General features: G+C 42.0%; 2 protein-coding genes across 5 annotated transcripts; both read right to left on the bottom strand.

Annotated features, from left to right (window-relative positions):
* Positions 1-838: 838 nt before the first annotated feature.
* Positions 839-59,013, bottom strand: GRAMD1C (GRAM domain containing 1C). 4 transcript variants are annotated; one of them, XM_067301918.1, is made up of 18 exons: positions 58,916-59,013; positions 57,071-57,199; positions 36,785-36,869; positions 32,603-32,706; positions 30,592-30,687; positions 29,205-29,285; positions 23,029-23,147; positions 21,770-21,890; positions 17,631-17,790; positions 10,755-10,901; positions 9,805-9,923; positions 9,042-9,184; positions 7,195-7,298; positions 6,258-6,437; positions 4,622-4,679; positions 3,970-4,080; positions 3,031-3,136; positions 839-1,453 (listed from the first exon to the last, which is right to left on the bottom strand). In XM_067301918.1, the coding sequence occupies exons 1-18, from the start codon at positions 58,976-58,978 to the stop codon at positions 1,376-1,378; spliced, it is 2,004 nt and encodes a 667-aa protein (XP_067158019.1). In that variant the 5' UTR covers positions 58,979-59,013; the 3' UTR covers positions 839-1,375. The 4 variants fall into 4 exon arrangements, with proteins under 4 accessions (XP_067158019.1, XP_013805530.1, XP_013805532.1 ...); XM_013950076.2 differs by lacking the exon at positions 58,916-59,013 and having other exon boundaries at positions 57,071-57,292; XM_013950078.2 differs by lacking the exon at positions 58,916-59,013 and having other exon boundaries at positions 10,755-10,898; positions 57,071-57,285.
* A 16,071-nt stretch (positions 59,014-75,084) lies between these two features.
* LOC106490609 (phospholipase A2-like) lies at positions 75,085-91,746 on the bottom strand. The gene is made up of 5 exons (XM_013950053.1): positions 91,486-91,746; positions 88,066-88,191; positions 84,566-84,731; positions 78,650-78,756; positions 75,085-75,316 (listed from the first exon to the last, which is right to left on the bottom strand). Exons 2-5 carry the CDS (start codon positions 88,106-88,108, stop codon positions 75,153-75,155), a joined length of 480 nt encoding a protein of 159 aa, XP_013805507.1. The 5' UTR covers positions 88,109-88,191; positions 91,486-91,746; the 3' UTR covers positions 75,085-75,152.
* Between the last annotated feature and the right edge of the window lie 11,681 nt (positions 91,747-103,427).

The following is a 103,427-nucleotide window of genomic DNA, read 5'->3' as shown; positions in this document are numbered from 1 at the left end:
TACCCGCCAGGGAGGGGCGGGGCCGCCCGTGACGTCGCGGCACCTTGCTTAAAGGGCCAGCGCAACAGGTGGCGGTAGGCCACTACTGCCGTGGCCGGTGCGGGCAGGACCACGCGGCCGTTACGGCGGTTACGGAGCACGCGCCCCTCGGCACTGGGAGAAACGCCAGCGGGTGCGTCCCGGCGGCACAGCAGCCTGGAGCCAGCTGTACATGCAGAGTGACCACGACTCAAGCTGTAAAGGATAAGATCTCTCTTAAAACAGACTGTAAGTGAAATATTATATACACACAGGCCTGTAAGCAGCTTTACTGCACAAAGGTTGGATGTACAGTGGCTGGGTAAACAGTTTCCCCACACAACATACTTTTTACCTACCCCCATTTAATATTTTGCCCCAGGGAGCAACATTTCGGGGTTAAAAGTGCACCCCTCCCCCCCCACCTACACTGGTATGAGAGCATCTCCTTAATATACTCCAGTTGCAAACAGAGAAGCCCAGCTGTTTGCACTATCAAAAGACAAAGATGCCAGTCAACACCTCCATATGACCTGCTCTGTAGGGATTTCACCCCTCTAGAAAGTTGCAGGTTTCCCTGACCAGGTCAACCCTACTTCTGATTTTTTGATTTAATCTCACTTCTGTCAACTTACTCAAAAAAGCTTGAAACTGAGAGAAAGCGTTTCCCCTTCAGGGGGCACCATGCCAGAGAAGTGAACAGTCCTTCACAGAAGGAAAATAATGGGGACTGAAATTTCTTTGGAAGAGCTAAAGGAACATATGGTGGAAGGAAGTCCACCAAATCCTCTCAGTAGCCAAGAGATATTTATCAAAGAGGTATCAGACACTTTCCTGTTTATTTAAACAATCTTAGAAAAAAAATCATCCTTAAAGATGGTGACTTGTTTTACAGGGTCCACATGTCTGAAAAGCATATAAATATCCTGTAGGTTTCAAACACCACCTGTTATTTTTCTCCAGAACATTTTTGATTGATGGTCATTTTTCAAGTCAACATAAGCTGAGATTGCATTGAATACAGACACAGCTCTCTGCTGAGGATGTTTACCCTTCCTCTGTAATTTGCAGATCAGTCAACATGCAGTACAACTGTCTTCACTCATTCACGCTACGACTTCAGAGCTCTGCACTGTTCACAAGAAAACACCCCAGCACACAAGGCCAGCCATGGGGGCAGATCACAGAGCTGTAGGAATGCAGAACCCACCTAACTTCCTCCAGAAACCTTTATTCTGTGCAGCTTTTGAGCCAAAATAGTAAGAAGTCCAAAGATGACAGTGACAACCCCTACCCCAAGTCCTCAATCACTCATCTTCTTTCTTCCGACATCTTGAATTGAAGGCTGTTGCAGGTATTAACTCTCAGTCCTGCCGCTCTGGGTCTTGTTCAAGTGATCAAAGCTTCTTTGGAGCATAGAAAGGGAGCTCTTTAGCTGTGAAGATAAAACCATCATTCCTCCCATAACTCTGCTGCAAGGATAAGAGGTATCCAGAGAATCAGAATGGCTCCCTCCTCTTTCTTTTAAAGATTCAGTGCGATTTCTTTTGGTGCAATTTTCTCTTCCCTCTTCCTATAAACAGTTGCCTATCTTAAATGACCTTACTGCGCTATCCTAACAACTATACTCTGTATAATTTATAATTACTAACAGTACAGTATGATAAAGTCTTAATACCCTGTTAGACAATAGCCCCCCCCCCCCCAAAAAAAAAGAGCTTATTTTGCTTATTTTAGTGGCTTAATTTAGTCATCATAGTTAATGCACATGGCAAATACTTTACGGGACATGACAGCCAGGCATGAATTTTGTTTTAATCCATGGTCCTCCCAGTGCATTTTGGGGCACAAAGTGTAATTAGATTACTGCACCATGACTTCTAGACAAAAAAAAGTGATGAGAGATGAAAAAGGTGGTTGAATTCTCACTCCATTCTTTTAAATGTTTCACTCACTGTGTGCTTTCAACAGGCATTTTAACACTTCAAATTGGGAACTGTTTGGGTGGTAGGGAGAGAAAGAAACGAAGAAGGTCAAGGAAATCAGGAAATTCACTTCTACAGTGAAATTTCCAACACTCAGAAGCTTTTGCAAGTTGTGATCAGAGTGGTTAATAATAGATTAATAGCAATTTTGTGTGCAAAGACACCTCTGAACATGAAATATCAAAAATGGCTTCTTTTCCTACCCTCCTTTAGTGCGTGGGAGAACAGAGCTAATTGCTGATGAAGAGGTACATGTGAACTCCCCCACAGCTTCCCTAATCTGATAGCTTCCTCTGTCACATTTTAAGATTTAAAACAAGAACTTAAAAATCAGTGCATCCATAGGTTATAAATAAAATCAAAGTCTGAATTTCCTGTCCTTCACTTGCTGAACTGCAAATTCAACCTAGGAGTTTAACAGTCCTGAATGTCAGGATCAGAGAGAAACAACAGCATCCCACAACATCAGTTTTATATAGCGTTCATAGTATGGAAGAGCCTGGAAACCACAGCATAAATCACTGGGGAGAAGGAGTGATAATTCCATAGCTACGGCACCCTCCGCCCCCCCTCCCCAAATATACACTCTGTATGTACATCTAGGAAGGTCATGGAGAGCAAAGGACAGGATAAACCTGTATGAAGAAACCTCATGAGATGAGCAAATACTTAATGCTATGCTTTGACTCTTCTTAGAAAAGAGAAGGATCATTTTTGAATTACTTCAATCTTCACTTTGTCATGATTCAGAACCGCATCAATGCATCTCATCAATAAATTTTACTTGACAGCTTTAAAGAGAACCAACATGAATATTAAATCTTAGTTTGGCAGGGGGGAGAGAAAGAAAAATCCATCAGAAAGATGAACATTGCCTTTGTACCAAATTCAAGCCTAGGACCAAACTGAAGTGAAAGTAGTTACAAAACATTTAATTAGCATCACAAAACATCAGTCAAAGGCTACAATCCGACAAGGGAGAAGAGTTAGAAACAAGAGTATCACCAGGAAAGATTGGGTGACCTACCTGCTCAAGCATTTCAATTGAGTCTCTCAGTACTCCCTTCACATGCTTAACTTGTTCCTTATCATATTGAGGGATCTCTTCTTTTGATACCATTTCTGGAGATAAGCTGAAAGAAATTGAGATTACATCAGAAGCACAGAACAAGCAGACCTCCATGCCTATTTACAAGCAATTTCTCTACCATTTCAAAAAACCCATCCTTTTCCAAAAGCCACAAAGAAGGGGTCTGCAGTTGAACTTCAAACCTAGTTGCCTTAGAGATACAGCCTCAGACCTATGTAGGCAATGGCCACCAAGGAAAGTGTGCGCACTGTGCCTGCAATTTAGTTTCCTCGCACTTAAAAGGACAAGATCTTTCTTCTGAAGGAAGTTACTTTAATGAGTTCTGGAGATCGCCCTAGGACAGTCACTGCACAACCTCCATACTCATGATCAGGTTATGTTTTTTTTTAAGCTGGTTTGCCAATACCATATCCATGAGAGGTAGCAACATCTGAGCATCTTTAAGTCCAAATACAAGAGGCACCTAACATGGAAGTTTGAGGGCAAAGGAGGAATTTAATAAGAGACTCACAAAACTGGAGGGTAAGAGAAGCTAAATGAATCTTTAAGATTACATTTGAGATTGTGTGAACCAGCATGATGTGAACACTTTGGTTCTGTGATCAGCACTATGATATTCACAGGAGATGAGTCACAGCAGGGTGATAATTGCAAGCTAAGGTTAACTCTCCCCAAAAAACAACTTGTCAAAGAAGTTTAGTGCTGCAGGATGCAGTCAGATATGTCACTGGATATCAGCACAGACCCCAGAGGGGCAACAAGCCCCAGCAGGTTTGAAAACTTATTGCCAAGTTTCATTGTTCCAGATCTATTTCTTTAGATCAGATTCTGGCATAAGCCGAGGAAGAAAGAAAGCAAAGACCAAATTCAACTTACTTCAAAGTGCTTTCTTCCTGAAGCTGGACATGATAGAGGGACTGAGCTGCATGCTCTATCTTTGACAGTTTGAGAAACAGCGTTATATTCAGCAAAACCAAGAGCAGCAAACTATACAGAGACAAGATAACAAAACTAAGTCAGACCGGGTTTAAATTGTTCCTCTTACAATGCTGCAGAAACAAGATCTGGGCTACGGAGAACTAGAAAGAAAAGAGAATCCCTCCTGAGCAAAAAAGACACAGGACAGTGCCATTTCTGGGGACATGTGGGACATGGGACAGTGCCAACAATTGTTAGCAAGTAGCTTTGTCATAGGTTGCTATTACTCAGCTTAACAGCAGTGTCTCTTGGAGCTTTTTAAACTAGAAATAAGTAAATACTAGAAAGTTGTTTTTTTGTAGAATCAGACATATGCCACCCAGCAAGGTGGACTAGTTTGGCGATCCAGCACTTTCATTCTGTGCATGTCACTTCCTAAGTCAATCCATTCCTCTCCCATACCTGAGTGCACCCATTCCTACATTGCAAATAGGCTAGGATCCTATCGTGCTACATGCAACATTAACATGCAAGCAAAATATGGTTAAATACAGATGAAGACCAAGATGAACTCAAGTCAAGCCGTGTTTTAATGCAGACAAGTACTTACAAGATACTCATTACTACAATGATGGTGGTGGTCCTACTTAGAGCATCTCTTTTTCTTCCTACAGGGCATGGAAAGGAGGGAGGTTAAAAAAAAAAAAAAAGAAAGAAACTCAAGAACATTCCTAAAAGATAACTGCAGATACACGTCAGTGCCCAGCATTTCACCAAGAATAGCTCAACAGAAGACAACAGATCACATTGGTGCACAAGATACTCCCCAACATTCACTTGATGCACTAGAAGTCATTTCTGCAGCCAGCTCAGACAAGTCAGCTGGACAGTCAGACCCTTCCATCATGAGGGGCATTTCCCCCCCCAGCAATGATATGGTGCAGAGACCACAGCTCTGGGCCATGTTCACTGTAAGCCCAGATATCCTGAGAATGCAACAGTCCATCCCACTACTAATACTCATTCAGCACATATGCTGCCAGTCACACTAGCAGAGATACCAGCCTGCAGTGTAGCTCTCTTCCACTTGCTCTTCTGGACATATTGGTCTTGCTACCAATCAATGACCATGTCAAATTCTTCTTTAAATTGTCCCACAATTACCAACTTAGCTTAGGCATCAGCCTGAGGAGAGCCTTACAATGGAGTGAAGAGCATTTGATAGTCATCAGACAACAGGACCTGACACTAGTGAGGGACAAGCGGAAGTATACATGTCCTCTCCAAACAGAACAGAAGTCATCCACCACTGTGGACAGGCTCATCTTTAAACTGAATTACCTGATCTCCTAAAACAGTTCCTGATATTTGTATTTCCTGCCCTGGAGAAGAGGAATACATCAAGGCTGCAGCATGCACCAACACAGACACGCTCACCTGCAAAGGTGGAGCAGCAGTGGCAAAGCTAAGCATTTTGGAAGTAATCTCAGGGAAAAAGAATCCATTGCATATGCTGTTAATCCAAATTCTCTCTGATGCTACGCTCAGTGTTGTCTCCCCTCTTTCAAAAAGGGCATTTGCTCCTGCTTCAGCGTTCACAATTCAACCTGTGTCATGAAATTCAGCATTCTCTGGCACACATTAGTGCACATATGTTCCTCATCTCTGTAGGAGTAGTTACTGTACACCATGCATGAATTCAAGCCAATCTGTTGTGCTTAGTGGTGGTGGAACTGCAAGAAATGCTTCAATGACCCAGAAATTACAAAGCAAACAGAAAATGAATTGTTTAATATGAAAAAGAAATTGGGTATGAGATGCTAGGGCCAAGAGGTGATGAAGCTTAAGCTTCTCATGACTCAGGCACCTAATTATTTGAAGAAATAAAACAATACATTTTTCAGCAACTTCTCAAAAATCAGGTTTAATTTATTTCTGATCTCATCTCATTTTCAATTCTAGGCAGCTCTAGTGCAGCATTAAGAGGGGTTTTTTTGTTTGTTTGTTTTTTAAAAGGGGGGGTGGATTAGGTTTGATTGCATGAGCTAATCATAAAGTGACAATGCATGCCCCAAATCTATTTTACACAAGCTTGAACACACTAAAGCATTTGCTATCACACCAATTAGATGAAGACAGTGAGAGTAATATGTACGCAAGCGTTTCTCTTGCACCATTTTAATTTAAGAATTAAAAAGCTTTCTTGAACACACTTTTTGGACAACATCTGATATAAAAATTCCTACCTACTATGCTGCCCTGTGACTCTAGTCCCATGTCACCAGAGGAGTGCTGGGAAGAGCGTTTGGGAAGTGACTCTGCCAGACTCCGGTGTAAAGTGCGTCGTCTTCGTCTTAGAGCAACTAATTTTCCAGAATCTTCTATGGATTGATTGATTGCATATTCCTCCATTAGCAGGTCTGATTCTGCAGCGGAAAACAAGGCTCCTTAACTTTCCATTTGAAAGTGAAATCTGGAAAAAGCCTAGCGCTGAAGACAAATTGTAAGTGAGAGAAAAATAGGTGCGTCTTATGGTAAGTGAACTTAAAGCAGGTAACTGACAAATTACACTTTAACCTGTATTACTCAACCTCTTTGCTATACTGCACTTAACATATTTCTCGGATACAATGTACATATTTATCTTATGCAGGATGGTTTACTGGATATGCTACGCTGCAGTTGGAAGAGCACCTCCCAAGATGCTGTTAGACTGAGACTAGGAATTGTGTTAGACTGTAAAGCCTGCAGCTACAGCTGGACAGGCTGTTAACAGACGACTGGCTCAACAGGGAGGTGGGAATATGAAGATCACCAAGACTTTAGAAGTGATGCAGACGTAGCCAGGGAGTCTGCCAAGTGCCACTGCTTCTCTTCTCACCCATGATCAAGGAAATAATTGGATTAAGGACAGACACACAGTTCAGAGTAACAGCTTTTCTCCTGCTCCTCCTGCTTCCTTCAGAAAGCAGGAATTGACAAGGTCTACAGGAGCCCCTTGTTAGCATTAAGCCACCAGGCTTCTCTTTGCAGGTATATTGAGGAGAGGAACTTCTGACTTGGAGATTCCTTTGGTGTTACCTTCTTTTCACACCTTTCCTCAGGGAATCAAGTTTGACAGACATGAAGACATACACAGGGAAGACAGCCTCCTTATTCCATCACAAAGAGGAAAAGCCTCACCAAGTTGTTTGAAGTTCTCCTGTATGCCTCCCCAGGTGTTCTTCTCAATTACAGATTTGACAAGGCCCCAAGGCTGTTTTTTGTACTTTACTTCTGCAGAAACCCTAATAAACAGAATGGAATAATGAAAAGAGTGCTCTGCTAGGTGGCAAAGTGATAACAGAGATCTCTCATCAGAAGCAGGCCTCTAGCATATGTCCATAATCTGAAATACCAACTGGAACTGCCTTGGCTTTCCATCTGAGTAACACTTACACTGAAGCAGGGAGACAGACAGACACTAGCAAAGATAACATATCTAGCTAAAGCCTCAGGAGATTAGAATTATGGGAAACATTTTGAAGTTTGTTTTCCTTTCAGACTCAGAGCAGCAGAGAAAACTTGTCTCTGCAAAGTGTTCTGACTGATGCAAAACATGTAATAGGCTTCAGATAAGAAAGTCTTGCCTTTTATTCTACATGTGTATACATGAGGTTTTACATGGGCACAGCAATGGCAGCAGGTGAAATTCAAAATTACCACTCATACACCAAATGCTAAATAGGATCAAGTTCCTACCCAGAGTAGATGGAAATTAAACTGTCATACTCCCTGGAAGACAGAGGGGAAGGCACATTCCTGCCTTGTGTTCCCCAGGTTAAGTTGATTAATAACGCTTCCAGAATAGAAAGGAATTGGAATAGGAATCCTTCGGAGTGTTGGTCCTAACAACTGAATGAATCTCAAAGCACTTCATAAAGGACAAAAGGGTAAGTGATTCCGATTTATTTAAAATAAAATAATAATTTAAAAAATCTTACCTTACTGGAATACACTTTTAAGCTACTTTAAAAATGCATCCAAATTAACCTATACCCACTGAGTTTCTAGTCTAATAGAACAGTATGTTTCAAATAAAATTTTAGACCCATTTTAAACACAGTACATAAAGCCAGCTTTAACAACAGGCTGTACCTTCTGTTCTGTACATGCTTGCTTTGTATACCGCATTCAAACTAAGGTTTCTGCTCTTACCCTATGGTTGTCATGTCTCAGAAGACAAATATAGCCCTCAAAGAGGAAGAATAACTCACTAGGAGTCGTTCAGAAGGGTTGCCCAAGACCCTTTTCTTCCCCTTCACCCTCTCCCCTCCAGGTACAGGGCTAGTCTTCAGCACTGTCATAGCCTGAGATAAACCAGAATGAAATCCAGGCTTGCCTACCTTTCTGGGTAATCAAGACTTGTAAATTTTAGTAGCTTTGTGTGTTGTATTTAGTAAGATCTTTTATTTTACATGATCAGAAAGTCTGACAAATACTGTGAACATGGAACTTGATCGCATCTGGCATTTTGGTTTTGACAAATGAGAAAAGAAAGGAAAGTATCTTTTAAGACTCCCTCATCTACCAGGAATCTAATGATGAAGACTGGTTCCCAAGTACCCTCATTGCAAAGACAGGGATGTTCCATTTCCCCTCTCAGCTCCCTGTGGAAACCATTCTCCTCTGTAGGCTCTTAGCAATGATATCTCAGAAACCACGTATCAAAAATATCTTACCTGGCTCTAATTTATTCCACTTAGACAACTGCACTCTAAAAACCACAAGGCTGTTTAGAACCCAGACCACACTCTTGGAGATGAGTTCTGTACCTTGTACAGTCGATGCAAGAGCTTGTTTCTCACTGAAATAATCAGATCCAATGACAGCAAATATGACAGGAGACACTAAGTTTATTTTCCAGAAGAGATCTCCAGCTTTGAAAGGAACTGGCCTAACCTACATCATAAGCAGATCTTTTCATTTCAGCGACCTATAACATGTATGCCTTGGCTTCTCCCCTCCCACTCCGTACCACTCTAGCTCACCGTAATCGACACTTGTGACTGGATGTGCGGCTGATGTAGTATCGGTTCACAGTGTAGAAATAATCATGGTAAGGGACATCATGGGTCAGCACCTCTGCATCCACTTGATATGACTGACCTTTCTGGCTCTGTTTATGCAGGACCTACCCATAAAATAGAAAGTTATATTAACGGTGTCCAATTTCTCCTTTTTTCAGCCCGAATTCCTTAGACTAGAACAACCATCTTCAAGTGAGCTGGAGTAAGTAAAAAGCCTGACCAAGCATCACAAAAACGGTAAAGAATGGCAAGCATGGGTTGGGTGGGGAAAGAGAAGATGCCTCCAACTAGAGCCAATATAGGCAGCAGTGGTACTAACCTCCTTCCCCACTAGCATTTCAGTGCAAGATACAAGATGAGCCACTGCCTCACAACCACAGCTCTGCTTTCAGCTTGAGCTATGAGACCTTTCCCAAAACACTTAATTCCATCCCACCCCCCTGTTTTCCCCCTCAATTCATACAATAAGAGGCTAATATTTCTTCCCATAGAGTTTGTGGGAGAAGTTTACAGCCATCTGTAAAGGTAGAAAGCCTGCCTCTCTAACTCCATCAAAATTTGCTCATTAAGGGCAAGGTGGACAGCAAACCACCCTTGGAGATGCTATATTTAAACTCCAAAGCCACATTCTGCTCACTGAACTCTGTTCCACGGTCAGATCTGACAGATTACAGAGCTGACCTCTCCCTTACTTTAGGGGACATTGAACAGACACACACAGTACCTGCTTTTCAGTCGCAGTTGTGAACTTCCCACAGAGTGGATTGTTAATTGTTATAGTGTAGGTCAAAGTCCTCAACTGATTACCACTGGTATCTCTATTCCAAGGAGTTGATACAGCATCTAGATGACAAATTATGCATGCTAAATCACACACAAAAATGCATCATGTACTAAATTAGCTAAAGGCATTATTTCTATCCTTTCATATCAAAGTCAACCACAACCAGTTTAAGAACAGCAGCAGGGATAGAGGCATGGTAAACTGGCTCTAAATGGTTGCAGTCTTGCAGGAAAAGGGCAATTTGTAGTTCACTGAATGACCAAAAGTGAGACAGGAAATATGGTAGCTGAACCTGATGCTACTGAAAGGGACAAACTTGGGGAGGAGTGTAGAGAGTAAGCAAGTAAATGAAAATATGCCATTTCCCATCTGCTTAAGATGAATAGATTCACTTAGCATTTCCTAAAGCTTTTGCCACTTTGCCTTCAAAGCTGACACTGAATAAATATTACCGTTTTGGACTTAATTTTCTGTTCTTACGATCTCAATGAATAAAGTTTACTCATCCAGAAAATTAAAGCCTGTGAGCATCATTTAGGAGGATGCAACAATTTCTTCTGCACCAGCTGTACAGATTCCACTATTTCTGGGACATAATGTGATCAAAAATACACCACACAATGCAACAACTTAATATCCTACCCAAAGATCAGGCATTATGGTTGCAATGTTGTGGTATGCTGTGAAATGAGGTTCTACTCTGAAACACAACTGATCTACACAAACAGGCCAGCTTTAAATATTCTCTTTCATAGTAGAACATTAGAATTGCAAAATTCACTTTTAAAGCAAGGAGAAACTAAAGTTCAACTCAACCCTATTTAACATTTCTCAGAGGTTGAAAATTTCAGGATATTTTATAACATAGACAGAAGAGAAGCATGTATTACCTACTATACTCCTGGAACTGAGAAACCTCTGCATGAAGTGGGAATTGGTGAAAAGGATTTCAAACATCTTGTCTGCAGTGATGTGGAAAACTCTGTTTATAAAAAGTCTCCCATAGAGATCATTCTCAGAGACAGTCTCCTTCACTGCTAAGGAAAGGCAGAGAGATCAGGTTAAGAGAAGAGCAACACTGTAAAAACTTCCTAATATTCTAAGCTTTATTACAGCTCAAGCCCTTCCCAAGCTTGCATCAGCAATTGCTTCTCAGTCTCAAATCTAACAACCAATGAGCTGCTGTCACAGTTCAGCAGATTGTCTGTAAAAGCAAAGCCTAGGGCTGATTTTCTAGCTCTCCCCAATTATCTCCCTTTACAAACATAAGTTGATAAGTCAACATCACACAGTCCTGTCACTTCAGTTCTCCCTTCAGTGTTCTACTAATCCTATAAGAAACATTTGGGAAGATGAAAGTTCTTCATTTAATATGTGTGTCTACCGCATGAAGGACACAGGTCAAAGCAAGCAGGATAGTGAGAGCATGTTAGTTCTCATTTTTACTTGTGGCTCGTTTCAGACCATTGCTTTTAACTTATATCTGTAGTATCCATGTTCCAGGGGACCAGCTACAGACTCACATAAACGCACCCTTTCCCAAACTGCTTCTATTATAAGCAGAATACAATAGGTGTCCTGCTCCAGTTTACAGTACTGAAAAGTACACCGAGACACCTTCTCATCTTCCCCTATTTCAAGCCACTGACAAGGACCCCAATGGTTTATTGGGCCTGCAACACTGAGTTTTGCTTTTTCTGCCTCTTGATGGTTGCTGGTATGACTCAGCTTTGTGGTTTTCTCAGCCACTCTTGCAAAAGATGTAGGATAGAATTATAATCCTGAAGAGAAAGTGGCTTCCTGTGCCAGCCCCAACTCAATCTGCATATGTTTTAGAAATAAGTCTATCCTAAGTTATTGTCACCAAAAAAGCCAACCAAAACCCAAAACACTCCCCACACCACCAAAACCAAAAAACATTACTGAAAACAAATCTTGGGGAAGTGAGACAGAAGTCAGGACAACTAACCTTTCAACTGATAAAAATGAATGCTCAGGGCTAGCAAAGGTCAATGCCAGCCACCAAAGAAAAGGTAACTTGAATATCACGCTGTAGTTCACAAGCTGCCTATAGGCTAAGGTTACAGCACTTAAAACATTACTATTTTGTAGCAGTCAGTATTGATAAATGTAAACGTAGCAACTAAACACCATACAAAATTCCCCAAAATTCCCCAATGAAAGTCACTTCCGACTCCCAGCAGACTAATATTCTAGTATTTCTTCTAGCCTGTTAGAAGGCTCTGTAGTATTCAAACATCTGTCTCAAAACAAAGTAATCTTTGACCTAATCAAGCTTCAATGCAGGACCCCAGAAGTGAAGCTTAAGTGCTCTATTTTTATGCTTGCACAAGAGATGGACTTCCTGCCTATGCTATGTTCTGCTTATGAAATGTCTATTCAATTGCAGGGTAGAACAGAAAGTGAGCATGTATTAAGAGGTCCATTAACCAACCACTGTGTAGTCAGTATTTGCTAGCATACAGCATCCGCTGTGTAGAAATGTACTGTAGGGAGCCAGAAATTCAGCTTGGGTTCTCAGCCTATGTTCACTGTACTTCCTCTCAAAGAATGCACCTAGTTCCACCAAAATTCAGTCTCTGAGTGAGCTGTAAGTTTGACCTCAGCTAGTAAGTCCTCAACATTATAGACCTCTACCATTTTGGAGTGCACTCCCCCCTTCCGATCTCCTACTAAGAGACAAGAAGCTTCAGATACTTTGGTGTTGACATGCCCTCTGACCACCGCACATCAGCTACTCACTCTGGTTGAGATTTACTCAGCTGGCCTTTGACATGCCCAAGGAATCATCGCTACCACTTGAGAAATACAAAGGCCCAGACACTATCAAGTTACCATAATTCAAATGAGCTTTGACAGCTATTTGTTTATGTGCTAGCAAATGCAAGACACTACAGACCACTTTTGCCCCATGAGGCTTAGCTAGATTAAACAATTTTACATTCACCCGCAACACCTGAGGACATATAGTTTTTGTGCTGATATGTTGTAATTTGATAAGCCACAGCAGCTTCTTATATGCTGAAAGCCCATGCATTATTATTTTAAGGTCCAGACTTTGCTACTTGGATATTTTTCTCTTCAAGCATAAAAGTGTCTCCTCCTTGCACTAAGCCTTAAGCTATAGTGAACTCTGATCACTTTGCTCTTACGTGAGAGCATTCATGGTCTATAATATCTTTTACTCTGTAGACACAAAAGTTCCTGTTACCTGATTTGCCTATGTATTGACTATTTCTTAGAAACATGATTAGACAGGCAGTGAGCTGCCAAGTGCTAAAAAGTATCCATTCAAAAAGATGTTTTTATATACAGTCTGTCAGCTCTTGAAAAATCCATGGTGTTATCACACAAAACAGTATTTTCAGAAAACCCAAGCTCAAATTGAGGTTGATACATCAGGCTCATCAGCCACTTTGGATGCTTCGATTCAAACAGCTGTTTTTCAGAAAGCCTGAAAGTCTTTCAGACGATAGGCCTGGAATGTGCATGTGTTCATGCTTCTATGAATGCCACATCTGGGGAAGCTGCTATTCACCACATGCAGCAACAGCTCAACAAGCTTCAAATCACTTCCATCTGGGCCTCCGAGTTCACCTGCGGAAGGCCCAGATGAATCAGTGGGCAGAAGCAGTGGCACAACTAAGAACAAATGTAAAGTTTACCCACTTGCAATTTGGGCAGAATAAAATGCTTTAACCGCTTGTCTCTGCTTCAAGTAACACGCACGTTTGTCTACTGTTACCTTTTGTTTGTTTTTAAACTCACACAGGTAAACCTACCTACTTTTTATCTATCAAAACACTAGAGCAACATCAAACATTTTACAGATTACCTAGGGCTGACTTAGAAATAGCGTTTATGAACAAAAAGTATCTACTTCTGCAGACACTAGTCTAAGCCCTTAACTTTTAATGTTATTCTAGCCCCTCAGCAGTATGCGATAATCAACTGCTAGCTCTCTCTGCCTGAGTATACTTGTAGATGAATCGGAGATACCATTTGATGGTAAGAAAACATCAGATTATTCTGACTAAGTTAGGCTCCCTAGTGACCAAGATCCAGAAACAAGTGCATCACCCAGAGCATCCTGGTTCAGCATAAAGACAGCAAGTCTGTTCCCTCCCCCACTACTGTCTTGCACTTCACAAGGTCATTTTCATCACTGCAAGGCAAGCTGTGAAATACTCTTCGGATATAATACCATTATGTGCCAGTGATTGCAGAGGTTTGAAAACATCTGCAGTGCTAGACAAGACAGACAAAGTTGGGAGGGAGGGAAAAAGAGTTGTTTCTAGTCTTCCAACTCCCATTAACTGCCAACAGCTTACAAAGCTAAAAGCAAGCCACAAGCAAAAAACAAACAAACATACAAAACCCACCACCACCACACTGAACCAACAGCAGAGACTGTCAAACACATCGGTAAGAGGGTTGATTTCTCCAGTCCACAGAGTTGGGGCAGAAAAGGAGAGAAAAAACGTATTTACACAGAAATTAGCATGAAGAACATGCCGACTGGAGACCTTAATAACCAGAAACACCCAAAAAATCAAGTCAATAAAATCTCTTCCTAGAATGACCATGTTTCACATACAACCTATTTCAAGACTATAGCAGCAGTACTAACCATTATCAAGGAACTCTCCTATACTTCTAAAAATTTAGTGTAAAATTCACTGGGAAGATGCACTGAGTAAATTCTGTGAGAATACCAGCTTTTCTCAGTTTACAAAATAAGATTTATACCTTTTGCCTTTATGCAACTCAGATTTCTAAACCCCAAAGCAACAAATACTTGACAGTTATACATTGAACATGTACTTTCAGTAGTTTGCTTAACGTCAGCAAGATAACAGGACTACTCTTCTTTACATACACTGTATATGCAGAATTTCACATCTTGAAATAAACAGGGCTGAACTCATTTCAACCACTCCATATTTCCCTTTCAGCCCATCTATCCCCATCTGCAAGAAAAGACAAACCATCACTATATCCAACTTGCAGTACCACAGCTTAAACAGTTATGCTTTCCTGCAGATTGCACATTTAGAGTGCATATTAATGCAAACAGTGCAATAAGTCTGACAAGTTTATGCAGAGTGTTCAGAAATTTTATGATGTCCCCATACATAGTAAAGCTTTCTAACAGAAAACAAACAAACCTGTTTTCCATTTTTCAAGCTTTCCCCTTCTTTCTTTGAAGTATTTTATGCTGCCGCACATCACAGTTGCATGCATACAAAGCATAGTCACTTGAAAAAATTCAGAATCTGCTGGCTTTATTTTGGGAATATATATTCTATGCTTGAGCTAAAATTTGTTTTCTGAAATTTAGACTTAAGCTGCAGATACTGTTTTTTAGCTTAACCAAAAAGCTTTTGTCATGGCCCAAGATTTATACTTAGGCCCTAAGAAACCAAACAAAAGCACCAAAATGCATTCCATGAAGCCAATGGTGCACAGAGACCCCCCTCCCCATAAGGAGCATGAGAATTGCCTAGAACAAGGGCACTCGTGTTGCGAAGGCTCTGATGTTCTGGCTTTTGGACCTTGGAGCTGGAGAATGACAGTCTTCAGTTTGCCCCTCACCTTATTTGCCAGAAGGCCTCCGTGGGCAGCCCGAGTATGAGCCAGAGGACACAAGAGATTAATCGGCATGGGTAAACCTTTGCCATGTGGGAAAGCTAGTTTCGTTTGCATGAAGGAATTCACCTTGTAAGAGTATGGGGACAACTGCAATAGAAAACAGACAGAGAAACAGAAAGAAAAAAAATTCTAAGCATGAAGAGGGGAATCAGAAAAGATTAACATGTTGTAGGACTAGAAAATCCTGCTCTGAATACAAAAACCACTCATCTCGGGGGAGAGAGGAGAAATAAGAAAAGCAGTATGAATCCAGTTCTCTTAAAGAGAGACATCTCCAGTTTAGTATATTCTATTTGCTCAACATCAACACAGGGATGACAGCTAGTCTTTGCTACTATTATTTAGGTAAACAGCAGCAAAGACTATTTGCAGTTACACTGGAGATCTTTGCCACAAAAGAAAAAAAAAAAAAGCCAAAAGAAGAAGAGAGGATAGGAAAACCACAAAATATCTAAAACATAAGAAGGCTGAAGCTTACTGCTGCTCTAGGAGATATACCTGTGATGGAGGAAACAATTTGCGAAGCTTAAGTGTGTAGGAATATGGCATACAAAGCAACCTGTTAAGAGTATGCAGACTCACAAAAATTATACAACTTGAACATGCATTACAAGTGAAATTCGAACTCAAGTGAAAACAGAAGCAATGTTGGTGAGCAAAAGAAAAGTTAACTAATTATAAAGTATATCCTCAGGCAAAGATCATAACTTCAGGTGGCCAATTCAATCTATAACTTAGAAGCCTTCCTGGACATTCCCATGCTGCCAAGTTAATAGCTTCCACAAGGACCTTCAATTGCCAACTCCGATCGAAGGGATGAGGTGCAGAGTTTCTTGGCCAGATTAAGAACTGGCCTCAACTGACTATGCTGTTCTACTCCTGCCAACATGTGATGAAAGTAAGTTATATCTCTGTATGAGAGAAATACTCAGCTACATCTGAGCACACTGCTGCTGAGCTTTTCTGTCCTTCACTTTGCTTGCCACCTTCCCATATGGCTTTTGAATCAACTCAGGTTGTGTGTGCACCTTGTACTAAAGGCATTTACAGAGTCCATTCTTGGGATATTTAACAGAACCTCCACCACAGCTTATACATCAGCACTTCAAACAGCTATGGCCCTTTGGCACAAAAGAGTTCCCCACAGTAAGGGGAATGCTCACCCTTAAGAGAGCTGGACCTGTCAGGGGCTTTTTGGGAACCACAGAACAAATACCCACAGAATTCAGCACAAATCTTTGTCATCCAGTCAAGGATGACAATCAAGGCAAGGCACAATCCAGCCCTACTCTTCCTTCAGAACATAGTATGAAACCCCATACAAAAAACACTGAGACATACAGCTACACTTTTCTGTTCTAGGGTAAGAACTAGAAAGGAAGCACGTAACACAGCCAAATTATATTCACTACATTACTACAGTATCCAAGCTCCTTCTAGTCTTCCACTGGGCAATGAAATATGAGGATGGTAGAATAGGATCCACTAAGATACTAAATCTGCTGGCATGCAAAAATGCAATCTGCTCTAAGATATCTTTAATATTTTAAGGTTTTTCATCTTCAGAGCAGGATTCAGAACATGCACAGTACATTCCTGACAGCTGGAAGTTGTCTTGCCTGGACTTCCTCAATTCATTCCATTGATAACATTGAAAACTAGATGCCTTAAGTAGAAGCGCAAAAGAAAAGAAGAGATATTACAGAAGCTTCAGAGCAGCCTGAAATGCTTCCCTTCAGTTCCCAAGTGAAAACAAGGAAGGGAAGATATTTGAAACTCTGGTGACAGCATGCAAAGTGAAAAAAAAACAACAGAAATCTTTAAGAAATAACTTAAACTTCGAAAAAGTGAAATTATCAGCAACTCTTCACCAGTCAAATGGGAAAGAAACAAAACTACAGCTTTAGTTCTAAAAAAAACCAAGCAGTGTTGAATTTAGAAATGGAATAAGATACAAGGAGTTCTTGTTGCAGTTCTGTGAAACAAGTGAAACTTGTTTGCTAGAAATGACAAAAAGCTTTCTAACTTGCTCCACAAGAGAGGACAATCATGGGAGTCAGTTTGTCATATCACTTCCCAACTGTTAGACTTACCTTCTTCACTGTCTGAGGCACTGCTCTTCTCTGGAAGGTTTTCATTCTCATTCAGATCCAAGGACTTTTCTGAGGACCTACTCCTGAGTAGATTAACAGGTTTTCTTTCTGAAGATGGAAGCGGGCTCTTTATTTGCTTCTCACTTGGGGACTCCTCCACCTGAGATACCCAAGAAAGAGGCATCAATAACTACTGGCCACAAAAAAAAAAAAAAAAAGTTAGAAAGTTACTTTCAAAGGAGAAAGTCATATAAAGGAAGCCACAAGTTCTATCTGCTCACTTATCACACAGTCAAGTACTAATCCCTCCCTTGTTCCCCTACCACGGCCAGCCTCCCCTCTTTATTTCAGACTCTTCCACTTCACCCTGGTAACAAGGCAGACTTGCTCATCTGCACTGTCATACCAAGAGCTGCTATAGAAGGGGGGGGGGGGTAAGCCATTTACTCCCCACCCAGACCTCTTGCACCCACCAGCAAGTTTGGTCCCTTTTCCTGCACGAGCGCTAGCATTTACTGGCCCATTAACCAGATTATTCACTTTTTTAATGGTAGGGTATTAGCAAAGGGTCCAACAATCCTGAGAGAAAACACAAAAGTAAGCAGGACTTCCCCTGTCAGCAGGATTAAATAAGCCAAATTATGTATTTGAAAAATGCTCATTTTATATGGCTCCACTAGCCTTTGGCCACACAAAAGGTATAGAGTATGATGGCTGTAGAGGTTTTAAAACAAAACAACCCCCCCCCCACACACACACACACAGAGCAAACAAAAAACCCACACAGAATCTCGAACACAGAGGCAGGACATCCTCCAAAACATTACTGAATCAAAGATGCAACTTTGAACCCAGATTTTTAATACATGTGGACTAAGCTTACCAAAGCATGCCATTATACACTTCAAGAAGTGTATGCTAGTGAAACTTCATGTACAGCACTTGTGTATCTTAAAGTATCACCCTAAAAGCTTGGCTACCAGCTAAGAGCCATGGTCTTTATTCTAAACTTTTCCTCAAAGCTCCCATTGCCTTCAGAGGAACAACAGTCAGAGATCAGTAGTGCGGGCCTCCAAATACTGGGTTACATGGATCATAATTAATAAGATCAGGCCTTCCCAACTAAGTAGTTCTGATTCATCTGCAATACTGTCTTCCCTAAAAATTACTCAGCACTAACTCAAAAAAGCAAGTGCATTAGCTACTTAAACAATTGTGATGCTTCCTGTACTTCTAGGCTTTCTTCAAAATAAAGCTTGTCTACTTTTTTGTGCAACTGAGGGACCGTTAACAGAAGGTGGGTGGCTGGAAAACAGACAGACATGCATCTGACTGCAGTATAAGCAGGCAAAGATATTCCCTCAAGGTCAAAAGAGAAAAGGAAGGCTGCATCAGAAAAGCAGATCAATTAACAAATGTTCCCATTGAAAGGAACTACCATGGCTGAAGTTATTCTCAGTTCCACAATAGGAACTAAGACAGAAACCAACATTTTATGTCAAAATGCCATGCCAATGAGGATGGAAGCGAGAAAGTAGCCAATTCTGGCAAAACATTTCGCCTGAAAGGTAGCACACAGATCCAAGCCACAGTATTTGATAAAGATTAGGGATCTGATGAATAGGTGAAGCTCAGACCAGCACTATAAGAGCAGCCCCACTCTGCCAGGCACAAAAAAGGAAAGTCAGGTTCAAGTCAGAAGACTGGGGAAATAACTTCTACAGAAAAATCCCTTCAAGATTTCATGGAAAAGGGAACTTCTGCTGAGGTTTTTGAAGCATCTGTGCTGCAGCTCTTAAATATAGTTTTTTTGTTTCTATTCCTCCCTTTTTTTCCCCCTCCCCCCTCCCCTTTTTTTTTTTCTTTTTTGTGGAGGGAACACTAAAGAGTCTAATGATTTAAAGAGTCATCAACTGGAATTAAGGCTGTATTATTTCTTCCTTATGTACATTTACCTCCTGAGCTAGTCTAATACTGCCAAGCTCTGCGTCAATGCTTTTCTGTTTTTAGCTATGAACAGCAGGCTCCAGAAGTAGAACTCTGTCAGGTCTCCCACCCTAAGAGAGGTGGAAGAAGGTGGCTGAAAAGACAGGCAGTAAAAGGTGTTGCCTGCATTTAGATGAACTACACTTAGAGAAGCACACGTGCCATGACCAGTGTTACACACAGACATTCTGTAGTCAACAATGGACAGCTATTGACAACACTATTTTTTCCAAGACAATTCCAGTAATATCAGCCAACCCCTCCATTAATTCAGATCTCCTTTTAAAAGAGCTCCTAGTTTCCTTTGCCTGTCAGAGCAGTAAGAGAGGTAAACCTGTTTCCCTTGAATCTTTGAAGGATCATTAATCAAGTTTTGTGCCATCATTCGCAAGGCCTCTGGATAAATGTATTCTAAGCACTACCATCCCCTCCTGTTGACCGGGTACTTCTAGAAACATACTATAATCCTGGGCTCTGGAGAGAGTGTTGACATTCCTGAGAAATACAAAATAACACCTATAGCTAAACCAAGCCATGTATTTTAGTTACCTGAAACAGTAAACTAAACAGTTTAGTTAAATGTTTATCAAGATTGCAGTGCTACACTTTAATTACAGGTCTTTTTAAAGGCAGATTATTCAGAGCAGAATCTCAGGATTTTTCCCTGCTTTCAGATCAAATCCCTGGACATTTCTGTTTACCAACATGCCCAGTTAGCTTTGGAACCTAGAAGGGAGATCTCTGGGAGCACCACCCAGCAGGCAAACATAAAACACCTTTTCCAGACAGAGCAGGTATTTTAAAACGGTTTGTCCTTGTGCAAATAAGACTGTAAAAAATATCCCAGACAAGGCTACCTGGTTAGGTTTTAGTTATCCTGAACAGCCCAAATCCCAGCAGCATTCACAATCTTCCCAGGCCTCTGCAACAGCTCGCCAGAAACCCCGTTTTATTCTGCTAGGATTTCCATCAAGGTTACCCATCATCCTACTAAGCTTTTAACACCTGACTTCTGACAAACCCTAACACCAGTATTGTTTGCTGCATATCAGTCTGTACTCATCAACTCTGGTTTCTGCAAAATCCTTTAAAGCCTCTTTAACCCAAATCAGTTTTAGCAAGTAAAAAGAGCCAGAAGAATTATATGATAGTCAAGGACTATAAGCCTCTCCTTTCCTCCCTCCCCAATTTTTCAAAAACAGAGACAGCAATTAGGTACCCAACCCGAATTAAGTTTAAGAGATGCCTTAATGCTCTATTCCCCCCTCCCCCCCCCAACCAGGGTATTTCCCTTAGGATATCTATTAACCAAGAGAAAGTGTCTGTAACTTTTTTGTAGTACAACTGCACTTAAGAGCCCCAATGACTGTGCCAGACACTGAACACCTCAGATACTACCCCTAAGGCACGTCCTCTTCCAACCAGCTCATCATATACACAAATTCACACAACATCGTGAAAGAAACACCATGGTCATTCAGCTTTAATCCCCCAAAAGGGGAGGGAAAAATCCATCTTTATTACACCAACATTTTTTTCCCATCCTTTCTGAAATATTCACGAAAGTTCAATTAAAACAAAAATTCATAGATTCACAACAGACTAGAGTTAACCTCCAGAAGCAAGGATGCAAAGCATAAACTACCCTCTAATAAACCTCATCTATAGGAGAGATAAAAGGAGGATATGAGGAGATATTCTTTAAAGACAAATGTCTCAGAGCAAGCAATACAGTGTTGGAAGTGAACAAAAGCATTAATTTCATAAAACACTTGCATAAAAATGCACAGGGCCCCTAGCAAGGTGGCTAAAACATGGTTTGTTTTGTTCTACATCTTAGAAGACCAAGGCATAAACCTCACTATGTTCTAGCCAGGTTATGCAGTGAATTAGTGATATGACATTGATGTTTGTTCATTGCTCAAATTCAAAAGCACAGCCTTCTCAATTGCCAAAAGTCTAAAAGACATTCTTGCAGTCTAAAGACATTCATGTTCAATTTCTGTGCTGTGAAAGCCTTCTAGACTATCACAATTTTTCACAGACTATTTTAGAAGGCGTCAGCCCCATGCACCCTTATCCTTTTGTATAAATGTACAAATTATACATGTTTATTAGCTACAAGTAGCAAGAAAGGCTGTGTCGCCACTTACTTCTGGCAATGTGCCCCCATTGAGCGACTCTCTATCTGTTTGAAGAGGGGGTTCCTGAGCTGAGCCAGTCATTTTAGGTAGTTTTTCATCCTTTTCTCCAGAATCATCACAAACACTGGATCTGTCCAATGCAAAAAGGAAGATAAGTTTTCAATTTTTCAGTTTTGATAGCTCAAAAAAAAAAAAAACCCACCCTTCTTTTTTTTTTTAAATAACACAAACCATGGCTTTTCATCCAATATTAAGACTACCAACTCATTCTTTCCACATCCAGCTCATTAACCCATCAAGTCATGTTCCTCACCCATACTACCTCTCAAAATTCAGCTTCTGCCTATAAGGTTAATAAACCCAAACACTCATGAATTGGAGAGAAAGTGAGCGCTGTGGGAACACACTAAACCCGGGTAGCCTAGGCCAAATTTGGGAAAAAAATGTTTTAAGAAAGTTTAAGACAAAGTTTTTCCTGCATCCCTTATTACTGAGTTGCATAGTAGTGTATTTTCATGGAAAATGTCTAGGAAATATTTAATAGAACATCTTTTGAAGCTTACAGTGAGCTTGGAGGATTTTTTTCTAACACACTCAGGTAACACAAGAGTAAAAAAGAGACAAGCTACATTGTTCAGCTTTCTAGAGCTACTTATTTACACATATATTCAAAATTAAAGCCTCACTATTAAAATAAAATTGAAATTTCATAAGCTAGTGTTTGTTCCAAGAAGCCAAGGAAAAAATTTTTTTCTTTTTTTAAAGATCCATATACAATTAGATTCTCCTAACTTCCTAAATCAAACTGAACACAATACAAAAATAAGCTATCTAAAACAAACCAGATAGACTTTAGGAAAACAAAGAGTTACAGTCTCCATGGAAGAGAGGAGGAGAGGAAGTGTCTGAATATCACACAGATTCCTATTCCAGACTGCCCCTCCATATTGTTGAATGACATATAGATCTTGGCTAGATATTATCATGAAAAAGGCTAATATTTAAGATATCCTGCCCTCTCCACAAGCAGACCCAGGAAAAGCAAATTCTTCCTATCTCCCTCCCCTAAGGGGCCTCAGCTGTGCACCTAATACTTTAGACAATAAACACAATTAAGTTTTTATTCATGTTCAGTTTTCTTTGCATCCTTTTATTCTAGGTTTGACCTTTCTGGTAAGGCTACAGCAGCACTTTGGAAAAAAGAATCTCTAAGAAAAAGGACATTGCTTCTCCATGAGTATTCCATTAGCTTTATAACCTGCTCTTACCGAGACTGCCCATTGTCCTCAGATGATGAGTGAAAGCTCTCCATCTCCTCGGTATTCAGGCCCAGCTCAGAGCCATAGCTCTGGTGTACCAGGTGCCAGAATTCCTGCCTGGTCAGTCTCTGAAAGAAAGTAAGCTAGTCAAGAACTGCAGTATGGGACAGTAAGGCACAGCAGCTAAAACGGTAAGTTGTTTAAATTATGCCACAGCCTTTAACCTCACTTCTGACAAGGACTAAAAGCACTTAGCTATCGCATTTCAAGATTGGATTTCAGCATTTTGGGGAACTGGTCTCCCGTCTACTCCATGCTCAACCCATCACTGTTCAACAAATAAAGGCAAACATTAAAAAATGTTATTTCAAGGAAAAAAAACAATACACTTCTAGCCACCACTAACTTCTTAATTCATCACCAACATTTTCACAGTTACCTTCAAAATAGTTCCCTCTTGAATTCCATGGAATATGGCACAAGACAAGACCAGAAGCTAGCAGACAGCAGAGATTCCCTCTTTGACCTTGGACAAACTGCTTAATAGATATACGCCTCTGTTTCCTCATGATAGCACTTTACAAGTGGTGACAGACTAGCATTTGAGTCACTAGAGACAGCAGCATCTAGAGACAGTCAACTGTCCATCTTGCTGAGGTGGGATGGGAGGTACTGGATTTGGAAAAATGCCAGACTTCCTTTACCTGAGAGGATTGCCTTATTCAGTAAACTGACTGTTAACCTGACTCTCAGCCAGCAACTCTTTTCTTCTGCTATACTCTCCCTCTGCACCACTCTACAAATTCCCACAAATAGTGGGATATATTTAAGTTCTCTCAGATCATCAGGAAAGTTAAGAAAGTGAAAGTATGACAAACTCCTATCTGCAAAGTAAGCAACTGGTTTCAAAGTCCACTCCTCTGGGCTGTCAATGGCTCAAAGAATGGGATTTAAACAGAGCTCAGAGAATGATACTAGCAATCTTTAAAGAAACACACTGCACTGGAAAATGTGCCTCAGCCACAATCCATATTGATCAAGGGAACAGAACTTTGCTAATGAAGCAGTAACACAAGTACTGCTTACTATTTGCATGAAATGATCACAGTAAATACCCATGCATTATTTAAAGGCCTTTTAAATGATCCTACCCTCCTCCTTGCTCCGCCTGCGGAGTGTTACACTACCTGCAATTTTAGACAGACGAACAAACAAAAGATAATCCGCAAATGTAAATGCTCACCTACGCGCACCGTGAACGTTTGAGCCGTGTGGCAGGCACGCGCGCCCCCCGCGCCGGGCCCGCAACCGCGGCGCTGCGCGGGCGCGGCGGCCGCCTGGCACTGCAGCGCCCCGGCCGCGGCCCCGCTCCCACTTCCTGCTCGGCGGCTCCGCGGGGCGCCGCCCCCGGCGGCTCCGCGGGGCGGGCCGGGCCGGGCCGCTGCCGCCCGGCGGGGCAGGGCAGGGCAAGGCCGAGCCGGGGCGCGGCCGCGGGCGGCTCCCCGCGCTGCCGTCACGCGTGGGCCCCGCGGCACGTAACCGCACCGGGGGCGCGTAGAAACGCTAAGCATACGCATACTAAATCGGCCTCACCGACTGCCATGCGGGCAATGCAGCGCTAAAAAACATGCGGCAGTGCACAGCCACCTTGCTTTCTACGTGCATGTTGTGTTTGGAACAGTAGCCTCTAATAACCACAACTAACTATAAACTGTTTCCATTAAATGGCTAACGAGTGGAGGCAGGCATTAGACCGTTTCAAAGAATGACTGAGGTATGCCTTTAGATAATACACCTTCCAACAAGAAGTCAAAGAACTGAAACAAAACCACTTCCACTGCCACTGACTGCCCAACATTGCCACTACCTTTATTTCAGGTCCTAAGAAAATAACTGGCAGATGGCCAAGGCCACTAATTAAATTCACTAACATGTTCTGCACCAATCTGTTGGCTAATCAGACTGCCCTTGTACAAGGAGTTCAGCAGACTGAGGAAAGCAGAGGTATTTTAAGCTATGCATTTTTAGGATCTATAAAGCTGTATACAGCACTATTATAAAGCCAATATTAGCAAATGCAGCTTCTAGAAACAGGATTCTTGCACTCTGAAAGTGAAACAGTGCTCAATTATTCCTAGCTCAGCTAGATATAATAAGTTGTTAAAGGTCACAGTCCAACATCAAGTCAGACTTTCTTTGCTGTACCAGAAAAGATGAGCTCTGGAGGCAAAGAAGCTTGCAAATATTTCCTGGGTCAGATTTCTGTTTCTGAGGAGAGACTGGTTTGAGAAGTTCTGAAGTCTAAAGAGCTAACTCCAAACATGAATTAACTTTGCTCACTCAAGGTGACAGCATATGCTGGATTTTTCCCCTCAGCTCTCTTCATATACTAAGATTACGAGAAGCAGCTGGGACACATTCTTGTCTTTTCAGCTAGGAGCTAAGACACCATATTTTTGTTTCATGCCAGTCAAAGTGGCAGCACAGAATAAGCAATACTACAGAATACCATTGACATAAGCAAAGTTCCTGATTTTTACCTCTTCAGGACAGACATAGAAATAAGGACAAGACACTCCATACAGGTTTACTCCAGAGACCACCAGCTGCCTTGCCACCACCCAGGCAACTCTAACCTATCATTTTGGCTGATTGCTTGTTCAGAGTAGTGGAGGGAACTTTCCCTCTAACACCCCGAATGTGAAGGTCAGAATCAATCCCTCAGCCCTCTTTGATTTCTAAAGCAATCCCTGTTGCACATAAATGTGCAAAGAAATGCCCCTTTTTCACCACCTTGCCACAGAGGCTGGCAGGGATGGCAGAGTTGCTGCTTTAGTACATTTGCTTCAAGAACCCTAGCTCATCCAAATTTCTGGCCCCCCTCTTACACCTCTGCACTTACCTGCTGCAGTGTCTCTGGGGACAGGTGCAAATCTCTACCCACCAAAGCACAAAACAGGAACATAAATCCAGCTCTAAGGAAGAAGACTCACAGGAATTGAGACTGATTAAGTTAAGATCTTGTTCCATTAGAAATAAGGAACGCTGTATTTGTTTGGGATTTGAATGACCTGCCTAATTAGATTTTAATTTACTCCTTCCCCTCAAACTGGAGGGATATTTGACACCTGTAGGCTTTAGGGAAATAAAGCAATGGTATAAATGTCACTGTTATTTTCCATAAGAGCCATTAGTAAAGCTGCTTTACCAATTTGGCGAGTCTGTTGCAAAACACAAATTTTGGTTGATTTTGGTTGATGAACTACTATATTATTGAAAGCCTGGGTGGATGTGGAAGCAGCTATCTGTTTTATCAGGGCTGGTGTCATGTCTCTTCAGGACCTATGTTAATGACTCTTCATTTTCCATGATGCTTCCCTTTTGAAGGGAAGCATTTAAGAACAGTTGTAAGTAAAAGCCTAGAAGACTCCATTTGAGCACATTTTGCCATAGGAACAAATAAAAGTGGAATTTTCCTCAAAAGAAACAAGTCTTTAAATGGGCACTTAAAAAAAGAAAACCTAAAGAGGACTGTCTTAAGAGGAAGGTACCCATGGATTCCCAGAGGAACCAAAGATGAGGGTCATCAAATGCAGAATGTTGCCCTCTGAGCAAGATTTGAAGAAGCTAAGAGCTAGAGAACTGCAGCTCAGCTAAGGGGACCAGAGTCCTACCAGAACAGTAACACAAACTTGTTGGAGATGGATAGATAACTCTTGAGGCTCTAAGTAAGCTGAAGCACAGAGTAGCACGTAGCTATTTATTGTTTTTCTTGCAGTGTAAGGTAAACAGCAAATCACTTTTTAAAGACAGACTGACCTTACAGATGGCTATTTGTTCAACTGTCTGGGACACATGATACTTAAAGTACAAGGCAGAATGGCCACAAGATGGAGATCTGGGAAAGGGCATGTTGACCCTACCAAAGACTTGAAGGGGTCTTTGGTGAAAGCTTACAGGGGTGAAAGCTTAACATTAAAGCAGGTATGCCACTTTTCAGAGGCAAGACCACATAACACAGAATCTATGCCCAGGAAGTGTGTTGAAGAGGCCAGAGCCAGTGATTGAAAATGACCCCGGGACAAATGTCAATTTGAAGTACATATAGTCCCAAGCCCCTGGATCCAAATCCTGCAAGTGGGGATTATTTACCTCACAGGGCATAAATCAGCAGTTACAGCTGCATTCAGATTTCTATTTCTGACAAGACCGGAATGACTTTATTTCATAATTTAGCAGTCAGGTGTCATCTCCAGAATTGGTAGACGTACTACAGAGAATAACTAAGTTAGCCATAGGCTTTAAAATATTTAACTGCTTGCAGAGGAAACATTAAAATCAGCTCCTTTTGGAACTGGTTCCAGAGCATGATTTTGTATTTGTCATGAACCCCCAATTTCTGATGGATTCTCTTTGGACACCGGGCCTCAGGAATCCCAGGCTTCACGGAGGGGGGCAGGGAAGGGGGCAAAACTGCTTGGATGCATCAACAGCTTCCTTTTAGCAACTGCTCAGGGGACAGCAGTCATGGCAGTGGAGCCAGGGGACCCAGCTCTGGCAACTTCAGTTTCTACTCTTACCCCCTCAGTCTTCCTCTCTAGCTTGATCTAGTTCAGATTAGTAGTTAGGAATCATTAAGTGGGCTGAGAGGGATTTAAATTCAGTTTGGCAGAGAATCAGAACTCACTACTATATTCCAGAAGCAGGAGCTCACCCTAATAGAAATCCTGTTTCAGGAAGTAGCTTCCAACATACCATGTTGGGGGGGGGGGGGGGGAATTTAACACCTGATTCTCCATTTTAACACTTGAAAACCCTGAGTAGGAATCCACATAAGGGACTCACCTGCTTATTGAAAGCTGTGAAAAGATGCAAGAAAACTAATGGAAAGATTAGATAAAAGCAATAAAGAGTTCCCAAGCTACCCAGATGCACTAAACTGACCACTGATCCCTAAAACCTGCTGGTCTAATTCAACTTATTTTACATGCAGTTCATGCCTTCTACTTTCACAGTTCTCCATCCCCTCCAAATCTTTCCCCTAGCCACTACTCTGAAGGGAAAAATTGTTGCTAACTTGACACTCCTTTCAGTTGCAAAGAGTAGAAATGCAGTGAAAAAGCTAACCCTAAACAGCACAGAACTTCGTTGCCTCTGTTCTAGACCTATGGGTAGGTTTGTACACCTGAATGCTCATATATTCACCCCCCCCCCCAACACTGCAAACTAATTAATAAGATAACTACCATTCCCAGCTTTGCCAAGACAAGGTTAGTGCCAGTTACATACTCAAGTCAAAAGATGACAAGGCACTATGTGAAGAGATGGTTATGATGCTACAGTTAAGCACTATTTGATTTGAGGGATAAGAGTTTTGAAGGAAAAGGATGTTAATTTTGCCTTAATTGGCACTTACCTCGATTTTCAGCTTTTGTTTTTACAAAAAGCACCTGTAGGCTGCCTTAAAATTCATCTAACCAAAAGTGTGTGTGGGAACTATATATAGAGTACTGCAACAGCTTTAAGCCTTTGGGGACTATTGTAGTGCAGAGTTATATATGGATTATTTCAGTGTTCAGTTGCAACTGTGTTGAAAAATTAAAAGAACCACCATAAACAGGAAGGAATTGATTTACAAAAATCGCATTATTTACAGTGATGCTTTGCAGCAAACATATCATTATGTTTTGGAAAGAGGATTAGCTTAAGTGCCACAAATTGCAATATAAATCAAGCTAACTAGCAGAAGTTGCCAAAATACACTTCCATATTGTTGAGCCTGCCTTTGTTGTGTTTATTCAAGGTCAGGGGAGTTGTAACGAGTGGGGCTGGCAAAGGTTCAGCTAACTTATTCAAGAAGGTGCCTTTTGCCTATTTGGTCACAAATTAGCCATAAGAAATATGAAGCAAATGAGAGGCAGGCAACCTGCTCAGTCATCTTCAAAGGTTAAATGCTCCATCAGCAGCAAAGTTGCAGATGGCAGTATGAAAAGGTGGGAATAGTTTATCTGGGATTTCAAGTACAAGGAGCTGAAAGAGAACATCAGGTTAGAATTCTGTATAAGAAAGGAAAACTTTATTGCTTAAAGCAAAGTCTCTTATCCTCCAAAGCTATATCTGTGTATGCTAGAAAGAGATCCTTTTGCTATTTAACTAACCATGGGTACCAGAACTTGCAAGCTTACCTTATCCAGCAATACATTCTGCCATAAGCGGAAAATGCTGAGGTAGCTTCTGTCTCTTGCACTGAATGATGTGAAGAAAAACTGCAGGAAAAATAAGACACAAGAAGCTTACTTGCAGGAATTTGCTGAAGAAAACCAGAATGTTTCCTCATACTCCAAATACCCTATGGTTATGTCAGCAATGGCTTGCTCTTCTCACTCAAACCTGGGCTCATATTTCTCATACTCCCAAAAGCATGATACACCACTTTTCATAATTGTTTGAAGCTTACAAGAGCTAGCTCCCCAGTATCCACACAGTGTATATAGACACATTTGCTCTTTTGGGCAAACCGCAATTGTTTGTACCTTTAGCATAAGGACTTCCCCTTCAACTAAATGACCAGTTTAATCTTTCTCCTACTTCCAAGTGGGAGGTGGAACAAATCGAAGAGATGCATGTGCCTATTTCTTAGGGGCCAGAGCCCTTTCCATCCTTCCTCCCCATATTCCTTTTACCAATCTTTTCACATGAGAAAAGAACTAATCATTAAAATAGAATAACAAATTAGATGCATCATTTGCAGTATTAAAAAATCTCTCTTACTCCAAAGAGTATTTAAGCAGAGAAAGAGAAGCTTATCTTCCTTGATGATGAAAGTTAGTATTTTAGAAGAAATATGAAAATAAACAGCCAATTCTGAAGCAGCAGAAATTCACATGGAACAGCTACAGAGTCACCCTGGAAACTGTCCTTTTCATCCAGCCAAGAGTAATTATTAATTTAAAGGTGTTGACAGAAGAGGCATCATGAAATAGGTTGCCCATAAGAGCATTCTGCTTCATACTTTTCAGTTTTTTTTCCAAATACACCCCAAAAACCTGCAGTTCCTAACAAATAAAGTTGTGTTTTATGAGTAGATTTCTCCATGATTTGAAACCCACAGTATCATGGTTCTTTTGTCCTCAGCAATTCTTTCTTCCAAGGACTTTAAATTCAGTGATATCACAAAAAAGTTCAAGGAAGCACATTCTGAAAGGAAAACCACTGAAAACACACACACACACACACACACACACACACACACACACCCCCTCCCCAAAAGACAAACACACACCCCACACACATACATAAAGATTTCAGGGCACAAATCCAGAATCAGTGGGACAGACTCCCCTACTTTCTGGCCCCTGAATCACAACTAGTAAAGGATTCTGTAATGAAGCGATGGCTGAACTACGAGGCTGATATGTACAGGGACCAAACTACCAAGTCTTTCTTTCAATCCTAACCACACTGAAAGACTTGACATGGAAACAGTTACTTACATGAATTAAAAACCACAATGAGTGCTCTGCCCTGGAAATTACCATTTAAAAGAAAAAAATTTAAATACAGTTTTTTCACCTTCTCTCCTTTTGTTGCTATTTGTATGGCATTTGGAATGAGCCGAGCAGTCTTCTCCTTTGTCATGAAAGTGATATCCTTCAAGGCAATAGAAATCTAAGCAGGAACAGATTTAATATGATATGTTAAAAATAATTGCCAAGTCTGAAAATCTACAAAGCCATAGAACATGCAAGAAAAACCTCAAACTGACCCAAAGCACTGGGATAAAATACAGTTGAAATCACAAGGGCAACTGCTGTCCCCAGCTGCTAACCTTAACAAGTGCACAAAAACAGGAGCAAGTTACACACAATAACACAACTTGGAGTTATTTCCTTTTTCATAGTAGGACTAGGAAAGCAAGCAGTTCTTCCATTTATTTCCTTCCACTCCTAGGGCATGACACAAGGATAGAGGGAACAATCCCAACTACACACAAGCCACACGGACCTGAAAGCCAACCCCTACAGTTACACTAGACAAGCAAGGAACAGATGAGAACACAGACTATCTCGTCTATGTTATCGCTCACAGAAGTTTGCAATCTAGCCCATTTTCATGCAAATTTATCCGCAGTACAGACATTGCAAGAAAATCTTCCTGTTTGGGTGTGTTTGCCTTGCATATTAGTAATTGAAATATTTCTGTTCAAAAGCGTGTGGTCTGACTGGCAGCAACATACCAGGTCGGTTCAGCCTAGCACCCTTCCCTTGAAGATGCAGGACTGGCTGTTTGAGCAACGTGTACCATCACAACAGATAATCATCTTATAACTGCATTCCCACAAACTTAAATGTTGTGCTGCTCTTCAGCCTAGAGAAAAGAACATGAGGATGGATCTTGCTGTTTTCCTATGCATGCAGAAGGGCCTCCACTTACTTTCTCTATCCACATTAACACAGCCTGCTAAAGGAGGTTCCAAAACCTGGCTCTGCCATTGTAGCTCATGAGCTCAGATTGCCTGAAGATATCACTACACTGCTCTGTCAAGCAAGTGGGAGCAAGTTACTAGGATGCATGCCATTTTGGCTGGAGGTTTAAAAAAAAAAAAAAAAAAAAAAAAAAAAAAGGTAATCAGTCTTTTGATAGCTTAAATATGCAAGACTGACTTCAAAAGGAGATTTCTTTTCCCTCTCTTAGGGGGGAAAGGGGGGAGAGACCAAATTCATCTTTGATAAAACTAAGCTTGGTTTTCAGTTTATTTCCACACCTCCTCTGTCTTGAGGACACATGGGCTACTTGTCTGTCCTATGTACTTCAGAGCACACAGAGCAGAATTTAAGAGATTAACTTAAGATGAGAGTGTTCTGACAACTGCAGAACATTTTGCCACATCTCCATCAATTCTAGGCCACCTTGCCTTTGCTATTCACTGACTCATGCTATTTCTACTGCAAATGCAACAATTGCTTGAAAGAAAAGTTTTAACTCATTAGCTCGATTTGACAGGAATAGAGGGCCAACATGTCACAAACATTAATTTTACTCATACTGACCAGAGGCTACAGGCCACAGTACAAGAACTTGCGTAGAAGATGATTTAGATTTTCTTTAGCTATCCTTAGATGCTGATATTTACGTGTGAGACTAAACTAAGGTTCAACATTGAAGTTCTCGAGCAGGGCAGCACTATGTAGTGTATCACACTCCCAGCCTTACAAAAGGACATTGCATGTTAAGTCCCTTTATAGAGAAACCTTTCTTAGCATGGAGTTAAGACGCAAATTGTTACATGAGAATGTAGAAGATCAACTTTAGCACAGGAGGGGAAAGCATAATTCCTAAACTCTTTCCTATGCTGAATAACTGAGCAGGCTTGCTGTAGCACACAGATGCCTCCAAGACTACTCTTGTTTTATGATGCAACAGATCTGCACTTCTACTCAAGGGTACAGGCTCTTTCTTCTTTTCCGCTCAAAGTTACCAGCATGAGATTGACAAGATAAGAGCTCCTCAACCAAATCTTAGAGCCTGATATTCTAGGAGGAAGGAAACATGGGATTCAAATGAGGATTTTAAGAAATCTTACTGTGGTCTCCCATCGGAAAATGTTGCTGTGGAAACAGAGCCAGTTTTCCGAGAGATACAAGCGTCCTTGCAGCAAGATATCCTTCTGGAGCGCACAGGCATAATCTACATATAGAGAGCAAAAACAAGTTTATTCACTTATTGTAGCTCAGTAGACCCAACATGTTAATTTAGAATTTGATAAGGGTATTGGAGCATTAAAAGCAAACAGACAAAAGAACCCGTGCACTTCCTTCATTCTTCAGAAGTCTGTGAAGGCATACTTGAGTTGGGTTGCATCCAGATCACTGTTCTCAGAACACCCTAATGCCAGAGCCAAAGGAAGCATCTGCAGGAGGACAGTATTACACATCCCAACCCCTGTGCATTATCCTATACTTTCAGAGATGTATCAGGCAACATCAGGAGTACATATGAAAAGTATTCACAAGTCAAACTTCAAAGTGCCTAAGCAAGACAGAATACATAAACAACATTTTATACTATATCAGATTATACTGTCAACTCCTACATAACAGCAGCTCATACATTGCAGTAAGTGATCATTTTCCACTAAGTAGATCCTATCACTAGCTAAAGCTATCTCCAAAGAAAGACACAAAAGGCAGCTTGAAACAATCCAGTTCTTCAGGCAGGGGATATTTCCAGAAGCTGGCTCTGTAATTTCTGTTATGATATTGCCTCTGGCCGAAACATTCCTACTAGGAAACAATTTCATCTAGAATGCAATTATCAGATACCTGCTAATTAAGACAAGAGTAGAGGACTGGGCTACACTTTTTAAAACCTCTTTGAGAGAACTTACATAATTTAAGGGCATGGAGATTCAAATGAAAGGAGCTTTCAGAAGTACTCAGCACTGAACTGAGCCTATGGAAAAAAAAAAAAAAAATGAATGTCAAAGCTCCCTTTAGCCATACTGCAAAGTTAAGAAGATGGGCCCCATTTAGAAATCAATGTGTGTGTGTGTTATTTTTGAAAACCTTTTTCTCTGTTATTATCTGAGCCAGAATGTTGATTTCATACACACTAAGATGAATACAGCCCTCTTCTGAGTTGCAAGAGGTACAGAAGTCCCCAGTCATCCTAACTTTATGGTAAATGTGCATCTGCAGGAGGTTTTATACGATTAAGAATTCTCTTGGATTTCCCCTCAAATACTCAAGTGAAAAATCAAGTTTCTTGCAACTAGCATGAGACGTATAGAAGCCCTTGAAGATGCAGCTGCAAATAGAATTGCATAAGCTGAAAGAAACCTAAACCAATAAAGAATAAGCTTATATTGTAAAAAGTTAAGAAAAGTCCAAACAAAATGGCTAGGGGCAGGAGGGGGAATATGAAGGGAGTTTGAGGTTAAGGACTTTAAGAAAGCAATACCTCAAAAGCTTGTATTTGACTCCAGTGTTTAGAAGCTTTTTTGCCCCCCCCACAGGCCTAAAATCGTTGCCTAATATTTATGGACTATCTTATTCCTTTTTCTTCTTGCACATACTAGCCAGATACCTCTACCAGAAGTAAAAGCACTAAAAGAGAAAACAACCATCCTCTTTTCTTGCAGAGCTAGAACATAAGGATTTCCCTTGGATGGTAGGGCAAGTGATGAGCAACACCAACACCTTACCTACACACACAAGTGTCAAAACACAAACACAGCATTTTTCCTTCCAAGTTTTCAGTTCCAACAACCTAAGATGCCTCTTGTAAACAACATTTTCAGATTAATTAAAGTTAGTGGCACTCCTTTAAACTCACATTTTGAAAGTCTAGATTATTTCTTTTTATTATAACAAAGGAATTATACTTCATATAATCTTTGTATATAGCGCTCATTACTGTGGCAGACAGTTGCAGACTGTTGGGTGTTGTTTTTTTTAATAGCTAAGTTAAACAGCAGCAGTTACAAATCTGTTGATAAACAGCAGCAAGTAATTGCTTCTTTGAGCATTGTAAAGCCTGTGATAAGTTCTTCTGCATCAAGAAAATGAACAGCTCTTTGCTTGGTGCATGCAAAGGTCCTTCCAAAGGAATACTGGTTTTTATCAGGTTAAAAAGTAGTTACATAAAGTAATGACTTTGCTCCTGATGGAGCAGGTGCTACATTGTTGGGATTAACTCATCACTAAATCTTTCGTCCAATCTAGGCAGTCTGCTCATTGAAACTATGCTTCACAGAACGTTCCATTGCTTTCTAAATCAACCCTGTGCAAGGAGAAATGTGAAAATTAAGCTTTGAAGTAATATCCTTTTCTTCTGTTTTACTTCTGAACTGAAATCAGGTATTTTAAAAATGCAGCAGGCATTTCAGAGGGTAAGATAACTGCTTCCTTCCGAGGCTAGAGAAGGATACAGGGATTTAACTGCTCCTGTAACAGAGAAAGCTCCAATTTCTCTCACGTTAACTTAGAAGGAACTCAGTGTGCTGCAAGCACACACTGACAACCTCTCAACATTTGCCTTAAACATTGCATAAGATGATGAGAGATTATACAAAAGTGGCATTGTGACAGTCTTAAAAAAAAAAAAAAAAACCACACACACACACTGCCCATCTCTTGGGCAGCATATTTGTTATGCAATACACAGGCAGTGCAGCCAGGTTTACTTGCAAAGCAGGCGATTAAAAAGGGAATAAGGTTCATCATTGTATGCAAAGAGGGTAGGGTTAGACACTTCCCATCTTTGGATTTTGCAAGAGAGGAAAACAGGGAGTCAGAGCTCAAAAGGAGCATTTCAGTACCAAAAAGCTATGAACCAGGGTCTGATACTCTCTGCCACTTGCTCCCCTCCCCCCTCACATGCTTTGCTCACCACCTCTGCCAGCTGAGCTGTACTTCTATCCATGCAGCCTCACTGGCATCCTGTCATCAGCATACGGATAAACTAACCTGGCGTACTGGGCTGTGAAAAAAGCTCTCCTCATGTCCTAAGCCAATCTAAAACTGGCAGCATTTGTATGGCACAGCACCAGGTAACATACTTCATCTCATCATGACTTACTAGCTTGGGCAGTAACCACAACTCCATAGACTAATGGGGGGCAGAACAGGTTTGTATCTGTCCTCAATATACCATGCTGACAAATCCATCATGTACATTCTGCCAACCAACAGCATTAGACATCCAGACAAGATGAAGATTAGCTTGTGCTTTCTAATGCTCTCCCATGATAAAAGGGGTGTTTAATAATAGTTTCAGCTTAAGAACTGAGTTTTATGTCCTCATGCCACATAAAAGAATCTCTTCAGAGACAAATGCCAGTTAAGAGTTACAAGCACCCACTGTTTCACCTTCAATCTCAGAAGTAACATTAACCAAGCTCTTAGCATGAACACCTTCTCTAGGGGGCAAGGCAGAGCTCCTGCTAAGTATGACCCATCTATTTAACAGGGCCACTGAAGCAACATCCCTTACCTTTGTGTCCAAGTACCAAATCATTATGCCATTATGGCTAGGGAATCATTCCCTCCTCCCACAACTTCTCCTATGGCAGCTGACTCAGCCACAGCTAGTTGCTTCTTTGAGGTAAGAGGGAGGATTCTTTAAACACTCATAGGACATAAAATGAGTGGGAAGCAACAATGCTGTAAAATGCACCAAAATGGTTGTCCATGCTGAAAAGAGCATAATACAAAGCCAATACTCATGGATTTAACTCTGTCTCTGCTCTTCTCACACTTGCACAGCGGAACCCTGTCAACGCAAATTATGCTGAGTTTATGTGCTCAGCCTGCACTCCAAACTGAGCCCCTGTAGGGTGGCCTTTCTTTCCAGCTTGTGAATGTCTGACAGCTGTTAGTTGTCATGTCCACCACTGTCAGGAGGGGTTTTGTCACCCACTAAAAAGTAGCAGAAGGAAGAGACCTTGTTATCTTAACAGACCTGACCTCCCCTCCCCATCCAGCTGAACTGGAGGATTCTGTATCCTCCTCCTTCACTTCTCAGCCCCCCAAACAATTGGGAGACAAAGCAGGCAGTACAAGAGAGGAGTCCAGACTTGACTTTCACTGATGCTTGTTCAGAGACAGGAAGAGAGTAAGAAGGTCTTAGCTATGGCTAGAATTTGCCATTAAAATAATAATAATTAAAAAAAAAAAACACACCAAAAACTCTACATAAAAAAGCCACATCACACTCAGTACTGTTATAATTTAGTTATCAGCAATATGGTGTGATTATATCTTACCTACTACGAGTCTCTCTGAATCTGGCAGATGAGAAAACTGTCTCTTGAATTCCTCACTCCTGTATTTATAAGTGGAACTTGAGAGCTGCAACAAAAAATGGTAAAAGGTTGGGCAAAAAGACTTATTTTCAGCCATCAACTGTCTCTATACTAGACCTGTAATTTTATCTTGATGAACAAGAATATCAGAAGAATGGAAAAGAATAGGTGGTATATAAATGTGTTTGTGACTATAACTTTATGCTTCCTTATGTAACAGTATGTTTCCAGTATTTAGGGTAGGATGGTCCAAACTCTTCCCTGTGGCAGGCTAGATGCCAATTACAAGGCGTTATAGGTGTATGATGACAACCTGTTCCACTCACAGGGACAGGATAGCCCTTTGCAGGGCTAAGTTTCTCTTCTAGCACAGGCTCAATGAAAAGGCAGCAACACCACAGCACAGGAGGTGACAGAGCAGACCAAGTCATCACACAGCCACCAGCTGGACACAATCCAAAACACCAGTTTCTAACTGGAGTAACATTTTGGGAATCTTACTATGCAATGGATTTTTTCCCCACTTGCTATAATTAGACCAGGAGAAATAAAGGCCAAAGTCTCTTCCTGTGAACACAAACAGCAGCACCACCACCTGTTCATTTCACTCCATATCTAAAGAAACCACTTTCTAGGGCTCACTTAAGACTAAAATTGTGTGTTAAACTCACAGCAGAGAAGTTAAATCTTGATGGACCTTAGCTGCTTATTCTTGTGAATGGGAGCAGGGGAATTTAAGTGAAGAACTTGAGCGTTTTCTCCAGAAACTATTCTTCTATAAAAGCCCTATTTTCATTATGCAGTAATAACAAGGTCATGTTTTTCCCCTCTAAAAAATGTCAGCTACTTTGTTTAGCAGCCTTCCTAAACTCTATATGAAGTCAATGATTCAACCAGGCCACAGCTAAAACAGGAAGAAGTCACCTTCAAGTGTTCCCAAAAACAAGGCATAAAAACTTCCATTAGTCTGGATTTTGTTGGTTTTTTTAACAGCCTTTCTAAAGATCTTAACAGTATGTGCCTGCCTCTCTCGAGCACCTTTATTGTTCCAAAACTTGATACTCATCACACACACACACACACACACGCACACGCACACCTTCGTAGCATAAAAACAATGGTTATTTAGTTTGGGGTGGAAGAAGATAGATAAGGAAGGAGGCAAAAGAACCACTTTTAAAGACATGGCCTTGCAGCAACTTTACTAAGAGAATCCAGTTTTAACCAACTCCTGCAATACATGAGCTGGTCACTACCCTGTAGGTAGGACTTGTCTTTGTTTTCAAAACAATCCCAGAACAATGCTAGGTTTACCTGTAGCTTGAATTTCTTTTAATAAACTAGTCCCAGTAGCGCCATTCCCTCATCCAGGTTCCCATAACCAAGATTTTGCCATTTTCCACAACAGGTATTCCTGCTTCCCATGGTTCAAGACTTCCCTGAACACTCTCCTCCTCACGCATACTACCTGTGACGGTCTGTGGTCTACCTATGTGATAGGTGATAATTTGTTACATCAACTCGGGAAGTGATTTTACCATGAAACTAGGCGCTAAGTACCGGCTATCACCACAATGATTGTACTGAGCCAGCAGAGCGATATTGCATTGTGAAATGTATGCGCGCGACCTGAAGGGCACCACGCACAACGCAGAGGAAGACCCCTGCCTTCATCCCGACCCCCCCAGCAACAGCCGGCGCAACCACAGAAGTTACAGGCATATAAGGGGACTGTGAGCGGGGGATTGCGCGCGCCGTTGGTGGAGCAGGAGACTCCCCGGCCGCCCAGCGCTGTTTTGCTTACTTGTGACTTGCTCAATTATTCTATTAAATTGGAATTTACGCAACCCGGCCCGAGTGGTTGTCAATTTGTCGCGTTTACCTATAACACCTACATTTAAGACTCAAGCTCTTTAGCTACAAGAACAAATAAGTATTACTTCAAGATCAGTTTTTTAAATTAATACAATACATGCAAGGACAAAGACTCCCTGACTCAGCTCAGCTTTAAACAGAAGACAAGTTCCTAAATGTTACCTTCTTTCACCCCCAATAACAAAGTTTCCATGCCTGACCACAGGTGATTACATGCTTGTTGCCTACAAATATTCTAAGGGTCAAAATGCAAGAGGCAGAGGGGAGAGAGATGGACAAAAAACAAAACAAAAACAACTTTCCCTCCTCTTCTGAGGAAAGCAAGCATAAATGTTTCGGGTGCAATCAACAGGGCAACCTGTTAGACATGCCCCGGTAGCCATGTGCTTCCACAGTTATATTTCAGCCATTTCTGAGATTATGAAAATTACATTTTTTGAGAGCATGTGCTCTGTTAAAGTAGACGGACTATGATTTCTCAGTCTTGTCTCATTCTACCATGAAACGCATGCTTTCGACTGATCATCTGAAAGAGACAACTGAGGACTGCATCACTTTAAAGAAATAGAGTTGTTTGCAATTACTCCAGAAAAAGACAGAGGAAGAATGAAAAACTGAGATCTAAAGTTTCTGCCTGTGATTCCAGAGACTACAGTTTACACAGCCATAACTTAAATGATTGAAGTCTGAGCTTGTGATGACAAGAAAAAAAAGGGGGGGGGGGAGCAAGCAGCCTGCTGTAACTGCCAAATAGACAGCGTAAACTTTCTTTTGCTATCTTCAGGTGTGATTTAAGAAACTATACTTTTAAGGAGAAACATATCCTTTGTCAGAACAGGCTGTATACAAGAGATAAGAGCTATACAAAAGTTAGGTATTTTTGTTATATTATAAGACAAAAGGAATCAGGAAGGGGAGAATAGGAACACTACATTAGCACAGACACATTTATATTAATGCCCGACTCTGCCAGTTCAACAGCTCCAAGAATCAAAACTCAAGAGGTCTTAAATTCTACTTAGAACCGGAATTTCTCTAGAGCATAAGACCTGTTGTTATCTCTAACTTGTCTGAGAATCCCTTGTTGGCATTATAAAAGCATTCTTTGTCGAATGAGTGAAAAACAGACAATAAGAAATCCTTTTACTAACTGTAGATTGTCCACTGAGCTCTTAGGACATTTCTGAACAGCCTGCTCTGAATCCTTATCTAATCAGTAGAAAAAAAAGGGAGCATATTGAAGCTTTTTAAGCTTATCTTTTCCTTATTTTGTATGAAAACTAGCTTACTTAGATCTAACTTTTATGCACTCAGTATGTGGCGTAATGATTAAGAGATCAGTCAACTGACTTGGAAAACAAGGGGGACAATTTCAACAGTAAAGACGCTATCAATTCCCTTAAAATGAAGAAAATAAGACACTTCCATTTCTATGGATACAGTATCTCCCATATCACCATTATCATATTCAAGCTGTGGCAGCATTTCAGACAGGTTGCCACCTTTGGGTTACAAAAACTTACCACCACATATTGAAAGAAAGGTATAAATTAGGCTGTACTGTGTGGAGTTTAAGAGATGAAAACAGCAACTCATTTTGAACACACACACATTTTCAAGCTTAATTATACATCATCAGGCAAATGCTAGTCTCAGCCATTTATGGATAAGCTATATTTAATCAAAGAAAACTACTAAGTCCAATCAACAACATATTAGCATTCTTTATCTGAGGCCATAAAATACACCAATGGCCTACAAACAAAATAGCATAAGGAGAAGAGACCCTACAGCATCATCCAGAAAGTTTTAGAGAAGACAGTTTTGTAAGAGTCTGATACTGCTGCGAGACCTGAACCAGGAGGTTGTCCTGTCTTGTTTAGAAATGCATCAAATTCCAACTAGATGGAGTCAAGGTTCCAGAAGAAAACATGCTAACTTAAACAGCATTAAAGCAGAGTTATTTATACAATGAAAGCCTGTTTAAAAAAAAAAAAAAAAAAAAAAAAAAAAAGCAGCTTCCTTTCACATTTACATCTCCAAAGCAATTCAAAGCAAGGATGCCACAGATAGTTTGAGCTTAGTGAAGTGTGGAGAAAAATTACACTACACCTTCTCCCAAGAATACAGCAGAAAAATGCTAATCATTAGAAGATTATTTGATTGCACATATGACTAAGTATGCAAATAGTCAATCAACCTCAGCAGAACAGTGTGCACGTTTTAAATTTGCTAATCACAGCAATAATTTTGCATTTGTTTTGTTAGTGTTTCTCTCTTGTTTTGAGTCACCACAAAACCACATGCTACATGACAATTTGCATTCTGTATTTTTGACATACAGGTATGAATGCAAACAACTGAGAACAGGTATGATGATGTGATCAAGAGTAATATAACTCAGCCGTCACCTGGTTGTAAGAGACCCACACAAGCCTCCCACTGGGCTTCAGTCTCATTATCAATTACTGCCAAGCGCTTGGGGTCTCAGATTCAAACAAGGCCATAAGGTAAGCAACCTGACCTATTCCTCCTTTATGCTCAGAAGCCTCATTCAACCATAAAAATATGGCCAATGACATTCATGGCTTTGCTCCTCTGTCTATAAGCAAGCAGATCTGTGCTACTCTGCCTCTATAACCCAACAATCAACTTAATGACAAAGACCTCACGTCACTCCCCCAAAACAGGAAAGTACAGGTCAAGTTGTCCTGTAAAGTTCCTGGACAATGTCTAAAACAAAATCAGAGATATCTTAGGGTTAGGATCAAAGTACTTTTGAATCCTGCACTGGCACATTAGAATACCTTGGAAAGACTATTGCATTTCTAGTGAAGAATTAATTGTTTCCCTCCCCCAGCCCCCCTTCAAATTCCTCTAAAATCCTGCTTGGCATCATGAGAGAAAAAAAAAAAAAAAAAAAAAAAAAAAAAGGCAGCCTCCATGACAAACACAGTCAGAGGGGAGTTTGATCTTATGCAAAAAGGCTGCTCTACACCATAAGTATTCTTGGAACTTATCTGGAGAGGGAGATACAAAAACCAAACCAACAACCCGCTTTTAACAAGTCTAAAGCCTACGAAGAAAGCTAGATTAATGGTCCTGAATGCAAGTCTCATTTAGCAATATAAAGCAAGCAAACTTAAGATTTCACATGCTTCAGAACAGACTTATCTACAAATATAACAACAACTCCCATACAACTCACATTGAGATGGTGATCTCTCTGCTGAGAGTACCTGTAAAACAACCCTTTTCATCAGGGAAGAGTTGGTCACACCTGCAGTTGTTTCTTCAGCCTAGAAAAGTTGATTATGACCAATCTAATCAATAATGTAGTCTTTTTATTAAAGTTTTTTCACTATGTGAACTATTTTCAGATTGTGAGCAAGCTACCCCATACCTTCTCTCAGAAAGGATCAAGCTCCTCAAGTCTATTTGCAAAAGAATTTTTTCAGACTGATTCTCATGACTCTTTGAATCTCTTCCTATTATTCAACGTGCTTCTTGAGCTGAGAGCTCCAGAACTAGACATGGCATTGCATGAATTGCTGCAAACATACACAGAGCTCTGCTCCTAATCATTCTCTTCTATAAATCCAAGGCTAATTTGCTGGAGGGGAAAAGAGGGAGGGGGAGAGGAACGCTACAAACCATGCACACACAGTGGAAGCTCATGTTCAGGCAACCACAACAGTCTCCCATATCTTTTCATGGTTCTAGGACAGTTTTCTATTTCTTTTAAAAACAAGTGTGAGGCTATAATTTGAAAGTGTAAGTCTTGTTCTTTGGTAAACCTGTCACAAGCAAAAAAGCAATCCAGAACCACTCTGATCTACTTTTACTAACCATTCCTTAACAGAATCAGAGAAATTTAGTTTGGCAATAACTTCCAGTCATGGAGTCTGGAAAATCAGCACACTACAATGCCACTCTGAAGTGCCTGCACATTAATGCATGCAGCATGGGGAACAAACAGGAGGAACTACACAACTGACAGTGTGCAGTTACAGGGCTACAAACTCAGAGATGTGGTCAGACAGATCACACGACTGGGATGCCGCAATGGATGGATACAGGCTCTTTTGGAAGGACAGGCCACGAAGGTGAGGAGGGGGAGATGCTCTTTATGTGAGAGAGCAGCTGGAATGCATGGAGCTCTTCCTACAGGTGGATGATGAGCCAACTGAGAGCTTATGGGTCAGGATAAGAGGGCAGACCAGCATGGGTGACATTGTAGTGGGTGTCTTCTATAGACTGCCTGATCAGGAAGAAATAGATGAGGCCTTCAGACAACTGGAAGCCACCTCACATTCATGAGCCCTAGTCCTCACAGGAGGCTTAACCACCGTGATACCTGCTGGAGGGACAACAAAGCAGGGCACAAGCAATCCAGGAGTTTCCTGCACTGATGACAACTTCCTAACACAGGTGATTGAGGAACTGACAAGGAGAGGCACTCTGCTGGACCTCATACTTACAAACTAGGAAGAACTGGTCGGGGATATAAAAGTTAGGGGCAGGCTTGGCTGCAGTGACCATGAGCAGGTAGAGTTCAGGATCCTGCAAAGAGGAAGCAGGGCAAAAAGCAGGATCAAAACCCTGAGCTTCACAAGAGTCAGCTTCAGCCTTTTTGGGTATCTGCTTGGAAGAATCCCATAGGACAGAGCCCTGGATAAAAGACAGGGTCCAGGAGAGCTGCTTTATATTCAAGGCTCACATCCTCCAAGCTCAAGAATGATCCATCCCAACAAGCAGAAAATTGAGCAAAGGCAGCAGGAAGCCAGCACGGATTCCAGATGCTCCTGACTAAACTCAAACATAAAACATAAAAGAGGTAGAAGCAGGGACAGGTGACCGAAGAGGAATACAGAGCCATTGCCTAAGCATGCAGGGATGGGGTTAGGAGAGCTAAAGACCATCTGGATTTGAATCTGGTGAGGAATGAAGGGCAACAAAAAAGGCCTCTAAGTACATAAGCAGCAAAGGAAAGGCTAAGGAAAATACAGGCCTGCTAAATGGGGTAGGGGGCCTAGTGACAAAGGACACAGACAAGGCAGAGGTACTGAATGTCTTCTTCACCTCAGTCTTTGCTGCTAAGACTGGCCTTCAGGAATCCCAGGCCCCTGAAACCAGAGGGGAAGTCTAAAGCAAGGAAGACTTACCCTTGGTAAAGGGGGATCAGGTTAGGGAACATTTAAACAAACTGGACGTACACAAGTCCATGTGCCCTGACAGGATGTACCTGCAAGTGCTAAGGGAGCTGGCTGATGTCATCAAAAGGCCATTCTCAATTACCTTTGAAAGATCATGGCCATCAGGAGAGGTTCCAGAGGACTGGAAGAGAGCAAATGTCACTTCTATCTTCCAGAGTGGCAAGAGGAGGATCCAGGGAATTACAGGCTAGTCAGCCTCACCTTGATTCTCACGAAGGTGATGGAGCAACTAATACTGAATACTATTCCCAGACATGTGAGGGACACTAAGGACATCAGGAGTAGTCAGCATGGATTCACTACAGCAAAATCATGGTTAACCAACAGGACAGCTTCTGCAAAGAACAGTGGATGAGGGGAGAGCAGTGGATGTTGTTTACCTCTGCTTCAGTAAGGCTTTTGATGCAGTCTCCCATAACATCCTCAGACAAGTCAATGAAGCAGAGGCTACACAAGCAGACAGTGAGGTGGTCTGAAAACTGGCCAAATTGCTGGACTCAGAGGGTTGTGATCAGCGGCGCAAAGTCCAGTTAGAGGCCAGTCACTAGTGGTATCCCACACAGTCAATACTATTTAGCATCTTCATTAATGACCTGGATGATGGGACAGAGCAAATCCTCAGCAAGTTTGCAGACAATACAAAACTGGGAGGAGTAGCTGATACACCAGACCTTTGTGATGCAGCTCCAAGGGACCTCAACAGGTTGGAGAAATGGACAGAGAAGAATCTCACAGAGTTTAACAAAGGGAAATGCAAAGTCCTGCACCAGAGGAGGAATAACCCCTTGCATCAGCACAGGCTGGGGGCAAACCAGTTGGAAAGCAGCTTTGCAGAGAAGGACATGGGGGTCCTGGTGGACAATGAGGTGAATATGAGCCAGCAACGTGCTCTTGTGGCAAAGAAGAGCAACAGCATCCTGGGCTGTATTAGGAAGAGCATTGCCAGTAGGTCAAGGGAAGTGATCCTTTCCCTCTGCTCAGCACTGGTGATGCCCTATCTGGAATGCTGCGTCAAGCTCTGGGCTCCCCATTTACATGGGCTTAGCAAGACCAGCAAAGGACCACGAAGATGATTAAGGGACTGGAGCATCTCTCACATGATGAGAGGCTGTGAGAGCTAGGACTGGATAGCCTCGAGAAGAGAAGGCTCGGGGGGATTTTAACAATGCTTAGAAATATCTGATGGGAGGGTGTACAGAGGATGGGGCCAGACTCTTCTCAGTGGTGCCCAGAAACAGGACAAGAGGAAACAGGCACAAATTAAAACACAGGAAATTCCATCAGAACAACAGAAAACACTTTCTCACTGTGAGGGTGGTCAAACACTGGCATAGGTTGCCCACAGAGGTTGTGGATTCTCTATCCTTGGAGACAGTCAAAACCTGAATGGAGACAGTTCTGGGCAACCTGCTCTAGCTAACCCTTCTTTAGCAGGGGGGTTGGACCAGATGACATCTAGAGGTCTGTTCCAACCTCAACTATGCTGAAATTCTATGAGTCCTCTTAAGCTTTACTAGCAGTAATTCACTCTTTTCTTTCTCTTGATTAAGAAAAAGATTTAACTTGCATAGGGGAAGAACCACTCATAGGACCTCAAAAGCAGCACCTATTTACTTAAAGTGAGTTACTATGGCACATACAGTACACTGTTCAAAATCCTTTGGGGCCAGATGTGTACAAAGCATCCCTTTTTTCCTCTTTAAAAAAAGTGCCATTTGAACACACCTGATTATCCATGCAGTTCTGTTGAACTAGCAGGTCATATGAAGCATGACAACCAATAAAGAAAGGGAAATAAGTAACTGTTGTCAGAAACAGCTCAGCCACTGTATTCCATAGTCACCTGTTTTCCAAAAATTCTCATACTCTCAAAGAAGTGGAAACAAGCTCATTGCCATAGTGGGAGGGGAAAGAGTTTAAGGACCCAGAACTATTTAACTTGCATTCATTTTCTGCTCTTCTTCATTCACCCTGAACTTCTCTGGAGAGGGGAGTCTCATTAGCACAGGGCACTCTTCCAGTGGGCCACTGGAAAGCACAGGGCTATGCATTAGAGTCATTATGCCCCAGCCCCCCTCTTAATTGCAGAGGCTGAAGGAGAAACAGATTTTAACACTTCTTAGTGACTAAGAAGAGAACAGACCACTGGCAGTTTTCTCCATCAGAGGGATCTGTATACCAGCAGAGTAGCATCCAGTAATAATTTTAGTGCAGCTATATCTTTCCTCCATTAGAAACATGGCATATAAAATCCTGAAGGAAGAACTATTAAAATAGAGGACACTGGGCAAAAACTCAAGCTACTGTATTTTCTAGGGGTTTTTTTGTTTGTCCTTAGCCATGTATAAGAAGCCTCATGTAAAACAGAGTCCCTAGGACCCCAAAGTGAGTGTTATTGTTAAATAGTTCCCATGGATGCATGCATGGATAGACACAGTGAAAAATGTAAGACAGACAGTTAATTATTGCTATCTGACAAAGGTAGCATCCAAAAAAATCCATGTAGTGAGTAAAACACTCTTCAGATCAAATATTTTGCTATGAAGAGCTTCTGAAATATTAGACATCCACTTATGAAGTATTTGAAAAACAGTCAATGCTATGAAACTGATTGAATTAGGTATTTATGAAGGGGAGACTGCTACTAGTCATTTAAAGACTGGATCTAATACATCAAAAGGACTGCATCACATGTCACCCAGCCTCATCTGTTCATATACTTCTGTCCCACACACGGTACCTCCATAGTCCAGCCCTGACCAGCTCCATTCCAGACCTCAGCCTGATAAAGCCATCATTGACCTGACATGCAACAACACTGCTTTTCTGAAAAGCATTTCTGTTGGACTGCTGAATAGAAGGGCCTCTATTACAACTGTTTATCATATTGGGGGGAGGGGGCATCAACTCAGCTGGACTGGAATTCTGCTCAAAAGCCAGATCATCTCCTGCACCTCACCAACCACCTTTTCTTTCCAAGATCAGGAGAGAAGGTTTCATACCTGAGCTTTGCCTATATAAGTTAAAAACCAACCAAAACATGTTGGAGCATGGTTTGGAAAACAGCCTATGAAGTCCACAACCAAAGTTGTCACAATTAGGACAGCGACAGACAAGAAAATTTAGCATCATATGATATATTAAGAACTATGTTTCTAACACTATGTAATTAGACATAGAACAAAACTTCCATTTTTGTGAAGCATCTTTAAATTGGCTTCCTTCCTAAGCAGAAGGGAAGCTCAAAAAGATTTTTAAAGTTCTCCAAAGAAATATCGTCACATGTTTCACCTTTTGAACATTAAGTCACACAACTACTTTGAAATTTAAGATTTTTTATATTCTTTAGGAAAAGCAGGAGGGGAAAAAAAAAAAGTGGGGAGAATTTTGTTTCAAAATGTTTCAGTTTAGAACATGTGAGGACCTCTCCCAAGTTTCTTCAAAAACCCACTGGAATTGGCTCAATTTCACAAGCCATCACATTTCAGTGAAATGGGATTCAGCTGAAGCTGTTCCAACCAGGTCTATATTTAACCTCATGGGGCTCTATTCTTCCCTCAACAGAGGTGCAATTTAACTATACACATTACCAGATGACAGCTCAGGATACAGTTATCAAGAGTACCCTCTACCCAGAGGGAATAGAGCCTATTCAATAATGCATCTTGTGAACACAGGAGAAAATATACTTTAAGCATACAAAACTAAGCCTGCTGGGAACACATTATAGCTGAGAATGCCTTCTTTCAAGCCTCTTGTCATTAGAAGCATTACAGATTACCTCCCAGAAAAAAAAAAATATATATATATATATTGCTTGAAAATATCCCCTGCTTATGCTGAAACAATTGCTTTGTAATATCTAGTATTTTCTTTTTACAAGCAAGTGTTCTAAACCACTTATAAATGGTGAAGCCAATGTACTTTCATAATAACACTTACTTGGATATAAAGTCTCAAGTTTGACATGTACAGTGAGGAGCAAAGCATATGCTCTATTTCAGAAATAAAATTGATTGAGGCATGAAACTAATGTAAAGATAGAAGACATATACCCTACACATGTACCCCTCCTAGCTGGCTCCAGTCTGTTTCAAACCACACAAATCCCCAGCCAACATTTGGGCAGTCTCTATGGCTTCCCCTCTCTCTCACCCACTTGTTCAGAGCCGGTGCTGGATGCAATCCGGCAGAGATCGCTAGCATTCTGCCAGCCTCTGTTTGAATGCCAACTTGGAAAATAGGCAGAAAAAACACTAGCCTTGCAAAACAAGCACACAAACACTGCAGTGAGTGGTCAAAGAAAAAAGTGCAAAAAAAAAGTAGGTGTGTGTGGAGTTGCCTAGCTCCAACCTAAAGCAACTCTCATCTAAACTGATTCTGGGAGGCAGACTAAACTAGTATAGGTCTCTTCAAGTTCATGAAAGTCCCAAAAGGGACAGCAGAGGAAACTACTATCACCAGGGAAACACCAGCTCTGAAAGGAACACTCAAGCCCCAGTGATCCTCCTCTCTGCATCACTGAAGTCTCTGAAGGCTGCAGCCCCAGCAGCTACTATGCTTAAGTCTCCAAGGTAGAGTGCATCTACCCCAGTTAACTCCGTGCAGGCCCAGATCTACTCTCATGCAAAATTCAGCCACCATCTGCTTTGTAAGGCTTCAGGCCCTTACTATGGGACCACCTTAGGCTGAGGAGGCCAGAAAAGTGGAGATCAGAACACAGTCCACGCAGGCCCAGGCTCCCAAGAGGAGCACACTACCGTCTACCCCTTCAGCAGCTGCCCAGGGCTCAGTTCTTCCTAGATACAGAGCAGACAACTGAGGCAAGAGATGCAGGGCTCCACACACCCCTGTCAGATCTCTTGGCCTGAACTGAGAGGGCAACAGTAGGCACAGGTCTATTCTATTTACCTTGTTCTGTCTGTCCTATCCAGGGGCTCTCTCCTGTATTTATACAGATAATTAAGTGAAGCCTGAGCTCTGACCTCCATTTGCATGGCAGGGGACATTCTGGAAGCAAGGAAAATATCAAGGAAACAGCAGGCTGCACATGAGCATCATGCAGCACAGACCACAGGCCACTCTCTCTGGCGGGGAGAGACTATGGAGCCCCCTTTTCCATGCATGGCACCACCCACGCAACCCCAGCTGCAGGACTGTCCCTAGAAGCTACCACAATACACATAGTAAGGTTTCAAAGCTACAGAAAAGGCAGGTGTCTCTATGCTACATCCTCTTTGCTCACTCAAGGCCCAGCCTCCTACACAACATCAGCTCCCCTTGGGCAACTGGCTGAAGGTACAGCTAATGACTCATTAGACGGCAGAGAAGAGAAATCCCTCTCCTAGCTTCCTCAGTAGGGTGGTGTTAAGAAGAAAGGATAAGAAAACACATTTCAAAGCATTTTCATCACTTATGTCATCAGATTTAAGTCTGAATACCTGAAAGGAGAGGATACTTGAATGCAAGAGGCCATATTTACAGTTATTTTGCCAGTCACAACTACTCACTACAATTAAGAAGATGTCTACATGTACCTACCTGGGTGGTGGCACTTTAGATGGCCCACATTTCATTTGTCAAGATCAGCTACACATGTAAACAACAGGAACTGGCTGCACCAGAAAAACAAGGCAACTCTTCTACCTTCCTAAAGCAAAGCTGGGATACATCACAGCAAATCTCAGTGTGCTAAAAGGGACACTAGGATATTGGGAGGCAAATCTACACAGAAAAATATTTGTTGGCAACTTCTTTCTATCAGAAAGACTGAAGGATCCAAAGTGATCTCAAAAACACACCTACCAAAGCCTGGGTACCACTGTGACTCAGACAGGCATCAGAAGTGCCATGAGGATAGATTGATTTGATGGCATTTCCGGTTTATAAGGTAATAACTCTATCTTCAGCTGATTAAACACTTCAGTCTGGAAGTTTGAACCAATTATTAGCAGTAAGGCTGAAAATTTCAGTTTCAAATATAACTATTAATAAAACTGCTATAAAGCACCTTTGACCTTGAGTAAAGCACCAACACTGAAGTTTTAAATAAGCAGGTTAAACAAAAAGTTCAACTAGTTTGGAAACTTCCAAGGAAAAAATGCCTTCCCTAGCTCTGAACTGAAAACTAAGGTGCTTTTAGTTTCCAGTAGGAGAGATGGGACCATCTCAGATTTACCCAGCATCTTCATCAATACCATCCACAGGTGGCAATAAAATTCTGTGAACCTGGTAGAAAAATTATGCCTACAGTGCCTCTGCCAGAGTCCATGTTTCATATTGTCTCTCCAAGACATTAGTACAAGCCAGATTCATGAGGGTATTAAGCACTTCTTTTAATTTTAGGGAGAATTTCTGGATCTGAACCTACCCACCTGTGTTCAAGATTTCAAAGATTCAGCATTCAATTAATCCTTAAAAAAAAAGTCTACTGCACAAAAGTGTAAAGAGTCATGATATATCAAGTTCTAAAATAATATGAATAAACCAAGTGCATTTGTATAAGCTCTGAAGTTACTATTTTAAAGTTGTGTAATTTTGCAAAGCAATTGAAAAGTCTTTCACCCTGCCAGCACAAAACTATCCATAGTTTCCTTTAGTTCAAATTGTTTGCTCTACAATTTGAGTCTAAATCCTGTAACTACATTGTCCAGTTTTCAACAACTGTAAGTGTACTAACTAATATGATGTAAGAACAATTAAAAGCTCAGTCAAGATGGTTTCCTTTAGATTAAGAAAACAAACAAAAGACATTCCTTTCTGAACAGCAGTTTTGTGACTCATTTCTTCCCACACCATAAGTGTGAAACAATTAGGCAATGTTATTTGTTACGGACATTTGTTCCTTCACCCGATCTTTTACTTCAGGCTCCATAAGTAATGAAAAAAATATTCAGACTGCTTGTCCTTAGATTTACTTGATCCATTTTACAAGTAGGAAAAAGTTCCAAACGCTTTTCAGGGAAAAAGCTAACACAATACAGTAACTATAAAACATATTTCTGAACTCCTAGTTTTCCTCACCTGCAACAAATTCTGAACAAGTTTACTTAGTACAAAAGTAGCCAAATACACAAGCAAAAAAAATAACATACCTCAGCTGCACAGTCCCTCCTTACTTTGCCAGAACTGGTCTTTGGCATCTCTGATCTGTATTTAAGTTTAGTAACAGTCCCTAAATATTGATCAGAAAAAGGTCACGAGGGAAACAATAACAACCCTATTGGCAGGAAGAGTGATAGCACAATATATTTTTCTCAGTAGTTAAGCAGTTAATTCAATAGTGACTGTAGCTGACTACATGAACTGTACTAGTATAAGATACACTGGTTATCTCATTAAGCCTATGAGTAGCCCTACTGTGTTTGAAGTTACACAGAAAATAAGACTTACCACGCAATTGCCCCCAAATTAATTTTCTTTTCAAATATCTCGTTTGACCTCTTCCTTTTCTACCTTAGAAACCAAATCCAGATTTTAGTCATAGTCATTTCTATATTAAAAATTGCTACCAGATTTGAGTGAGCCATTCTCAAAGATAGTATATACATAACTTTTCTTCAATTTTATGTAAAAACTGAATGCAAAGGGACAACTTTGGGGAGACATTTGTATCAATACAAAGCTACATACACACCACAGTTTATAATCATGTATCTTCACTCACTCTAAACAAGGAACAATACCTTGAGTCCTAGTAGGTGTGAACAGCAGAAAACAAAAGGAGAAGCTGAGAAGTTGTATGAGCAAGCTGAAGTCCTGAATGACTTAACTGGTCATTTCCTTCTGTTTTTTTTTTTTTCCTTCTTCTTTTTTTTTTTGGGGGGGGGGGGTGTGTGTGTGTGCAGGGACAAATACACAATCAGAGCATTAGCAAAGTTAAAGCTCTTAGATGAATATGGCAAGCTTAGACTGCACTGGTTTCACAACTAACTTCAACAGAAAAGCACTACCTAAAAAAACCTACTTATGCAATGCAATTTCTAAAATACTGCTGATATCACTAAAAAAATCTTGACATAACTTAATTAGTGTATAGCCATCTGCTACACAGGGTGAGACAACATACAAGTTCCAGAGTAGCCATTAGCATAAAAAAGCCATATATCCTTGTCTAGAAAGCTCTTACTTTTTTTTGAAAGGCAAGCATATGTCCCAAGTCTTGTAGACCTATATGAAAGTTTTTTTTGTTTGTTTGTTTTAAAAAGCTCCTGGAGAATTTTCTACCCCCAGTTACTGCCAATTATTTCATTAAATTGTACCATTGAACAAATGCATCCACTACAGTTCTACTGATCTGTCTTCCCCCAACCCTTTTGCAAGAAGCTGAAAGTTGATGGCAGTCGGATCTATCCCAGTGCTCAGTTTGGAACTGCATCAACAGCAACAAAGGGAGAGTTGCAGTGTGAAAATAAGTGAGAAAAAAATCCACCTAATAAAGGGCTAGTCTGAATTACACATGCAATTTGTCTTTTCTCACCCTTTTAAAGTGCTGCTTCTATGTAACTAGTATTACCACAGAGCTAAAAAGCACTTGCTCGAGAGATTCCAGCTAGGTAATCAATAGCCAAAATATACCAGTGCTACAAGTACAGCAATAGCTGTTTATATCAAAGTTTAATACTTAAAGAAAAAACAGCTTAAGTGTGCAAAAGATTTTAGCCTCTTTGCAGACCCATAGCATTCATCTAATTCCTATCTTCCTTATAGACTGTTTCATGCCAGCAAATAAAAAAAAAAAAAAAAAAAAGGCTAAAAGTTCTCCTTTGATGTAACAAACAAGCCATGATGCCAGTCTCCTTCATAAGCCAAGCATTTGGAGGTATTGGGGTGGGGGGGGGAAAGCTTTCTTCAGAAAGAAGATACCAAGTACACAATACATAAGATGAAGCAACTGACAGAGGACCCTAAATACTAGTCTGCCAAAACATAATTTAACAAGCCCAATAATTCCTATTCCCAGAGTAAACATGAGTCCTCAGAGAAAGGTGGAAGGAGCATTCAAACACCTCTAGATGCAATTAATATCTTATCTAATGCTCGTTCCTGTGCCCCAAAATATGTCAACTTATATCTGGGCTGCATTAAGTTATCTTCTACATTGTAATGTATTTATATCTGTAGGTCTGAGTCATCTGTTTATCATATTCCTAGTATATATATTCTCATATGCTCCCACAGATTAGCCCTTTCTTCTGTAAAGTAGATCCACATTTTTGTCATCTTTCAGAGTCCTTTTCCAAGTCTTGTACAACCTTACTTGTTCTTGTATTATGGAAAAGAATAAAGGCCTCCCATTTCACTTTTCCCTGCATCATTTGTTTGGATCCATTGTATTCCTTCACACTGACCAATTCTTTAAACTACCATTCCATTCACATTTCCTTTTTTTCATTATTTTTTTTAATAATAATAATATATTAAAAAAAAAAAAGGATCTTCTATTATCTTTCCAAACTCTTGAACACAGCTTCCTGAGTTTTTAAATCAGCAACTTTCTATTTTCTGAGAGATACCCATTTGATTTCAAGAACTCTTTCCACATACCACTTCATGACAAGGGAATAAAAAGTCCTTTCTTGCTCATCAAGAGACATGGTTTCTACCGTAGAAATGAGAACCTTCTTTGTCTATTTATTAATTAAAAGAAAAAGTCAGCCTCCAGACAGAATGGCCTCACTTTTGATGTAAGAATCCTTTCCACTAGCTTCCTCAAACACCTTTACCTTATTCATTATAGTAGGTGTCACCTAAGGTTTTCATAGGTTTCTTCTTCCAAGGATATTAATTATATTACAATATGAAGACTGTAAGAAGGATAAAAAAATGAATTGGAAAATCTTGAAATATAGCTTCTAGATATAACTGCTAAGTTGAACACACCTGTTGTTTTCTTCATTTCTATTTGTAGATGCCAAAACCAGAACCATTCAATCAAAAGTAGATGCAAGTTTTGCCAGTTCCAGTAAAGAGGGAAAAGCTCCGAGAGTAGGTTTCCAGGCAACCTTTTTTTTCCCCTTCCATTGAGGTTATAGAAGTCTAGCTTTGCCCACCTCTAGTGAAAAGGCTTCGAAATAAAACTTAAAAACATCCCCAAATCAACATCTTATAGGACACTTATGAAAAGGACATACTCAAGGAAACACTGCAAGCACTACCAAACCCTGTAAATCTTGTAAGAGCAATTAGTACTACCAATTTAAGAGTTGTTTACACAAGTAAAGACCATTCATTCATTTTCAAAATGCTTTAATAAAGCTGTCTGAAATAATATTTTTGAGATAGGAAAAGTCAGACAGTAGGATGAACTGATTCTCTTTTCTTTCTTCCCTGTTCCGCTTTGCTGCGCTTCCCTTCTCCACACTCACCATAGTCAGTAAAGAGTTTATATCCCAGAGGCTCCCAGTCCAGGTTTGCTGCTAATCATATGCACTCACAGCACCTATTGAGCATTCACAATACCTGGCCTGACTTTCAGAGGCATGGCACAACTGCCTACTCCCACTCATATCTGTGAAAAATTGAAGTCAAACCAGTCAGGCTCTAACATCCACACTTGGTTTCCACCAGAGAAACTTACTTAGTACTTCAGAGAACATACTTAGAAGAAATGAGTTCTTGCAGCAAGCCAAGAATATTCAGACACACACAGCCTCTCAAAGCTAACAGCCCAGGCAGCAAAACCAACATCCAGACTAGATCGCAGGCTAGTGTTACTGCTGTAGCAATTCCTCAGTTATACTGACTTAAGAGCAGGAATGAGCACAACAAATCCACACCTGCCACGGGACACTAAGATCATCCTTGGTAAAATGTTAATGACACATGCTTTGCATATTAGAACAAGCTGCCTTCTGTGTTATCACCTATACATTTATTATGACTCAGTATTTAGGGAATTCTAATGATTTGTTTATATACTCAGCAGCTGCTCATCATGTAAGTTATTAAAATGCATTTTCTATCTAGAAGAGCTGAGAAAAATGTCAGTGACATAACATTTGAATTAGAAGATTCAAAGATTTTAATTTTTGCCTCTAATCTGTGACATTCTGCCTCTTGCTACTGCTATGTTCAGTCCCCTTGAGGCTAAGAAAGTGAATGCCTCAGTACCACAGCTTCCTATAAATAAAAGCACAGAAATAGATTGATATAGGTTTTTAAGACTAATCAATGATATAAGTGGCACAGTTAGTACCTTACAAGCCACAGCAGTATCTCACAAAAGGCAAATGTTTACACAATTCCTTTGTTTTAAGTGCAAGGTCATATTTACAGAACTAGATAGACATGAACTACAAACAAATACTGAGGTTGTTGAAGTACAAGTCATAAGCAGAAGGTAACCTTTTAATCACACTAGATAACACCTTACATTTTCATAGTAACTTTCACTGCACCAAAGAATCCCAGTCCCTCTAGAAGTTACAGGCATGCATCATTACTGGAAGCAGAAAATGGCACTATGAAGAACACACAATATGCTGCACAGTATATACATAAAAAATTCTATTTAAAGAAGATTCTAACCTGAGGCATGCATCTAAACCCTAAAATTAAGAAGTCAATAGCACAGCTACATCCTGCATATATTACACCTCACTAACTTTATTTCAGATAGCAAAACCCAGCCTTTCCTTGGTAAGTTTGGCAGACTGCCAGTCCAACAAATTGACCCCAAGATGTAAACAGGTTTCTTTCTCACATGAACTACTATCTGCATTAATGATTGTATATGTACTTTTGAGGGGAAGACAGTTTACACAATCTAATTTGGCCTCTAATGAGAGCATAGCTGACAGCTGCTATGTCTGTGCAACCTAATCTGCCATCGATTCAGATATGCAGATGCAGTTGGACACAGGCAGAACAGCCCTACATAGAGTCTTTGTCACTGCAGGAACACTGGAGAAACACTGAATGATCTAAATACTGCCTCGCAACCTAATTCTAAGATCTACTACTTAGATACACTCCACCTTTCCCTTTATTAACTCCAGGTTACTATTGTTTAGTTTAAAAGTATACATGCATTCTGGGGGAAATTTATGTGAGGACTTGAGATGCAAAGTCAACGTTCTGATCATTAAGACATACGCTTAGCTTGAACAGGACAGATAAAAGACATAGAAGCTAGGTTTTATAAATATGGAGCTGGGAAATCTGATTCCATAGTTCTGTTCTCAGATCTGCCACTGATTCCCTAGGGCCTTTGCCAAGTTACTTAATATATGACAATCTTTTACCTGCTAAGCACAATGAACACATTCTGGTAAGCTCATAAGGATGAGGATAGGGTGGTCCAGATGACATTCCCATGCACAGAGTGAAGCATGCCACATGATGCAGAACATGAGTCATTTTGTCAAAATTCTGATGAGCAGAACCCAAACCTCTTGCAAGATCAGGTGTTATCCTGTCTATAACTGTATGCACAAGTGTTCCCAACTCCTATCTAACAGCAGCAACCCATCCACTAAGCTAACAGCAAAACACACGCACCCTAAGTCTACACTCATACATACATTTACCTTCTCTCATGACAAAGCAAAGAAAACATCAAAAAGCATTGGGAGAATATTTAAAGACAACAGTGCTTATTATTATAACCTCCGCTTTGAGTGGGACCACATCCCAGAGAGGAGCAAACAGATCCCTCCTTCTGCTCTTTCTAGTCTCAAATCCTATTCTTTACATAGGACATGTAAAGTTTATTTACTTTTGAGGAAAAATGCATATGCTTGCTTGACAAAAAGCAGACACTAGGAAAGCACATCAGAAGAGCTACCCAACAGTAAGAATCAAAATTCAGCTCTTACTGAGAAAAAGCACCAACAGTGACTTCCTAAAGGCATAAAGATACATTGAATAGGCTAACAAACTACACAAGGAACTGGAAGACAGGACTAGGTACCTAAACCACTAACTTGATACATGACATCAGGTACAGAACTTCACCCCTCTCAGTCTCAGCTTACACTTCAGTAAAGCGATAACGATAAATTATCTACCACACAACATGGGCAGGGAAGACTTTATTAATTAATTATTACAAAGCAATTTGAGAGCTATGGATGTAAAGCTAGCACATATACATAAACAACTCCCCCCCCCCCAGCCCCCAACAACAAATTAGAAGAAAGATGAGACACATTACCCAAAAGCTCCAGTCAGCACTCCAGCTATACTGAGCAGGAACCTGCATTTTCTCTGTGCACACACCAAGAGTCTCCTCTGAATCTGCAAGTAGCTGGCTAACATGACCATGATCCACTTCATGAACTTCCTGTGAACAAACAAGCAAGGTATGTAATCTGACAACAGAGAAGAAAGGTGCTGAAATAAGACAGTTAATCCATTTACCAATCATAAGTTAGATGAAAACTTCAAGTGCTAGATTCACCAAGGTGAATGCCATGGAAACACTTCTCACTGACAGCCTTTTCACCGATTTTACATTTAAGAGTATATTACATTTATTATTTGCAGAGTATATTATTTCCACAGCAATACATCAACTTGCATATTGAAACTGCATAGACATTTGAAACTAGAATAGTGTTAACAAGACATCAGTTTATAACAAGCAGGACAGCTCCAGAATCTAAGGAACCTTTCAAAAATTGAGCAAGGTCATGTAGATCCAACACCTGCCAGAAAACTGACATACAGTATTATATAGAGAGATAGCATAAATATAATTTGTAGTATTTCTATTAAATAATATTTTATGAAAAAATAAACAACAGACATCAGAGGCAAGCAGTTCTGTTAACATTACTTGTTATAAAAAAACCTCTTCTGTAGCACTTTCCACTGATAGATAAAAATTTTCTTCATATGGCAGATCAGTCTTGCTTTATGAAAGGAAACCGAGCCATGGAAAGAGAAAGACATTTGTCCCAAGTCACCCAGCAAACCGAGGCAAAACCATTCCAGGATCCTGACCAATAACTAACACTGCTTGTACTACCTAATGTGTCAATAAGAGATGCAAAACTGTTGTTTCTAGTTTAGAATGGCTCAAAAATTGAGTTGAGGTTGACATGCGTGTGCCAATGGCTAGAGAGGGGTGCAGCACACATCCCCAGTGCTCTTCCAAAGCCAAAGCCAGGGAAACAGCCTGGACTGGGGGGATGCTCTGACAAGGCAGCTCAGGCACATCCACGGGTCAGAGAGCGACAGGAGACAACCCTGCCCACCAGCTAAGGCAGAAAGCAGAGCTGCTTTCGCCTCTCTGAAGGGCTACTTCAGGCTATGGGGTGGGAGAGAAAGAAATGCCGTTTTCCGGATGTTTTCCCCACACAGATATACAGACTCACTACAGTTTTAAACAGCTGTTATTTACCTTTATTCACCACGATCCCCCACACAGCGCACAAACTTGTCAGTGTGAGCGTAGCCCTCCCGACCCACTACGTGGTTACAGCTGCGAGCCGCCGAGTGCTCCCTGGCCCAGCCCCGGCACCAGGAAGCCCACAGCCACCTCTCGGGGGGGCTGCCGGGTCCGGGAAGGCCGCCAGCTCCCAACGCGGTTCGCCCAGCCCGGCGGGCCCTGACGGCCCCCTCCCACGGCCAGCAGCGCCCAGGCGAGGGCGAGTGCCAGCGCTCCAGGGGCTGCGGCGCCCCGGGGCACCCCCGGCGACGGCAGAAGTTTCCAGACACGGGGCGCCGCGCCGCCGGGGGGGGGAGGCCGCGGTGCGCCCGCTCGCAAGCGCTGCCCGCCGCCGGGCCTCCGAGGCAGGGCGGCGGCCTCGCCCCCCCTCTCGGCCCGGCCCGGCCGCCTCCGCCGCGGGGCGCGCAGGGGAAGGAGCGGGGCTGCCCGGCCCCCCCCGCGCCACCTACCTGCGCAGCCCGCCGCCGCCGGCCGGCTCGCCCGAGGGGCAGCGCGGCGGTGGGCTGGGGCATGGAGCCGCCGCGGCGGGGGCTGAGGCGGGCCGCGAGGGGCAGGAGGAGGGCCGAGGGCCGCGGGAGCGCAAAGCGGACGGGCGGCAGCACTTACCATGGAGGGAGGCGAGGACAGCGCAGCGCCCGCTAACTGCCTCGGCGGGGCCGCGGCCGCCATTTAAAGGAGCAGGCGCCGGCCGGGCCGCAGGGGCGTGGGGCGCCGGCCCGAGGCGAGGCGAGGCCGCGGCCGGCTGCCGGCTGGGCGGAGGAGAGGGGCTGCGCGCCCGCGGGTCAGGCCCGGGGGGCGCCGGGAGGGGGCCCGGGCTCGCCGCCCCCAGGGAAAGGCTGCAGGGCGCTGGCGTGGGCAGAGGGCGCTGCGGCGCCTCTCAGCCCATCCGAGCAGGGCGCGTCTCTGCGGCACCCTCAGCCCGGGAGATCCCTCTGCGGCTTTCCAGAAGGGCTCATGAAAAGGTCGCGAGCTGGTGGGGGAAAGCAGAAAGTCTCAGTAGTTGATGAAAACCTTGAAAAGTGTAGCAGAACAACTCCTGGCTGCAGGGAAGCTAGAGGGGACTGTGCGACCACTCTCCCTCCCCACAGCAGGATCCCTGGAGAAAAGTCCACAAGAAAATTCCTACTGGTATTTCTGATCCCCACCACCCAGGACTGCTTTTACTGGAACAGAGTGAGAGGTTTCCTAATTCAGCCCCCACAACCTGATGCACTCTTTCATCTTTCGCTCTTCTTTTCCATAATCCTATTTAAATAAAGGAAAATCAATAAAAATAATTAAAACTCAGCTTCAGTTGTGCTATTCCTAGTGGTTCAGTGATGCAAAAGGAATTGATCCTAGGCTTTTTTTAACAAGTCAAGTCTCTTAAGGAGCCAGTTCTTTTGAGTAAAAAGTTTTCAGCGAATATGTGTGTGTGTGGGGGGGAGATACAAGATTCCTTTTTAATGTCAAGATATTATGTAATTCATCAATCTGATAATGAGGTTTGGGATTAAGCGGAAAATACATTTTAAACCCTACTCCAGAGGGCCACCTAGAGGACGAACAGGGGGAAACCTGCCTGCAAGCGTAAATGTGTAAGGTGTGCCAAACCTGAACATTTTCAAAATACTCCCTTGCTGAGGAAAGCTGCTTTCCGAGGACCTCCTGAAGGTCAAACGCCACATTTCCATCCCCATCATTTGCGTGCATTTCCTGGGCATGTGCAACAGAGCCAGGAGCTCAGGTTTTGCTGCTCTACGTGTCCCCAGTGCACTTGGCATTTCCCAGAGGATCTGAAGTAACCAAGTCTGTGCCGGAGAGTGAACAAACACAGGGAAATCATCACAGGCTCCGCAGCTGCCTCCAGAAAGGAGACAGCAGGAAGCGGGCTGAGGCCTGCCCTGCAGTCCAGGGTGTCTTCAGATGCAAGCAAGGAAGGGAATAAAATAAAGGAAACACATGGTGTGGGGAGAGAGTGAATTATTTTTAAAATGCCATTCCACTGAATTCTGTATTAACACATGTATGTGTGTATATATATATATATATATATATGTATATATATATATATCGCAGTTAGCCTGCTTAGAAAGGGAAGACAAGATTTCAGCCATTTCCATTTCAGGGAACTTGTCTCAAGAAACCCAAGCTCTCATTTGTAAAGCTGCTGAGCAGCTCCAAATGGTTTCTGTCTAAGGTGTGAGTGCCTCAGATTTTGAATACTGGGCTTCAAGTCTGACATGACCAAACAGTGCCCTTCAAATTAGTGGACCCAGCTGAAACTATGATGGCCTGAACCTTTGTGCCTTTGAGTCTTATTACAGGAAATAAAATAGCACTGTGATATGAAAATAAAATTTGTCTTGCTCACTGGCTGGTTAGTAGGCAAAGGGCATGGATGACGGGGCTGTGGAGGGAAGGTACAAGAGGGAGGGATGCAGAAGGCCTTGGTGGCATGGCAGGTAAGGCAGGGCAGGGGACATAGCAGCTCACCCGGAGCATCACTTCTTTTAATATGGCATGGTAAATACAGTGCCCGGAGCTGAATGCGGGGCTACAGAGAGCCAAGGAAGTGTGGCACTACCAGCTGGGAGGAGCAGCTGAGGGTTGGTGCGCTGGGTCAGGGCTGTTTTGGATGGCTGGGGCACTAGGAGACTGTTAGCCACCCCCACAGGGCCTCGGCCCTCCCTGCGCCAGCCGCCATTTTGTGCTGCTCCCCACCTGTAGCCCAGCCTCCCACATTGCCCCAGTCCCGCTGCCCCCCTCGCCCATCCCCTCATGTTGGGCCCCCAAACACCCTCCCTGCACCCACTCGGCCACCCCTCACCCCCAGGTGGCTGTTAGCTGCCCACAGAGGCGCCTCAGCCCTCCCTGCACCAGCCGCCATTTTGTGCTGCTCCCCTCCTGCAGCCCGGCCTCCTGCATTGCACCAGTCCCACCACTCCCCTCACCTGTGTCCTCGTGCCGGGCCCCCAAACACCCTCCCTGCATCCACTCAGCCACCCCTCGCCCCCCAGGTGGCTGTTAGCCACACACAGCAGTGCCTCGGCCCTCCCTGCGCCAGCCGCCATTTTGTGCCGCTCCCCTCCTGCAGCCCGGCCTCCCGCATCGCCCCAGTCCTGCCACCCCCTCGCCCATCCCTTCATGTCGGGCTCCCGAGTGCAGCCCCCCTCCAGGCCCTTCTCCCAGCGCAGCACCAACCTCGCGGCAGCACTGCTTTCCCTGCCGAGCATGGAGGCTGTCTTAGGACGAGCAGTAAGTTTCTCTCACTGCTGCCCCAGAATGCGGGCTGAGGTCCTTCCTCCTTCCTCAACGGGAAGCACTCGGCCTCACACCCCACTGCTACATTAGTGAAGGTGACAGAAGTCCCCGTGACTGAGGTCCCCTCGCAGCCATGGGTCCAGACAGGACAGTTGTAACACTGCCGACTGTAAGTCTTTGCATTTTACAAGAAGTTGCTAAAAAGAATGCATGTTTTATTTCATTTTTTTGTTGTTTGCTTTCTTGATTTGGACCCCTGAAATTCAAAATTTTTTCAAGCTTTTCTCGACAACACTCAGGGGACAAGATTATTTTTCTTTTTATCCAAAAGTTGAGAATCTCCCTTAATCACACTGTGTTATTCAAGTGTGAGAAGCTTCACATTCAAATAATGACTGCTAGCAACACAAAAAATGCCTTCGTATTGCCTGGGTTAGAAGTTGGCCGGCCTGACAATTTTGCAGGCATGTCTTTTTTAATGGAGGATTCACAAAAGAGTTATTATTACAGGATGAAATGAATATAACCAACAACTGCAGGAGTAACTGCAGTATGTCCATCAGGACACACTTAAGGGTTTTTTTAGGACACACACTTGGTGTTTAAACCAAATGCTGTTTGCAATTCCTTTGATCCAAAGCCATCTTCCCATGTTGACTTCTCTGATATGCAGATATAGCCAGTGACTAAACCATCCTCATTTCGCTTGATCTACCAAGTGCCTTTGACTTTACTGATTATTCAGTCTTCAAAATGTCGATTGTTCTTGACTCCTCTAACTTGTTTCTTTCATAGATCTCTTCAATATTTCCTTCAGAAGAGCCTCATGATCCACCTTTCAACTTTGTGCTGAAGTGCTGTGTTCCTCTGCTCTTCGTCCCAGTTCCCTTCTTCATACATACTTTATTTCTGAGTGATCCCTCCCTGGTAATCCCGGGTATTCCCACTCTTTAAACCTACTTAAAACAGGGAAAAAATATTTGCATTTTAAGTTCTTTAGCCATCCTCCCCTCTGGCCTACCCTACTCTCTCTGATACAGGTGTGTCGCGGTCCGCGGGAGTGACGGGAAAGAATCATACGCATTCACAGAATGCAGGTTCAATTCCATCTTTATTCAGCAATTTGCCCATTTTATAAGTACAGGTATTCGGCGCTCTGGCCCTTGATTTGTGGTTCATACAGATTATGTCACAGGTAGCCAATCATTGCACCGATCACACACGCAGCGGTCATGCCTTGTACCTTGCTGCTTGTTTAGCAAAGCTGTCTAGCCCTTAACCTTGGTTCCCACTGGCTTCTGCTAGCTTATCTGTACTTTCTCAGGATGTATCATTCCCAGCTGCACCAGTGTCCTTGGTAAAACTACTTCAAAGCACGTAGCAGTGGCTATAGCCTGAGGCCTAAGGCTTCAGCAAATTTAGCTACTAATGCTAAGCAAGTTGTGCTAAGCAATTAATCCTAAACAGTGTTAGTTCCATGCTCTATATCTCATATAGATTATTGTTCTGAAGCACCGCAAGGGCCCCAACACAGGTGTCACCACGTCACAGCCAGAGCAACAGATGGTCACTCAGAGAATGTGTTGTGCCTCTTGATGTCACCTGGTCAGCAGATTTTTGGAAGCCAGACGTGCAATTTCTTGAAATGGTTATTATGGAGCATCCACACACAAAGATGCAAATCACTGAATGAATGAACAGAATATTCAAGAAAGCCATACAACAACAGCATTATGACAGTTTTCCTCATGGTGGGGTTTTGTTTTTGGTCCTTTTTACTTCCAAGTACAGGAAAAGTAGTAACATGCATGCCTCTCCTAACAGAAATGTGCTGTGTGTGTGTTTCAATGGATGTGGAATGGTGTCTTTCCTGGATATTAAAGTACAATTCGATTTACCTGAAAGGTCCTGTAAGATAAGCAAAATCATTAGATAAAGCCAGCAGGCTTCTAGAAAGGTCTACCATAATTTCTAATCCCATATCTGAAGGAAGAGATGTCAGCCAGCTAGCTGGAAAGCACCATGCTCGGTACAGCTGTAACACTGCTGTCAGGACTGGATGTTACAGAGGGGCATTTTGGCTGCTGGAGCTGTTCCCACCAAAGAGTGTTGCGTCTGTACCTTTGTGTGAAACCTTGCTTTAATCTGCAGAGCACACAAGTTAGTTTTGCAGCTAGGCCATCTGTTTTAGCTGTTTTGCCCTTCACCCAGGTGGCATAGACAGCCTTTACTTATAATAGAGTTTAAGTGATCAATTTTTGGTTAATCGGGATTTGTTCTTTGCTGGGGAAAAAACCCCCAAAACTTTGGGGATATATTTTAGGTATATACACAGGGTGAGTCTGAATTCCCATAGCTTCCTTTACAGTCAGTAAGAATAATAGGAGCCCAGCTGCTCAGAAAATCAAGCCAAGGCTCGCTCTCTTCTCACTTTCTCTAGGGAGGGGTTAGCAGAAGAGAGGTCTCCTGAATACCTGAATATTCTGTACGCAGCCCAAAGTTCTGGTTTATACAAGGCCAAAGCAAAAAAGAACAGATTATCTTCTCTCTGCTCTTAGAGCATTTTCAGCATCTTCTCTGAGAGATATCAGAACAGCCCCTGGGAAGTCATTGTTGTAAGTTAAAATGTGGCTGTCATCCAGTCAGCAAGCAGAGCGCTGTGAACTCGAAGCTGTGGTAACCTTAGTAAGTGTGACATTCACTGGGCAGAATGGGAGCTCCTGTTGCAACAACACACATACTTTTTTGCCCATATTACTGAAGAGAGAGGGAAAGACAGTGAGACCATATACTTCAGCACTATGAGCCAGCACATTGGAAAGCTCTGTAGGGCTGCAGTGTCTTCACTCCTCTTCTTCTTACTGCTGGGTGAGTACCAAAAAACCTTCCTTAATTTTGAGAAATGTAGCTTATTTCTAGAGCTTAGATTGAGGGGTTCTTTTCTGTTTTTCAAAAAGCCACTTTCCCTTGAGGCTTCCTCAGGATGCAGGAAAACTATATCCAGTGCTGTACACTGCATTAAAACACTGTTTTGTTTGTAAATACATTCCTGTATAGCTAATATAAATGTTTGTTTGAATTGGATCCCCAAGGTGGAATTTGTCTTTCCAGAAAGAGTATATTTTCAAGAAGAAAGGCTGTGTACTATCATTAGTAGAAGCTTCATTTCTATTTTGGTTTTCTGATGTATTAGCAACCAGCTATCCTCGCAAGGTAGTTATTCATATCCATTTGTGAAAGCCAATCTCAGCTCAGGGCAAAAATCATATAAATAAAGATAATTATGTGCAGTCATCGATCACTCAATCATAGACAGTTGGGAGCTGGAGAGAGCTTGTAAATCACCCTCAGGGCACAAGTTGAGTGTGAAGTTGAGCTCTAAAGCCATCCAAAAGGTGGTCATTCCAGCATGAGAGGATTTTTTGTGGGTTGGAAACTGAGTCCTATTTACTGTCAACCTCTCTTCCATCTAGAAAATGTGAACAAAGGAGAGGAGACACAACTAGAAAGCTCAAACTTTGTACTGGCCTCCAGCTACCATTTTGGTTCCCCGATGCTGTTGGCAGCTGGCAAAAGAAGCTTGCAGGCTGTGCTTGTTTACTCCAGGGACCAAACAGCAAGTTAGAGCTTCCAGGATGGGGAGAGAGCACGCGTGTATTTTATTCTTTCATTTTTGTCATCTCCACCTCCTCTAGCCTGCCTTGTGTATTTCTCAGTCACAGCCAACAATATGGCCTTACGCAGGAAAGTATCAACCTGCAGATTACTTAAAGGATTGGCTGATGGGTTGGCAAATGCCCAATTAGTACTGTCAAGTCTGGAGCACATTGTTACATTACAGGGAGTCCCAGAGAGCTTTCCCCCCTCGCAGCTGAGAACTGGCCTGAACTACCGACTTTATATGACAATGACCTATTAGATCATCTAAGTGTTTCTCCAGGTCAAGACAAGATCATTCCTGCTGTATTTCTCAGTATTCTTTCTAGCCAGATTTTAAGTGCTTTCACCAAAAAACCTCACCTTCCTCCCCATTGGGGAACTGAGCCGTGCTACCCACATGACAAGGGACCTGCACATCACTGTACTAATGAAGCAATCGACATAAAAAGGGCTTTGAAGCAGAGTCAACAAGGCATTTGGCATGGTATACTCCCAGATGCCAATATGATAAGGGCACTGTGTATTTAAATATCAGTGAAGTAGTATGTTCCAATTTTGCAACCTTACCAAAAAAAAAAAAAGAACAAAAAAAGAAGAATAAAGGCTGTGCTGTGACCTTCTCAGTGAAACTGCCAAACAGAGCTGGCACTAAAACTTTGCATTTTGATTTTCCTAATTAGCTGTAAGTTACATGATATGTATTGAATCAAAGATGTGAGATAACACAGATGACAAGGCCAGTTATTCTATCGTAGGAGGTACAAATAAAACTCATGGTGAACAGAGACAACATCAGAGCACATTGTTTCTGCACTGTTATGTTCTCTATGCCAATAAGTGGCTTTGTAAAATGATACCTTTTACATCATTAAAAAGAATAAAAATCATAATCATATTTCTGGAGGTGTGTATTATAAGGCTGGAACACTTATAGTGAAGAAGAAGTAAAAAAATGACAACTAAATAGATTTTTTTTTTGTCTTTCCTTGAAAACAAACTAGCAGTGTACTTAGCGCTCTGGCTAAAGCAGCAGTATCCAGTGAAGATAATGGTTGATGAACAGGGATTTTAAAAGACAAGGGATTTGTATTTATTACAAGACCTGCTCAAATACATGCTAACAAATCACCAAATATATCACATCAGAATATGTGATGCACAAAGACTGTTAGTTGTCAAACTACCTTCAACTTTGTCAAATACTTGTCAAAAACTGCTCTTTGTAATTTGTCGAAGTACCTTGTCAAGTTACTTCAACTTTTATGACTACTGCATCATTATACTGTAATCTAACTGGAAAGGCAAAATCTCAACCTCAGTTTCCCCTGAGTAGCTCCAGTGGGCTCATCAGTAAAATTATGTGTGAACTTGAGGATATTTCATCTGGTGTCTTTAATTAGGACTACTCATTTTAGGGGACTGCATCCAGAACTACAATAGTATTTGGGTCCCTAATTCTCAGGCATCCAATACCCATGGATCAGGGTTCCAGTTACTAAACCAAAATACCAACTCTGAGGCAGTCAGCTGGTGCCATCCCTTTTCCCCTCGTCTGTTTAGAATGAACTTGGGAAGTTCCTGTGCTCCCCTGAACCCAGGGAAGATGATTAAACTTGGATTTTGCATGAGGAATATAAGATAGGAGACTTCCTGTGACTGTTTCTTGCCTTTTCAACCACTCAGGGATTTGATGGGGCAGAGCTTCCTAAAACTGCTTCTGAGCTGGTTGAAGAGCACCTGTTGCCTCTCAGTTTCGCCATTCAGGAGCTCACATTCAGGTGCCTGGGCTGCGATGGGGCGGTTTACAGTCCAGGAAAGAAAACTCTAGAAATTTCCCATTGTGTAGCACTTCCCAGACCTTCTTTCTTGTTGTGTTTTTAGACTGCTGGCTGACACTGCTCCCTGCCACAAGTCTCTGTCAACTGCATGCAGGGACTGGCTTCTGCTTTGTACTCTTGTAGAAGCACAGGGAGAAGCGTAGGGTAGCCAGCTCTCCTCCTATTCTCTCTCACGTTCACACTGTGACCAACATCCCTGCCTGGCACTGGAAAGTCATTCCTGACAAAAGGGTGGTGCAAACTGTGACCATCTCAGGAAATAGTTCTGTTCTGGCAAACTTGGGGGTTTCTGATGAAAAAAGCTTTTTGTTGAAAATTGCCAGGTTTGGATTCTGGTGGTGCTGCATGTGACTTCTGTGGGCACCTCCTGTGAGCCATTTTGGGACAGCAGGCATGCTATGTGCTACGTGGTTGCCCAGTTTCGTAGCCAGCTTCTGCTTCCTAAATTTTTGCATCCATGAGTTATCTCTTGTCTGATATTTCAACTGTAAGCTCTGTACACCAGAGTCTGTCTTTTTATAAGGCATCTAGAACAGTCGGGACCCTGCTGTCTGTCAGAAATTATCAGTGTTACTCCCATACAAGTCATAAATAATAATAACTATGAATACAACTGTGATTTTGTACAGAAGCATGCCTGGAGGAGCAGCTCATTCAAGCAACTCTCAAACAGATCGTCAGGGTTTTGATTTTCCATTGCCTTGGGACATTTACCCATGAGCATACAGAGGCTATTGTGACTGTGAAGCAGTACCAGACCCAAACAATAGCATTTCACACCCTTTGAAAGGCCAAGAAAGGCTCAATGGAAAATCAAGACCCTCACTGTGGAAAGGCCTGGAATCCTTGAGAAGGCACCAACTGGTGTGAAGGGAGGCTACTTAGTTAAAGAAAATGAAACAACAGAAGAAACTTTACCAAGAATTGGATTAAACTCTTTCTTGGTGATTGCTGTTGGTTTATTTTTAAGAGTTTGTTTTCCCTTCTTATTGTTCCAGCTGGGGATTTGAGAGAGCAAGTAATCCTCTCACCTTCTGAGCCTGGGTTTGTTTCCAGAAATGAGATGTAAACTCATACTGCCCTTAGCTTCAGGCTGTTTGATACTATGATTAGCAGTTACATGGGAGAAGGCAGCTTTAAATCTCTATACAAGCACATTGTCTATGTTTTTGTAACCAAGAGTAGCGGGATAATATGGTTCCTTCACAAAAAATAGATGTCACCCAGTGTACAGTCCAGAGTCCTCTTAATTAAAATATGATAGTCAGGCAGTGTCTTCAGGTGCATCTTCTATGTCTTGCAGGATGTTAATTGTCAAAATGGAGTCAGCTACTTCATATGCTGCAAGTTTTCAAAGTCTAAACTGTTGAAAAACAGTTTCAGAAAGTGGGCTGCCCAGGCAGAACAACTTAATTACCTTTCTGCGAGTCAAACAGAAAATCAAGTCCCATCTTTGTACTTTCCAGCTTTATCTGTAAAGCAGATGCGTAATATATTTCAGTCAGTGCCTCTCACCACCATCTCCCCTTGGCTCTGCTAGCCATGTCTTCTCCCTTTTTCTATCTCTGGGATCTCTGATACAGACAGGTCAGCAGTGACTTTATTTTCAAATGTGTTGAGAGCCTAGTAACTCTCATCAATTTCAGCCTCTTTGAAAATCAGATCCTCTCTTTAAATTGATTAAACATATTCTTTAGGAGTCCCTGTGTTATAAAATCTTTCTTTAGTCTTCATCAGCAGAGAGAGTTATGACTAGAGAAACTCACTTGCACCAATATTCTCAATATCAATACTCACAGAGCACTAAGGTGCCTTCCCCCAGCCTGCTGATAGCATCTGCTGGATGTTTAGCCTCTGGGAAAGGAGATTTCTTTCCACAGTTTCAAAATTTTCTATCCTTGAACCAGAAGTCACATGCCAAAATTCCTAAGAAGTTCACAATATTTTTTTTGGATGCGGGCAGCTGCATTAGGATGCACACATGTTCACTGTACTTGTCAGAACACAGCCGCCAGTGTGTAGGGGTTCATGCATTTTTTGCTTTGCCTTGAAAACAGGTGAGATAGGAACACTGGGCCCAGAGGCTTGTTGGGGTGGGCAGAAAGAGGAGCAGGTCAGAGTTCTTGGTGGAAATGTGGCTGAATGTACTCTCTAAATTTCACCCAAATCCCTTGGACAATGACAATAATCTGCATCTGGTAAGGCAATAGGTTCAGGGAAGGGCCTATCTGTACACATGAACATAATCTAAGCAGGAATTAGGAAAAAATCCATATCATAATAACAGTGACTACCACCAGGTCCTAATTCCAGGAGCCATTCTTTGCCATGGTTACAGGTCAGGAACAGCTGGACAGTTTATTATCCTATCAGCCTCAACCCTTTTCTTCTTCCTCTTTTCTGGTACAGATGTTGGTGTTAGTGGCAGAAGTGCAAGCAAGGAGAATGCAGCTGTAACCCATATAACAGCACAGCCTCCATTAGCAACAAGACCAGAGCCATGGCACCTTTTTGTGACTCAAATACCAGCCAAGGAAAAAGCCAAAGAGGGTGAAACTGTGGTCTTAAATTGCCACTTTAACAGTCCACAATGCCCTTCCCTGTCTGAGTTGATGGTGAAGTGGTACAAAGAAGATGAAAAAGGGCAGATGGACCTGCTAGAGAACAATGTGACCGTCTTGCCAAATAACAACAGGGTTTTCATGAGTGGAGACTTGTCCCAGGGGGATGCTTCCCTGGTGATCCTCAATGTGACGACCAGTGACCATGGTATTTATTTCTGCGCAATTACACTTCCAGATGGGAAGGTGGTGACAGGAGATGGCACAAAGCTCAGGATCAGGAGGGCTCTGGGTAATATTTGATGTTACTTTCTATTCTTTTCTCCCTCTTCCTCCTCTAAAGCTGGTACACACACTTGCAGAAAGAGGGAAGTTGGCCTGTTTGACCTCTAGCAGATATAGTTTGGCAAAGCTCTGAGGACAGTTTCATGGAGCATAATTGCTCAGTGCCATTTCTCATGCTTTTTGTCTGGCTGGCTAATTTCAATTGGCTTGTTCCTATAAACAACCACACAGGTGTTATTATAAGGAGGGGCACTTATAACCAAAAAAAGAAGGAATAATTTTATCATGAAAATCAAAGTTAGTGCCAAGAATGAAACAGTCAGACAAGTTTTCTTGTATTCACAGCTCTGTTTGGCAGAACCCACATGAATGACAGGTGTCATTCATATCATGGCAGGAAACAGCTCCAAACTCCCCCTTTTGACATTCTCTCCAAACCAAGTTCACATATTCATTCCTTAACTGTAGATGACATAAGTAATCCCACAATAAACATGAGGATCACATTATATTGGTTCTGCTTAGCTTCATTGACATTAAGATCAAAGTATCATGAAATGTGCCACGCTACTTTTTCTTAGCCTTGCACATAGACACCTGACCTGTTAAGTAATGAGATAACTTGCTTTCCCTTTATCAGTTGGAAGTGGCAAAGCAGCTCTCCCTTTCATTTAGGCTAAACACATTCCAGTCCCAACAAATCAACACAACAGAAGGTTTATTATCTTCTTATCTAATTAACAATAAACAGTGCCTTCTGTGTCAAGAGTAAATCATGCATGTGCCATTTCCCACTTATTCACTATCAAAGCTTCTAGCTCACTAAGATTCACCAGCCCTTTGTTCTTTTGAGTCTGAGTTCCTCTCTTACTAGTTTTTATAGGACTACTCAATTTAAACCATAGCTCTATAGAGGCAACAAAATCATGCCCCTGCAATGGCTTAGTCATGTATGTTATGAGACCTCCCATTGGCTTGGTCTCATAGTCTCAGTAGCTCATAGCACTTTTGCAAAGTCTGCTCCCTGGCCAGCGTAATTGTCTTTCTGTGTTCCTGAGACGGTGGAATATATCATTTCTGCACTATGCTTGAATTAACAGACAAGAGAATATGAGAAATACAATTCATAAAGAATGGTTATATGTCACAAATCCAGCCACAGCTTTACTCCTCCTTTGTTGGAAATATATATGATATCTCCTTGTGAAGACATTTTTCTTTTTCTTGAAGCTGTCCTGTGTGTTATCTCCCATTGAGCCAGGCAATATTTCTTTCTACCACCTGTTCCATGACCTTCTGGTTGTCCCTTCAAACGAACCCTTCCAGAACTTTGTCCTTCTGTCTCTTTTTTACACGGTAGCAAAAAGTGGTAAGGCAGGTTCACTATGAAAGCCTTTAATTTAGTAAAACCTCAGGTAACTTGCCTCTACCACTTGTAGGCTCAGGAAGCAGAATGCTGGTATTTGGCAGAATGTGCCTTTCAGTGCTCCTTTTACTGAGGAGGAGCTACAGTTCTTTTACTGGTGAACTGCTAGATGTCCATCAATTCAACTAAGTAGCACAGAGTAGCCACTCCTGTGAATGGGTGGCCAGATGTTTGGAAATCTGAGAAAAATAGTTGCCAGATGTATGAATTTTTTAGCCCCTGTGCAATAGGTTTGACTTCTGGTTATGAACAATGACTGGTCATGGAGCTGCAAGTATTGGTGGGGCTGTGTTAAGCACCTAAGTTAAACCGTATGTTATGAGATCTTCCATTGGCTTGGTCTCATAGTCTCAGTAGCTCATAGTACTTTCTCAAAGTCTGCTCCCTGGCCAGTGTAATTGTCTGTAATTGTAACAGAAGAGCAGAACAATTAGATTGAAACAATGTTAAGGCCATGTTCTGTACAGATCCTTTTTTCCTTTACTTAGTTGTGCCTGTGGAATTTGAGGATAGGTATCCTGGGCTAAGGACTGATTAAACTAATTAAAATTCCCATAATCTTGGTCGCAGGGTGTGCATCCAGGCTGCATCCGGCTGTGAAAAAAGCATGCTCTGCTCCCCAGTTGTAATCCCAGGTCTGTTGAGGACCCTCTGAAGCACACATGGAGTCAGGATGGGGGCGCATTTAGGGACTGGAGCTGGGCTCCATTCTACTGTGCTCATCCAACCCAAGGCTTTTCCTGTGGCATCCTTTAGTCAGAAGGATGCTGACATGCTCTTATCTGAAAGAAAAAAGGGATAATCCCATCTCTACTATGCAACAGTCCCAACAAGCAACAAATCAAAGAACAACTGAGAGCTCTGCCCCATTTCAGTGCTCTCTCCTTTGGAGATAGACAGGGAGACTGATAACTCTCTCAAAATGCGTCAAGGTATTTTTTTCAATGTAAAAATAGAGCATACAGGCACAAGTCCCATTAATTCAGGCAGCAGTATCTTTTGCCATTCCATAGCATCAAGCTGTTAGTGGAGATTGCTACAGAAAAGGGGCTGTCCTATCCTTAAATCCCCTTAAAGTATAGCAGCTTCCTACATAGGAATGAAATAAATCAATAACTCTGTAATGTAATATACTCTCTCCCCTGTACAAGCCCATGATTTCATGTCATCAAGACACCAGAATAATCAATATCGTAGTAAGTGGCTTCCTCTGCAGACGCTGCAGAAAACTATGTGCCAGCTGCATTGCATGTACTTCTCTGGAAGATATCTTATGTTAATCTCTCTGCCTTTCCTCCTCCCCCAGGCTTGTTTGGTATAGAAGAATCGATTGGAACAATCATTGGAGTTGTGGCTGCTGGTATCGGAGGCCTGGTGGTTCTGATTATCATTTTAACCCCTCAGTTAAGGAAGTGTATCCTCTGCATGAAAGAAGGCTCTCGCCAAGGTATGGAGCACACAACGAAATCTGGAGTCACTTGCTAGAAAGATAAACCCAATAACCTATTCCCAAAGGTACCTTTTTAACTGAAGTAGAAATTAGCCATTTACTTACGTCTGGCCAGGTAAGGGATCTGGTTCAGGAGATAAGCAGTGAGCATGAAACTTTAACAGGGCTGGCTCTATATTCATTCTTTCTTCCAGATAGCTCTTTGCTTATGTTGCATATAGTTTCATGTACAGACCTAAAGAGTCACCTATAAATAAAATAATAGGATCTTCTTTAGCTGCCTCCTTCAGCAAAGAGTGGTCCAATGAGACGCTTGCTCTTCTTTTAATGTCTTGGGTCATGTTGGGTTCTTTTAGATTTCTTCTGAAGGACCATTCTTCCTCACACCAATGAAATATTTATATCAGTATTCTTACAATGCTTGTATGCAAAAAAGCTATGATGTCCTAAGCATATGAGATGTGGTTTGTAAAGCCCAGTAATATCTTTTATTAGATCAATTGATCTGTTTGGGAAAAATAGACATGTTTTAATCACACGAGCCAAAGAAATGACCTGAGGAGAGACTGATTGCCTGAAAACTTGCTTGTTTTTTCCAGCTCTATCAGCTGGTCTAATAATAGTACACTGACACCAAAGGCCAGATTTTGAAATGAGCTTAGTTCCCATTTTGTGCAGCCCAAGATGTGGTCTGCATTTCAGAAGGAGGTCAGCTGACTGCAAGATTTGTTAAATGGGGCTTTTCTGAAAAGCTCACTTTAGTCTCAAAAAGGGGAGTCATGCTATTTGGACCTCTCCTTGTGGCACTCAAAATCTTACTCAACCTCCTGAAAAAAATCCCACCCTCAAAGTGACTAATTCAGAGCTGCACTTGGTATTCACTAGACCGCTGCCACCACCCAATGGCCAGCTTGGCCAGGGACATGGTGAGGTGGCTCTGTTCCCTCTCACCCTCTCGCCTTTGCTGAGTGAAGTACACATGTGCAGGCTGATTTTTCCTGCACAACATCCCTTTATACAAAGCCTCTGAATGAACAGAGTTCACTAACATCTTTAGTTGCCAGATAGCCTTGGAAGGGTTTATCGCTGTGTTGTACTAACTCTGTATTACTCATTCTCTCCTTTCCTTCTTGCTCAGCATAGCTCAATCTGCAATATTACAGGAATCACTGGAAGATGCAAAGACTAAACAGTTACATGGAACAACCTGTCATGGTTTGTAAGCCAAAAGGGATCTCTAGATGTAATAAAAGCCTTCACCTCAGTACACATTGTCTTTGGTATTTTTTAAAGTATGTTTCCTTTTTCTGCAGCTTCAACAACCACAGTGGCATATTCAACATCCTCCTACAGGAAGGAGCAGAACAGCCTTTTGTAAAGGAATTTGCATTATCATCCACTGAAGCCCCACCTAGTTTGGTCACATATTTCAGAATCTAGACTCTGATGAGATATCTTGGGTCTTTCCCTTTACTTCTTATTTTAAAAAGTGGTACTCCAAGTTTGTCAGCCACCCTTCAAAAGAGACAGAAGTATGGTTGTGTGACCTATCCAGGCTGCCCAGTTTCTAGCACCCACCCTAGGAAATCTCATGCTATTCACCCAAAATGCTTTGCTTCCATGGATGAGGCCATCATTCTTATCTGTCTGCACCTCTCGGTACAGAGGCTCTTGTTGTGGTGACTTGCTCCAGCCTATTGTCTTCTAACAGAGCAGCAGAGAAGGCCTATTTGAACACTACCTCTGGGTGACAAAATGGGATTTTATTTTAATTTTTCAGATGAAAATACAGTGCTTTAATATAAGCCTCAAATAATCTTAAAAAAAGAGGTGACAGATTTTTGACATGAATAATGCTCTCCACAGCCCTAGTTTCCTGACATGATAATAACTGATTCCCAGGCAGGCGGTGAAAGGTAACATGACAATATTTGTACTGGATAGCAGTAGATCAGGGCCTGAAGTGTGTGGCAGGTGAGATGTTCTTTTGTATCTCAGAGTTTGTGTGTGCCTATTGGTAAGTCAAAAACTCCTGCTAGCCTTACAACAGAAATAGCCCAGTGTAACTCTCTGCCCATCTTTGAACACTCCTTGGAAACGTTCCCAGTGCTCACTACACTCCAGACCAAACCCTCAGTTTCACCATAGATCTACTGTGGTGTGCCACAGAAGTTCTTACCTTCTGCAAAGGCAGCAATCAGAGCAGGACCTTATCCTTACTTCAGTAGATGAAGAAGACATATTTTACCTCATCGCTCCTCCCCATAAACCCTGGCCTAATACAAATTCTCTCACACTACTGTTAGCTCTGGTAAAAGAGGAACAATTTTATTCCAATGTCTTCTAATTAAAAGGGTTAGAAAAGAAGGTCCTAGAAAGACTATTCTGGTCCTCCATATCCAAAATGACAGGTGGGATGAGTCTGTCCACATAAAAAGTCTGGCCAGAAGACGAAGTGCGGGTTGTAAGGGGCTGCTCCCCAGCACTTGGCTGCTTCTTGGTCACACAGACACACCATTTTTTCACATCGGTCTGTCAGGTTATCTGTAAAAGAAAATGTGAACAGAGGATGAGAGATTCTATACTGGACTAAAGAGAGAGACAGTTTTAAGAGTAAACAAATAAAGCAGTTATTAGGGAACACAGGCTCTAGGAGGAGGTGAAGGAGGCAAGAGCAAATGACTTAGCAGAAAATCACACACTGTGTGAACAGGAAGAGAGAAGGACCAACATGTAATCTTGTGCATAGATCTGATCCTCCCTGTCCTCTCTCTGTCTGTGGGTCTAGTCTTAACTGTGACCAAGAGCATCAGAAAGTAGCAGCTAACTGTAAATCAGCAATGCTTATAAAATCTTCTCAGTATAGAGCACTGCCTACTTCTAGAGCTGTGTGAGCAAGGGGCTCAGTGACCAAACCTAAAAAAGAAAACTATTTTAGCTTAGCTGGAGCTTTCCTGAAGTCAGCCAACTTCCGTTTTTACCCTACCTCTGCAAATCAGACCAATTTCAAAAGAAGAATGCTGCTTTGAAAGGAAGAGTATCTCACAAGGACCATTCTTGGGAGAGGATGTGACATCTGGAAATCTGAGGGCATAGAAGCACCAGCGGGCAACCTTCATTCATGCTCTACAAATTGCTCTTAGAAGTGCTTATGCCTCTCTCTTCAAGGCAGAGGAGCCAAGGAACTCCTCAGTAGGGTCAGACACCTGATTTTTATGAGTCAGCAAAACTACAGCAGCTGATCAAAATAATATATAAAGAACTATATATGTCATATATAGCTAACTATATGACTACATGAATATGTAAGAACCATAAGGAACATCAAAGCAACTAGCTCAGATGGCTACATTACAAATATCCGATTTTGGATTAATGAATCCCATCTCACCTGTAGATGGCCTAAATATGGCCATTAGGCTGTATTTATATATCATGATATACGTTAATATATTTATATTTATTTATATTTATTTATATACCTATCTGTAATTATATATAAATGATATATTTATAATCTTTAAAGGCAAAGTGCCTTGTTTATTTGATGCTGCTACTATAGATTAGCTAACATCTTCCAAACCCTTCACTAGGCATAGTTTAATGTATGACTTCATGCCAGTGCACATAGGCTTTGCTCCAAAACCAACTGCAGTGAGTAAGAATCTTTCCAGATTTCACTGGACTTTGCTGGATCACCTTGCATCTGGTAAGTAAGCAGAATCCATATTTATTAAGCTTTTCTGAAAAGTAAACTAGTAAACAGTATTTCAAGAGGCCAACCTGGATTCCACTGATGAGGAGTCAACACTAAGTCCAGTTTTTTTGTAGCTGCCAGTCATGCCTTACTTCCTCCTTGCCCTCTGCTCCTTAACTTCTCCTTGTGTCATGCCAGCCACTGTCAGTCTAATGTGAATACAAGTCTGATTTGCCAGTCTTTTCTGTTAGAGCAGAAAGATTTCTTTGACGAGGTCCCACAGCTTACAGCTTTTTCTATATTCCAGATATTTATTGAATGGAATTGGCCTACATGTGGATGGCATATCTGGAGTGAAAAATATGGTGTTACCAATTTTTTTCATTCTACAAACAAAATCACATAATAGTAACAAAAGATGGGGAGAAGTTGTCCCAGGTAAAATGAGTTTCTATTTCATTTCCCTGAAAATATCTGTGTTTATTCAGTGCCAGGTGACAGGCATATTTTTCTTCTTACATGGAATGGACAGTGCAAACAGTTCTGCTTCTAATTTTTCTGGACATCATTCCTTTAGGCCCAGCAAACATGTCTTGGAATTAAATTCTTTGTTTTTGTTTGAATGGGGTCAGACATTATACCTTCATGCCTCAGTAAAACCTGCTGTGCTCTGGCCTAGGGTAGATTTGCCTTCAGAGTACGTTTTTTTTGTTTCTCTCCATGGGGGATGTGAGAGGAAGTGAAGCCTGCTGAGTACTTGCTGGAGAACAGTCGATGAATGCTCCTCAGGCCTTGCCTGGACATCAGTTAAGCAATTAATGACATTTTGTTTAACTAATGCTTGTTAGCCAGGTTGGAACAACTTCTGCTCAGTGCATTCTTATAGGACATATGCTGCACATCTCATGCACCTGACATCTGACATCTACTGTCTAGTAGAAACTAGTATTGTTCCTTCATAGCAAAAAGAAATAGGATTTTTTAAAATATCAAAACAGCTAACAGAAGATATTAGTCAGCTGTGGAAATATGTGTAAGAGCTAGAGTAAGTGCAGTTATGAATTGAAGCAATATATTTCTTAGCCAGCACTCTTTATATTATAGGCTATACAGAGCAGTATAGGCTTCTCTGGCTCTCAGAAAGGAGAAACTGCAGCTATGTTGAGCCATGTCCCATATCTGCTGGTAGACTTTCAGCTGCTGGAGAGGTTGAGGATTGCACCAGTAGAATATGATCTTCTAACAAGGTAGAAATAGTCTTGTAATGTTCAGGTAAGTAGTTATGATGTGATGGGACAAGTTTTTCTCTCACATGATTCTTATTGAGCTTTCAAATTGTTCTACAATGGATTTTATCATCAGAGACTTCTGGAAGACTTAGAAATAGAATTGACAAATTCTAGGATTCAAGTCACCTGGTGTATGTCAAAACAAACTGGTGTATGCCACTGATGGGCTGTGACTGTGCAACTGAAGACCTTCTTGCTCGGGTACCAGCTGTAGAGCTAAGCACAGCCTACATTTGCTGCATGTCTGTGCCACTCCGGAGTATTCAGTTCTGCAAGCTTCAAAATCCCCACTGGAACCCCAGAGGTTTAGGCTGGAGTCCCACATGAGGCAGAGCTGCAGGCTAGCACCCTGTTTAACCTGTTTTATTAAAGATGTACACAATAGCAGGATTCTTTTCCAGGAGTATATAATGGTAAATAGAAGAGTGAACAGTGCTAAAATTGTCACAGGAACACCACATCTACAGAAATTGTCACAGACTATTCCACAGTTGTAGGAAGGCATCAATGAAGAACAGGCATGCTCCATGCCGGGGGAGATCCTTCAGAGAGGCATTTGCATCCCTGCCAGACTAAGACATCTTGTGGGCTCCAAGGCCTTACCCATGCTATTCAGCTTGGGGAGGATGCAGGTTACCTGGAACTGATGATGCTGGAGCTCCAGCCTTCCTCCCAGCTCCAGCTGGGGACTCTTAGAGCCAGCAAGTCTAGCAATCCAGGGAAGCAATGGAAAGAGAGCTCAAGGGAGAATGGAGGTTGCCCAAAGAAGTTTTAAAACCAGTTCAGCATGCACAGATTTACCTCTCTGGCACACAGAGCTCTTATGCCAGCCTGTGAACCTGTGGAGGAGGGAAAGAAATGAACCCAATGCAAGCGGAGTAATTTCCTTACCGCACCGCACAGCATTCTGCTCACACACCCACTGGTAGCGCTGTACCTTGGGGTTGCAGCCTTCCCTCTCTGCCTTGTCATAGCAGCAGTCATGCCTGTGACAGCACCTTTGAGAGACAAAAAGGTAGAATATGGGCTCACACATTCTGCATGCTTTTCTCAGGGGTGTTTCCACAAACTCTAGGAATGCTCTATTCACACGCAGCTGTTTGCCCTGGCCTGTCAGTAAATTGTCTATTAATGAATTGAGTGTCCTGGCATCACTCCAAAAGCTCACAAAGTTTAAGAACTTATTAATACCATATTTGCTCACATGAAAACCATATTTCTTCCCCCCAGATTTTGCCCTCAGAAATGCGGTGTAGCCGTTACATTGGCCTACCACAGAACATGGTAATCCTACTCACTGAAAGGGAGTAAAAGCATTACTATGAGATGCATGAACATGTCTCTCACTGGCTTAGGCTTAAACCCATTTCAAAATTTGGGGTCATGATGGTTTTTGCCTTCCTCTACAGTAAGAAGCAGGCTTAGTTCTTCTGCTCAGGTGGATCTGTCAGATGCAATTCAAGGCTCTTTGGCCCATCCAAGTTCTGGGGACTGGCTACAAACTCTTCAGCCTCAAAGGTGGGATTCATATCAATTAACTTTAGATCCTTACATCTAAGGTATTGATCTAGACTCCCATTAAGCATGTCTGGTGCACAGTTCATATCATCATAATGTAGAGGTCTAAAATAAGTAAAAAAATATTGCATTCAAAAGTACTGATTGCTTTCCATTGACAAAAGAGGGGGCTGCTGCAGGTGACTAGCTCAGCTGTTGATATCTGCATTACAGACTATTCAGTGAGATAATTCCTGCTATTGATTACTTCAGAATTTATAGAATAACTTGATCCCACTCATATTTCATTCTAGAAGTTTAGTGAATTAAAATACACTGAGAAAAAATCCAGCCTTTACAGAAGTTTTCTGTTGGATAACAAAGGTTGTTCCAACAAGGACAACAGCATCTTCCCTACTAATAAAGAAAATGGGAAATAACACCATGCTCTACCCTGTTGTTCTTGCTTGGTTTAATGTGAACTAACAGGCAATGAAGGCAACAGGTTTGATTACTCCTGGCAATGATTTGAATTTTTTCCACAAAAATTGGATTTCTTCCATTTCTTCTTCAAAGGCTGGAGCCAGAGAAGACTGGTCTTTTACTTTTCCGGAAGCTGTCTCTGGAAGATCACAGGGACAGTACAGAAGAACCATTCTACTAATTTTATGGAGTTTAGACAGGCTGACACTAGGGGGAAATAAAGAGCAGACAGCTTTTAGAGAAGTTCTTGAATCCTAGATATGAATCTCCCCAAGAAGTTGCTGAACAGGCCATAAAGCAGCTTAGCAAGTCAAGTTGAAGCTCGTGATGGTTATCTTCAAGGCTGGGGCCAGTGTATCTGAAAAGCCAATGAAAACATCTGGGATGCACTCTTATATCCCCATTATATCCCTCTGGTAAATGGAACAATCCTGCAAGAAGGATAAAGATTCCTTGTGCAGGAAGTGGGGCTTCTCCAGGCACCAGTTGAAGCTATCATTAACTTATCTGAGAGCTCAGGAACACCATAAGCCTCATCACCTTGGGCTGCAGGAGCATTTTGCCCTTTTAGAAACTGGTTCATGGATATGAGGGCTGGTGTGCCATCTGAGGTTATAAAGCGCAGAAAAAAATGATTTTTGAAGTGGAAAAAAGAAATTCCACCCACTGATATGAACCCTAATAAAATCACTTGAACTAGATCAGGTAAATCATGTGAGAGAGATAGGAGAATCAGGCCAATCAGATCAAATTCAGCCTTCACGTATCCCCTGCAATTACAGACATGCTGAATGTAGTCCAGTATGCTTTCCCTACTGACTGAACTCCTAATTTAGTAGTTAAAGTAGCAATTTTATCCCTCAGATTAGTCTTCAAAATATATGCCATTTTTTTTCTCATCTTGCAAATATGAAACCAGTGTGATTACGACCAGACTATTCACTGCACTCTGAAATCTAGAAAAGTAATTTAACAGTAGCAGACTAACATCTGCTTCCTTGCCACCCCCTCGAAGGACTTTAGAATGGGAATAAGCCCTAAGGGATATATGTATTTAGAAGTTTTCCCACAAGTAGTTACAGCAATTGCTAATGGCTGAGCAGAAGAGCTCACTTGGCCCATGGAACCGACTCTCTTGGGCTCATGATGGCAATAACAGGCTGTGGGTTAGATCTTCATTAGTCTGGTAACACCTCACTGCTGCAGCTTATCCTGAAGAGGTTTGAAGTGAAAGGCCAAAGGAGAGTAGAATTTGCAGCCTTGTGAAAAGTCTGAAAGTCTCGGCTTTCTCTAACATAGGAATCCCTATGCAATGTGTCAATGATATGACAGGGATGGACTGCAGCACTAAGCTACAACTAGTGGATGTGTCTTCTGGTGGTGTTGCTGTAGCCCTGGGTGCCCTGGCTAATATCTGCAGCTGCAGCACAGCCCCAGCCATCATCAGGGTGGTAGATCACATGGCAGGCCAATCATCTGTGTCTAGCATGTGGGACACAGAGCATAAGAGGCCAAGGTGGGTGCCACAAATCAGGCTGAGCTGAAGGGGAGTGTCAGGTGCAGAAATCATTGGATTTGTTAGGTCTGAGGAGTGAATCAGTAGTCAAATGAATGAAGCTGGTGTCAGTGAGGAAGCAGTGTGGGTGGGAGGAATGATACAAAAGTAGGCAGACAAAGGGAGGACTTAAAAGCCTATGGGCCAAGGGAATGGAGCTGCTCTTCAAGGAGAGGCAGAGGGAGGGAACAGAAAAAGAGGTAGAAAAAGAAGTGAGAAGAGATCCTGGAGGAGACAAAAAATGGGCTGTGAATCAGGCAAAGACAACTAAGTGAGGACTAAAGAGGTGTGCCAGCTAGCTGTGAGAACTAGCTGCTGCTTTGCTGGCTTTGCAAAACCAGGGGGATTGCATAAATTCTGGAGGACTGCAGGCTTTGGGGAACAATTCTGCTGCCACTTACACCATTTCCTCCTGATGATTTCCCCAACTGCAGCAGAATGACACCTAGCTTACACCAGCATAAAGCAAAAAGACTTTGGTCCACATTTTGCAAACATCTCTTTTAGATGCTCTTAAGGAGTTGCTTTGGACTGAAGAGTGAGGAAACCTATTGTCCTTTGCCATCCTCAGATGGTCACGTCCTGTCTGGAAATGCCCTTTCCTGCACCTAAGGCAGAATGTAGCATTAAGCTTTTAATAACCTGGTAATGTTTAGTTAGACCAATTCAAACAGTATTGGCCGACAGTCTGGCTGAGCACTGGTCAACAAGTATGAAAAAACAAATACAACCGTGTCATCTAGTTAATAAACAACATATTAATCACATCTGTGCTACAAGACAGCTCTTATGGCTACAGACAGCTCTGGCTGGCCAGCAGAGATCAGCTACCCAGAACACTGCAATGAGCAAATACTATTGAGGCAAGAATTTATCATGTTCTGTTTGTCATATTAACAGCACTGTCACCACTGTGTGTCCTTTTGTTTGGCTTTAACTCAGCAAGTGAGGAAAATCTTGCTCTTCCCTATGTGTTTGCCATGACTTAGATGAGCCATATATGCCACCCTGCTTTTCAGGGCGTTCAGTATTTCCAGGGAGATACTGAGCACCTTCAGGTCCTGTTTTACAACATGGATGATCTGTGCAGTCAGCCCGTTCCAGTACCGGGTCCTACTTAAGAATTTCTGTTCGAGCCTTCTACAGTTTTGCTTCACATTAATGAGGGTTCCCATACTTCTGCAAAATCCCACACGGAAATGTGGAGGCATATCAAAGTCAGTATGTGGAATAAACTTTATAAAAGGATTACCCACTCGATGGCTTTTTTTTTCCACAAAAAAAAGTGCTTAGAAGCACTCTAGCCCTGTCTAGACAGATTGACTGAATTACTCACAAGAAAATTACTCCTTTTGTAAGGGGCTCAGTAACAAATGTAGAAGTGTCAAGGCAGTGAGTCATTTTGAACAGTGTTTGTTACTCAAGGCCAGTAGTTTTACCATTCCACTTCTTTCTTTTTTAGAATGGAAAATATGGAAAGTAATGTGGCCATTGTAATTGGTGTGGGATACTCAACCACGCTGATTTTTGCAGTAGTTCTCAGTAACAGATATCAGAATATTCCTCTAGCAAACATAAAATGGAAATTTTTAGGGCTAGATCTAGTGGGGCATTGCTGATTCTTCCTAGCTAAGAATCTAACTAAAAATCTTTTTTTTTTTTCCATACCAAGCGCTGCAGCTAAGGAACAATAGTGAATGCACTTAAAGGATCAAGCTTCCTTTTTACAAACTGGTGTTTTGAGGCATTTCCAGTTGCAGAGTCCTTATTTTCTGCCATTAAGATAAAATCCACATCCCGTTGAAATCAAACAGCAGTAAAAACACCCACTGGTGAACAAGTGAACATTTTACTCTCTCTGTCCGTTTTCCAGGAGTGCTAAGCACTGTCATCTCCCAGAGGCACCTAAACTTAGGGTCACTCAACGTCTCCGAAAAATAGCTTCTAGGTGACTCAACTCAGGCCTTCAGTAAAAGAAGCACTCCAAATTAGTGAAGTCATGTTTTACTCTAAAGGTCTGATTGTAAGAGTTAGTAAATGGCTAACAAAAATTATAAACACATTTACAGACACAGTTGTAGATGGCTGTAAGCAGATCAGGAGATATTACTGAAAATTAAAAAAAAATCCCTGGACCAGAAATCTATGACACTTTGTAGTCATTTATTCATTATCTGTAAGTCCTGTATTGACTGTTTTATAGATGGAATGCTCATATAAACCACGGACATTAAGGGAAGCCTTCGGGAGTGAAACTTCTCACTGCATTAACGAAGACAGCTCCACTAGCTTTAAGGGACATTTGCTCTTTTATAGCCACAGAGGAGTTGACCTCTAACCTTAGCATCTTCTCTTCCTTTTTTCACTTTTTTGACTGCAGAATTGGCAGGACAAGTTTGATTTTGTAGAAATATGAAATGTCTCCAACAGCTGGATATTCTAGAAAAGTTCAGCCAGGTTCCTTGCCAGGGAACTACATGCTGCCTTCACTCCTGACAAAAACAGTACTTACTTATTTATCAGCGACACCTTTCCTGTTGATTGTAGATAAACAGAGAGACTTGTGTGTTCTGTCTTTGAGGTTTAAAATCAGACAAGATTGTAAGCAAAGGGCTCAGAGCGCACAAGAGTCCATAATGCTAAAATTCACATGTATGCTAATCACAAAGTATAAGACAGAAACCTTGCAATGAACACCTCATAGACTCATTGCTTTTAGTCTTGGAAATAAAAAGCACAGAATCTTCCCTACTAATAGAGAAAAGGGGAAATAACACCATGCTCTACCCTGTTGTTCTTGCTTGGTTTAATGTGAACTAACAGGCAATGAAGGCAATAGGTTTGATTACTCCTGGCAATGATTTGGATTTCTTCCAGAGGATAAAGAATATTTCCATCACTGCCATTTTCAGGACCAGGGTGAAATGACCCTGCAAAAATCTTGGTCAGTTCTCTCTTTTCAGGCAGGGCTAGCTCTCTAATGAATAAAGATGCCGCTATTTCATGAAGTCATATCCTGGTTCTTCCTTTGTTCTCCACCCCTCATAGTGCCAGGTCCCAAAGAACTCTGCTCTCACCCAGAAGGTGGCTAAATACTCTTTCAAAGCCCAGGTGATAGATGGGTCCTCACTCACAATTGCCCAATGCTGTTTATAGAGACTAAGTTCCCTCTCCCCTGGGCAATGACAAGGCAATGGTGTCACAGGAGCACAAAGGGGGAAGAATGGAGAGATCTGAGCTGTTCTGGGGCATATAGCTGAGGTTCCTCTTACCAGTCTGTTTTATCTTTTGGCCAGCCTTGTCCTCCTAGGCCACAGTAGCATCCATAGACAACATATGCTAAAGGAGACCGTCCCGTGCCACACGATATGGCTGCCGCCAATTCAATGATTCCTCGGGTGTGCAATGAATGGGATTTTCCCAGAGCACCATTCCAAACTGCAAAGAGAGGACATAGCATGACACAAAGATTAAACAGCAGTTTAAAGAATGCCTCATGCTGATTTTCTTGAATTCCTTAAAGGGAGATATTGGTCTTGACTGGTTGTTTTGGTGCAGCCTTGACAGTCTAATGAACCATTACAGTCACCCTGCAAAAGGGACTTTGCAGGTGACTTATCTGAGGGCTGGGCTAACATGGAAGCAGATGCAGAAATACCCAAGCAGGCTCCATGCACAGGCAGCTCAATTCAAGCAAGGCGTATCAGCTCTGGTGCACTAGTGTATGATTGCAGCTCTATTGCATCTGGGGCTACCTTGCATCTGGAAATAGTGTGGCCAGTTTTGCACATCACAGAACCTGAGCTGGTAAGTTTTGCTGGGGCCTAAGCCAGCTCCATGCAGAACCAGCTGGGGTTCACTGCATCCCAGAGTTCCCAAAGCTGGGAAGACTTATTAGCTAAACTGCAGTTCCAAGTGGGGTAGGAAGCAGCAAAGGACCAGTGCACAACATGATCTAACAGGGACTCTACGGAGCAAATCAGGTGTCTATGTTTCCCAAGACTTCTTATATTTTCCAAGTTTTCTGTGCTATTCAGGATATTTTAACCCCTTCTCTGGATAGTAAAGAGCTGACCGGACTATCATTTTGGATGTAGGAACAGCTACAAGTCCCCAAGGCTGTAAGGTGTATCTTGGTGAAGAATAGAGTGCCTGAATTAGCTAAGATATATGCATATTGGAATCCTCTTGAGTATTCTGAAGTGCTGGGAACATTTACATCTGCTTCCATCATTACTCTCCATTAAAGTTGTAGCATTAGCTTGGCTACATTGATTTGAAAAAAGTATTGTGTCAGCTGAAGAGTGCAGATAGCCACTTAAACTGATTTGGAGGTCTTTGAGTTACAAGTCTTTCAAACGATATTGTGATTTCAAACATTAACTTGCAACTTTTTTATAAACCACAGACTCTAAGTTGCAGTAACTGTTACAGAAACTAAGAGCACCCTGACTCTAATTATCAAACCACTTTGAAGCTCAGCTACAAACTTTGATGCTTATCATGATAATGATAGCAACAGATAGTAGTATTTATTGCATGGATTTATCGTGAGGTACCAAGTGCACTTTCCATTGCTCTAACATGCATCACAGACAGTCCTCATTAAAGATGAGCTACTCACCTGCAGTATTAAACCCCCCAGACTGACTGCCTAACTGATCCATTCTTTCCATCCATCTCCACCAAATCACATTCACCCCATCCTCCCATGCCAAAAGAAGTCTGAGTAAACAGATGGACTTTTCAGCACACTTGGATAAAGAGGGAGATCACGTTACAGAGCTAGGAACCCTTCAGTGAAGTTGCCTTGCCACCTGCCCCCTGCTAATTCAGCACACTTGACCTCCTCAAAGTGCTGTGCAAACATGGACTAATTAATCCCTAAACCACCCAAGGACTCAATACTATCATTAAAACAGTTGCTTTCCTTTCAAAACCTAGCCTTCTAATCCCTTTTGCTTGGGCCTCTCCCCTCATCTTGTGCTCTGGCTTTCTCTCTGGGCTTGATCCAAAAACCTGCTGAAGAAATGAGGGTCTATCCCCATTAATGACAAGCCAGGAGTGTTTTGTCTGCTAAACGTGGAACTGCAGCCCAAGCCCAAAGCAGAAACGAGCACTTTCCTGTATCATTTTCAGACTGGCAACTGGCAGCAGCAAACTCTGAAGGGATCAGAGCCTTATGCTTCTGTCTTGGTGTTTCACACAGCCTCCTTATATTTCTCAGGGCATTCCTTGGGGATTAAACGCACATTCCTGAAAAAGTAGCAGCTTCCCTCCTCTAAACAGTGCTTGAATGTTCTGATTTTGTGCTAAAAACACATGACACCTGTGTTACTAGAAAATAAAGAGAAGACCTATTTCTCTTGTGTAAACAGTGGGCACTTTAGCGTTAAAGGCAGGCTCAGCTTTCAGCAATCCCAGGGGAAATCCACTGGAATTGGCGAATTGCTCTGGATTTCAAGTAAAAACATGCTTTTTCAACCTGTTTCAGTTTGCAGACCTCGAAAATATTCCAATGGAAACAAAACCTTCTTTGCAGATATTTAAGCCTCCTGACAAGAAGTTTGCATTTCTTAGTTATCTTTCACAGACCTCTTAGACAGAACAGCTGGTCTCTGTTGGCTGCTGGCTGAACACAGCTGAGGCTAGTGTAAGATAACTGTATCCTACCCAGAAGAAAAAAGAGTGTTTCTCTTTTGGAGTTGTCCCTGAGGATCAAGGAACTGTAATTATAATGCAGAGCTATTCCTGAAAAGGGAGAAAAAGATTGAAGGGGAACTGAGTCCAAATGAAATTCTTAAGGCTGTGCCTTCTCTATGAGTTTAAAAGAATTCAGACATCCAGGCAGTGTCTGATGTTTCTGTTTCATTCTTTGAAAGCTGGCTGGGTTTTGAGTTGACAGTGTGTCACTACAGTTGTAAGGTCAGCCCTAGCAAGTATGCTTCAATATTCAGGTACACAGCTAATAACTTGACCAAGAACTGAAATTGCTTTTTCTATGGTGGGCAGCCAAACCAACACAGCTGTGAAATCCTTGAAAAAGTCTGAGTCTTTACAGCAGCCTGAATGTAGCCACATCTCCCATTAAGAGTATTTCCAATCATACTACTAGTGGGGCATCGTAGCAGAGAACATACCTGCCGAGAGGGGAGTGGAGATGGATCTGAAAACTTAAACTTTCCATTTCCTGTTTAAACAGGCAGCCTTTGCTTTAGATTAATATAACATTTTCATTTTTACTTTAAATTGTACTGCAGGGATAATATCAAACCTGACAGTTTAGCATTGTGTTGCATCTGTGTGGAGGGGCTTTATGGCAGCAGACAGCTATGTTTTTTTAAGGTTTTTTTTCTTTGTTTGAATTTCATATGAATTGAAAACCACTTACTCCAAAGTCACTGGTATAAAAAGGGGGCACTTCTGTAAAGGAAAACAAGCACCAACAACTTTGCAGCAGAAAACTATCCAAAAAGAAAATGACCTATGTTTATACAGCAATAGCTACGTAAACCACCATGGAAATGAAGCAGGCACACAGCTTGCTTAAACAGCCCTTCACTATCAAGCTGAAAAAAACGAGCAAGGCTTTTTCTTACTTGGCCAAACCATACAGATGCGTCTGCTGTGATTAAGCAAAGCTTACGGCGTACTTGTCCCACCAAGACACAGAAGAAGCTATTCTACTTTTGGTGGGGGGAAAGGAGAGGGACAGAGCTAAAGGTCCTTCCCGAGGCCCAGCACCCCGCAGTGGTACGGAAGTAGCACTCACCTGCCTGTAGCAGCAGCAGCAGCAGCAGTAGGCGTGAGTCCATGGGAAGATCTCTCTCGTACACACGCTCTCCCGCACGCTCTGGTTTAGCAGCCGGGTCTCCCACCAGTGCTGCACTGAGTCACGCTGCCAAGTGAACCAAAGCGTGGGTGTACTTAACAATCTTCCTGGACTGTTGCTCCAGGGTTTATATATATGTGTGAGTGTGTGCATAAAAGTGAAACACCCTCCTCTGTGATCTCTCTGAGCCTGAGTCAAGGCCCAGTCCTTCCTCCCAATGGGCTCCTGTCCGAGCCGGAGAGGTGGAGGGCTGCCTCTATTTGCATATCATTGCTTTTGGGAGGGGCTGCTGGAAGGGCATTAGGCTGGCAGTCCCTGGGACAGCCTTAGACACCCAGGCACTAAGCCGGGTTCCTTCTCTAAGCTGTTTGCTTACAGACCCTGGTTAACCTCTGAGTAGCTTCGGAAAAGGGAAGCCTGCCCTGTGCCTTCTGTGGCTTGGGTTTTCTGCTGTGGTGGCAACCTGGTAAGGATTTTCTCTTTTTATAGATAATTCCTTTCAGGGTTTTATTTATTTTTTTTTTATTTTAAGACTGATTATTTTTCACCTTTAAAAAAGAAGAGACAAAACTATAAAAATCCAACAGAAAAAATACTGTTAGATGCAAGTATCTAAGTATAAGCTAACCAACTGAGCTAATTCTGGGCCACTCCAGAGGGGAAAATATCCTCTCAGCCTATTGCTGCACCTGACCTAAACTAATTAATTTCTTGAAGACTCGTCAGTACATAGCTCCCAGCCACTAGTGGTTAGAGAGAGTTCCCCAGGGCCGGCCCGTGCTCTGGTCACATTGGGCAGTCGCTGTGGGCAGCCAGTTTGGAAAGGCAGCCTCCCTGTCACACACCCTTTGCCTTATTGGAGCAGTAGGCAATATGAATGTGGGGGGGTGGCCACAATTATTTTGCCTGTGGCAGTGAAACAGCTATAGCCAGCCCTCCATGGTTTTAAAACTCCTGCCATGCTGGTGACGGGCCTTGCTTGGTAGAGCAGCATTGGCCTTGCTGGGGTCTAACTGTCTCTCCCTTCCAGGGGAGGCTGAGGCAACATGGGTACATGGTCACGGCTGGCTGCTCTGCTGGGGAGGGAGAGGAGGGGAAGAAGGCTGTTCGTCCCTTCCTTTGCACACTGTGGGCCTATCTCAGCAGCACTCCTTGCTAGAGTTCCCCATGGTAAAGCTGTGCCTCCTTGTTTAATGACATGTTCTTAAATATTTGCTTGCTAAATATTGCTATTCAAATCAAAGGTCAGCAACAAGTCATAATAGGGCTGCCTTCTGCCGAGAAGAGTCTAACGGCAGCAGCAGGCATTCTTTGTCACATAAGTTTTCAAGAAACAGTATATATTAGGCATCTCTAATGATACAGGGCAAACTAGACCACAGAGCTGATTAAAGCGTTTCCATCACAGAGGTATCAAGCTACAACTACAACAGCCACATGGCTCTGGTGTTTTCCACTCCTGAGAGCTCAGAAAGGAGAGTACAATCTTTATGATAACCGTATATCATATTGTTGTCAGGCTAACTGTAACTTGAGATCCCTTATCCAGCATTGTCCCTGTGATGGGCCATGTGTTTGAAATAGGCAGAGGAGGAAGGCAACGTCAGCACACCACATGAGTTCACAGATGCATGCGCTCCTGCCTGCTGTTCAGTGCTGCAGCTTCTCTGCAACTTTGGAGGGGCTTAAGAAAAGCTGTACAACTATACCTCCTCCCCTGGAAATTCCTTTTAGTATTTATACATTTACTGAAATAATAATTCCAAATCCTATTTGAGCTGTTGCTGGTTAATATTTAACCCTAAGAACACAACTGTGTGGAAGGAGGGTGCTCGAGGGCAGGTGTGTTTTACATTTGGGCTGTGTGGTTGTGGATTGTCAAAATGGGAAGTGTGAAGAAGGCAGGCTTTAAACAACAGTGTGGGGCCTGTTTGAACAAGATACTATTGTTAGAGCAAGCATTATCACTGACAGATATTTGGCAGGTCCTGTTCTCAAGTGGGGATCAAGGCAAAGGTGTGAGGAACCTTTGCGGGTGTTTTACTGGATTCTTGGGGTCCCCAAGGCAGAGAGCAAACTGGCAACTGCACAGGGCCTAAATGACTGAGAGGAAGATAGCTTAAAAGTTATATTTAGTCCTACTAACTTGGGGCTCAAGCCTAGGTGTCCTTGTCTACATGGTCTATCGCTTGACTTGCACTTTGATTCTAGCCTGTAGTACATTAGCTAACTCTCTAAGCAAGGAAATCAGAGCCTAGAGCAAGGAGTAAGCTAACATTCAGATGCGAAAATAGGGATGTATACCCCATGGAGAAACTGAACCTCTGGGAGGAAAATGAGCTGCCATGTAGGGAGAGTAACCTGCTGCTTAGCTTTGACAGCCTATCCATCACTGTAACTAACCTTCAAAGCCAGTCACTGAGTGCTCGAAGTGTTTCCTCTATGGCTTTGATTTATCTGAGTCATTCAGGTTTGAATACCTACATTTAATGTGTTTATTTCAAAGCCTTCCTGAATTACAAACCTGACCAAAAAAGACATTATAAATTTTCAGACCATAATTTAATTTTATTTTTCCCTTTCTCACAGCCCTCTCTTCCCAAAATAAGACCTTTTTCCCAGTTCAGCAATAAATATAAAATAAAGAAATACAGACTCCTTTGACAGCCAAATGTATGTGCAATGTTTGAAGAAGAGTTCTCTAGGGTATTAGGGAAGGATGACCAAATTCAATCTTAAAATGGAAAAGCAGAACTGATGTATTGTTTCATTGTTATTGTTTCATACTGCTGACTGGTTGAGTTTGTTATTTATCTGTGCAATCACTGATTGCTGTTGCCTAGATTAATTAGCATATTTATTAAAGAGTATTAAGTGCTAATTGTGGCCTTCCTATGTTATGGTAAATGCACTGGGATCATGCGTGCATGTTATTACTGTTTAGAGAAATAAAATAAATTCCCTGATCTTGTTCCTTCACGTGTATTTACATGTTATCTACTTGAGCTTCACTTTTCACTACTAGCAAAAGGCACCACATGTAGGTATGGGATATGGTCTCAATAAACTGAGCTATACAGTCAAATTAGTAGCTCTTCATAACTCCATAAGGAATAAACCTACTCTGATCCTCAGGTCACTTGTTTGAGGGCTAGTTCTTCAGATGAACTAGCTCTGTTGAAAACAGTATTCCCTTGGTTTGAACCGCCAAAGCAGCTGGCCCTCAGTTTTCCCCTGGGTGCAGAGATGATAATTCTTCATGGTTTTGGGCTTCTTGTTGAAAGGGGCTACTAGGGAAAACTCTTAGGCAGAGCAGTAGTAGAATTTACAAGGACTTCACAAGATTTTAATAATGCTTACCTGATGAAGTTCAAGGTGTCAGATATTCTTGTAAAAGCCAGGCTGTCCTTCATCCCATAGAGGCTGTTATTTTTCAAGTGAAATACCCAGCCATCTCTGTGAATGTTACCACCACCTGCAAGAAGACGTCTCTGCTCAGCACCAGCAGATTCAATGACACTTCTACTGCCAAGGCCAAGGGTTTTTCCCAGGAGGGGCAGAGGAAGCTTGCTTGCAATACTATGGATGTTAGTGGTTCCTTAAAGGAACTGCCCTTCCAAAAGATTATTTGGTTCCAGAAGGATGAATAAAGAGACTCAAGAACACAGAATGACAGTCTGTGTTAGAAGAGAAAATCAGTTCTAGAAGGAAATGAATACCACATTACCTGTTACAAGAAAAAGCAACAACTGCAGGATGGGGGAACAGCTATACCCAGCAGCCTCTCTTTCCCTCTCCCTGGCTGTCTCCAGCCCTTGTAAAGATCTGTTACCCCTCAAGCTCTGTTCATAGCATGAGACCCAGAGCTGCATCCTTTCACATATTCCTTCCCTGGGATATGGGGACATGGTGACTGGCCCAGCTGCTGCTCTCTGGCTTTTTACCCAGCTGCCTCATTCTCTCATCACTGGAAAAGTCAAGGTTTTTCTGACTTTAACTGTCTTATTACCCCAAGCATTAGCAACACCATCTTTTATACTCTGATCATCAGAGATATCCATTTCCTGGTTTGCTCTGCTTGTGATTCCCCTTCTGTTTCAGAGCAAGCAGTCACTCTGCTATGTGGGCAGAACAGACAAGGGTTGCAGGACAGGCTAGCTCAGAAACTGAGACCCTCACGTCCTCCAGAAACTGTTGGGCTTCAGTGGACATCATGTAACTAGCGTGTTTGTCAGGGTAATGGGGCCACAATCCTGAAAGGTTTCCAACACTGAAATGTCCATTAGCCACAAGTAGCCAGGACTTCTTCCATCAAAAATGCATTATTTCCCAGCAATGTGACACATCCTAACATCACCACCTGGGGGCATTACAGTCAGTGCAAAGGAGGGAGAAGACCATCACTTAAGAGCCACCTTGCCTGGAGCAATGCAAGGGTAGCTGAAGACAAGCATACTTTATAAACTGGGTACATCTAGACAGCTGGCTCTTGTTATAGAGCTCCCATGACATTTCCCACTTAAAAGAGAGGAAATATTACAATATTTACAATATTGAAAGGCAATACCTCTAAAACCAGAACAGGGTCCTTATATTTAAATACTGACACTACCTCAGGCTGCTTAGTTTATGAGATCCACCAAGATGCAAACCTGCTTGATCTGATCAAAGGCTTAGGGAATGCAGACACTGGAAGACTGTACACACTGAAATCCAAGATGAGTTCCTGAAATTCAGCTGAGTTCCCAGAAAATGAATGGGTAAAACAAATGCCTCTGTCCATTTAACAGGAACCCATGTCAGAAACAAAGCTGGAAGACTCATGATACCAATTGATACCAATGACCTCAAGACTCATGATACTCATTTAAACTCTGAAACCCGTCAAAAGATTTGCTTTGGTGTGTCAGTGTTTTGAAGACTGTTGTTTAAACTCATGAACAGCCCTCAACAAAGTGTCACCAAAATCGCCTTTTGGTAACAAGAGCAAAACTACATTTTTATTTTCTAGTTGTAAAGGAATGTAAACAGAGGTGTGTTCACAGCTATTCCTCAGAAATTAAACTGGGAGATAGAGGAAGGGATGGTCTGGATGGGTAAGACATAACTCAGATTGGGAACACATAAAGTTCCTCCACCTTTGCATTTCAATCTTTACTACTCCAGATTGCCATCCTCTCTCAGCTCTGCCAGTACAGTTCAGACCTGACCCCAAGGCTCTGTTTCTCCAGTGCTGATTGCCTCTGTAGTCCTGCTGTGCACTGAGTCCTCTCTGCTAAATGCTGTCTGTTTTAGCTTCCCCTTTTCCCATAGCTCAAGCTTCAGTTTCACACAGAATCACAGAATGGTTGAGGTTGGAAGGGACCTCTGGAGATCATCTAAGTCCAATCCCCCTGCTCAAGCAGGGTCACTTAGAGCACATTGTACAGGAGTGTGTCCAGGCGGCTTTTGAATATCTCCAGAGAAGGAGACTCCACAACCTCTCTGGGCAACCTGTTCCAGTGCTCTGTCACCCTCACAATAAAGAAGTTTTTCCTCATATTCAGATGGAACTTCCTGTGTTTCAGTTTGTGCCCATTGCTTTGCGTCCTGTCGCTGGGCACCACTGAAAATAGTCTGGCCCCATCCTCTTGACACCCTCCCTTTAGATATTTGTATACGTTGATAAGATCCCCTCTCAGTCTTCTCTTCTGCAGGCTAAACAGGCCCAGCTCTCTCAGCCTTTCCTCATAAGAGAGATGCTCCAGTCCCCTAATCATCTTTGTGGCCCTTCGCTGGACTCGCTCCAGTAGTGCCATGTCTCTCTTGTACTGGGGAGTCCAGAACTGGATGCAGTACTCCAGATGTGGCCTCACCAGGGCTGAGTAGAGGGGGAGGATCACCTCCCTCAACCTGCTGGCAACACTCTTCCTGATGCACCCCAGGATACCATTTCCTTTTTCCAATTGCTAGCAGTTGCCCTGCTTCTACATATGCCAACCTGCTCCTCTCTCCTACCTTTTGTTCAACCTACCACTTTCACCTATAACATCATGAATAGCTTCAAGACTAACACTAGGACAGTTTCAAGCCTCAGATGCCAACAAACACATAGAGTGCCTTTCTGTTTATTGAAAGTTTCCATTTGTAGCACCAGTCAGTCCTTTCTAGAGCACTTGGGAAATCTGAATCTTCCACTCTTAAGAGGGAAGGCAATTAGAGAGTGTATGAAGAAAAGGAGATACAGGCATACCCCAGAGATATTGCGGGTTCAGTTCCAGACCACCGCAATAAAGCTAGTATCGCAATAAAGCGAGTCACACAAATTTTTTGTTTTCCCAGTGCATATAAAAGTTATGTTTACCCTATACTGTAGTCTATTAAGTGTGCAATAGCATTATGTCTAAAAAAATGTACATACCTTAATTAAAAAATACTTTATTGCTAAAAAATGCTAGCCATCATCTGAGCCTTCAGCGAGTCGTAATCTTTTTGCTGATGGAAGGTCTTGCCTTGATGTTGATGGCTGCTGACTGATCAGGGTGGTGGCTGCTGAAGATTGGGGTGGCTGTGGCAATTTCTGAAAATGAGACAGCAATGAAATTTGCCACATCGATTGACTCTTCCTTTCACAAAGGATTTCTCTGTAGCACGCGATGCTGTTTGATAGCATTTTACCCACAAAGAACTTCTTTCAAAATTGGAGTCAATTCTCTCAAACCCTGCTGCTGCTTTATCAACTAAGTTTATGTAATATTCTAAATCCTTTGTTGTCATTTCAACAATGTTCACGGCATCTTCACCAGGAGTAGATTCCATCTCAAGAAACCACTTTCTTTACTTATCCCTAAGAAGCAACTCCTCATCTGTTAAAGTTTTATCATGAGATTGCAATAATTCAGTCGCATCTTCAGGCTCCACTTCTAATTGTAGTTCTCTTGCTGTCAGTTCTAGGTCTCTTGCTGTCAGCCTGTCCTTTGAAGCTTTGAAGCCAGGCATTGACTTCTCCTCTCTAGCTATGAATGTCCTAGATGGCATCTGCTTCCAATAGAAGGCTGTTTCGTCTACATTGAAAATCTGTTGTTTAGTGTAGCCACCTTCATCAGTTCTCTTAGCTAGATCTTCTGGATAACTTGCTGCAGCTTCTACATCAGCACTTGCTGCTTCACCTTGCACTTCTACATTATGGAGACGGCTTCTTTCCTTAAGCCTCATGAACCAACCTCTGCTAGCTTCAAACTTTTCTTCTGCAGCTTCCTCACCTCTCTCAGCCTTCAAAGAATTGAAGGGAGTTAGAGCCTTGCTCTGGATGAGGCTTTGGCTTAAGGGAATGTTGTGGCTGGTTTGATCTTCTATGCAGACCACTAAAACTTTCTCCATATCAGCAATAAGGCTGTTTTGCTTTCTTATCATTCATGTGTTCACTGGAGTAGCACTTTGAATTTCCTTCAAGAACTTTTCCTTTGCATTCACAACTTGGCTAGCTGTTTGGCACAAGAGGCCAAGCTTTCGGCCTGACTTGGCTTTCGACATGTCTTCCTCACTAAGCTTAATCATGTCTAGCTTTTGATTTAAAATGAGAGATGTGCGACTCTTCCTTTCACTTGAACACTAGGAGGCCATTGCAGGGTTATTAACTGGCCTAATTCCAATATTGTTGTGTCTCAGGGAATAGGGAGGCCCGAGGAGAGGGAGAGAGATGGGGGAACAGCCAGTCAGTGGAGCAGTCAGAACACACACAACATCGATTAAGTTCGCCATCTTATATGGACGCAGCTTGTGGTGCCCCAAAACAATTACAATAGTAACATCAAAGATCACTGGTCACAGATCACCATAACAGATATAATAATAATGAAAAAGTTTGAAATATTGCGAGAATTACCAAAATTGACACAGAGACACAAAGTGAGCACATGCTGCTGGAAAAATGGTGCCAATAGACTTGCTCGATGCAGGGTTGCCACAAGCCTTCAATTTGTAAAAAACGCAGTATCTGCGAAGCGCAATAAAGTGAAGCGCAATAAAACGAGGTATGCTACACTACTTCCCCTCCATTATCCAGCTTGCATTATAAGGTTGTATCCAGTGTACACACTTGGGTCTTTCATGATTTTTAGGTGTTGTGCCTACTCCTAAAGGAAATATGAAATTAAGCATTCCCTGAAGGCGCTACTATGATGATTCATGATCTGCTTTCCTGTAGCACTTTGAAAAGTTGACCATGATCTCAAAATTACTTGTGTAGATTTATTAGGAAGGACACTGGAGAACCAGGATTTATCTGCTCTCCTGTCTTGACATCAACTGGTGCTGGATATGGCAACTTTTAAGCATTCTTGGATCCCTCTGCTTTTAGTCAGACCAGGATAGTGTTAACCTCCCTGCACATTATGCTGTAAAGTACCCTGCTGAGAAACTCTGCTTTAGTACTTTCCCAAACACAATCTGAATTAGCAAACCCAAGTTCAAATACTGTGCTCTGCTTACACAATTAATATACTTTCATTGGCCCTTCAAAACCTCTCCCTCCTTATATACGCACACATCCCTGCACAAACACTCATTTTTACCACCACTACCTTGTTTTGTTTCATGAGTCATCATGTCTTCGCTACTGTGGAAATTATTGTCTTCTGGGTTTCCTACCTTGGTATATACAAAGGTTTGGAAAAAAAAGTAAAGGAGAAAATATCAGGACAGCCAAAAAAGGCTCCACCTTTCAGGAGGAAAACAAGAGACAACTCTGTGATTTGTTCAGTTGGGGAGGCACTGTTCTGAGCTGGTCACAGTGGTCACCTAGTGCACTGTGCTTCTCCTCTGCTGACTGGAGCTCAGTTGAGGGCATGCTGGGTGTTACATTTCATGTTCAAGCTGTGTGCTTATAGTGGGTGGCTGAGCACATTGCTGCTCTGGTGCCTGTCCCTTTCTCCTTTACATGACAAGGATTTATCTGATCAAAGCCTGTAGCTTTGATCCCAAGGACAGGTTAGATGAGAGCTAGATGCCCTGTGGTATGAATGCGGTACAGCCTAGCGCATTGTGTGACCAACAGCAATCATGCCACAGCAAGGCGGTGCTAATAGAGAAAGCTCCAGGCCCCATAGACATCAGCTCAACTCCCAGTAAAATTGCCTCTTCTATGCTGAGCAAAACTTAACCTTGACAAGGTGTCTTGGTTATGATTTCATACATCTTTAGCTTGCTTGTACAGGAAATTTTCAAACTTTGCCTTTCTTGCCTGTTTATCATACCAGCCCTTGTATTTACTTAAGACCCCAGTGAAAGACACATTGTATACCTGCAATTTTAACCACTTTAATTTAACTTAAGTGCATTTACCCACAATTATGCCACTAATCTGTTCCCAGTTTGCTCCACTCCCCATCTGGAAGTTTTGTATTTTCATTGTCTCTTTTTGCTCCTCATCCCCATATATGTATCTTGCTGGACATAAAGTCCCTCCTATCTATACAATCATATTTGTGTGGTAAGCAACATCTGTCTCTGCCTAGAGACATTCTTCTGTGTCTCAACAGCTCTGATGCATTCTGCAATAAGCTCCTGAACTCCATGACATAAGATGAACTGAAGATTTGAGTATCTTTATATATGATGTTATATTGGGCACTCAATTCATACTGATATTTTGGGATGCATGAGAAGTGGCTTCCCTTTTTTCCTCTCAGAAGAACAAGTATGAGCATTGGTAAAACTTACATCACTTCACCAGCCATTCCTAGTTTCTTTCGGGCCTCTGTCTGGAAATTAGCTCACATGTGCATTAATTGATGCTTACTCCTATTTCTAACAGACTGAGGACCGTTCTGTTATCAAATTCTCATGGTAGGCAGGAAGCTAGTTACTCATCTTGCTGGTTTTATGGAGGGATACATCTAAGCGGTGGCATTGCCATTGCAGTGCAGTGCATTTAAAAGCTTTTAGGAATTCCCAGCAGTGGCTTTCTTTAAAGAGGTCTCCAAGTGCATATGATTACTTTCTACTCAAATGGCTTCCTACCTTTGGGCATACTGGTCCCAAATCATCTGTGAATCCTGCTACCAGACATTCCTTTCTTCTGTTATCAATTGCTAATCTTCAGCTGTATGCTAAAAGTTGTGTCATTTGTAAAAGAGATAATCCAAGCCCCATTTAATTAATAACATACTATATGGCTCCTCTCCTATTGAAAGATTTCAGCACAAATAGGTAGCCACTGGATCCTCTGTATAGGTAATTGCTGCATCCTGTAGAGATAATCATGATTCCATCTGTTAAACAGGAGTCCCACTTTACAAACCTCTTGGAGTTATTTGACAGAATCAATGAACATGTGGAAAAGGATAATCTAGTTGATACAGTCTACCTGGATTTCTAAAAGGCTTTTGACAAGTCCCTTACCAAAAGCTTAGAGAAGTTAAGCAGCCAAAAATTAAGAAAAAAAAAAATCCTTGCATGAATAAACAATTAGTTAACAGACAGGAAGCATAGGATGCTTCCATATGGGGTAGGAGCAAATGGTCAGTGAACAAGGATCACCAGTGATGTTCCATAGGTATCTGTGCTGGGACCCGTGCTGTTCAACACACTTCTAAAAGATCTGGAGAGTGGTGAGCAATGCAGTGAAGAAATTTGCTGATAATACAAATTTAAGGGATAACTGTAAAGAACTGAAGAGGATGAACTGAGCATGTACAAGACCGAGTGTCAGGGAGCAGCAAGAGCAGGGCTGCTTTGCAGTGGAGAATGACTTGATAGTCAAGAGTGACCCCAGCACAGACAGAGGTAGTGCCCTCACCAACCAGGGCACAGTCCCATAGTATCCAAGTAGTGTAGGCAGAGCAGGGGGCTGATAACATGGGGGACCATCCTATTGACAGTCCCAGCCATGGCATGGAGACGAATCAGGCCCAGGATCCATGCAGGTCCGGTCAGGAGCAGCAGGAGACAGGGCCAGAGACTGGACTACAATATAGGTCTGAGGTCCATCCAGGAGACAGGGCCAGAGACAGGCACACCTATGATGCAGCTCAGACCAGGACTGAAGGCCCAGATCTGAGCTCATGTGGAGCTCCCAGACCAACAGGCACAGGGTGAGTGGAGGGCCCAGGTGAGGCTGGTGAGAGCAATTACAGCCTATTTTTGCTCTCAGGGCCCTGACACCAAGCGACTAAGCAATGAATAAGGGATCAAATTCAACATAGATAGAAGTGTAGTGACGCACATGGGGAAGAACAATCCTCATCTCACATACAAAATGAGCTCTGAGCTGGCCATTGCCACATGGGATTGAGACCTTAGGGTTAGAAGAGACAGTTCCATGAAAGGGAAGTTCAGTGCTCACCAGCAGCCAAAAAAACCCACCCAAATCAAATGTTAGAAATTACTAGGAAAATAAGAGAGACTAAAACAGAGAACAGAAAACCAATTGGCCTATCCTTGGAGCGCTGCATGCAGACCTGGCCCACAGCTCCGAAAAGGATGCAACAGAAATAGGAAAGACCCAGAGACAGGCTGCAAGGATGACCACTATGTGGAGTGGCTTCTAAGAAACAATAGACTAGGTTAGGGCCTTCTAGCCTAGAAAACAGACAATTTAGGAGGGATATGAGAGAGGTTTACAAAATCATGAATGTCATAGAGAGGGTAGATCAGTATCAACTGTTTATCTTCTCTTCTAGAAGAAGAGCTAAGGGCCAGCAAGAGATACTAGTAGGCACTAGTAGCTCTCAGTACTCCCAGCTAACAGATGTATTACTCTTTTCCTGGGTGTTTGCTTACAGCCACTGCTGGAGACAGATTACCAGGCTGGATGAACTTTTAGTCTGTTCCAGAGAGCTCTTGGATGGCATCTCTGCAAAGTCACTTCCTGAATTCATCCACATCTGAGGTTGGAAGTACTTTTGTGAGATTACCACACAACAAGAGCTACAGACATGTAGGCTTTTTGTGGTCACTTTTCCAGGCGTGGATCATAGACCCTGGAGATAAGCACGTCTCCCTTGTATGATGCCACAGTTAATCCTCCTTTCAGCTCATTTCTGGAACATTTTAGATTTGCTTTGTTAGCTCCTTCTAGGAGACACAAGAGGCATCCAACTTATTGTCCCTACAATTGTGCATTAGAATGTCATCTACCATGAAAATAATCACTAACAAATGCTGTCCGGTCACTCTAAATTAGGACCCTAGAGGCATCCTCAACCCTTCTCTCTGGTTACTAGTGCTCTTAACATTGGAAGGGAGCGCTCTGTCCCAAGTGCTTATACTCATTTTTGTCACCAGATTGTAAGCCTAGTGGCTCTTCCCCAATCAAATCACACTTCTTCAGTTGCATGCATCTAACAGTCAACTCCTTAGGGAGTTTTGTTTAAATTGTTTGGGCCTAGGCAAACAAGCATCTTGGCTGTCTTTTCTAGAGCCATGAGAACTGATTACCTGGATTTATATACTTTAGGATAAGGATTCTTTCTATCTATCTGCTTAATCCCCCACCCCTTCTTGTTTAACAAATATATTTTGTCCTTCAGTAAGTACCCTACAAAGCTTTGCTGGAGCAAGTAAAACATACAGTCTACTCTTTGGAGTAACCTACTCAGAAGATGTCACCATTTTTTCAAAAACATCATCACATTTTTTTTGCATCTTTGCTACAGGAAAGCCAAAATCCTCTTGCTTGCTCTTCTACTAGCACTTCTTTTGTTTGTAGATCTACTGAGTGCATCATTTGTCACTGGTTAGTAAGTTTCCATTTGTCCCTTGTTTAATTGTCAATAAATACAACCTCAGTCAAAACATATTTTCAGCAATGTCTGTATTCCTGATATTTTAGCCTTTAACTTTTACTTGGTATTGTAGCTTGCCTTTCTCTGCAAAAGTGACAGTTAGGCCACTGTATAGTTTAAATCTGGCTTTGCTTCACCACAAGCTTGCTATCCTCTCTTGCATAATCTGAGCAAAGCTTCACACATTCAGCCGATGCCAAATAGCATGTTTGGTGCTTTGTTTCCTGTTTGTGTGGGGGGTATTTTTTTTCTGAGACAGCTACAGTATTTATTTTTGCTGATCCACACTATATTAATGCCCAGTATGCACAAAATCTTGCTTTCTGAGTCAGTGCTTACTTAGAAAAAGATTTTTTTCTTTCATTTTCTTTTCTGTCTACCTTCTCTAGCTATAATTACTATACTTCACCTATTTCCTAATTTACATTTCTTACTTGGCATGTATAGGATTGGGGAGAGGGAGTCAACTCTGAGTTTTTGCCTGTTGCCGTGCTTTTGTAATGTGCATTTATTTTCCTTGTATATTCATGGTTCCCTTGTGCTGCATGCTGAAGTACCTCTGTACCATCATGCAGAGATTTAAGAAGTTTGATATGAACAGGATAATGGCAGGATGCATGGTGAAAAAGGAAGTATTGAAATGTCCGACTGGCTGACTCTTTCCCTTCACCAAAATCTTTACAAGTCTTTGCAGGATGAAGCCTCAAACAAGATAATTTGTCAGCCTCAATGTACGACAACGTACTATGCGATGCAATCTTAGAGATTAAACATGTTGCTGCACTTTTTTCTTACTTAGAAATATGTGCTAAGATTTTCTTTGCCTCAAAAACAAACGTTAAACCCAAGACAAAACAAACCCCATAAGCTGAAAACCACAACAGAGTTTCAAAGCAAATTCCCCATACCACTGGCTCTAGGTAGGCAAAAAAGCCCCGAGTTTCTCCTTACTTTTCTACAAGACTTGGGGCAAGATTTTGAAACAAAATGTATATCTAACACTAAAATCTTAAATTTATATTTAAAGATGTTAAATGTGTGGACCCCGTCATACCAAAGTTGAACTCGGGGCATTTCCCTGTAACTTCTGAATATAAGAGCTACTTACATTATCTCCTCAGCTTCATATACCCACAAAGCATGTGAAGTGTCCACTACCATAGTAGCGAGATACTACAATCTCACTTGAAAATTAATTATTTCTATTTGGACCCTTCTCTGTCTGGGCTTAACTGATCATGATTTGAATGTACTTAGCTCTTCATTAGTCTTTCTTGTTTGCTATATTTTGTCACTGTGAGACGAATTGTGTGTGTTCAATGTCATGAGCTGGAACGAGTTCAAAGAACTCATCTGAGAGAAGCCAGGAGTAGATTAGAAAGAACTTTGCTTAAAAAATAAAGACACATAAAATAAAGAGTAGCTGAAGAATGAAGCAACACTGATAAAACATAATGAATTCAGATATGACAATCTATTGCTAGGAGCATTACCAGAAACAAATATTTGCTATTTGAAAGATGATTAATTCTGTCTTAGAAATCAGTTACAAGGAAGAAATCTTGCTTAATTAACCTAATTTCCAGAAACTAAATTTCAAAGAAGTCCTTGGGGAATCAGCTGACAAGTATTACAGAATGAACAAGCTCAAGAACAACACCATCTCAGAACAGATATTATTGCATCACTAATATGAAACTTTTTTTTTTTTTAATGCAAGGCTATCAGGGATATCCACTTTATTATTTGCAGTTCAGACTTATTTTCTGAACCTCGCTTTTGGAAAGTCCTATCTTTCATATCTGATGCTCTCCTTTGATCATTTTCATTTTAGCCTGACTCAGCATAACAAATGTCAAGAAGTCTCACCACATATCAAACTTCTACTTTTACTCACCTATTATGACAATTTCTAATGTCACTCTATGAATTAATCCATCAGTGAATAAAAGGGAGCAATTCTGAACCACAAACTATAGGTAGGTGTCAACTCATTTCGACTCTACAGGAAATTTTATAAATAGGACAGAAATATAATGTGAGAAGTTTTATGAAGAGGGGATCAGTAAGTGACTGACATTATACTTCTCATTTAATTTTATAGCAGTGACAGCAATGGTAAAACTGAGGGTAAGATGATCATGAATTGTAATCCAGCCAAAGGACGATTCTGTTTAGTAAGCACTCAGATGACAATGTTTCCTTCAGTGAAGACATTAACAACATTCCAGTCCTCTGTGAGGCCTATTTATGTAGTATTTTTAAGAACTGGTGTTTCAGCAACTGCAGTTTGAACTGGCCAGTAGGTTCTAAAGTTATCGAGGGGAAGGAAGGACAATCATATGGACATATGGAAGGAAGGACATGTCATAAATATGCAGACATCATGATTTCCTAAGGTTTGTCTCAGAAACTAGATTAAATATAGCCCAGGTTCATGAGATGCAATAAACCACAAATATTAGGAAGTCTACATACATGACTTTCTGGAACACACCTTAAACCAGCATCTCAGGTAAAACAAATACTGGGAGCTTC

This window comes from Apteryx mantelli, chromosome 1, assembly GCF_036417845.1.
Source record: "Apteryx mantelli isolate bAptMan1 chromosome 1, bAptMan1.hap1, whole genome shotgun sequence".
Taxonomy (NCBI): Eukaryota; Metazoa; Chordata; class Aves; order Apterygiformes; family Apterygidae; genus Apteryx; species Apteryx mantelli.
Note: the sequence above shows the minus strand (reverse complement) of the source record. Positions and strands in the feature narration are given on the sequence as shown.

What these genes read in the sequence shown, in the direction of transcription:
- GRAMD1C (XM_013950076.2), bottom strand. Translation starts at nt 57,283, where the DNA reads ATGATTGGTAAATGGATTAACTGTCTTATTTCAGCACCTTTCTTCTCT. An exon ending in TTTTCCGATGGGAGACCACA is followed by an intron (nt 30,688 to 32,602) that starts GTAAGATTTCTT and finishes GTTCCTGCTTAG; the next exon opens with ATTTCTATTGCCTTGAAGGA. An exon ending in CAGTTCCAGGAGTATAGTAG is followed by an intron (nt 9,924 to 10,754) that starts GTAATACATGCT and finishes TTTGTCATCTAG; the next exon opens with ATGCTGTATCAACTCCTTGG.
- LOC106490609 (XM_013950053.1), bottom strand. Translation starts at nt 88,108, where the DNA reads ATGGACTCACGCCTACTGCTGCTGCTGCTGCTGCTACAGGCAG. An exon ending in GCTGCTGCTGCTACAGGCAG is followed by an intron (nt 84,732 to 88,065) that starts GTGAGTGCTACT and finishes CTCTCTTTGCAG; the next exon opens with TTTGGAATGGTGCTCTGGGA. An exon ending in CCAAAAGATAAAACAGACTG is followed by an intron (nt 78,757 to 84,565) that starts GTAAGAGGAACC and finishes TGTCTCTCAAAG; the next exon opens with GTGCTGTCACAGGCATGACT.